We start from the raw sequence: 144179 nt of genomic DNA, 5'->3' as shown, positions 1-144179 counted from the left end.
ATAAAAACTAGTATATTTCTTGCCTTTTGTTACATATTTAACTAATGGGAACGTAGTATCTTCACATTAGGTTCCCAGTTTCCAGGTTCTCTGTCTACTTTATGTGCAGTTCAGAAAGAACGAATAAGAAACATTTCAAAAAGATTAAATCAAAGTAAAATAATAGTACAAATATCTTTATTATTTTAGTGGGGTTGCCGCTACATAAATAAACCTGTTATAGGTCCTCAAAGTCGGCTGCAACATTAATTTAAACACTAAACTATCTCTGTCACATGCAATGAAGACGAACGACCCGTCTAATGAACGACGCGAGCTTGGACAAAGAATAGTATCGCATACATTTTATATTATATTTTCTTTTTTAGTATTTACTATCTAATATAAATAACATTTATTTTAAGTCTGTATGTATGTGGCAGGCAGAAGGAGCTTTGTGTTAGGACACTCCGCTCTCTACTTTCTGCCGCTTACTGTTGAGTTGCAGAACTCAACGCCGAATTTTCGCCTCGACACCAGAGCGAAGAAATGAAAATATTAAATATTTCATTTCCTCGCGTGAGAATCGAACCTAGAATCTCTCGCGTCTACAAGCTTGTTCCTCTGCGCCAAGACTGACTATTATTAAGCTATAAATCTGTAAAAAAAATCATAATTAAGATAACTTAAATTTGATATCAGGGTTATTTATAATATATGGTATTAATAATATATTTAATTATTATAACTCGCTTTCTTCCTTTAAAATATGCGTTTGTATACTTACGTGTAATTATTACTAAATTGTTCTTGTAATACGTTTAATTAAATACACGGGCTTTGCAATCTAAATAGTTTACCATATCTTTAAAATAATCTTTGCTCAAAAACTTCAAGGCGGTAGTTCAGTAGATGCACTTGCCTTGCCGTATGGTAGCTAACTTTTTATTTAACTTTTTATTAAAGTTTTTTTGTAGTAAAAAAATATTGTAACACGAGCCTAGAGGCATGCGGATATTGGTGCAATGATCCAAAGCTTTAAATCATATAACTGAATGTTATTTTATTAGTTATTTTTTTATATTAACTCTGAAAAATATAGTACTTATAATATAAATTTTTACATCTAGATATTGTAAATTATATTTTGACGACAGCAACTGTTGAGTTTCTTGCCCGTTCTCAGCAGAACTGCGTCCCGAGCTGGTGGTAGCTTTCTGTGACTGACACTACTGAAATTTCTATGTAACATTTCTATGTTTACCTAGCATGGTCACTCATCACTTAGTGACCATACTAGAAAAAGCTTTTTAACAGAATATAGGGAACGGAGTAATTCACCTCTATGTTTTCTTTGTAAACCCTGTCTCATACATAAGAATGAAACGATGTCTTGTTATTTCAATAATAAATTTATACTTTTTTTCAATTTTCCAATTGGGCTCGATAATGTCAATGACCGGAAAATGATGATGACAATCAAGCAATATCTAAAGAAAATAGAACTATTTGAAGCATTTTTTCCATATCTTCTTACGGCATGTTTTTCGAATCGTAAAAACCTTTTCCGTACAATCGCATTTTTGCGTTGAATTTTTTCAGGTCGGTTGCTACTTCGCTCTAGCAGGAAATGATGTTCTGGAATGAGGATATATTCTCGTTAATTTGCTTCATAAATCATCGAAAATGTTCTTTTTGGCGTTTCTGCTCGACTTGAGGGCGTCGATTGGAGCTTTTTGTCACTATATAGCGACTTGTATCGGCAAGTATTGGATTTCAAAGTTTCTTTGACGTTTTTTACGTATTTTTTTGTTTTTAGTTGAACATGTTGTTGCAAATTTATTGAATCCTTATGTTGGATGAAGTTATTATAAATAATAGACCAGTTTTTAAGTCCAAGTTTCTTTATAGGTATGTTAATATAAATTTTTTAGCGTCAATCTTCTTTTTTGTGCACATTTTTGTATAAATTGAGAACAATAAAGAATAAATAATTTTATATTGTTTTACTTTTGCAAATTTTATTTATGTTACTGGCATTCTATATAATTACGATATTTCATACAATACCTCGGCTATGTGTACAATAACTGGATCAAATATATATAATATACTCTATAAAAAATATAAATAATGTACCCTTTATAAAATTCTTAGGAATTGTATAAAGTACCTGCTGTTTCACGGGCAAAGTGTATATAACCTTCATACATATTACATGTACATTCCAGCTACAGATAAAGTGGTTTTTAAGTTCAAATTTAAATTCCATTCAATTTCAATTTAATTAAATTCAATTCAATCAAGGTATTGTATAAAACACTGAATTATAGAATAGTGTCGGTAACATATATTATAATAATTTAAAATGTGAAATAAAAATATTACGAAACACCTTTTAATCTAAATTCATTCACTATTAAATAAAAGACAAGCTGTGCCAATACAATGTTTGCATATTTTTTTACCATACAGCGTAATATCCAACTTTACTCTTGTCAAACATATTTCATTTTATGCTTTTATATATTTTGAATGTTCTCATTGTTATATATAATTCCATGACGGTATATAATATTTGTGTTACGCAAATAATTTTAAATAAAATTTATTAATAAATATCCAAATTATTTAACCAAAAATTGAAATTAAAATTTTGAAATAATGGAAATGTTATTTTAAAACTGAATTATTGAATGTTAATAGCCAATGACCTTTTCAGCATAAAGCTTCAATTAGTAGAGTAAGCAGAGGCAACCTAGTGATAAGACACTTCATTTATCACTTCTTGTCCAATTTGCGAGCATTGGGTGGTGGGTATCGAAAACCAACGGAGAAATGAGAATAATGTGTTTCCTTCAGTGGGAATCGAATCCATAACCATCACGTTTACAATCAGATGCTGAGCCACTATGTCATAATGGTAATTATTGATTATATACTTCCATATTAATATTTATTTTACGCTTAGAATTAGTTGCAAAATGTGATAACTATGTTTTTAGTCTATACTATATTCAATTTAATTCAATTCAAAATATTCTTTATTCAAATAGACTGCTATAAGCACTCTTGAATCGTCGAATGAATATATAAGCAAAAAGCTACCACCAGCTCGGAAGGCAGGCAGAAGGCTGCTGAGAAGAGCCTGCAAGAAACTCAACAGTTGCTCTTTTCAAAGACAATGGTACAATCTATTACATTAGTTGGCAGCTATCCTGCATTACATTCCATAGATATTAATTCCATACATGTTTATCCTCTAAATATTCTTGTACAGTGTAATAAGCTTTACATTTATAATATATACCTAACATTTATTATGTTCCTAAGTAAATAAAAGAAGATAAAAAAAATGCAATAATTCTTTTTTTCCCTAAAAAAAGAAGACGATCGTAAAACTCTAGGATATGTTCTGCCAGCTAATGTTATGATAGTGTTGGGAATAAGCCAAGTGCATCCGATAGCTGCCTTATAAGTTATACGGCCCGGGGGAAGAGACCGGAATTAACGTAAGCGCTAGTGTAGTGATTTACGTGTGACCTTAAAAAACCGTTGGCGATTCAGGTTTTTTTTAATTTTTTTGTGGGAAATAGGTTAATGAGAGTGCTGGTTCACTTCCTTGGTGTCTCATTGTTTACATTAAAATTTTAAGTCAGTTTAAAGCAAGTCTTTGTTAATATATAGGTAAGTTAAATATTATATTTGTTAGTAATCTTCATAGTGTTAAGATGGCACGGCAGTCACAGTTTTATTGATATTGGTGCTATGAAGTAACTCCTAAGAAAATATACAATTTCTTCCTATTTCTAGTAAAAATGTCGACATTTTTATTTAATTTATATGAATACTATTGAGACTAAGTTCTGAATATAGGTATGTTATTTTTTTAGTTTAATACTGTATTCCGCATTTAGTTAAGTAGGCAAAGTGAACATACCCACTTTCCTCCGAATTCTTCCAGATATTATGAGTGTTTAGTGGTGGTACTTACTTAACGACAGGCTTTAGCTCATCCCCCCATGAGAATCGAACCTACAAATTACAGTCAGAATTTTTTAAACCTGCGCTGAGACAGCCTCAACCTATGAATATAAATTTGACAATACTAAATGACATTCGGATACTGTCAGTGATTAGTGGCTATTGCGGAAATGCCTCGCGGTTCAGGGTTCGAGTCCCATGGGACCCGGCTCGTTAGTTCTAGCACCTGTGCTTGGCCGCACGTGGGTGTTGCGGGAGGACTTGAATTTAGACGTTTTAAGAAATGTCTGGTAGGCCTGTGATAGGTGACAGTAAAATACTCTTAGTGTTAGGCTGTATTCTGTATATAGCAGAGTAGGCAGAGGCAACCTAGTGTTAAGACACTCTGTTCGCAATTTTCATTTTTACTCTTTCACTTTTTATACTTTATTGTATACCCATTAATATTATTACAAGGACGTTTACAATTATTTATAAAGTAGCATAATAGGCGAAAAAGACAATATATTGAGGAAAAATAAAATGTATGTTGCTTTTTTTAATTTATGATTTTTTTTTATAAATTTAATTTACGTGCAAAAGATTTTGAATGATATTTTATTTTTTGGGGGGACACCCGTTATTTACATAATTCCAATTAAAAATTTTGAAATGACTTTCATTATCTTTATATCTATATCGCTTAATAATATATAAAATATGCTTTTTTCATCAAAAAATATAAAAACTCAAATTATTAAAATTCTATTAAATAAATTTTCAAGTACACCTTTTGTTTGGCTTTAAAACCTTTGTACAATCACTAACGACTAGATTATATGCAATAATCCCCACTCGCAACTTGAACGGTAGCTTAAAATCTAAACTTTTTGTCGCAATGAACAAGATTTCACACTTTCGAGAACTACAACTTAGATACGGTTCACACTTTAGTCGTTCATCCTGCTACTTAAGAAAAAAGGAGACTTTTATACGTGCCAATACAAAATAAGCCTTACAGCTTAGTAAATAAAGTTGATTTTCTGGAAATTGTTTAAAAAAAACAAGCTATAAATAAGTATTATTTTTATAAAGCGTTATTTAATTCTGTATTCTTAAGAAGAAATAGATCTGTATTTTTATTTGTTGTAACATAGACTATTCATTTTAATATGGCCGTTGTGGTTCACCGGTACATTTCTGAATGACTACACGCCCGTAGGTTGTGGGTTCGATTCCCACTCCCAGGAAAATGAATTATATTAATTTCTCTGTTCTCTCTCTCTCTCTGGTAATAAGACTAAAGAAATAAGAAATAAAGCTTCAAAACAATATTTTTTTTTCTATCTCAAAGATATCTTTTCCTTTTAAATGTCTATCATAATTATAAGGACATAATATAGATTGACTCAAACAACTGAAAAGAGAAATCATGTACAATTAACTTTTGTTTAATTAACACTGCCATACATAAGTGCCTATATCTTCGCTTTGAGAAACTTTACTTGGCTTATTTGTTAATATTTTAATTTGGGTCCGATTTCTTAATCAATAATTATTCATTCCCCCGAGTGGGAACCGAACTCACAACCGTCGCGCAGCAGTCACACACTTGTGCCCATGCCTAATATTTAGATGATATTTATATATACAATGATAAAATACCTGCAAAATGTCTATTGAACTATATTTCAATTATCCCAAACACCTTGCAGGATGCTTTAAACCTTGAACAATCCTTTAAGCTTCGGTTTTTGCGAACGCATTGTTAACACTTGCGCAGGCGTTTATTTGGCAAGGACCTTTCTCTGAATATGGTAAAAGGTGCTCCACATTTTTGGGAATAGGGTAAAGGCACCGTAATATTACATGGCTGGCACGTTGCTGAGATTTGTTTGATTGAGCTTATATATTCAATTTGTTAAATATGTTCTAGTTTGGCAAAATAGAATAGGCTTAACTCTAATCTACATTTTTTTTCTAAATAAATATATGCGAAAATTTTAATCGTGTATAACGTGGTCATAATCTATCTTTTATGTCGGTATTTTTAACTTAAGTTCCAGTTTGGCGAAGTAAAATACGCTTAATTCTAATCTATAAACGCAAATTATTTCTAAAGAAAATATGTATGTGCAGGAATTAGAATTATCTTTGATACTGTAGCGTAATTTACTGTTTAAAAAGCTTGAGCATGAAAATAAATAAAAATTAAGAATATAATAAAAAGAAAGAATATATTTTGTCAATCAAAAATAAATATCCATAATAATAGAGGACAGTGTTGTCATGCATAGGCCGTCATACCCTAAATCGATTAAAGGTGTGTTCTAGAAATGGGTTGAGTGCCACACAAAAGTTTGATCAATAAGTGTTTATTTGCGAATGCATCTGCCCCATGTGCTAGAAATGTACCAATATACCAACTTTTCCATACTTTAAATAACTCTTTGCAATCATTTATTAAAGGGTGAATGGATTTTACATCATTTTACATTTTTAGACATGATGGATGGCAGGAAAGTGTAAAATGGTAATATGTTATTATTATAAAATTGAAATTGTCAGGGTAAAGATGATTTTCGTAATGTGGTATGATTTTTGCCTGCAATTTATTTACTAAATTTACTATATACAAATGGGTTCAATGGGTTCGATTTCCACACAAGGAAATTAAATTTTAATATTTACATTTTCTCTGGTAAGGAGGCAAAGGGCGGCGCTGAGCTTCTCTACATAACACGCAATTCTTTGAGTATTTAGCGGAAAATCTAGGTTCCCAGATTCCGTAAAAAATATTTATTCTGCCTAACCAACTGTAAAGAAAAGTTTAAAAAAAAATTGACTTATGATAATTTGTATAGACTTTTTTATTATAATGTCTTATTTATTTGTCAAGTAAAAGTACCTCAATAAAATTCTTATTCACAAACACATAAAGAGAATCGACTAACAGTACACCTAACAAGCTTTCCTTAATCTTTTCAGTAATTAGAGTAAAACACCGCGCAGTAAACAAATAATGGTGGACAATGAAACTGTCGCAAATTATTGTTATTGCAAAATCTTCGAATTCCACTACCTCTTTTAATAAATGCACAAATACAGGTAAAAATTCGCAAAAAATATATGCTCTATAAAAGACCCGGTGAAAGTAGTGAAGGATCAGCGAGAACAAATAAGGTTTTTTATTATGTCGATGTGAAAAAAAAAGTCATCTTTCTCCGAAATGGTCGGCCACAAAAGGGTTTTAGGTTTCATAACGTTTTTGCTAATGTGAAAGAATACACAAATGTCATATCCTGTGGCGAGGAATCCATTTTAATTTTGATATTTTTTTGTGAGAATCGTTGGTCGCTACATGCGTAATGTTACATATATGTTAAGTACACAGATTTGGTTCCGTATATAGTTTTATAATATATTTATTTATAATTAAGAAATAGTCTTTTTTTGGAACTCTTGAACGAGAAAACTGATATAAAAAACACTGCGAAAGTCATATGATATTCGTTTAAGATTTTTTTATAGATATTACATATATCCGCTTAAATATGTAGCAAGCACGTGTTGCTTTTCAGAATTTTACCTAATATAATTAGCTTAGTAAAAGAAGTGTAAATCATAAATGATGCATTAGAAGAGTTGAATAATGTAACGTAAATGTGTATGTAATGTAATACCTAAATAATTTAGGTAGGTACATTAATTACCGAAATGGCATTTTTCATAAAAAATAACATTATGAATTTGATATAGAGTATGAACTCTATTTAGGTAATTTAAATTTAATTGTTCAAAATTGTTTAATTAAACGTACCACATTTATTAAAAGTAAAATTTTGTATCACTCACTTTCCATCCAATTTTCGAGAGGAAGAAATTTAAATAACGCATACATAGAGTAAGAATCGAACCAAAAACCATTGTCTACACTCTCACATTTAATCGCTACGCCACTACAGTCTCTCTTAATATCGACGGACTGCCTAAATACACCTATCTTACATACATAAAATCGAAAGGTCACTCACTCATCACGAAATCTCAGAAACTACCAGAGCTAGGAATGTCAAATTTTGCATAGGAGTTACTTATAGGACGTGCTCGCTAAGACAGGAATTTGCAATATTCGACTTCTAAGGGGTTGAAAGTTTGTATGAAACTTCGTTACTACAAATGCTCGGAATCTCAAATTTTGCATGGTCGTCACTTATAGGACGTAGGTACTCATGGAGACAGAAATTAATAATAACGTAGTTCACGCAGGCGAAGCCGCGGGCGGGCCGCTAGTAGTAAATATAATTCCAATAATAACTATACAAATAACCTCAAATCCGACATGAAAAGGCTAAAAAATCGTTATAAATATTATATTGACAGTATAATCGCGTGTTTTGATGGACAGTCACCTTTTGTGCCCTTTGCACCGCACGCGACGTCACGTCAAATATGTACCTATACTACTTATAATATTTGAACATTTCTTTAATATGTTTCTTAGAAAATTTAAAGTTTATTTGTTCTGTATATTATTTTGTTGCTATTTACTATTATATTAAATATGATGGGTTGGGATGGGTTGTGGGTTCGATTTGCGATCGTCATTCAGGCATCAATATCTTTTTTAGCCGCACACAGCAAAGGAGACAGAAGGAACCTAGTGCTTAGACACGCCGTTGTCTATTAAGAGTTCCATTACTAATTTTACGCCGAATTCTGGAGACATTGAGTGTTGAGTGGCGGAACTCAACGCTGCGCTTTAGGTAAACCTAGACTAACTAGAGGAAATGAAAGAGAAAATGAAGTTTTTTTCTTTCCAGTGGAAAATGAACCTACAGCCGTCACTTTTTCAGTCGCACTCTCGTGCCTTACATAATAAAAAAAACAATTACGTATTAAATTTTTTATTTCACAATCCTGTTACAAAAATAAGTTTAACCTATTGTACTTTTAAACCTTAATTTTAATAGTAAATGCAAATGATAATCTCAATGGGCTTCATCATAAATTATTAAATTAAAAGTTATAAAAATTAACTAAAGTAAAGCTTTTGTCGAAAAAGCTGTACGTAGACAGCTTTATGGACAAGAACTATTATTTGCTACTTCACATAAAAAATTATAAAAAATTTATAATGATATTTTCATATTGCTTTACTCTATTTAAGATGCTTATTTACCTGTTAATTTTAAATTAAATATTTTTTTCTTGTCGAATTTGAACTCACATCGACCGTAAAATCCCTATGATACTATGTGAAAGTAGCAAATGACCCAAATCCCATACGTCTAAAAGACACTCAATTGACTTATTTTTAAATTAAGAACGATACAAAATATATATAATTTTTTTTTTATTTTGAATTAGTAGCTGACTACTGTCTGAACACAAAGTTCTAAATAGAATAGAGAAATGTGAAGCTAATTCTAATATTTTTAAACCATATTTTATATAAATTATTATTATTTGAGCGTTGGAAATTGGCTTATCTTATATCTATCTTATATTTACCCTATTAAAAAAACCCAAAAAAATCTATCTAAGTAGGTTATGTCACAATTACATACTCTGTTTCATTTTTGACATTGTACGACGTTGAAATCTATAAGTTGTCAAATAATCTTACTAAATGCAGCGACTCTCACAATATTAAAACTATTATAATAATTTTAAGTAAATACAAATTATTCTGTATAATTAATATTTGAACAGAATAATGTACGTGAGATTATTTAACTTTATAATACTATTAAATAAACTATAAGTAACTTATAAATTATAAAATAACTTATAAAAATCAGCCATTTCTAAAAAAGAATATTTTTTCTATTTTTTTTTTCAATTCCCTGCCATATCGACCTAGCTAAAATAGCTAAAATAGCCTATCAAAATTCAGAATTATCATTGAAGAAAAAACAATAATTATCAAATCTTTTTCAATGTTGCCATATTCAACTAATAATTTTGCAATTAATTTTCATTATTTCATATAATTTACACAAATATTTTTTTATAGGTATAAATCAAAATCTAAGCCGGTGCCGCCACTGAGGTAGTCGTAGAAGTAGACAGACATTTCATCTAAAGCTTCAAGTCGTGGATCTGAGATGGTTTCTTCGCGAACTGATCTTGCTGCTCTTGATAGCGATCTATAAAATATAATTGTAATTAGGTATATATTTTTTTCACGCAGCACATAGCAGGTTAGGTAGAGGGAACCTAGTGTTAAAACACTTTGTTGCTTAAGACACCACTGTTACCTACTTTCCGCCGAATTCGGCAGGTATATTGTGTTGAGTGGCGGATCCCAACACTGAATTGTAATGTTAAATTAGATATTATATAATATCAGCCTTAAATAAAATATAAGTGGATATCTACTATTTGTAGACCAAGTGCAGAGTTTAGTTCCTCAACCGAACATTCATTCCGTATGTATGTATATATGTACACACTCTATAGATATATAGACTCTATATAGATATTGACATTGTTAAAAAAAATTACTACTTTTTTTTAAATTCTTACCTGAAGTCGGTGTCAGTATCGAGGTCATCATCAGCGGCGAAACGTTCACGTATATCTTTCATAATACACGCTTCGAGTTTCTTATGCTGTAAAAATATAATAAAATAAATTAACAAAGATAGAAACATATAAATAAAGTCATTATCTATATATATAAAATCGAAAGGTCACTCACTCATCACGAAATCTCAGAAACTACATGTGCTAGGAATCTGAAATTTTGCATAGGAGTTACTTATAGGACGTAGGTGCTTGCTAAGACGGGAATTGGCAATATTCGACTTCTAAGGGGTTGTTTTTGGGGTCGAAAGTTTGTATGAAACTTCGTTACTACAAATGCTAGGAGTCTCAAATTTTGCATGGACGTCATTTATAGGACGTAGGTACTCATGGAGACAGAAATTAATAATAATGTAGTTCACGCAGGCGAAGCCGCGGGCGGGCCGCTAGTGGCTTATATAATATTTGTTAAAACAAACCTTATAACAGCGGAAAAAGAACATGGGCTTGATAAGTTCTTGCGATAGCGGCGCGTTACGCTCGATCTCTGGTACACATTGCTGTAAATAAGCAAAATATATATTTGATTTAATATTCGAATATTTATAGTATACTTATAAATTAAATTTGAAGCCGTCGTGTCGCAGTGGCACTAGTGTAATCGTGGTTGTGGTTCGATTATCACTCGTACAAGTGAATCTTTCCATTTACTCTTCGTTAGTCAACCCGCAAAGGCACGCAATCCTGAATTCGTTGGCAAGTGGAGAGCCTATCCTCCCCCATGCGGGATATAGAGTGAACCTGTAAAAAAAAGGAAAAAATATCTACTTACCGAGAACTTTTGACAGAAATGCACACCATCTTGTATATCGCCCTTCAGTTGACTAGACACTGGCAGGTTGTTAATTCTTTGAGCTATTTGTTCATAGTTCGGTTCCATGTTATGGTCCAGATAGCCCAGTTCTTGGACAACACAAGTAATGTTACGGGTGCGGCCAGGGTTGCTCATGTGCGACAGCATCTCGAAGCGGTCGCGGATGTTGATGTCGCGCTGGTATAAAGAAATTGGTTAAAATTTTGGAAATTGGTATTTTTTTAATGTAGCACGATTTGAACCCCTATGTCTTGGGAAGATTTAATTGTTTTAGCCACTTAACCTGTATGGTTATTTTTTAAGGAAACATCATTCATCTCTTGTGGATTCGATTGTCACTCGGGGGAATCAATATTAGTAAAGAGCGCCGTTGAGTTCAGCCACTCAACACGTAATGTTTCGAAAATTCTCTTAGAAGTAGTAAACTATTTTTTAAACAAGATATTTAAAATAGTCTAAAAGCTAAAAATTTTTTTTATAAATAAATTCAAATTATAAATAAAACAAAACAAAATTACTTACAGACATTCTATTATTATTCTGCTGGAAATACGGTGGCTGATAGAATCCCTGTTGGTACTGCTGTTGCTGATACGTGTAAGGGTTGTATTGGACTCCCGGGGGGTAGAACATGGGGTTGAGGGGGAACTGGTAGTACGGTTGAGGGTACGGCCTGAACTGATTCGGCATAGGATATGGGCTTGGTACTGATGGCGCTTGGAATGGCTGGAAAAGATTACTTCAGTGATTAACTTAATAATTTTTTATTATAAAGATAATAGATTTAGGGGAAAATGTTGTCGTGAGTCATCTCTTATTTTATAGCCAAAATATTTTTAATAAAAATATTAAATATGTAGAGTTTGGAAAGCACTGAGTTGTAATAATTTTTGTAGTTGTATGCTTAATCTTTTTATTTTTAATATATTTATTTATTCGAGAATAAAATCTATTCAATTTAAATTATAAAAGCTAAATAAAAATATATATATTTTTAAAACAAATAAAAACTAACGAAATATATGACATCAAAATTATTTCATTGTCGGTCAAATTATTTTATAAATATAAAGTAATTCTCTTTATAGTATTAATTTAAATTGTTAAAATATGAAATAAAATCGAAATAATAAATAAAAATAAATAACAAATTCTCCATGACAGTGTTACATAAGCTGTTATTTCACATTATATTCCATAGCCTCTTTAGCTCAGTGGTAGAGCACTGGTCTCGTAAACCAGGGGTCGTGAGTTCAATCCTCACAGGAGGCATCAATTTAATGACACGATTCGCTTTTTTATTTCTTGATATTATTTTATATTAATTTACTGTTCTTATTCTATTATTATTTTATTATGTCCCTTTCTAGTAAATAAAAATTACTTTAGTAAAATTAAGTTGCCTCATGATTTTGTAAGTTAAAAAAAAATACTAATATTTTTTTATTTTTTTTGTTAAAATATTTTTTTTATTTTACATTTATAAAGACAAATCGTCCAAATAAATATATTTGGTTCCTTTTTAATAATATTAGTAAAGCTTTTAGTTAAAGTTAAAGATTTAAAATTTAATATTATCTATATATTTTAATATTACATTATCAACTATCAAGCATATTTAGTTTATCTATGTGATAATATATGCGGTGATATATTTATGAAACAGCGCCATCTATTGACTTAGTATTATAGTACAAGTGACCAAATAAGACTTGAATATTTGCGCATTATTAAATCAAATGTACTAAGCCTAATTATTTCATGTATTTTATTTAAAAAAAAAACAAATAACAACAATAACTTACCCGCTGTTTAAACATATTGTCAAGCATTTGCTTATGTGATATAATCTGTGGTACATTTTCAGGAACCGCGCCATCTGTCGGCTTGGTTATAGTTTGAGTGGCTGGATCAGATTCAAACCCTTGCGGTAGATTAGCAAGTATAAGCGAAGGAACGCGTTGAATTAGCCCCTCGCCAACAGATGGCGGTGATGAACATTTAGTGTACGCTTCCTTCATTTCCTGTCGCACTTGTTTTACGACGTCCGGTCCGAAACAACTTTCGTATATCTGTAAATATTTAAAGTTTTTTTTATACACTATTCTGAGAATTAATTTTTCATGTTAAGTTATTTATTTGTATATAATATTTGTATAAAAGCTTGAAATAACAATAAAAATAATCGAAAAAACCATTAAGGATTAGTGTAATACGATGTTTGATTAAGTTTTAATTTCCTTTCTTAATACATAGAAATTTATAATATATTTTTTTTATATTTTTAACATAATATATTTGTAAAAATAAACAATTGTGTAAAAAAACTGCTTTTGTTATTATACAACAATTTAGCAATTGTTTTTGTATACATAGATTAACATTTATTTAAAGTACATTTAAGAATATAGAAGTTGCATATATCACATTAAAAAATGGCAGAATTTGAATCTGCGATTTACAAAAATAATATATTAAAGAAATATATAAATGACATAATTCTTTAATATTATCAGGAATGTATTGTATGATTTCATACATGCTAATGTGAGCAGTCGTGGCCGAGCGGTTAAGGCGTCTGACTAGAAATCAGATTCCCTCTGGGAGCGTAGGTTCGAATCCTACCGACTGCGGAATTCTTTTGCTTTTTTTAAAATTGAAACTATTTTTTTTACAGTACAAAACAAATTTACAAAAGAAGAAAGGTAAAATTATTCAATAATTCTATTATAGATACGATTTTACATAACTATATTTTTGGAACTCTTGTGGGTTCGGATTCCCACTCGAGGAAATGAATTATTATTTTATCATTTATTCATTTCTTCAATTTAGTCGGCGTTGAGTACCGCCCATCAACACACAATGCCTCGAAAATGAAAGTGGGTAACAGAATTAGAGTATCCCAATATGATACAATGTGAAGCTGAAAATTAAAACAAAATAATACTTACTTTCATCATAGCATATTTTTTGAAGAATTTGTCGTCGCTGTCAGCCAAAGCTAACGCTGCGAGGCTCAGGAGAGTGAACAAAAGTATTCCGTGTCCCATTTTGTACCTGACAACAGAAAATTTTATATTAAAATGGAGAACAATTACTTAATATTTATTTTAAAAATTCAATTACGGAGTACAATTAGATAAAAGAAACATTTTGATTTGGGGTTTATTTGAACTTTCTGAAGCGGATTGGTAACACTCGGTTCCATATTTACCGCCGAATTATGAAGGTCCCTAAGCCACGGCTGACCTCAACAGATGACTTTTTTTCTGATGATTCTTAGGACATAGAAATTATACAATTAGGTTAATCGAGGTAACATGTTCGTTACTTCCTTTATATGGTACACAATGGAACCAGAATAATAAGATAAATGAGCAAAATATCTACATATTTTAGCTCAGTTTCAACAATATTCGCGTACCTACATTAAAATTAGAGGCCAGTCGTGGCGCCAGAGCACAAGCGTGCCACTGTAAACGCGGCAGAGTGTGGCTTCGATTCCCGCTCGTGGAAAAATATTTTGACTTCCTCGCGGCGTTGAGTTCCGCAACTTTGGTGTACACTCAAACGCTTTTTCCCTTGCGCCACAACTGGCCTCTACGTCATAAAAACCAAATCATGCATAGTTTATTATTTTAATATTAAAAATAACAGTTATAAATAATTTATGTACCCAATAATAATATATCCTATCATTCAAACATATGTTTAAGCAATCGCGAACAACTATCTTTATCTGTATTTATAATTTAAAGCCTACAATTTCCATTTTAACTTAGCGGTGGAGTGGGCGTGTGTTCTTAATAAATCGAAGGCCAGTTCATTAACATTGCTGGTTCGAACCGTTAGGAGTACACCAGGAATTATTATTTCATTATAGGTAATTTAGTTGGTATGAAGTATGGAATTTGGTTTAGTTATGCTATTGCGTAATAGATGGCTCTGATTGTTTCGTTGAATAGCGAATAGGCTTTTACGATAAACTTCCTGTAATATTCTTTTTATGATAGTTTAAGTTAATTAACTAAAATTATAGCTTTTATATAGTTTGTATATGCTTCTTCATGCATCTCGCATATAAGCAACCTAGTTTTCGTATTGTCCAATTTTCAAAACATGTATTGAGTGGCAGAAATCAGCCCCAGGCTTTGTCTTGTTACCAAAGCGTAAAAATCGAAATAATTAATTCCCCCAAATGGGAACCGAATCCAAAACCGTCGTGTTTGTAGTCGAAAAATGTGCCGTTACGCCACGACGGCGTTAATTAAAGATAGATCTACTTTATTTTCATCTCACAAAATATGTAAAAATATATGCAAATTTCATATTGTCATATTTCTCAAGTTATTTGTTTATATGTCAATAAAAATTAAAAAGAAAAAGGAAATATTTGAGCTTTATTTAGCGATTTCGCGAATGTATGTTGTTTGAAGTTGATAATTTAGCTGACGTATGTAAAACCGACTGTTTAGCTTTGTGAACCGAAGTAATTAGCAAAACATACTGAATTTGCTTCTTTTCTTACATTATGTTAAATAGAATAGGTACATTTATTTTTATACGGGATGCAATAAATACAAAGCTCAAATAAGTTTAGTATTTTAAATTATTATTTTTAAGCGTGTGATTGATAACGCGACAATTTGTATGTTCAATTCACCACTCAACACGCAATGCCTCCAGAATTTGGTGGAAAATAGGAAAGAGAAACAATCGTTTGAGTAGAAGTTGGACGGGGTGTTTTAACTTTTAACACATTCCCTCCGCCTACTATGCTACGTGGGGGTTACAATGTGAAGTAAAAAACTGCTAAATAAGCTAAATTGATAAACTAAAGGAATCGCTAAGGTAAACTAGATAAGCAGAGAAACACTCAGTTCCCATTAAGACACTTCCCCACTTTCCGCTGAATATTTCCATATTACGTGTTGAGTATATTGAACCACCAGCACCACCACCAGGTACCAGAGGGACAGAATGAAAATATTTAATTTCCTCGAGTCGGAATTGAACCTCGTGCCTTCACGACACGACTGGCCTCAAGGTAAGTATAGCATATTATAATATTCACTTAGTATAACTTTCTCATAAGATCTTAGATGGCAAGAACACTAGATGTTTCCATATAAGGTCATTCATTATCTTTTTACACACGTTAACGGTGATCATTAATCGTTTAAAACTATTTAGTACCGTTTCAGAGATCAGTCTAAAGCTTAGTTCCATTTTAATTATAATTGCTAATACATGTTAGTTTATTGACTTCTTTGTAACATATTATGTATATAGGCACTTAGGACGTGTCCTTAGTATGTTATATAATTGTGTAAGACTAAGAAAGGCTTTAATTTGAAATCTATAGGGTATAATATATATAAAATTTGAATATTCTATTAGTTTTATACGACAAAGTTCGGTGTTAGGTTACGCTACCCACCGCGTAACCTAACAAGTGTTCTAGGAACTCATTTTGCAACTATGAAAATGAAGAAAAGAGTGATGGTAAATAAATTTATCTCTGTCTATTATAAAAAATACATAATATTATGATTTACAGTTATATATTAATTTTATTAATCGCTACACGGGTGTTTAATAATTAGATTTAAAACCCAGACGAGATATATTATGTTAATAAATACTTTGAATAATAATATATATGTACGAATATAGACATTTCCCACCTATAGTATGATTTATTAAGTTATTAGTTTCTGCTGTTTAACACCACGTAATGTTAACATGTAACATTATATTTATATAGCAATATAAATGCATAATGTTTCTCTTTCTTAAATTCCTAATTGCGTGGAAAAACATATTGACTTCTAACTATTTTACGACCACCATTATAATTTTTTCTCTCTTCTTAACGACTCGCTAGTCTATATAACTTGTATGAGAATAACATTACTATATATTGTATATACTACACTTTAAATTGAATGTGGCACAGCTAAACTCCTGCGCATCTTTGTAATAACGATAATACAAGGTAACATATTTTTCTTTGTATTGGTTTATAATTATATTGGACTAATAATGAGCGTACAAAGATCGCCTCGCGGTCAGAACCTTGGGCCTGGTAGTCCCGTTTCTGGTTCCAGCGTGTCGCAACCGGATTTATCGAAATTAAGCACAATAGCAGCTACACAAGATGCACAGATAACGTTTCGCAAGAGAAAATTCTTACCCGAAAATGAGTGCGGATGTTCCATAGAAATAAAGGAGGTTCGCTCGGAATTATCTCGTATAAGCTCACTTCTAGAAAAGTATGTGGATTCTAACGAACGGATCATGACTAAAATGCAAGAAAGCATAGCTGAAGTGAAGACGGAAATTGTCGAATTGAAGTCAAGTAACGAACAGATTATGACCTTAGCACGCAGCAATGTAACACAAATAAATGAGATCAGAGCATCTGCATCTGTCATTACTGAAGAGCAAATTAACCTGAAAGGTGAGGTGTCTAAATTGTATAAGCAAATATCCTCAGGAGAAAATGTAATTAAGCAGCTACAATCTCAATTAGATACCTTAAGAAGCTCTCCATCGTCTGCTATGATCCATGAAAATCAACTAAGTCTGAATGAGCAAATCATGAAAGAAATACAGGACCGTACTAGCAGAGAAAAAAACATTATAATCGTGGGATTGCCTGAGCAAGATGGCATTAGTACACTGTCAGGAGTATCTAAAGACGAGTCTGAAGTTATAAAACTATTATCGACGGTAGATAGCAACCTACCGAACCCAATCAAAGTCTTCCGACTTGGAAAGTACTCAATTGGAAGAACTCGTCGCGTCAAAGTATGCTATGACACTTCAATGCCTGTAAAAAATCTTTTACGGAACAAAAATAAGGTACCAGCACCTATTAAGTTATTCTCAGACCAGACTCCAGCTCAACAAAAGTTTTTAAAATACATCCAAGAAGAATTAGTGCGTCGTCAAGACGGTGGAGAAACTGACTTAACTATTAAATATATTCATGGAACACCCACAATAATTAAACAATCTACAAAAAACTTAAAATTTTAGATAATCCAAACGTATTGAGCTCAGAGAATAATACATATCAAATCATAGATAACTACAATATTTTGCAGACCAGTAAATCTCGACTGAATTTTTTCTACTTAAATGCACGCAGTATTCGAAAAAAAGGCAAATTAGATGAACTCAAATGCATTTTACGATCGATACCGACCACCATACATGCCATTCTTATAACGGAAACCTGGATCTCTTCTGAAATACAAGCTTTACAATTGAAGATTGATAATTACTCTCACTATTATAACTACCGGACCGATTCCAGAGGAGGAGGAGTATCAGCATATATTCACAACGATTTGAAACATTCTTTAATAGAATCAACCTACTCGGGCGGAAACAATTATCTGTGGGTTAAACTAGAAAGGTATTCACTAGATATTGGACTTGTATATAACCCTGGGGACACTAACTACAGAGACTTTCTCGAAGTATATGGATCCCAATTACAACAGCGAAAGAGAGCCTTAGCATTCGGAGACTTTAATATTGACCTACTTGCCAAAGATAATCATTCTAAACTATATAAAAACTTACTTAAAGAAGCTGGTCATATCATACTGAATAAAATAACTAAAAAATACTGCACCAGAGAAGTTACTACTAAGAAGTCAATCTTAGATCACGTAACCACGAATTTAAGGAACGACAAGTACCACATGGCATTAATTAACTCAACACTATCTGATCATAAACAAATATATTTAGAACTTAAGAAAATTAAACCTCCACAAAAAATACGAACACAATATGAAGCAATTAATTACAAAAATCTGTACAAAGCAATAGAAAACGTAAATTTTCAGGAATTAAGTAATGATTATACACAACTTGAAAATAAATTAATATCCTGTATACAAACAAATAAAATTCTCAAAACTAAAATATTAAACACACCTCAAAACGATTGGATTAATAAATACATCATTGACGAAATTAATCAACGTAACACATTATGGGCTAAATGCCTTAAAACACCCCACGATAATAATTTACAAGAAAAATTTATCCTAAAAAAAATTCAAGTAGCTAAACAAATTCAAGACACAAAAAACTCTTACTACTATAAAGAATTCATAAAATGCGCCAAATATCCGAAAAGGATGTGGAATTTAATCAACTCTCTAGCAGTAAATAAAATCAGATCTAACCATACACCTCCAAAATTAGTAGTTAACTCTATACATATTTCTGACCCAACTAACATATGTCAAACCTTTAATAATTACTTTGCCACAATAGGGTCGCAACTAGCAGATAAGATACCTAAACAATTTCATAACGATACCACCCCAGCCCTCCCTAAAATAGTCCCTCAATTAACTTATGAGTTTTCTGTTTTTAAACCATGCACTTCCATGGAAATCTTAAAATTAATTAATAATCTAGATTCGAATTGCAGCACAGGTATAGACGGAGTAAATACAAAATGTTTGAAGTGCATAAAACATATAATAGCACCTAAATTAACTGAGTGTTTTAATAAACTTTTATCCCAGGGAAAGTTTCCTGATACGCTAAAAGTCGCGAAGGTAACTCCAATTCATAAATCTGGGTCTACAACGGACCCAGGCAACTACCGGCCAATTTCCGTTTTGCCTGTCCTATCAAAATTATTAGAAAAAATAATATACAATCGGTTAGAAACTTATTTGAATTCCATGAACTTAATTTCGGAAAGGCAATACGGATTCAGACCAAAAAGCAATACACTATCTGCAATGATCGATTTAGTTACTAAAATTAGATCCAATATTGACAATAAAAAATATGTCTTGGGGATATTTATTGATCTAAAAAAAGCTTTCGATACAGTTAGTCATACCCTTCTTATAAAAAAATTAGAAACTCTAAAAATTACAGGAATTGCCTTAAATATGTTTAAGTCTTTTTTAGATAATAGATTTCAGGTGGTGAAAATGGGCAATAACAAATATCAAAGTAGTATTGTTCATGTAAATTACGGAGTTCCACAAGGCTCAATTTTGGGCCCACTGCTCTTTTTAATCTATATAAATAATATTACCGAAATTGGGCTAAATGGGCATCTCACTCTATATGCCGATGACACCTGTCTATTTTATTTTGGATCATCTATGGCCACTATCATTGCACAAGCTCAAGAAGACTTAAACAGGCTATATACATGGTTCCAATACAATCTTCTAACCATAAATATCTCCAAAACATGTTACATAATTTTTAAAGCTAAAAATAAGCCTATTTCCTTACACAAACCGCTCGTTATTAATAATCTCCCAATTAAGCAAAAAACCAGTGAAAAATACCTCGGAATAATTATGGATAGCACATTGTCTTGGAACGCACACTTAAATCACATATCAAACAAACTCTCGACGCTGCTGGGATCACTGCGTAACATTGTAAGGTGTATACCGTGTAAAATGCGCTACGTCATTTATAATACGCTAGTCAAGCCCCATTTGCTGTATCTGGTTGAGGTTTGGGGTAGTGCCGCCAAAACTAAATTATCAAACATACAAAGAGCTCAAAACAAATGCATTAAACTGATATTTAATTATCCACGATTAGCATCAACAACAAAAATTTATGAATACACAAAAATAATGACAATTCGCCAACTGCACGTCTACAACATCTGTATCTATATACGAAAAATACTTAATAAAACCGTACACAGTAATATATCCTTTACTAAAATACAAGATGTTAGTGGACGCTCAGTTCGTGAATGCCGAGCTAGTTTATTGGTGCTGCCCAGAACAAGGACCAATTACGGTAAAAAAATGATAACTTTCGAAGGAGCGCAATTTTACAATAAAGTACCATCACTTATAAAAAATGTTAACTCATTTAACACATTTAAATTTCAATTGGCTAAATATGTTCGCGATAATTATTAACAATGTGTTAAGTAAGTACAAAATTTACTATTTTTGTCACAGCAACTTAATCTTAAATTATTATAAGTTTGTATTTGTAAATGTAATAATTGACAACGACAATTTAACTATTGTGTTAAAGTATCGTTCTCAAGTAAGTGGCTTAGGTCTTATTGAGAATAAATGTCTATAAACTGAACTGATATATGGCTTACTTCGAATAAGTTACTTATAACTAGTTTTATTGCATTAGTGAATTAATTTATAGAAGTTAATACTTAGATTGACATTTTAATTTATTTTCTATGACAGCCATTAATTTTTTACAACCTGCTATTAAGGGCAGGTGTCTGTTAGATTATGAGTGTCATTTATTGAGTAATCTATGTTATTATTGAGTCGCTCTGATGTCTTAGAAAATCCATCAGAATTATACAGTTCCTTGTCAACACAAGATGGCGTTAATTAACAATTACTTTTAGGTTATATTTAATATAAAATTGTGTTGCTTTATGTTTTTTTGCCCAATAGCTTTCAGGCAGAGGGAATCTTTTCGCCTAATTTTCTAAACATTTCGTCGTTCTGTAACGGGGTGAGACGTTGCGGTTTAGATTTTTATCCCAGTGAGGAAATGAATTTTCTAGACGTTACGTAGTGCTAAGTTCCGCTATACAACATCAACTATCTCGAAAATTATGGGGAAAGTGGGGGGTGGAGTGTCTTAGAAATAGGTTCCATCCACCTACCCTGTTGTATACAGAAAAACTGTGAAGCTTTATTTCCCACTCTAATTATATAAAGATATGACAATGAATTCATTCAAACGATGAGTCAGCAATGTCTCTCAATAAAGAGTGGGGAACGAAGTATGTTAGGAAAGATGGCCAAAGTTTCAACCATCTTTTTAATTTCATCAACAAAATACTACCAGATATGTAACGATAAAATAATATTAACTTTAAACGATTAACATGCTTTGAACGATGTTTAAAAATGTATAGCACAAAAAAATCTCAATTATTACAGATTAAATATTGTGTTATGGATCTCGTTTTATTTTATCACGGTTTTATATTTATGATTCATTCATAAATATAATAAATATTTATTTAGTTGCGCTATCCGTCACAAGATGGCGCTATCCAGGGTCAATGGTCGCTCGAAGCCTTCGCAGGCGTATCTGCTACACTCAACTTGCGTAATGACCACATATTTAATTTTTGTTTTATTGTAAGTTGCGGCTTACTTAATGTGGATTATATTTTTTATGGCTTAATATATCAATACATGATAATATAATATATAAAAATTGCGAAAATATAAAAAGAAAATGTTTTTATCGTTCCATATCTCTATGTCTTTTTTGTAATGATACAGGAGATGCATATTAATAAAAAGAATAATATATTAGAGTAAATTTTCTGCCTCAATGCCCTTTCGTGTTGGTTTTTTCATCCAATCACTTTCTATTTTCTGGAAAAAAAAGTCCTTTTACTAGATTAAATTATATGCATTTATTCATTCATTTTCATTCAAGGCAATTCTGATTGCCAACTTTTTAAATGATCATTTTCTTTAAATTGTCTTTTATATTTATTAACCTATATCCTATATTACCTTATTTAATTTATGCTATGTCACGTAATAAATAATATTCTGAATACATATAAACGTACATACATAAATAATCTCTAGGCATTTCATTTTTTATTATTCATCTACAGAATCCTAAAAATACAACACTCGATACGTATTCGATACGATACGTTTATAGGTAAAGTAACGCGACTATAATAGTTTAATAAACATTATAGTTTAGAAAACACAATTTAAACAAAATATTAATAAAAAAAGCACACTGCCGCTTGATAAAAAACAAAGAATGAACAGGTGAACGGTCGGTAATTGCCTTAGAACATAAACAACTATAGAAATATCATGCGAGGCATCTTGAGATTACTTGAAGTTATCTCAAGATATATGATGTGACAAAAAGTGTTTATGGAGTTATGTAGGAAATTACATAATTATAATGAATTTTCCCGTGGGATTGCTTGTTATAGTGAAATAGATGTGAAGTAGAAAATTAGAAAAGTATTTTTCTTTTTTTTTCATGGAAAAAGGACAAGGCAAACGAGCGTTCGGATCACCTGATGGTGATCACCGCCGCCCACGATCCCGTGCAACACCAGAGGAGCTACAAGACGCGTTGCCGGTCTTTGAGGTTGGTGGTGGTGGTTTGATAATATAAGATTCGATTAAGATCAAAAGGTACAATAAAAACTAAGAACGGCGTGGCTCAGTTACACAGAGTTTGACTGTAGATGCGACAATGTTGAGGGTTTCCGAAGTAATTAATTTATTATAGAAAAAATATTTTTCGACTTTGCTGCTCAGGTAAAAAGATAAAATCTAGTGGGAACCTAGTGTTAAGATATTCCGTTCACAATTTTCCATCTAATTCTCGAGTTATTGGATATTAAGTGGTCGAACCTCAATATCCCGCTTTGCGAGAGATTTTCTCTTCCTTTTTTGTAACTTCCAATTCTGAGACATTTCGAATGAGAATCTATAAACTATCAACATTTTTACGTCTTTACTCGATTGGACCTTCTATTACTGGTAATTACGCTACTCTGGTATTAAATATCGAGTTAACGAGATATTCCTAACAAAACCAACCAATGAACACACACATATAGCATTTCCATTGGGCCACAACATTCTGTGGTCGTAATTTACTACCTTCACATTGGAACGAGTGTTCTTTTTGTAATCATGATGAAACAAGTTATCTATTTTAAACGATACAAGTTTTGTAATCCATCTACGAATTGAAGTGTTATTAATATGAAAATGATTGACATAAATAGATGGAGTTTTAATTAAAGAAAAAAATCAGCTTCACGCTGTATCCCGCACACTGCAGAATAGGCAGAGGGAATATAGTGTTAAAACACTTCTTTTCCCACCTATCGGCGAATTTTTCGAGGCATTGGGCGCTGAGAGGCGAAACTTAATGCCGGATTGCTTTCGTACAATAGAGCGGAGAAATGAAAATATTAATTAATTATTATTAATTCCCCCGAGTGAGAATGGAACTGAAACTATTGCCTTACAATCCCCTCCTTGTGCTTTGCGTCATGACGGCCTCAAATAAAGCTTCATCCTTATATCGAATATACGAATTTATATTTAAAAAATCGACACTAATATGTCACTTAACAGCTTATTTATATAACTTCAGTAGTTTAAAACATCCGTTAGTGAAATCACTGAACAATTGAGTTTAAAGTAAATATACTAACTTCTTTCGTCTCCCATCAGAGATATCCACGAGGAAAGCTAGGAATATATAATGCTTTATATATATTTATCCGTTGACCATTTTCTTTTATTAAAAGATACTATACTATGTTGAATTAGAGAAGGTAATTACAACAGAGAATCAAGGTAATTTTAACTCAAACACTTTTTCTTTAAATCAACCATTAATATTATCACTGTTGGCAAAGGAATCCTGGTGTTAATATAGGCCTTTTTCGTCCAATTTTCGAGACATTTTCTATGGAATGACGGAACTATACTCTTCGCTTTATGTCGTGACCAGAGCGAGACAATGAAAATAATTCATTGCCTGGAGCAGAAATCGAATCCACAACCGTCGTATATACAGCAGTTACACCACGACTGTAATTGTTTTTGTCAAATAATTATTAATTTCAGTTGTTTTAATAGCTTTTCTTAAAACATGTTTCAATTTTGTATTTTATATGGATAATGGTAACTCTTCGATTAATGTCATTAGAGTGTAAGACTTGGGATGAGTTTTAACTCTACCATTCGTTATGGTCAGTTGTTAACTTAACGGATGGTGTGTGTTGGCTAATGTAAATTGTATTTTCAAGTTATATTTTATTAATATAATATGATATTATATTTTTATGTTGTTGAAGCGAAAGTGTTATTTTATTATTGGAACAAGTGCGCTTAATTTATTTGAGATGAATCGATAAGCAAAATTTTTATTTTTATTTTTGTTAGCTTCGCCCTTTATCCCGTACATAGTGGACCAGGGTAATGCCAGGAAGAAGTAGGGTAGACAGATGCAATATTGGAATCTAGTAGGTATTAAGAATACTCCGTTCCCACTAAGATACTACCGTTCCTCACTTCTGGAGAGAATTCTGGAGGCTTAGTGTGTTGATTGAAAAGAAAATATACGCAAAATATATTTATAGTTATTCCTTTAAACAAGAAAAACTTCGAGGTGGGTCACCGCCTGCAAAGGCAATGGTTCTAGACTTGAACTCCCCTCGTAGTCTTCAAAATATTTCCATTTTCTCGCTCACATAAGACAAAAAGCGGCGTTTAGCTCCGCCAATTACCACGTAACGTCGTGAATTTGGGCGAAACGTAGATCTCTTTACGGAACACAAAAAAGGAAATATTAAGCACCGAAGAAATTAGTATTCTTATGAATAAAAATAATAAAATTTTAAAGTTATTCTTTACTTTAGCACATTTCATTCGGCCATAAAATAAACGGTATTCAACAGTTATCTTGTATATTTAAAAAAAAAAAGCTTCCGCCATTTACAAATTACACGCCATTTTGATATGTATGTACAGTGTTGTAATATGCAAATAAAAGAACCCGTTGCTTTGAAACAATTAAGTAATAATTATTTTTTATTAACAATAGAAAAATGATTTGTTAAAATTATTAGTTGAGATAGTAGAATTAATTTCTGTCATGTTGAGAAAGAAGTTCCTCTAGGTAGCCTCTTTGAGTCGCTACAAATAGAGTTAAATTATGTTAAAAATATTTTAATTTATATTGCAAAATCTTTTTATCAAATGTCAACTAAATGGCAATTACATTAAAAAACGTAATACACGCAATGCCTCCAGAATTCGGCGGAAAGTGGTGTGCGGAGTACTACGCGCCCTCTTCCTTCCTTACTACATGCGGGAAAGAGCGTGAGCTGTAAATATTATCGTACGTATTAGCTTTCTAACATTTTGTATAATTCAATGTCATCTATACCCCGTTCCTGTTTTCTGATGTGATCCTTAAGGAGGCTCTTTGAATCGTCTTATGCAGATTTTATCATTATTAAAACGTAATCATCCTCCGAGTGGGAATCAAATCCACAACCATCACGAGACTAATGTTCTCATACACATTTATCTACAACTATAGTAGATACAACAAGAACTAAGATAATAAATACAAAATACAAAATTACCCTGTTAGAAAAGCGAAAATAAATTATAGGTCTTTAGTTGCAATCAGGGCAGCATTACGCACGCATTACGAAATGTAGTTTAGCCTAAAGGGCTAGCGGTATATCCTTTGTTTTTCAATTCACTCGCATCACGCAGCCATTACCTCTATATAAATGGATTCTTATAAGAATAGAGTTAGTACACCTTTTGTTGGTTGGTAAGATTAACTGCTTTAAGAATTTGGTGTTCGTAGTTCTTGTTGTCATGTAAAATAATAATAGTTTAATTTCAAGAGTAATGCTATATTCCAAAGGTAGATGCAATCTGGGAACCCGTGGACAATGAGACACTTCCCTTCCTCACTTTTCGATGATTGGCGGAACACAACGCCGAGTTTTGCCTCGTTAGCACAGCGAAGAACCATATCAAATATTTAATTTCGTCGAGTGGGAATCGAATCTACAACCGTCGCTTGTACAGTAAAACGCGTCTGGGCCACGACGGCGCGGCGTTATAATAATAATTAAAGAGCAAACTATTTAAGACATTGCGTGATGTGTGCCAGAATTTAATGTCGCATTATGTCTCGATTGTCTCGATATGAAAAAATAATTCATTTTGAACCTTTATCGCCTTCACTGTAACCAGTTGCCCCACTGCGCCTAAACATAGATTTTAAACACCATTTTTTTATTTTAATTAAATAATAAATAAGAAAGGAATGAAAATAGTAACATATTATAGAATGTTAAGATTTTCTAAAGTATAAATAATTTAGTACACCGTTTCATATAAAGAAATAAGGTTATATATCTATCTTTTCCTTTCTTCTATTACAATTCCTAGAGCTTTTGACGTAGTAGTAATAATAATTGTTTAATATCAGCCTGGAATCCGGAACTTAGTATTTAATGTGTGTTTCGGAGCATGGAAAGATAACTTATCTTTCCTTTTATCTATTTCTGACTAAAAAATACTTATTTAAAATAGATCTGATCTAAATTAAATAAAGTAAACTTATATTTTATTTTATCACCCATAGTTATTCCCATATTTTTCCACGAAGCTTTTGCTAAACGCTTATAAAAAGTTATAATATATAGTTTTATAAGCATTATATATAAAATAAACTAAATTTATAAATCATTTGGTAAACAAACATACAGACGAAAAATAAAAACATTTTCCAACTGTTAATACCAGTATTTCGTGAACTGAATCAACCATAGTTTTTTTTGTCGAAAGAACGGTACGTATACTGTTTACACAGTGATTCTTTATAATAGCTATTTTCTTTTCGTTTTGGAGGAAGCAATTTTGAAGGAATTCTTAAGCTTTTTTGTCGTTTATTTGTTACTGGCCCGCCTGCGGCGTCGCTCGCTTGAACTACGATTATTTATTTAATACAACTTAAGTGTACGTAGAGAAAATTGCTTGATGATTTTAGTTAGTTTAGTTAGGTTATCTATATTGTTATATTCTTTTGAGATTTATTTTGGTTTCTGCTCGTAGAGAATATTGTATCTAATAGGCAAATGTTAAGTTAATTTAATATTTATTTGGGTGGTAGTTATCCCTCCGGTATTTCGGGATGAAATATACCCCATATGCTGCACTACAACCTACCCAATAAAAGTAATATAAAAATCGATTAAGCTGTTCTGATAAGGATGGACAAACAGAAAGATAGATAGATATATGAACAATATATGTATAAGATATAAATAGCTATATGAACTTTAAAATAATATTTTTATTTTGAAATTACAGACAGACATTTTAATTTTATATTTATATATAGACATTTTCAATCGCTTGGATTTGGATTTTAAACGTGAGGTCTCTGTTGTAGGGTAAAGGCATTGTTGATCGTGTACCTTCACAAAATGTAATACTTTTTATTCTTTAGATTTGGTAAATCGATTTGTTTTATTTAACTTGACTGGCTACGTATTGTTATGGTAGAAGTTAAGCTGTCACTGTTTTTTTTATTATTTAGGATTTTATATAATATTTGAAAAGTGATTTGAAACCTTTAGGTTACCTAGAATCACTTTTGATACCAGCCATTGAAACTTATTTCATTTGCGTGTATTAAAAACGTTGAGAGTAGTCAACGAAAGCAAGTTCGATCCGGAATCCAATATTTCCATTTCCTCCTCCTCCCGAGGCACACGTGAGTTTGTTCGAGCATTTAGAGTTCCGCCACTCAGAACGCAATGTCTCCATCAATCGGTGGAAAGTGGGGAACGGAGTGTCTTAATGAGAAATGTCTTAATGTGGAATGTCTTAATACCCAAGTTCCCTCTTCTTAAACTTAGTTCAGTTCAGTCAAAAAACTGCCATATAATAAAGATATTCAAGAGTTAGTCACATCAAAATCAATTAAGTAAAAAAATCCAAATGAGATGTAACAGTTTTTTTTCCATCATGATTGACGACATCATAACTGTTATTTGTAATAACTTTACGGTAGATTAAATATAATGGTAGTACGGTGTGAGAATAATGTGGAGATGTAAACAAATATTGATATACTAGCGACCCGCTCGCGGCTTCGTCCGCTTGAATTATTCAATTAACATCAAATCAGCTTGACGCTGTATCGCGCACATAGCAGCTAGGCAGAGGGAAGCTATTGTTAAGACACTCCGTTCCCCACTATTCGCTGAATTCTGGAGGCATAGCGTTTTGAGTGGCGGGGCTCAACGCCGTGCTTTGCCACGATACGAAAGTGAAGAAATGGAAATATACATTTAAATAAATATTTCATTTCTTCGAGTGGGGATCGAATCAACAACCAGTCGATTTTACAGTCACACTTCGTGCCCCTGCGCCACGACTGGCCTCGATTATTTACTAACTTTACCTACATGTATATAACATATTTATTTAAACAAAACAAACACTAAATGTTAAGAAATTTGCTAAAATACAATTCGTTTATACCATAAAAATGGCTGTGTATTCAACACAATGAAGAAATATATCAAAAATTGACCGGAAATGAACAATAAAACGAGTTTCCCCAAATATAAAATACAAACTTTAAAATTCAATCGTCAACAAGAACATTTTACCTAAATTAATATTATTATATCAAAGCCATTTTCCGTTATTTCACTTCACTATGTAAACGTATTATATATATATATATATATATATATATATATATATATATATATATATATATATATATATATTCTATAATAATATATCTATATTTATGATAGTCTATGGGCTATATTTTAATGGTGGGTCGTAAGTTCAAGGTGTACCGTAAGCATTCTCATTTCTGGGAGCTTTTGCAGAAAATGCATAATATATTTTATTGCAGAAATAACACTGGCTTAGACATTATTATATAAGAAAATATTCTTCACGCTTTAACGGCGTAGTTGACACGGTTGTTATGGGCTTAAATTCATGAACTTTAAATTATTTAATTATATTATATGGCAGGGTAGGCAGAGGGAACCTTGGAACCTAGTATTAAAACACTCCGTTCTTCTTTATGGAACTTCCATTTCCCATTTTCCACAGAATTCGTGCACTTAATTACTCAAGAGTAAACTTTCAAAAATCATATACGTTTGAACTTGTAAGTATTTAAATATTTTCAAGTATTTACTTATATTTATTAACTGTATTTCTTCATATCGTTTAACCACTCAAAAAGCAATAAAAATAAATGATACTGATTTAAAATTGCGAAAAGTCATAAATTTATGATTTAGTTATTAAAAAATATTTTTAAATTATTAACTTTTATATGCTCATAAGATTATTTTCAAAGGATTCACACATCTATGTTTCCGTATGGCTACTTGTATGACCATATACAAAATATCAGATAACAAAAAAATGTCTTAAAAATTAAATATTTACCTTAAAAACTGTTCAGAATTTATATATTTGATTTACACTTAAATAAACTTTCTTTTTTAAGGAAGATCGGAACCTAGTAATATGACATCTAAAGGTGTCTCGTATTACATATTAGACAAGAAATTAGTTACTTCACGTAGTTTCTATATTAGTATGTAAAATATGTTTTTTTTGTATTAAAAATAAAACATAAGTAAAAATAAACTCTACGAGAGCTATTGCCATGAGTTTTCTGAGTTCATGGTAATCAGTCAAGGCCTCATTTAATTTTGTACAGTAGTCAACACCAGTCCCTAGTCTGGTTTTGAAACCCTTTCTTTAAAGGTAAAAATTATGGAAAACTTTTGTTGCCAGTTGTATAAATTATGAACAGGTTCTCAAGTGCTGCTTCATAGAAAATTGTGTAACTTATTTCGAAATAGAAATGTATTTAAGTATGAAGAAATATTTACTATATATAAACGTATTTTTAATTTAAAATAAATTATTTCATATCGGTCGTCGAGATACGCGCACAGCTTCTTAAGGTCACAGTTGTAGGTTCGATTCCCACTCGAGTGTATTTATTTTCATATCCTCTAGTAACAATGTCAACCGCGGCGTTGAAGTTCTACACTGAATATCCTATATTTTAAGCGGAAAATGGAGAACGGAGTGTCTCTATCGTTGCTATATGCTATATTAATAATACAAATTAATTAAATAAATAAATTCCTATAATATATTGTAGATCTGAAGTAACTGATTCTAAACTTAATTATTATATGACAAGTATGAGAATTTTGAGTAATGTTTAATAATTACAAATTATATATGTTTAAAACTATAAAATAATATCTAAATGTTAAATAAATGTCTGTTGTAAAATGATATCAAACTCACGACCTCTGCTATTGTATCACAATTCTTAACCACTAAATCTACACGTCAGCTGAACCTATGTGCTATTATTACAATAATATCCAATTCTTAAGAAAATAATGAGTAAAGTTATCTTAAAAATATTTGAACCAAACGATATTTAAACTTATAATTTTTAACACAGAAATCTATTTTTCAACAATATTTAATCACAAACCGATAATTTTTACAATAAATAAAAAAAAAGTTCACTTATACAATTAATAAAAACCATTAAAAAAAACGCTAAAAGCAATACAAAAAATACAAATAAAATCCATATATAACCTACCCAAAAACCTATAACTAATTAATATACAACCAAATTAAATATGACAGGAAATACATGAACAACACTCACCTGGTGAAGACAACTAATACACATAGGATAGGATGCGCAGAGCAATGACTCTCGCACTTGACCTTGCGCGGGCGAGTAACGCGAAACAGCCGTGGTGCTCGTTTTATACTGGCTTCGTTTTACATACAGCTGGTGGGTTTGATGGACTGAGTTTAAAGGCTACAGGTTCTGGGTTCGATTCCCACTCGAGGGAATGGAACTGTCTTAATGGGAACGCTTGTCTTAACACTAAATTCCCAGTAAGATAAGTAAAGCAGAAAAATATTTAATTGTCTTTATCTGTTATCAAAATTAAAGTCAGACTGCACTGTCGGTTACCAGCAAAAACAGCAGAACTGCCTTCCAAACCAGTAGCTTTACCTTCATTCAACGATTCAACATTTGAAAAAAAATATATTTAAAATTGAATTTGAAAATTGAAATTTTGGGCGTACCTCGTTGAGCGCTCGACGACAATCTGTTGATCTCGACAGAGTAGACGACTTTGCCGATGAACGTTATCAAAGGGATTTGGTACTGGACTCCCCATTACTATCGTGTTAAGGCGGACGGCGGAACGATAAAGTGGCATGACAGCATTTCGTCGGCTCCTCCACCAAGGCTTACCACTATAATCAGTGATAAAGAAATCGACGGAGTCGAGGAAGTTTCAGTATTAAAAGATTTCAGTAATAAAGAAAACGACGAAACAACGCGACGAGTAGAAATTTAGTTTTAAATAATTGTTTAGTCTTGTTATAGGCGAATATATTTGAACTCACATATTTTGATCATATTTTCAATTTATGCATTAAAATAATTATAAAAAAACTTAGTTCGTCAATCAACAGAACAGTATGTATAACAACACGCTGAGCTTATCCAACTTAAGAAGGACCGCTTCATCAACACTGACCAAAGAAATATCATTCATATATAGGCGTAGTCATATTACATACTCTTATTATACTTTTTGCTTACCATTCCCAAATCGAGATACGTAATGGTGGAGGAAGAGAATTGTGTTAAGTTGTAAGAGTTACCAAATTAAAATTGAAAAAAGAAGTTTTACTAATATTGAAGAATGGAGATTGAAATTGAAATGCATTTTTTAGAAATAATGGATGTTTTTGAAGGTGGAATGGAGACACTGCAGGGTAGATAGGGGGAATGTAGTGTTAAGACACTCCGTTCCATATTTTCTGCCGAATTCTGGCGGCTTTGCGTGTTGAGCGGCGAAACTCAACGCCGCGTTTTGCGGGCTAGTAATATGATATCGTAGTAATGGTCGTAGCATTAGTATGACACCGATTTCAAAATTATATATATTTTTTAATTATTTTTGTTTAATAAAATCAAAGTACGTTTTACCTGCTTTATCTTAAGTAAATTAATCATATAAGTACTTTTTAGTTTATTGTTTGAAGTCGGTTTTCTTTGTTAAAAAATAATTTTATTCATAAAAAATTACTTACTTAATATAATGTACCAATTAGAATCATTTTAATTTTATTTCTTTTGTGGAATATTCGTAGGTGGCCTTGAATTTTGATTGTAACTGAAGAGGTTTTAATTTTTCAACTTATAATATTTTTTGTCAAAATACTTAAAAGTTGTTAACAATTTATTATACGCTCCGTCTTTAGATCTTCTAAGTTAAACTTCTAAACGTTTAAGTATATATAAATTAGAGTTATAAAAGCTAAGAAAAAAAGTTATTTTATGGCTTTAAATAAATAAGAAATAAACATGTTTTACGTTGCGGTTAAGACGACTATACTGGGTTCTTATTGACTTAAAACACACTAGAAATACTCGTAATTAAAATATAATGTCATAAATATATGTATAGGTTATTTTTATTAGGTATTATATTTGATATAAATTGGTGAAGTGAGGTTTACGGAAAAAAGAATTAATTTTGTAAGAAGTATTATTATACAATTTTTTTTAAGGTAATAATTATTGTATTCCATGAATATGGTCGAATTATCATTATTATTTAAAACGCGCGGAGCGCGTAGCCAAGTTTTTTTACAAACAAAACTGGCGAGCAGCACCGTGTGTTATTTTACACGAACCATTTGAAGCCACTTTTTACCTATTCGTAACTCAAAAACTATTCCATCTAAAGCTGTCATATTTGGCTTAAATATTTAGACCCCCTACCTGTATACGTGCATTAAATTTCATAAACACAGCTCAAACAGTTATTTAGATAATGACGTCCAAAAATCGTAAATTTTTAGGGGGGTGACTGACCTATAGACCTTAATGTTAACCAAGTTCCAGATGACCTAGAATGGTGAAATTTAGTATCCGGTTAAGTAATTGGGTGTATGTCAAGGGAAAAATCCGAAACTAGTATTTTTTTTAATATTTTCTTATAATTTTTCAATAAATAGATTCAATTAGGAACATTTACTTATAGTGCCTGTAAAGAAATCATAGCAATCAAAGTTCATGATAGTTGATTTTAGGCTTAGCGCCTGACAAAAAAATAAGAGCAATGCATTATTTATATATGTTGCTTTAATTTATGTCACGCGTTAGTAAATATTTTATTTGTTATGGAGACTAACTTCACTATTACTTACGTAAGCCATCTAAAACAACACGATGCTTTCAAGTATATTTTATAATATAAGATAAGATATGTCTCCATTTGTAGCTGAAAATGCCTCTAATTTATGTCCTGACAAAGCCTGCCATCATGTGGACTTCAAGGGCTTCACGTAAAAATATAAAAATATAATAAATGGATTAACATCCTTCATTATTATTTATTACTAGCGGACGCGCGCAGCTTCGCTTGCCTATTTAAGGGTGAATTCTAATAATCCATGAAACATGTGTTTTAAGTCTAAATTTCAAAAATCGGTGCCGATTTAATTTTTTTTCCATACAAACTTTGAACCCCTATTTCACCCCTTTAGGGTTAAAATTTTTCAAAATCCCTTCTGAGTGGATGTCCAGATTACGAAAGTAAACTTTTGTTCAAATTTAACGTTTCTACCAACGGTGGTTACGGCTGTGCGTGCGTCTTACCTCAGTCAGTAAGGACAAGTCCTATTATATATATAGATAATTTAAACATTTTAGTACTTATTATACTAAGAGTATTTGCATAGTCGATTAACGTATTTGATATTAAATTATTATTACAATATTTAAGTACTAAGTCCTATATAAGATCCTATAAGGGTTCTGTTTTATTGCTTTCGAGGTACAGAATCCCAAAACAGAAAAAAAATACACTAAAAAATAAATATTATATTGATAGAAATATATATAAAATTTAATAATAATATACTATTTGTAAGGTCAGTCGTGGCACAGGGACACAAAGTATGACTGTAAAACCTGACTGGTTGTGAGTTCGATTCCCACTCGAGGAAATGAAATATTTATTTAAACTTATATTTCAATTTCTTCGCTCTGGTGTCGAGGCAAGGCGCGGCGTAGAGTTCCGCCACTCAACACGCAATGCCTTCAGAATTCGATGGAAAGTGGAGTTACTGAGTGTTTTAACACTAGGTTCTCTCTGTCTACTCTTCTGTGTGCGGGATACAGCGTGAAGCTGATTTGATTTTTATTTTGATATATTGTCAGCCTACCAGCTATCTTAACAGAAGTAATTATAAAGTAATTATTAACAGTAAAAATTTAAGTAATTGTTAATAAAAAAATAAGAGAAAAAAAGAGACAATTAAAAATTACTTAAACAAAAAAATAAAAAATAAATAAATCCGCTTTACGGTGTATCCCACACATAGCGGGGTAGACAGAGGGAACCTAGTGTTAAGACACTCAGTAACTCCACTTTCCATCGAATTCTAGAGGCATTGCGTGTTGAGTTATTCCAACAAAATAATAAAATTAGAAAAAAATAATAATAAATATATCAGATTTCTAAACGCAGCATACATTGATTACTTTCTAATCTGACAACTGTCATTTAATCAACAAAATAAAAACTATACTCGAGATTCATAGATAAATATAATCTATTTTCATATATAATTAAATATCGTCTTAAGAGTAATAAAACATAATATTATTGACCATAATAAAAAAGTAAATACCTAATTATATTAGATATATTTTATTGTACGAAGGCGCTCATATTTTAATGGTTTTTTTGGCCTGGGTTTCATGATTTTACTGGTTTTAGGAACACTTGTGAAAACGGCAGAGAACGAAGTCGACCTTGGGATCATATCAATTCAGATTGGTACCGTCAGCACTTAATAAACTTATTGTTTATATTTTTTCCAAGACATGTTGAACAATGAGTCGTTCAATAGAATTGCTTGTGGGTGAAACAAGAACCTTACACCGAATTGTTCCAATGCCTCCCGATGGGTGCTGTCTCTTCCATGCTATTGCATATTCTTTGTTTGAGCGTATTGATATACAACAAACTAATAAATTGCGCGAGACTATAGTAGAGTACGTATGTCGTAACTGGAATGATTTAAGTATCTACACTAGCGCTCGAAACGGGAATCCTTACTCTTCTAAAGAAGACATGCTTTGCTTAACTACGTACGGAGCTACTTCCGAAATAAAGGCTGCAGTAGATTTGTACAATATTAAGATAGAAGTGTATTATCACAATGGTGTCCTACTTGGTTTATTCGGCGAAGAGAAATGTCCTATGAAGCGCTTACTCTAAACTATGTTTTAAAAAGAGCAACTATTGAGTTTCTTGCCGTAGTAGCTTCCTATGGGAAAAGTACTTGTAATGGCCAAATTGAATAAAGAATATTTAGATTTTGATTACATTATGAACCTTTCTACTTATGATTTCTGTACAAAAAGTAATGATATCCCGTCAAAAACATAAATGTAAAATGAAAGCCAAGTTCTGTAACAAAACGTATGCTTTCAGCGATAAAAGAAGTGAGATGTAAATGTATGCCAAGTTCAATGGTCAGTCCTGAAATTTATTTTAAACAATATAAAATATTTTATAACAACTGAAAATGCCCATTCTTCTTACAACTTGGAGATTTATTTATCTGTAATATCTGACTTGGCTAGTTTTCATATGAATTTACAATAGAATCTGAATAGAATAGAATTTGAATACATTCATTAATATCGATGTAAATTAATTTGTTATTACATTCATAAATTACAATAGAATCTGAATAGAACAGAATTTGAATACATTCATTAATATCGATGTAAATTAATTTGAAAACTAGCCAAGTCAGATATTACACATAAATAAAGTCTCCAAGTTGTAAGAAGAATGTGCATTTTCAGTTGTTATAAAATATTTTATATTGTTTAAAATAAATTTCAGGACTGACCATTGAACTTGGCATACATTTACATCTCACTTCTTTTATCGCTGAAAGCATACGTTTTGTCACAGAACTTGGCTTTCATTTTACATTTATGTTTTTGACGGGATTATTAATACGGTGTTAAGTTTCCAGAATTCAGCGGAAAGTGGGGAACGGGAGTGACTGGAACTGGTTCCATATTCCATCTGTCTACCCTGCTATGTGCTGAATAAGACTTAAAGCTAAAAAAATCCTTACAAAATTGAAATTTTATTATTTGGCAAAATCTATTTAAACTTAAGTAAAGTGAGAAATTGCAACTAGTTTTTTTTTATATAAATTGTACAATTACCTTTACAGAGACAGTAAATGTACAGTTGCTAAACATAAATGATGATTGATGTTTCATATAGTGTTGCGAAGATTGACTGTGACAAGAATGAAATTGTTGTATTTGTATTTTGTACTATTATAGCAATGTTCACAGAACTTAACTAACTTACTTCAACTGGGACCAAAGTGGCTCAATATTTATATTTACTTAGAAAAAGTTTCATCAATAAAAGTTCATCTTTTGTTAGAGTTCTAAATTCAAAGGGTAAAATGGAACTACATTAACGGGACTATATTATTAAATAGAGGACAATTAATATTTAAAGATCTCGGTAAAAGTAATAAATTCTACAGATTAATAAGAACGTACTCATGTATGTATGGTATTAAAATTGATATTATTTTTTTTAGCTTCACGCTATATCCTGCACACAGTAGTGAGAGAGATGCTAGTGTTGAGACACTCCGTCCGTTCCCCATTTTCCGCTGAATTCTAGATTCTTTTTACAGTCACACGCTTTTGTGCCTGCGCCACGAATGGCCTCATAAAGCGTTATTTAATTTGTAAAATTTTAATACCTATATATAGATACATTTGAACTGTTGATATAATTAAATATTTAAAAAAAAAATGAATTATATTTAAATTTATGTTATATTTATCCATTTAGTTCCCATATAACTTCTTTAAAAAATTAGTTCTTTTCTCACAACTCGTTCTAATGAATGGATTAGTCTAGTTAATTATATAAGTAAAAAAAATATATTGCAAAAATATGGGCTTTAAATTTATATAATTCATATAACTGAGATTCAATGGGTTCTAGATACTGATTAAATACTTGTTTTTATATAAAAAACTTAAGAAATGTAGTGCAACTATAAAAAAAACTATTATTTATATAAGATTTCCTAGCTTAATGTCGCTAATAAACAACCATACCTTCTTTATTATATTGAATGAAAGTGACCTAAACAAGGATTTGTATCAATTATATTATCTATTTTTATCGATTCCTACTAACAATATTAGAATTTTACACACAATTAACGACTTTTCTAACGACTATCATCTAAGCATAAGGAATAGACTAATATCCGCTTTCGTAGATCTCTAGACGATTTAACTCTAATTAATTGATAGAAAGTAGGTACTTACATCTTTATGGCTGTCTCCTTTTTGTTCTACTTTCACAAAGTCCTATATAGTACAATATATTTTTATAATGTAAAATTAGTCTTATTTTACATATTACATAAAAAAAACAAGTAAAAACGTTCATACGTTCGTTCAAAGCTTCATATGTTATCATAGCTTCAGCATACCTATAGCACGGTGGATAGAGAACCAATAGAGAGATCAGAAAAATATAAAAACAAAATAAACCATTTAATGTATAAAAAATAAATATATTTTTCACGGTATATATCGCATTTAGTAGATTGGCAGAGGTAACCAAGTTGTTCCTATCTTTCCGCACAATTTTAAAGAAATTTCGTATTGATTGGCAAGCCCCGATGTCGAGCTTTGTATAGTTAGCAAAACGAGGAAATTAAAATAATAAATAATTCCTTCCATCGAGTAGGAATCGAACCCAGGTTAGATTCCTATTCTATATAATTATGACAATTCCAGAATTGTTATGATTACAGCCTCATAAACGAACATTAAAAAATATAAAATGAGCATGAAGAACCATGTGGTTCATGCACTAGATTCTCTTTCCCTATCCTGTAGACCAAGAAAAGCGAATCACAAATGTTCAAAGTTCAAACTATCTTATGAAAAGAAAGAAACAAATAAAATAACGGTGCATATCGTTCCGGTTATGTGTGACCAACCAATTGTTTATGGACACACACTAAAGCTTGAAACGGGAAGCTTTCGCTGTTTTATCAGTATTATATAATGTTCACGTTTTTCAAATACAATAGAAAACTTGTATTTATTTGAAAAATCTTGTAAGAAATAACTCTTGTAATAAATAAAGTATTAGCAATCTTCAACAGCAGTTTTCAAGCAACTTTTAAGTTATTAATAATTCTGCAACTCGTCACTAGATGGCGCTGTTAATGTATTTAGGACTGCCAAATAAAGTTTGAATCAAAGTAATCGCTATTGTGTGTTTAGGTATCATATAACGTAAAAAATTAAAAAAATATTAGTGCAGATATTTTAAAAGCATTTTACTGGATTAAAAGTCTTAATTATTTCTAGATTCAAAGTATCTTATCGTTGTCTTTACATGATCAATCACATTAGTGGTTCATTTCAAACCAAGAGATCCGGCTGCATCCGTAGCATTCATCTTTAATTTTACCCAGTATTAATTAATCAATTTTTGCAAAATTATAGAAATATCGTGCACAGAAGTGTCAAAATAAATTTTATTATTATTATATTAAATCCATACAAATATACTATTTTTACATCATATTATCTTTATACTGCCAAATTTTGTAAAATATTGCAAGTTTAATTTGTCAAAACGGGAAAATACCTTTTTGTTCAAACAACATTAAATTAACAATTTCCAATTTTTTTTACCATAAACCATCGTCATCATATTTTCTATTTATAAAAGTATTATTTAAACGTCCGAGCTGATTTAATAGCCCGAGAACTAACTTACCAAGAAATAAATATGCTAATTACTTCATACATCCCCAATCCTCATCCTGTACATTTAACGCAAGTGTACGAGTACATCTAAGTTATCAATCGGTTGATTAATCAATAAGGCAGCTAATTTACCGTCGACTCCATTTCCGCCTAAACCTGTAGAGTTTGTCTGATTATTCCACTTCGCTATCACTAATGTCAATTTACGCTATCATTGGATCGCCTGCTAATTATCTGGTGAGGACTGTTCACGACAACAGTTTATTACGTTTTACATACGAAATGGGGGGTTTTTGTAAGATACTTGAACACTATTTTGCTATAAATTATCGTTTCTTTTAGAACCTTTGATAATGTTAGTTGTAAAAGACAGGTGGAATACACTAACAAGGTGGAAGCTATGCTGCTTATGAACAACTTTTTTTCAATGTTTGCTTTATAATATACTACAGATAGATGGAGTTGGCTCAGTGTTAAGATTATTCGTTCTAAGCGTCATGTCTAATTTTACTACAAAGCGTATTAAGTCATTGACGTTGCTTTAAAATATATTTTTTTTGTCAGATTTAGATTTTATTGTTTGTAATATTTTATGTCGGTATTGCACAAGGATCTTTGATTTAACAACTTATCTATACACTACTCTCTAAGAGTAATAAAATTTGGAATTCAATTTTCAATAACAAACTACAAATAAAAAAAATACTTTACGAAATTATGTAATAAACCACTTCCAAGATCTATTTTAATTATAAAATGATAGGTCATGGTTTTACAAGCGACGCGATAAACAGACTACATATAGATATTATTATAGAAACATCTAAGAAAATGTAACAATCTACTTTGAAACTAGTATGGATGTAATTCATATACAGATAGCCTAGAATCTATAATATTAATTGTGTAAATCCTGTAATTGCAACAAAATATAAGATCTTGGAACGGGATCGCAGAATTGCGTCTTCGATAAGGAGGCAGTGCAAAACTCTGGTCAAGTATAAAATTATGAGCATCTATAATGACACTATGGCACGCCTATTACACATAATTATTTCAACTGAAAATTATAGCTTTGGTTTTCTTATAGTACATTGTGCTACTTAAAATGTTTTGCATATTTTTAAAATATTAATTCTAAATTTAAATATGTAGGTTTATAAATATATTTCGATTATAATGAAATATTTTAACATTAGTTCTAGCGTGAAGTATTTAATTGATTACGGAACGACATTATATTGTCTAAGTGACATTGACGTTTTGTTAAAATGTGTTGTCTATGGTAATAAGTAACAACTTAAATGTCAAAGTCAAACATTTAAATTTAGGTTAGGGTTTGAGTATCTGCCGAAATATAATAAAACTTTATTATTATATTTTATAAATAAACTATATAAATACATACAATAGTCATGGCCAGCAAGCCTAACTCAAAGCGAACAATATATGTAGGTGGCTTAGCGGAGGAAGTCGATGAAAAAGTGTTAAACGCAGCTTTTGTACCTTTTGGTGATCTTGTTGATGTTCAAATACCTCTCGATTATGAGACAGAAAAGCATAGAGGATTCGCTTTTATTGAATTTGAGAATGCTGAAGATGCTGCAGCGGCTATTGATAACATGGTATTAATTATTTTGTGGAATTAATGAGCTTTGAAATTTTGCTTTGTTTTGTATGTGTAAGTGATTTAAACTGTATTTATTATGTACACAATGTATATAAAATCTATTATGTTCCTTTTGGTGTATTTTATTATCTAATAAGTACTATGTATAAACTTATCTTAATTTTCAGAATGACTCAGAATTGTTTGGCCGTACTATTAGGGTAAATATTGCTGCGCCACAAAGAATTAAAGAGGGTTGCACGCGAGCAGTTTGGACTGAAGACAGTTGGCTACAAAAACATGCCGGTGAAACTTTGAATGTTGAAAAAGATACAGAGGATACTAGTCAAAAAATGGAAACAGAGGAAGTAAGATTGTTTAAACTTTTATTTTAAACAAAAAAAGTAATTGTCATTTTGTATTTAAATGATGTTTTTATAATTTCTTGCCAGAGCAGGGTAGATTAAATTATACCCTTTGGTTGAAACAGAACATACTACCATTGCGTTTACAGTCAGGTATTGTTTTCCCATTGCTCTATACATTTTCTTGCTTTTGTCATTGTTCTATGATAAAAAGTAGGTTTAATAACTAATAAATAACCAATTATTACAGACATCCACAAAATCAACAGAGAAAAAGAAAAATCCACAAGTATATTTTGATATAAATGTCGGCAAACAAGAAATCGGAAGGATAATTATGATGCTAAGGTCTGACATAGTGCCGAAGACAGCAGAAAACTTTAGAGCTCTGTGTACACATGAAAAGGGTTTTGGTTACCAGGGGAGCAGTTTCCATAGAATCATTCCTGATTTTGTATCCTTTTTAAAATATCATTTTTATTTGACATTTAAAGTCTTATAATTCAATAGAACAGCAAATGACTATAAATTCGATTATGGGTTCTCCTTGAAAGAATGAATTATTTTATCCCTGTATGGCAAGATAAAGCATGAAAGAAGTTTGTTTGTGCTAGCCGGCTGTATGCAGGCTAAAGCATGTAGCATTTTAATGATTATTTGTGTATTTAAAATTATAGTCATTACTTTTAAAAATTAATATATTAATAACATTTTAAATGTTAAAAACAATAACATTTACATACTTAAATACCAAAAAAGTATTTTGTGTGTACATACATATTTGGCACCAGCTCAGCCAGCTCCCATTTATCTCCTATGATAAACTATGATTTATCTCCTTTCATAAGTAACTAATAAATTTCCTAAGCAACACCCAGATGTGTCAAGGTGGTGATTTCACAAATAACAACGGAACGGGTGGCAAGTCTATATATGGGAGGAAGTTTGAAGATGAGAACTTCACATTGCGGCATACAGGACCTGGCATATTGAGTATGGCCAACTCAGGACCTAATACAAATGGATCACAATTCTTTTTGTGTACTGCTAAGTGAGTTAGCTTTTATTGATATGTAGGTATTTAGTGAGTTAAAGAATGAGTGAGTTTAAGAAATAGTTTGTGGCTGTCATGTGATGGTTGAGGGTTCAATCTTGCTCATCTGTCAAGAAGCAGTGATAAGTTCTGCCTCATCACACTGTTTTGTTTTGGAATAGTGTTTTGACACTAACTTCTTTCTGTGTTCTCTCAATAGAAAAGGCATTTGTGTACATGGTTTTTTTGGATTCCTTTAGAGCTGATATAAATTATAACAAGTTTGTATAAATTCTACTAAGTCAAGCCAAGTAAATGTTTTGTCTTTTTTATTATAGTTAGTTTATCATATTATTAGCGACATTTTTTTTTAATTTTGGTTATACTCAATTGCATGTTAAAATTTTATTCAATAAATGAATAACAAAATATTAATTAAGTAAATGTCTATGTAAATAAATAAAAAAATATCTAAACTGATAAATTATAATTTTGGCAAAGAGGCGATTTTTAAATTGAAATTTTATTTCTCTCTATATAGTAGTGAGGTTTTTTTTTAAATAAAATTACGGCTATATATATTACGGTGTAGGTACCAGCTGTGTCCTGAAGTAAACAAAATATTTATATAAAATGTGCTTAGTTGGACTGGTGCCAACTTTTGTTGTATGTACTTGAATGTTTTTTGGTTTTACCATTGCGACTTATATTATAAAACTATTTCATAAAAAAAATATTTTTTGCTGTGCTATTATAAGATATTCTTGTATCTTTTCATGTATAAAATTCTGTAATACATTTTTTTTTGCTTAAATATACGGTGCCCTTATGCACCTTGCGTTCTTTTTAAATTACTTTTAAGATTTTACTAGGCATAAAGAGAAAGAGATATATTTCGTTACAAAAAAGTTGTTCCCGATAATCTCAAACTCCTGATGACTCCCGATATTATGTTAAATGGTGTAGAATACTGTGTTGTAGGAATGAAAATATATTCATCTTTTTTTTTATAAGGACAAACTTTAAAAAATAAGATAAATCCTAAAATCAAATGTGCGCAGCAATCTACTGATAACTTCATGGCGGCCGCGACTCGTTAACCGGACTGTACTAATAAGTATTTAAATATGTATTTTTTTTGTTTCAGGACTGACTGGTTAGATAATAAACACGTTGTTTTCGGCCATGTTATTTCCGGCTTGGACGTTTTAAAGAAAATGGAGAGATATGGAAACAAGAGCGGAACGCCGTCTGCTAAAATTACTATAAGCAACTGTGGAGAATTACAATGATTAATATTACATTTATATTACTTTCATTTATTACCTTTTATCGATTTATGGTTTTTTATAAATATTTTAATAGTTACGACGTAACGAATTAGATGTAACAATATTGTCATTAATTTTACTACGAGGTAGCGGAACCTAAAGTAACATTGACTAGAATGGGAAACTGGAAATAAATTTCACTATAAATATTTTTCGGTGTTGGAATCGAATTCACAGCCATTGTGCTTACACGCTTGTGCTTACTTGTTCCGTCACGCAACAATTTCTCGAAAACTTGGGGAGGTAACTTGAGGACGATGTTTCTTAACATTAGGTTCTCACTTGCCCACCGTATAAGCGTTAAGCTAAAAAAACTAAATGTTCTTTTATCAACTATTTTAACAGAGTATTACGTACATTTGTCATTTAACTTAACGGATGTTCAACGTACAATGGTGTAATGGTTCCTCAGTGTAACAGACGGCAGCGATTTTATTTAGCATACCAGCTGAAAAATGTTAGTTTGTTTCCAAACGATTGCTCTTGGATTCCACCCAAGAAAATAAATTGTAAAAAGATCTAGATTTTAGTATTCGTTCCCTAGCGGTTTATTGATATTGATGTCGTAAATCTTTTAGATAACATTATTCTTGTAGTATATAGTACAAAACATGTACTTATATTGAAGTTTTTACTAACTTTCATTATTAATATGTGTATAAATTACAAATGCTGTCACATTTACTACTACAGTTGTAATAATAAACAATCTGACAGCCTATTTTTTATTTTAATTGGTTTAAATGGAGCAAAACAACCTTTTCGAGATGCTGGTTTTATATAAGTACACATGTAATATTTATATTAGTATTTTTTGATATATAATTTTAGTATCTTTTTTTTTATATATATATTTCCAATCTGGATGCAAAAACCTTTGGATTTCGCGATTCGATTAAGAACGACGAATAAAACTTCCGTTACTGAGTGGCTTACAGTCAACGCACAGATGATACTAATGACTTTAGAATTTGACGATTTTGACGATTTTCATCATAGGCAGAGTAGGAAGTGTAGAATCCCTATAATTAAGTGATTTTTCTATTTTTTTTCGGAAGAATCGATATTTTGCATATTAATTTTTGAAGATCATTCATACAAGGTGTGAACGACTAAATTTATAATTACTCTTTGTTCTGGTAGACATTTACATTTATATCTTCAATGGATCCCAATTTAAATAATTTTAATATACGTACATTATTGCAAAAAGCTTTTATTGTAGTACATATACCTATTCAAATATAGCTTACAGGCTTAATCGCGTTCAACGTCGTTTACAGTGTCAGAAACACCTGTTTAGAAAATAAACCTCCCCTCAGGGTATTCTGTTCGGCGCTCACGAAATTAAATTACGCATTTGTACGAACTTCTATGAACATTTGAAGTTAGGAAGGTATCTTTGTATATGGAAAGATAAGTTGCCTTCTAACTTTGCCGATTCGGGTTTCACTGATGTAATTGTGACTTATATATTTTAGCTCTACGTTTTTTTAGGTTCCGCATATAGTAGTCCCCCATTTCTCCTACTTTTAAGAATGGTGTGTACAATACACAGCGGTTTGGACTATGGATTATTGAATAGATTTTTTTTCTTTTAGATTTATAATATTAATATAGATATAATAATAATATATAAAAGTGTTATAATATATTATAGCGTTCACTAAGGTGTGAATTAAGTTTTTATATACAATAATATATTGTAAAATATATTTTACACTGCTACGAGCACTGATTCAAGCGAATATATCTAACCGAGTGCCTTTATATTGTCACTCGTTATATTATAGTGTGGATGCGTCTTTATAGCGTAATTGGAACGTGTCTTTTTAACATTAGCTGTAAGTTAACAACTAGCACACTATAATGAACAAAATAGTATAAAAACTTACAGAAAATATTAATAATAACGAATATAATGTAATAATAAAATAATATAATGTAATAATGTAAGGCCAGCAACGAACCTGTAGCTCCTCTGGTGTTGCACGGGGTCGTGGGCGGCGGTGATCACCACCAGGTGACCCGAACGCTCGTTTGCCTTGTCCTTTTACCATAAAAAAAAATTGTACTCTTCTTTACTAGTAGGAAGTCTAAGGAAAATTGCTGTAAATTCTTATAATCTTATTTGTAGTTTCAATCTTCATTTTAAGTCAAAAACTAAGTAAGTACTTAGTGCAAAGGATGCTTATTACCTCTGGCTAATTACCACTCACTGAAATTTTAGTTAGGGCCGAATTGGGAACCTCCTCCTTATTGAAGTCGGTTAAAAGTCTTTAAGGTTTGCATTGTTTTAAACTGATAAATTGAGTTAAAAACTTTTACATATTACGTAAGCTATTTTACTTTGTTGCGACGACGACATGTGTTTAAAAGTCATGAGAAAACATGTGTTCTTTAACTTTTCAATTATTGTTATCTACTTTTAAGTACATATATAGTTCTTTCCGTTTCACTTATTTTGTTATTCTCTTGGAATTAAGTTTCATTTACTTACGTTCTATTATTGGAAAGTTATTTTTAAACTTTTAACTACGTTTATTTTACTTATTTTTGTTATGAAAATAACAAAATTTGTCTTGCTATTCATATGTTAAAATAAGAATAATTCTTTGCTAAATGAATAATCTTTGATCATCATAGTTTCAAAATATTCCAAATAACGGAGAACTTAATCACTCAGCTCTTCTTTTTATTTCCTAAATTAATGCAAAAATTCATCTGAAAAGAGCATCTGCAGGAAATTCTGTGGCTTTTCATAGAATTCACTTGTATTTTACTAGAATATTTCAAAATATCTGAATTTTCCCACAAGTACGTATGAACACCTATAACATTTCCTTCAAAATATATCTACAAGATAAAATCCGGGCCATTAGCGAAGTTTCTGTACGACACTTGTCGAGTCAGCGCCGAATCGCTTAATTTATCTCCAACTCGCCTGTAAATTGAAGGCGTTGAGATCTCTTTAGTACATTTTACTATACTATTCTTAGCTTACGAGAAGATTTACTGTTCTTTAAAAAACATAGAATTAATGTTGTAGAGTAACGGAAGTGAATACACAGCTGGAGCTACGCGGCGTAGAACGCTGAAATTTGGTATGTTTTGGTATGGTATGTTTATTTGGTATGTGTGGTTGCTTGTGAAGTATAGGGGAACACACAGGATTATCGCCGTCGTTCGATCGACGGTCCCTAGACGAAGTTAGAAGTTCGTATTGCGCAGAGGAAAAAAAAAGACGTTAATTTTAATTTCAAAATAAAAAAAAACAATTTTTCACCTAATGAGAATCGAACTAGCAATCCTCGTTTTTACTGTTAGATTCTTTCCCACTCAGCCAGGATGGCCTCTATTTACCAAATTGTAAAATAGTTTCACAATTTTAAAAGACATTTTCACTTTTTCGTTTAATTTTTCAATTCGTTCAATTCTTTATTTATAGCATTTAAACGTGCCAGTTGAGCACAATTTACTTCGTCGAGTCGCTTAATTTTTATTTCGTAGGTTGGTAACTGTAGTAGGTTTGTATAAATTTATTTGCAAGGTTTTTTACCGTTGTAGTACTATTCAGATATTTTTTTGTTAATCTCATGTTAATTAATTTGTAGAAAAAATATTAATTAAGTAACATAAACTTATCGTTGTACCCTACATATAGCAAGGTAGGTATAGGAAACGGGGGAAGCTAGTGTTCCGTTCCTATTAAGACACTTCTGTTCCCTAGTTTCTGAAGAATTCTTGAAGCATTACATTTTGAGTGAGGCAATTCAACGACCATCATAAATACAGTCGCACACAGTAAAATATGTAAATGTACCTAATGCTTAAAATATATAAAATAGTGTTACATACGTATTTCCCATACTTAGATTATAAAGCTGAAGAATTTGTTTGGTTGAACGCCCTAATCTCATGAACTACAAGTTCGACTTGAAAAGGTAGTTCTTTACTAAAAAAAAATTACGTCCCATTAATCGTTTCGATATAGCCTTAGTTATTTCATATAATGTAAATGAGACAACAGAAATATAATAATATATAATATATAAAGGCAACCTTGGCCCGAATTTATATACTGTTCTGTACTCTGAGTTCGATCTTAAGTATGATTTTGAGATGCTGTTTTCATGAATTGAAAACGACATCTCAAGATTGATCTCAGTTGACGGCTTATAAATACGGTATTAGTGTTACTAAATACAACTTTTTGTTTTACCACAGCAGAGCAATCAAAATAATTCATTCTCCTAGTGGTAATCGAACCTGTAACCATCATTTTCACAGTTAAACTACGTCCCAGAGCATAATATCCCAGCTAACATACCGACGAATGCGTAATCAGTTTAGTACTAAATCTTGCAAGCTCTAATGGTGTCTTCACGTAGATATAATAAATTATTGAGAGAACTTGCGCTGAGAGAACATGGTTCACAGATCGAAGAAAATGTAAGTTCTCAATTTACAGAAGTAAATGGAATTTTAATGCGAATTGGAGATTTAAATATCAGTTAGTTACGTTATTAAACTTGTTTTGTTTTTGTTAGTAAATATTAAAAATGTTATTATTATTGTTTTTATCTAGGAACTTGGGAAACGTTCCCATTAGGACATTTCCGTTCCCGCTTCTTCGCTGAATTCCTGAAGTATTGCGTGTTGAGTGGCGGAACTCAACGCCGCGCTTTCGCCTCGTTACCAGAGCGAGAAAATGAAAACATTAAATATTTCATTTTCTCAAGCGGCTATCGAAGTAACACGCGTGTGACTGGCTTGACTGGCTTAAATTAAGCAAAATAAACTTTGTAAATATTTTATGTTGTAAATATACCCTATATATTCAATTTTATTTTGGATTCCTAGCTGGCAAGGTAAAGTGCTACAGTTACGCTACCTACCAAGCAATGGAAATGTGCGAAAAATTGAGAACGAAGTGTCTTGACACTAAGGTTTCTATTTGTTTCCAGTATATTCTGTTATGAGCCAAAGAGTTTTAAAGAAATGAATTTTATATTATAAAGATAAATTCTCCTTTTTCTATTTGAGTGGGATTTGAGTTCGCTATTTTATTCTTAGACACAACAGCTATGTAGAAAAATAATATCAATTTTACGCGACTTCTTTTTTGTTATAATCATTTTTATAGTATTAGTGTGACCAATATCGCGCTAATGATGACCAAATGGAAATAAAACATTTATTTTTAAACACAAATCTCCAAACTACAACAATACTTTTATAAAATATATATTACTAGCGACCCACTCGCGGCTTCGCCCGCTTTAACTGTTGAATTACTCATATAATGTATGTGTTTGCAAAGCACTTAAGATAATGTGAAAATTACTGAAACCCTACTGCAACCCGCATTTTGTTAGTTCCAATAAGGATTTTCCGATTGTCTTAAAATAAACACAAATAATAACACAAACAACAGAAAATTTAATCAATTATCAGGGTCTTGGTTCTCTGACCGCGGTCTCAGACGAAAACCTGCTTTAGAGTAGACACATGGAAGGGGATGCGGCGGGGGGGGGGATTGGAATTGGACCCTCGGTTTCCTGAGGGAGGCCTAGATTAAACAACCAAAGTCAAGACGTCTGACCTCGGGCGGCCGGCTATGCGGAGGGCTGCTCCTTAGGTACAGATCAGCCGATACATCAGCGCAATGGAATACGTTGGACGCGAGACGACTAATGTGTACCTCTAGGGTTTCTACCTAGGGTGGGTTACGGTGAGTGGCGCGTGGTGTTCACGTAGTATGGTGCCTGCGTCACTCGCCGGAGGGTGAGATTCTGTACTACCTGCAGGATTCCTCGTTGAGTAATACTCGCTAGGGCATTGTGATGTCATCAGTGTATAGTGCGTAGAGAGCAGGTGACAAAATTCTGACTGGGACAACGGCAGCGATCGGGTCGCTGCTAGACCCCGCACTCTCAACTCTCACGCAAAATGTCCTGTCACTTACAAAGCAGAGCGGCAAAGACATGCGCGACGTGCTGGGGGGTGCCCGCTCTGAGCACTTTATGAAATAAGCCCAAGTGGCAGACGCGGTCGAATACGCGTGCTACGTCAAGGAAGACTGCTATTGTACACTCACACTCTCTCTCGGTTGATCACTGTTGCATGGTTTACCCAGAGTGGTATACCCGCTCGCCAAACTGCTCGCTTCTTGGGTGGATGTGCGACTGGTGAAGTGAGAGAAATAACTTCTCGAACAGCTTGGCGACCATGCTGAGGAGGATTATAAATCGGTATCCCTCAGCAGTATAATGAGTAGGCCCTCGTTCCATGCCCGGGGGAAAGAAGCCAGGCGGGTGCGGCGGATCCACTATTATAAGCAAAATGTTGCGGGGCACGGGGGGACGCGTGGTGGGCGACGAACCGTTAATCAGCAAGGATTTTTTAGTACTTTAATTTTAAATCTGTGCTACCAATCTTTATAATATATTTAATATATTTAAATCACTATAGATAGTATTTATGCAGGTGTATAAATATATATATATGTTTGATCGCGCCCTGCCCTGTCTTTTAAATTGATTCCTCTAAGATTAGGTTGCCTGGAAGAGATCACTTTTAGTGATAAGGCCGCCCTTTCACATTTATTTTTTGTACGATTTTTTTTTGTTTTTGTTAAATATGTTTAATATGGTGTGAAATAAAGAGTTTTTTATGTTTTTATGTTTATCACTATTTTTAGATATTTAAATGACTATTTTTAAACAGCAGAAATTATTAACAAAAACCTACCTATTAATAACTACTACAACAAATATTAAAACAAATATATCGCGCTTAAATAATACATTCAACTCCAATTATCCAATACGTGCAGGCGGGCTTTTTTTTCCGAGCTAGTGGTTAATGCTGTTAGCCCTATTGGCTTTTACAGCGACATCGGTTGGGTAGGGAAGAGGGTACTCTGTCCCTGATGAAAAGCAAGCAGCACGTGGCTGCCTGTGAGGAAAATTAAATAGAATGCATCGGTCGGGAATCGAACCCGGGCCGCCCGCGTGGCATGAGAGCATTCTACCGCTGAACCACCGATGCGTGTACGGCTGGCGGGCGCGGCGGACTCGCTTGTATAAGCAAAACGTCGCGGGACGCATGGCGAGTGGCGAGCCGTTCCGCAGCAAGGATTTTTTGATATTGTAACAACTGCTAAAGTACTTATTAGAATGAAAAAACGTAAAAGACAGTTTTGATCTACATTAAATGTCCAGCGTAACTAATATACTTATTTATATGCTGAGAGTAAGGCATAAGTGAAACTTGACTCGATACAGCTGATGTGTGAACGGCGTGATGTGTTAACAATTAAATGCGTTTTTCTCTAAAACTATTCGCAATTTAGATAAAGCAAATAGCGTAAAAAGCAAATTTTATCTTCGTTTAACGTAGAAATTTAATAAAGTATTTTAAAGGATAAGGATTAATACCATTATGGAAAAATATCCCTTACAATAAAAAATATATTGAAATTATTATTTTTAGACAGAAAAATGATCACTACACGTTATTCTTAAAAAATATGAATATGCCGTCGCGGACTTTTTTGTAGATCTTATTAAGAGGAACAATACTCCAGTACATTATTTTCATGTAGTACTTAACATTAAAGCAGCGCATGCGCGAAAGTGTCTCAACGGGTAGGACTTTATACACATTTATCGTATTTATGTTAATTTACATAAGAATGTACAAATAATAAACTATATATAAACCTTCTACGAAAAACACTCGACTTAATGGTGAAGACCGCATTAAAATCCGTTGGGTGGTTTAGAAGAAGAAGAGTTAGAAACAACAGACAGACACGAAAAGCGACTTTGTTTTATAAGATATAGGATAGGATATAAAAAATTAAATATATTTTGTGCCTTTTTCCACCTATCTGTATTAAATACATATATTAAAAATAGTCAGCATAAAAGCGCTATCTCTTCTACCTAAAAAGAGACGTTGAAATTGGACAATGGAATTATTTATATGGAGTTATTGCAATTTCTATATTAGCTGTTTATATATTCATCTAATAATAACTTTCTTTTGTTGTATTATGTAGGTAAAATAAAATGAAAATAAATCAGCTTGAGTGGCAGAACTCAACGCCGCACTTTGCCTCGACACCAGAGCGAAGAAATGTAAATATAAACGTAAATAAATATTTCACTTCCCCGAGTGGGGATCGAACCCACAACCGTCGCGTTACAGTCACACCCTCGTTCCGCTGCGCCATAACGGTCTTATCACTATATATATTTACTGTATCTTTAATAATAATCATACTATTTGTGCCAGCTACGTCCGAAATGCTGTTAAATCTCACTAGATAATGTAGGAACGTTGAACCAAGTTCACCTTAGAGCAATGCTCTCTAAAGCGAATAAGTTTTCGACTGCCTCAGCTTATTTTAAAGTTAAATTGACTTCTATTTAGATAACACAAGTAGTTTTATCGAAAAATTCATTCATTCATTCATTCAAATATCTAAAGAGAACGAAACTAAAATATACAATACTTACATATGTAAATTCAATTAAAATATTTACTTTGTTGTTTTTTTGGATAAAAGAAAAGAAATGGCACACAGATTAAATATTTTCACGGGATGCTGCGCTCGTATTCGGCATTCCCGCCATTATGAGATTTCCCGCCAGTTTCCCGTCGTATTGCGAATGCTGCAGACGTTATCGTCCGCGACGAAAACTTGCTTCTAATACGACATTCTATTGAAACAGTGTTTTATATTTATTATTTAAATAATTACTATAGTTCTTTAATTATGGCGTTACGAGTGTTTAAATAAATGATATTTAATTTCATGCGAAAACGAAACGGCTAATTTTGAAACAAAAGTGGAATTTAAGTGTCAGTTTTTGAAAACGGAATTCGTTTTAGTGCATTACATTGTTTTGCCAATTTAGTTTTCTTTTTAATTATTTTTATTTAAATTTATAGTTTTATAATCTGTGAATATTCGTGGTGTTTTTTAAATGTTTCTACAGTGTCCGTGATCTAAGAATGAGTAAGTATTTTATTAAAGTCATAACGCATAGCATTTAATGTAAAAAGCTGTTTATAACACAGTGCAAACTTTGATGAGCTGCTTTTATTGCGGATACGCGTATTTTTTAAAATAAACTATATATAGTTTATTGCACTTTTTTATCTAACGAAAATCTATCACATATACACTATTTGTATGAAGATTATTTTTGTTTTCAATTTTAATTTATAAAGAAGATGTGAAATTGTAATAATTATTAATTAATTAGCTCAAATTAGTTTATAATATGTTTTTAATTTGAATTAGAAATAATATAAATAAGATAAAATTGCAATGTAAAAAAGCGTGGGGTGTTTTTTAAGTAATCTATTGACAACACGATGCATATGTACTTTCTCTCTATATATGACACCCACGACCGTCGGGTTTACAGTCAGACTTTATGCCACTGAACCATAACGGTCTAAAAACGGACCCGTTACGGTTTTACAAAGGAAGCAAATATTATTTGAATAATGTATTCCAAAACTCTTAAGGTTGTTTGTTCGTGTGAGATGAAATAGGAACTAAAATTTATTATGCAAAGCCGTTAAACCCTTACTACATCGTTTCGAAGATCTTATCGATAAAGTTTACTCTTGATGTTGTTATATTTGAGTCATATTTTAACGACTAAACTAATATCCTACATATAAGTAGGAAACCTACGCACCACCCAAATTTCGAAATATTAAATGAATGACGGTAGTCAACTAATAATATAGATTTTATCTAACTTAAAAAAAAACTGATTTCCAAAAAAACATTAAAAAAAGTAAAGAAATATTGAAGGAATTATTGTTTCTAGATCTTCTAATATTTACTTAAACATAAAATCTTGGTCGTATTAAAATTTACAATGTCGTTTCATTCTTAACAAATAGTACATTTTTCAAGACATCAAGTCTTTTTTTTACAGAGGAAACCTGAGAACCTAGTGTTGAGACACTGAGTTCCCAATAAGACACTTCCGTTCCCCACTTTCCGCCTAATTCCTAATTTAGTGGCGTAGCTCAACGCTCGCTTTGCCTTGTTACAAGAGCAAATTAAATTAAATTAAAGCTTCCCGCTGTATCCCGCACACAGCGGGTTAGGCAGAAGGAATCCAGTGTTAAGACACTCAGTTCCTCACTTTCCGCTGATTTTTTCGAGCCATAGCATGTTGAGTGGCGGAACTCAACGTCGGGCTTTTGCCTTAGTGCCATAACGAAGAAATGAAATATATTTTAGCTTCACGCTGTATCCCGGACAAAGCAGGGTAAGCAAAGGGAACCTAGAGTTAAGCCATATGAAAGTATTGCTATATAATTAGTCATTCTTCCAAGTGGGGGGAATCGAATCCACAACCGTCGCGTTACAGTCACACCCTTGCGATACTATAGCTTTCCATTATTTAGATTTACATAATATATATGTATACATATATAATACAATAGATACTGAAATCACATATCGTTTTAACTTTGCCAATAGATGATTATCAGTAATACCCGTTGATAGATTGTTTTATAAGGCCTGTTTCCACTGAATGTTTATTTATATATGTTTTCATGTTTATATTAGTTATTTGTATTTTTGGCAACATCTGAAGCTGAGATTCTGAAGCGACAAAATTACATATTATAATAACCTGCATATAGCAAGTTAGGCAGAGGGTCAAGAGTGATAAGACACTCCGTTCCCCACTCCCCGCCCAATTTTCGAGACGTTTGGCAATTCCTTTCATTGTTTTACTACCAGAGAGAGTAAATGAAAATAATTCATCACCTTGATTGCAAATCAAACCCACACCCGTCGTGTTTACAGCCAGACACTGAGATTTGAATTAAAATTTCATATAATTATTCATAGAAATAAATATTTAAAAACTTATATATTTCCTAGATACCTTCAACATGATTATAATGATATTAGTTTTATTTTATATTATAGAGGTCATGGCTTCAATATAATTACATTGCCTTACAGGAAAACTCTTTGTATTTTTAGTACAAATAATGAATATATACTACTAACAACTAATGTAGGTACATACAAATATTCTGGTAGTTAAAAAACTGATTTGATCTTTTGGTTTACAGATTAATTGATACTATAAATAGGTTAATTAACATATGTTGTGCCCTCATGTATAGATATAATTTATTATATCTTAATATTTTAATTTTACGATCTGATGGCTAATGTTAAAATAATGTTAAGGCCCGTAAGCACTCAACACGTAATGTCTTAAAAATTGAGCGGAAAATGGGGAATAAAATGTCTTAAAACTAATTTTTCTCTGTCAATCCCATTATGCGAAATATTATGCGAAAAGCATAATAAGTAGTAAACAAGTTTTTTTTTACTTTGTACCTTTACTCTTAATTCCGCACTTAGCAGGGTACACAGGGTACACTCACCGCCTAATTTTGGAGACATTGAGTGTTGAATAGCAGAACTCAACGCTGATCGTGTTAACAGAGAGAATAATTCATTCTTTTTAGTGGGTATCGAATCTACTATCATTACATTTACATTAAGACGCTGTATCGCTGCGCCATGAGGATCTCTTTTGTATTTTATAAAATAAAACAGTGCAAAAGGAAATCGCGAGATAAAAAAAATATCTAAAAGTGCATGTTATCACCTTGACATATAAAATGCATTATTTTTGTATAATGACGCACCGGGACGACAATGATTATACACGTTAACATTTCAAGTAAGAACGAATCATAAGACAGCGTTTAGTTCCGCTACAAAATGATTGAAACTAGAATATATGAGGTTTTAATAGTAATCTTTTCTTATGCTATAATTTCAAAGGCCAGTCGTGGCGCAGGGGCCGCAAGCAGTGACTGTAAAAGCGACAGGTGGTGGGGTCGATTCCCACTTGAAGAAATGAAATATTTAATATTTTCATTTCTAGCACCAAGGCAAAAAAAAAGCCCGGCGTTGAGTTTCACTACTCAACAGGCAATGCCTCTAGAAACTGGTAGAAAATGAGGAGCGGAGTGTCTTAGTACTAGGCTCTCTCTGCCTATGTATCCTGCATGTATCCTGCATGTAGAAGGGTTTCTACATGCAGGATACATGCGTGAAGCTGATTTTTTTTGTCATTTAAAAAAAGTTTCATACAACTTACAATGTGAAATCAGCTTAATAATAGATTATTGAGCTTTCCCGATAGCCACGATTCAATTATTTGATTTGCAAACTATCGTGGACCTTCATAAATATTCTATAGTGTGATAATGTTACGAACTGGAAGCTCTAAACGCTGGATGAGGAAGCCACACTTGATAGTTGGAAGTTGCCACACTTGCTTAAGTAACTTGTACATTATACTAATATTATAAATGTAAATGTAGGCTTGTTTGTTACGCTTTCACGCGAAAACTGTTGAACTAATTATCACGAAACTACAAGTTTACACATATTTTTAGAAGTATTAGGATATTTTTTTTTAAATTATCCTTTGGTTAAAAAATAAATTTAAGCGGGCGAAGCCACGTTTGAGTCTTTTAATTTTCCCTCTGTGTTTGAGTTTCATTTTCCCTCTTTTAATTAGCCTCCAGAATTCAACTGAAAATGGGGAACACTAGGCTCGCTCTACATGCGAAAAAAGACAATCAGCGTGAAGCTGAGATAAAAAATTTAAAAAAGATATTCATTCTTCCATTTTAACTACTACATCCTTAGACATAGTATGGAAAAATCTTTAAATATTCTGAATATTTTTGTATGCAAAAACAACATAGCAGTTCTCCTATTACTGTGTAAGTTTGTTTAGCATTTTGTTGCAAGTTGCAACTGTACATACATACATACATACGTAAAGAATATACTCGTATAGTTAAACTTTTTGCTCATTAGACTAAAAAAATTCCATAATTCAAATCAAAAATAGTTTTTTTCCATTACCAATAAAATATATTACATATATTATTTAAGCTGTCATATTTGAAGAGAAGAGAGTTTGTCATATATGTAGAGAAAAAAGTACATATAATTTTATTTGCTATCTCTACATGTTTTGCTTATTTAAAATAGGCAATTCATTTTATAAGGAACGTCTGAACAGACTTGGGGTTTCAAAGCATCTCTTCAGCTGAATATGTTCCTTTTCATTGTATGGAGATAACGTTCAGTTTGTACAACTAGAAAGGCATGAGTGGTTTTAGTATAAGTTAATATTAGCATTTTTTTTCTTGAAAGTTTCTATTTTGATCTAAAATGTTAGACATTTGCATTGTTCATTGTTCATCCACTGTAGATTATATAAATATCTATATATATGGTATATGCTGATGGAATGGGTATGAAGTTAAAAGCTTTTATTTAAGTTACTGTCTTAGTGGGTTGGTTGTTATTTCATATGCAATATTTATATTACAAGCTTTTCTAAATAACAGTTTTCCTTATAAAAATAACACTTTTAATAAAACAAAATACAAGAAAACACTAATATGTATAAACATGTAAAACAGTGCAATCCAAAAATACGTTAATAGTCCAGTCCAAATATATTTTAATTAAATGATGATATGGCATTTTTATAATTAGATTGGATTTTTTAAAATATATTATTAGAGGAGAGAGACGTCACTAAAATACTTTTATAACTAGGTACTACTAGGTATATATAAACAAAACGGCTATAAAGCAAATTGTCGTATTTCCCTCGGTAAGAACGATAATAAAGATAAGATGGGGAATGATTGCTGAATTAATGACAGCAGGCACGCGTAAGTGATCGTGTAATTAGACCTGATGCTGAGCGAAACGGATTTGCTGACGTCATTGCGTGATACAATTCGAAAGATTTCTTCACTTTTTCAGCTTCACGCTGTATCCCGCATATAGCTGGGTAGGCTTAAGGTACTAGGTTCTATAGGTTCTCTAACACTATGGTGATAAGACACTCCATAGCGTTTAAAAGGAAAGGAAAGAGTTTAAAAGGAAAGGAAAGAGAGATAAGACATTCAATAGCGTTTAAAAGGAAAGGAAAGAAATGTAGCATTTATTATTGATTTTGATAATCTAAACTACAATAACTAAGATTATGAAAATTTTAATAAGAAAATTTCTTAACAAAATGCAAAATACGGCTTTTAAGATGACAAACTGAGAAAATACGACAAATCATTTGTCATTAAACCATATATACCTGCAAATATTCACTGAAATGGAACTAATTTTCACAATCGTAATGCTCAGCCAGGCCAGAGAACTTCATTATACACGCCCAGGTTTCATATTAAGATTTCTATTCTTTTTTTAATTCTACGTTTATACCGCATATACATATATATAGAGTGTAGGTGGGGAGAACATAGTGTTAAGACCCTCCATATTTTGATATTTAAAAGTTTATATAAAATTTGGCTCAACAACTGGCTCTTTAATACTTTTATGCTTCTCTTTAACTTGCTGAAATGATACAAAAATATGAGGATGTGAAATTGAAAAATAGTTGGAGACGCTGTGAAGGAAAGCTACTTTATATTCAGATCTGACAACGTAACTTTCGTAGAAAAAACACTTTAATATTTTCTTTGCTATCCGTTAAACGTGGTGTCCGGTGACATATAGAAGCAGGACTAGCGAAGAAAATGTAGTGTTAAGACACTCCTTTCCCTGTGTCCCTGTCCACAAGGAAAATTGAGTAAACCTTGAGGCCGTCGTGGCGCATTGGCTCAGTGGTGTAACTGTAACGCGACGATTGTGGGTTCGATCCCCACTCGAGGAAGTGGAATATTTATTTACGTTTATATTTCCATTTTTTCGCTCTGGTGTCGAGGCAAAGCGCGGCGTTGAGTTCTGCCACTGTTGACTGGCAATGCCTCCGGCCGAAACTGGGTAATGGAGTGTCTTAAAACTAGGTTCCCTCTGCCTACCCTGCTGTGTGCGGGATACAGCGTGAAGCCGAGTAAACCTATATATAGTTTTCCATGCAATTAGCTTCGCAATTTAGCAGAAAAATACAATAAATGTTCTATTTACACGCACATGTTCGTTCAATTGGCGCTTAATTTTTATGTATTTCATTTAAATGTAAGTTTCCATGAGTTTCAATTTACATTGGAATTGGGTGCTATTTTAAAATGTGTAAAAACTTTATAGACTATTTTTTTATTTTAAACTTAAAAAGGTATTCTTAAAGAAGCTAAAAAATAGGGAGCTTTTTTAAAGATTTTATTAGCTTCACGCCGTATTATAGCATTGCGTGTTGAGTGGCGGTAGTGAACGCCGGGAAATAAAAATATTAAATATTTCCTTTCCTCGAGTGGAAATCGAACCAACAACCTATCGTTCACAGTGGCACAGTTGCCCTGAGTCACTACTGGCCTCAGAATTATGCATAAAATTCTGAATAGATCAATTAAAAGGCAGATTATAGGTAAACGTGGTTAAGTTATGCACAAAGGATGTCGGTCGAGAGGTATCGCCGGCTCTTTGATAGCGCTGTGTGACTGTGCCGCGAAACTACTTTATGCCTAAAAGCTTTGGAGGGCGGATTAGATTGGTGTTTGGCGTTTGGGTTTGTGGGTTACATTATTCTAAAGTTAATAGTAAGCGAAATGGTGAAGTTTTTTTTAAATAATTTAATATTGATTTAGTTTTTTATTTTTTTTTTTCTAATTTGGCCGTAACATTCTGTCTGTGTATTTATTTATTATTTTTATGATTTTATTCTTTCTGATAATATTATGTGAGATCTACATAAGATAAACGCGCGTCTATCTCCACCTTAAAGGCCGGCAACGCACCTGTAGCTTATCTGGTGCTGCACGAGGTCGTGGTCGGCGGTGATCACCATCAGGTGACCCAAACGCTCGTTTGCCTTGTCCTTTTTCCATAAAAAAAAACATATCTACATGGAATAAAAAACAAAAAATAGCTTCACGCTGTACCCCGCATATAGCAGGGTGAGCAGAGTGAACCTAGTGTTAAAACACTCCGTTCCCCACTTACTGCCGAATATTTCGAGGCATTGCGTGTTGAGTGGCGGAACTAAACGCCGGGCTTAAATAATATATATTTAACTCTATTTGAACCCACTACTTATATTCTCTAACACTATGCATACTTAAACAACCGATACCTATATTTAAATAATCAATGAGCTTTTCGCCCATACTGAGCTGTTTTAAATAATAATGAATTCATGTATCTCTTTGTTTAATTCTATAATTAAACAAAGAGATACATGAATTCATTGTTTAATACAAAACATTCCTCGTGCGGGATTCGAACCTAAATACTTTAGTAATTGATTAAATTTTCAATTTTATCCGCTTTCCAACCACAATGTTTATGTGTTGCTGAAACATTTCCTTTGTAAATTGCGAAGGGAATAATAACTGGAGAATTATGTTTACGAATTCTCCACCGCGAAGTCACTTCCTAAGTTTATGGGGTTAAATTAAACTGTTCGTTATGTATCGTAATTACAGTATGTTAAGACGGTTAAACTTTATATAGATAATAATATTGATTAGAAATACTTTAGAAATACTAAATTAATCATTTTTACATATCACTTAAGAAATAATTCTCCTTAACCTCTCTTCGCTTAACGCAAGTTTATTTTTACAAGTCATCGAGGCTGCTGGTGCTTTAAAAGAAACCCCGTGACACCCCCGAAGGCAATTGCGCTACGTTCCCCACTTTCTGCAAAATTCTTAAGGCAATGCGTGTTAAGTGGCGGAACTCAACGCCGCGCTTTGTCTCGACCAAATAAAACATAAATTTAAATAAATATTTCAATTCCTCTTCTTCCTCAACCAAATCACACTGGACATAAAAATCTTTGGTACAAATGTTTAAACCAAACTATTTATACCTATTTAAGCAATTAGTTTCATCTGTTGTCTACATAGATAACAGATGAAACTCTGGTAGTAGTTCTATGTATGGCTTAAGGGAGGATCCACACTATAGTGCCAGTCACGTGTCTTTCTCGATCCGATTGGATTTAAAAAAAAAATTAAACACGCGTAACACGCTTGTTGGTTGGATCGGAACTTCTCATTATTTCTCATATAAGAATATCTTTAACAGACTTAGGTCGGACGAAGAACGAATCGAAATCGGCATTATAGTGTGAATCCACCCTAACCCTGCTCCTGTCTTGTGCATCAGAGCGCGAAACGCATTGCGGCTTATATTACGTCCGCTCGGTCTACTCGGCCTTAAAGTATTAAGTTTGTTTAAATAAACGTAAAAATGGCTATATTTGTTTGGAAAAATTTGGACCAGGCCAAGGAATCTTGGCCAGATCTGGCGCAAGGGCAAAAAGTGCGACTGTAAACGCGACTGGTTGTGGGTTCGATCCCCACTTGAGGAAATTAAATAGTTACATATTAAATTTATATTTCCATTTCTTCGCTCTAGTGTTGAGGCAAAGCGCGGCATTGATTTCCCCCATTCAGCACCTTCAGAATTCGCCGGGAACTGGGAAACGGAGTGTCTTAACACCAGGTTCCCTCTGCTTACCCTGCTTTAAGAAGAACACATCGTGAACCTGATTATCATTATTTCTTTTTCGAAAAGTATTAAATGCCTCGCTGCATCGCTGTTTCCTGCCTAATACGTTTACTGTTGCTTACTTTTCAATTGTTTTTTGTTGATGTTTGTCTTTTGTGTACGTGTTGTTTAATAGCATTTTGTTAGATTTTAAGATAATTACAATGTGTGTTTTATGTAAGAGAAGAAAATTATGCTTGAAATAAACTGTTATAAAATAATTTTTAGAGGAATGACACAAATAATATTCATCATCATCATCATCATCAGCCTGTCCTCGTCCACTGCTGGACATAGGCCTCTCCAATGGCACGCCACTGAGCTCTCTCTTCAGATCTTCGCATCCAGTCGCTGCCCGCCACTTTACGAATATCGTCACCCCAAAATAATAATTCGTCAAATAATATTAATAAATAATAATTCATTCATTCATTCATTAGCGGGGATCGAACCCACGACCGATCGTTATAGACATATTCTTGTGCTCCTGTGCCATGACGGCCTCTACTTTAATAACATACTTTATATTTAGCGCAAATTATCAACGGAAGAGTTGCCAAAAAATGTAGCTTAATTAATTTATACTTTTCCACTTTACACAAAAGTGGGATCTTAAATTAAATTTTGTAGGTTTTGTCGTTTTCCATTTAACGAGATGTCGGTAGAATTATAAATTTGTGAAGAATTAGCGGAATTGTCACGTTATTTGTGGGGAGCAGCGGAGAATGGAGTGTCTTAACCTATTGTGACCCATGAATAGTTTGAATATGATTTGTTAATAATTAATGAATAGTCATTGTGACAGGTTGTGCGTTTGATTCCCATTAGAGGAAATAAATTATTAATATTCTTATATCTTCGCTCTCGTATCGAGATAAAGCGTGGCGTTGAGTTTCGCTACTCAACACGCAATGCCTTCAGAATTCTGCGAAAAATGGGGAACGGAAGTGTCACGTGAAGAAGTGTCGAAACTTTCCCTCGCCTATCCTGTTTATATAAGGCTAAACCCTGAAGCTAAAACAAAAAAGAAATTATAATCATGACTTGATAAAATATTTGTATTTATCGGTGAAAATTAAACTTTTTAACGAAAAGATATTTGATACTGTTTATTTTGACTATCGCTTTGGCTTTTTACGACTTTATATAATGTAATGTAAAACTTGAAAGAAATTGGTTGTTTATTTATTGATATAATAAATGAAGGATCATTATAAAAAAAGCTGGATAAGTGCGAGTCGGACTCGCTCACTGAGGCTTCCGTACTTATTTCAGGATTGTAGGTCTATGGAGAGTACAATTTCTAAGTTTACCAGCTTAAGTTTGCGGGCATAGAGAATAAAAGGAAAAATTCCGAAAAGTTAAAATTAATAGATATTTCATAGTAAAAATAAATACAAACTTATGTTTATACACAATTTCCTACAGAATCGATGAATAAATGATATTAATTTTAGCATGATGCTTTTACTCGATCTACAGATAAAAACAAATTGATATTAAAAGTGTACCGTTTTTCCTTGTGTGGTACGGAACCCTAAAAAACTAATAATGCAATTTCCATTTCCTCTTATTCTAAGGTAGTGTACACGTTGTGAAGTGCACTAAAGCCTTTTAATAGAGCATGAAGGCTTGACTTCTCTGCAGCGCACTATTGTGCTAATGTATGGCAAAAGTTAGAGTATATTTGAGACTACGCCTCTAAGAGCGAGTACTCGCTTCGAAGGCACTTCTACGTTGAAGAACCTTCTGATAGTACTAATTTTAGACAATTTTGTTAATACATTGCGTTATTTTAATATTAATCTAACATTATGTTTAGCCATAAATCAAGGAACCTGGGAATCTAATCTTATGACACTTCGTTCCTATTAACGTTCCCCACTTTCTTTACTTACGATCCCCACTTTCCGCTAAATTATAACACAATGCAAAATACATATTTACTGTTAATCTATATAAGAGTTCTAATATTTTATTCCTACAAAATTATATTTCTATAAATAACCCAACTATTTATATCCTATAGTTCAAATAAGCTACCACCATTCTTCATGAATACAGCAAGGGTTGGAATTATTCTGTCACAGAAGTCTTTTGAAGTCTTTTGAATGTGAGGATGTGATATTGGTCTATTTAATTTTAAATATTAGATAGATTTTATGAGAGTTATCTTCATAGTTTAGTATCGTAGCCCTATAGGGATATGTCTGAGTTAAGGTAGTCACCTTAACTCAGACATATCCTAAGCAGTCTGCTTTGACTCGTAAAATTTATAAGATTTTACTTTGACTTTGGCTCCCAATGTTTTTCTTTTCTTTTCTCTGAAAGTGTAGAAATAGAAGAGAGAATCATAGTGCTGTGTGTTACGGACAGTATTACGCAATAGTTTAGGGTTCGATTTTCACCCGGGAAAATGAATTGAGGTGTAAAACGGAGTGTTTTAACACTAGGTTACTTTTACCTATCCTGCAATATTTATTTATATCTTCACATCGTGAAACTGTGAAAAAAAGTAACTTTTGATGTACTGGGTAGGTGGGTGGCAGAGATCTACGAATATCTACTTATGGTCAATTATTTGCAAATTAAAAAAAAAACTCCATCTACATACTTTAAGTTTGATATCGGTTCATTTTATTTTACCTGTCACGTTCATCTGTCTTTTACCTGTCGTTGACAATATTATTAAGTAAGTTTATAAATTCTTTTTTCAATGTTGTGATATTTGTAAAGATATTTTAAGGTTAAGGTTGTCGTAACGCAATGAGAGTGCGCCTGACAGTAAACAAGATGATTTTGGCGATCCTCATGCAAAGAATGTAAATAATAAAAATCAGTTTGTATTAATTTTGCCTACCTGTTTCGATAGTGTTTCTATTCATGAGTTGGAATTGAACCCGCAACCATCCCTATTCATTAAAACACTGGCAGACTATGCCGCCATAGCTTCTCTTCTTCTTTGTCGTTTCGCTCTGGACAGAGCGGTCGTGGTCGTCTTTTTTTTTTTTTTTTTAAAGGTTGGTGGTGCGCCACACAGTCCGACGCCATTTTTCGCGATTGACTGTCTGCCTGGTGCACTCATAGAGAGGGTCATCGAGGGCTGCCTTCACTTGGTCTGTCCATCGCATGGGGGATCTACCGCGTGGCCTGCTACCCTCAACTTTTCCCTGAATCACAAGGCGTTGCATGGAAATATCTTCTTGTCGAGAAATATGTCCGAAGAAAGTGAGAATCCGTGCTTTGACAATGGAGGACAACCGTTGTTTTACATAGCCATAGCCATAGCTTAAATAACTATAAAATAATTATTGAAAAAAATCATAAAATCAGCTTCACGCTGTATACCGCACACAACAAGGTATGCAGAGGGAACCCAGTGTTAAGACACTCCGTTCCCCACTTTCTACCGAATTCTGGAGGCATTGCGTGTTGAGTGGCAGAACTCAACGCCGGGCTTTGCCTCGACACCAGAGCGAAGTAATGGAAATATAAACGTGAATAAATATTTCATTTCCTCGAGTGGGGATCGAACCCACAACCGTGGCGTTACAGTCACACTCTTTAGGCTTTAAAATATCATTCTATTTCATTTTGGTTTTACATGTTTCTTTAAATATACGGACCCATTTCACGCTTATTACTTGACCTTCGTATTGAGTTACAGTGACTCGAGACTGAAGTGTACAGTTTCAGCGGTGTAGAGTTACGTATTATATTATTTGCAGCAAATAGTGATTTGACACTGTGCTAATAGAGTTAAATCAGATAGTTCAATGAGGGACGTCACTCGATATTCGATTCATTTAATTATTTTGAATTCGATTTCGATTCGATTCGATTTGGGTATTTTTTGTAATATGCAATCATTACAGTTATTGTACAAAGAATATTATATTTAAGAACTTTATCCAAATCAATAACATTACATTTACGGCTGTTTCTGAACGAGTCAATTAAATTAGTCATTGACATCAACACATATGACTGTCAGTCAATTCTGTTTATTAAATGAATAATCATGTAGTTCAAGCGGGCGAAGCCGCTGGCAGGTCTCTAGTAGTATATATTAATAGGAGAGGTAGTCGTGACATAGGGGCATTAGTGTGCGACCGTAAACGCGGCGTTGAGTTCCGCAATACAACATGCAATGCCAGCGTACATCTTAAAAACAGGGGAAACACAGGTGAAAGTAATTTAGTAATAGGTCTACTTATAATAATTTTAAATATAATCAGTTTTTTTAGCATAAAAAAAATATATACAAAAAAGATAAACATTTCCACCCATATTTGACAACATTTTGTAATAACTCAGCATCTGACCTTCCATCAGTCTCTGATGAATTCCATTCAAACTTGTTCTTGTGAACATTTTACTCTCGCAATGTTAATATTTAACTTAAAAAAATATTCTAGCGCCGCCGGTGTTTAATCTGGGTTATGTCGCTTTGTGTTCTATGAAAGTCGATCAGGTATACAATGAAAACTATATATATGGACTTTTCTTTACATTTCCGTTATTTTTATAACGTATTCCGTTTTACCGTTCAGTTTCTTTTATTAAACGGTTTTATTTAGCTCACCCCGTTTGTTTGTTTGGGTCAAATTTAGTAATTGAAATTTAACCCTCTTCCCGTTAACCGATTGATCTGAAATTTGGTATACGCCTTTGATTCTGGTGACAATACAATTATCCATATTCAATATTATTGTGAATCCAAGATGGCCGCCGCTACAAGATGGCGGACAACTTAGTTTTTTTCAATCCCATCAATATGGATATCAAATGAAAGGGCTTGTCAAGTAGAATTCAGTGGACTATACAAAATCAAAATCCAAGATGGCCGCCACTATAAGATGGCGGACAAGTTAGTTTTTTTCAATCCTATCAATACGGGTATCAAATGAAAGGGCTTGTCAAGCAGAATTCAGTGGACTATACATAATCAAAATCCAAGATGGCCGCCGCTACAAGATGGCGGACAAGTTAGTTTTTTCGATCCCATCAATATGGGTATCAAATGAAAGGGCTTGTCAAGTAGAATTCAGGGCACTATACAAAATCAAAATCAAAGATGGCCACTGCTACAAAATGGCGGATAATGTAGTTTTCAATCCCATCAATATGGGTATCAAAATAAAGGGCTTGGTAAGTATAATACAGTATACTATACACAATTACAATATGAATCTCCCACCTAAGTCAAGATCTGGTATCCTGTCGAGGACTGTGTGGCTATAGGGTGCCTAAAAATGATACGTCGCTAGGGGTACCACCCAAGGTAAAAGGTAGAAGCGCGCCGAGAACTGTATGGCACTAGGTGGATAAAAATGATATGTCGTTAGCGTTTTCCCCTCAAGATTCAGGCACATCTTGTTGTACATAGCCTTGTCCCTTTATTGGACCTCTGGGGGGGTCGTTCGTAACATTCTCCATTAACCTTGCAATAATGAGACATCGAGCCTCATTTCAACGAATTGAATAGCATGAGAAATAAAAACTAAAAACTTAAAAATAAAAAAGTATAAAAAAAATTTTAAGTTAAACGGTTTTATATTGCAGATAAATGTACTAAAAGCTAAAAAATAATTTCATAGAAATTATGATTACTAAAATAAAATCGTGGGGACACTTGCTACTTACCACTAGGTGGGTGAAGTCTCACGCTATGTCTTTCAATTGTAGATATTGGACGTGCCCCACGATTAAATTTTAGTAATCATAATTTCTATGAAATTATTTTTTAGCTTTTAGTACATTTATCTGCAATATAAAACCGTTTAACTTAAAATTTTTTTTATACTTTTTTATTTCTCTGTTTTTATTATTCCGTTTTTTTCAACTCCCAGTATCAATAGCTTTGTTGAATATTTTAAATTGTTAACTTAAATTTATGATATTTCTACTATTTGAATTTATGATAGTTCTACTATTTCCTAGAAGTTGTTCGTAAGTAATTCTAAAAGGAATAATATGCAATAATTTATTTTAATAATGCTCTATTTACATCATCTAATGCTTAGTTGGGCTTGCTCTTTTTTAAAGTGCTATTTCACACTCGGTAAAGAAAACTACTTACTTCTTACTTGAAATTTTAAATTCCGGATTTCTAGAGGTGTGAGTTCAAATTTTCGAAATAAACATTTTTCTTATCATATATTGGAAACATAAATATTTGTCTAAACAGGATGTGAACCCCCTACTGTCACGTTTCAATAAGACTAGCTTACTTCTTAGTATATATTTATAGAAGAAGGGTTCCTTAATGTCCTAAGCTAGAGTGCATCGATGCATCAAACTGTAAGAGTTGGTTGTGGTGATCGTAATTGATATAAATAGCTTCTTCGTCCGCTTTATGTTCGTAAAATCGCAATAATACTTAGAAACTCAATATGTTAGGTGCTTTCATGAAATGTTAGTATATAATCATTATGTTAAATTATTAAAGGGAGGCCAGTCGTTGGATCTGCACTAGAGTTTGACGCGATAGATTGTAGGTTTGATTCTCACTCGAGGAAATGAAAAATATTTTTATTTTATTGAAAGTAGCAATGTCTCAATACTAGGTTCCCAAGTTCCCATTGTCTCCTATGCGGGATACAGCATGAACCTAAAAATAAATTCCAAAATTTTCCTAATATCTGTCGTTTTGCTTTAGTTTACATTCCAATGGTTTATTAGAGGAAAATGTCAATACAATTTGTAATGGACATAGAAAAAGTATTGAATAATACGATGAACATTGCCTTTATTACGTCCGTAAATCAAATGTCAAAATGCGATTGACAGATGGGATTTCGTTTATAACATAATATGCCTGAATTGTTTTGTTTCGTATGTTTTTTCATTTTTTATCATTTTAAATTTAATAATAATTAACATTTAATTTTATGTAACGGAGTGTCTTAAAAATGAGAAAAACCAAATGTTACTGGTCTATCTGTTTTTCAAGAGAGAACCTCTCTCTTGAAAAACAGATAGACCAGTAACATTTGGTTTTTCTCATTTTTCCAGACTATTAATAAAATTACAGTTTATTTACATGATTATCTTTCAAATATCTACACTCATATATAATACTAGCGGCCCGCTCGCGGTTTCACCCGCGTGAACTATGTTATTATTAATTTCTGTCTCCATGACTACGTCTTAGTGACGTCTATGCCAAATTTGAGACTCCTAGCATCTATAGTAACGAAGTTTCATACAAACTTTCGACCCTAAAAACAACCCCTTAGAAATCGAATATTGCAAATTCCCGTCTTTGCGAGCACCTACGTCCCATAAGTAACTCCTATGCAAAATTTGAGATTCCTAGCACTTGTAGTTTCTGAGATTTCGTGATGAGTGAGTGACCTTTCGATTTTATATATATATATAGATAAGTGACAGCTGAAAAGTTTGTTTTCTACGAAAAATTGCATAATATATTTTTTCAATTTACATTTTAATATATATAACAACAAACAAACGTGCGACTGTAAACACAACTATTGTGGGTTCCATTCCCAATGGAGGGAATATTAATTTAATTAACAGAATATCCCAGAATTCTGCGGAAAACTCTGGGAAACGGAAGGGTCTTAATTGAACTGGAGTGTCTTAACACTACAGGAACCGGTGAAGCTTACGCTATGTGCGGGATAAAGCGTGAAGCTAAAGAAATAAGATATAAATTAACTCAATATCATTAAAGGAAATCATTAATACTTATTTATGTTTTCAAGTAACGATCTTATATGTCGTTCGACAATGTATATGGCTATTGTAACTGAACAAAAGCCTTACTTTGGTTCTGTAGAGGTTTATTACTTCCTACCTTCCTTCCTGTCCAACGGTCATTACGTTAGCTGGCTTTGTGAAAGTTCATCATTTGTAGCTTTTGACTCTCATATCTTAATTTAGAGGATTTTCTTTATTTTAACGACCCTAGTAATAAAAGGGCAGATTTAAGAGTAGTGTTCAGTGACTATGTTCTCTGACTTTTGCCCATTGAAAGATATTATACGTAAATCTACGTAATTATCGTTCTATTAAAAATTATATTTAAAAGTTCTATTAAAATTAACTATTAGTAGAGCCGAATTATAGGTTTTTTTTCCAAATAAAAGAAGACTTAAATCCTTTTATATTTTTCTTTTGCTAAGTCTAAAGCTGATACTAAGTACCGGCTTAGAAAGCCTACCCAAACTTAATTAGCGCTAAATCAAACGGTGTGGGAAGGGTATTACTAGACAATGCTAAAGTATTTTTCTTTGTAAGTATAATATTAATTAAAAATATATTTATTTTGTCAGTTTCACAGTTTCACGCCGTATATCGCTCACAGCATGGAAGAAAGAGGGAACCTAGTGTTAAGAATTCCCGTTTTCTACTTTCTGCAGAATTCTGGAGGCATTCGGCTTTGAGTTTCTCCACTCAACACCTAAATTGATATATTAAATGCTGTATTATACTAACAAATCGTCCGTTTTACACTTATTAGATAGGGTTGACGTTACAAAAATCTTGTTACCCTAATAACGTTATCTGTATGCCTGGTTTGTCATTGGTAGACAGGTCAGTGACCTTTTCTTATTTCTAAATCTTAATATTATAGGGATGAAAGCAATATAAGTTGATAATGTGATGAGTTTTTATAGTGTCAAGGCACTCCATTTCTTTTTTGACCTTGATAACAGCGAAGCGAAGAAAGGAAATTAATTCATTCTCTGAAAAGGAATCGATCCTACAACTGTCACTTTTAAAATCTGACGTTGGGATACCATGCCCTCTTAGTTTTATATTTATTTCTTCAGGTCATCCAGAAGTTTTAGAATATTTTAGGCCCTCTAATTCTATCATTGCATGTAGAGTTAGGGAGCCTAAAATATTCTATTATAATAGCCCTTAGAAATCGGCGGGCAATCGGAACGGACTGTTATAACACTAGGTTATAAAATTCCGTAAAAAACGTAAAAAAACTTGTAAATATAGATTAAGCATTAAAAATATTATAATTAAATACTGTCGCCCTTTCTGGATTATTAATAATAGCAATCGAAATAATATTCCGTGACCCGAAAATCTTTTCCCAATAACGGGACAAATGATACCAACAAAATTATACATCGGATCTTTCTAAAATTGGGAACATTCATATGAAAAAGGCTAGAAAATAGGTTTTTATTAAGTTTTGTACACATATTACGTGTTGTGATCCGCATACAGAGTGTACACAATTATTTATTGCTCCCGCCTTCTGACCATTTTTCATACAAAATGTCTAGAACGTGTAGTGTTATTACTGTTATTAGAGTAAAAATAAGATACTATATATTTCTAAATAACTTCATATACTTTTTTTATATAAATAAATCAGCTTCTCGTCGTGCATATAGGAGGGTAGGCAGAAGAAACGTAGTGTCAAGACACTCCGTTCCATTTCCGCTATCAAAGTGTGTTATTGAAAATAATTTGTTCCCCGAATAAGAATAGAATAGATCCCACAAACGTGACAAGACAAACGCATGTACGAGTACCTATAGACAGAGAGCCACCGTGACGCAATGGAACTGCCGGCGACGTGATGACCTCAATCAAAACTGAATTAAGTTAATTTGTTTTATATGGGGAACATTATATGGATGATGGAATACTAATATAAATATACGAATACTATGTCCCAAATATTTTATTATAGTTCTTATACATGTATTTTCTTAGATTCGATTGAATTGTGATTTTTTTCAATAATATTCCGAGTAGGATTTGAATAGACAATAATTGTGTACAATTAATTTTGTACTATCGAAATAAGGGCGTTTATTCAATTTTCTTTGACTTACAATTTAAAGCTGAGGCCAGTCGTAGCGCAGGGGCACAAAGTGTGGTCCAAAATTCACTGGATGTGGGTTCGATCCTCACTCGAGGAAAGGAAATATTTATTTAAATTTATATTTCCATTTCGTCGCTCTGGTGTCGAGGCAAAGCGCGGCGTTGAGTTCCGCCTTTCAACACGTAATGCTTACAAAATGTGGCGAACAGTGAGGAACGGAGTGCCTTAACACGAGGTTCCCTCTGCCTAAGCTGGTTAAGTTTTTAACTATTTAAAGCTAAAAAAACGTATACGAAATTTATTTTTAACGTTGTATGACTCCATACATTTCATACAAAATGTGTAAAAGTAGATACGTAAATACCTACAGAGAGTCAGTATTTTGTGTGAATGGTGATGACTGAGAGAGTTTATATTCAGTCCTCTTGAGTACAGCAAATTATGTAATTTACATTTATATTTCATGTTCCCATCTAAAAGCTTTCGTCACATACTTGTTGGGGAAGGGCCTGGTCCGTTTCATGGGTTATGCTGAAAATATTATTTAACTTTTGTATGACATCTTTTAAGAGGCAGTTTCGGATGATAAATGTACATATGTATGTATATTCGGAGCACGGCGCTTATATCCTACCGGCCACTTTTTAATTTATTTTTAAAAGTTCATTTAAACACTGGTCTGGCCAATCTTCCTGAATTCTCAAAAAAGGAATAGGTTAAAATTTCTAAATTTTCTTATCTCTTTTAATTTTTACAAACCCTATATACCGTAGAGGTAGTCGCGTCGTGGCAAAATAGCACCGTCTGACATTTGACTGTAAACGCGACAGTTGTGGGCTCGATTCCTGGTTGGGGAAATTAATTATTTTCATTTCCTCGACCTAGTAAATACTAAAAGATCTTAATACTAGGTTCCATTTGTCTACCACCTAAAAAAAACTACAATGATATAAAAAAAATATCATTTTTAATTAATATATAGCCAGAATATGTTTAGTTATTCAATATACACAATATTCATTTAATATTTATTTTATGGATTACATAATAAAATAACTTAGCATTATTGATATTTCCGCTACAAGTGACACTCCACGTTTTATTATGTCGTCGTATTATGCTTTTGACCTTGACGCGTTTCATATTGTCGCTTATTGCTTTTAAAATTATCAATAAAAATTGAAATGAATTTTGTCAATAAAAATTGAAATGAATTGAAATTATCAATAAAATGGCTAAATACTTCGACCGAAGCTATACGGGCATATAAATGTAAACTTATTACGTATATGTAGACTATATAACATACTAGCGGCCCGGTCGCGGTTTCACCCGCGTGAACTATGTTATTATTAATTTCTGTCTCCATGACTACGTCCTAGTGACGTCTATGCAAAATTTGAGACTCCTAGCATTTGTAGTAACTAAGTTTCATACAAACTTTCGACCCCAAAAACAACCCCTTAGAAATCTAATATTGCAAATTCCCGTCTTAGTGAGCACCTACGTCCTATAAGTAACTCCTATGCAAAATTTGAGATTCCTAGCACTTGTAGTTTCTGAGATTTCGTGATGAGTGAGTGACCTTTCGATTTTATATATATAGATTTAGAGTTACACAACTTTTAAAACGGGTTGGCCGTAAAACAGAGTATCTTAACACTTAGTGTTCCGTTTACACTTATAGCTGTATCAAGAACTAAATGAGCTTTAAATAGCTTAAAATTAAAATATTAATTAAAAACAATATTTTTAAGACAAGCTTTCTAGATTGTTTATGGCTTATTGTATTTTACAAAACTTTTTATTTAATACCCGTATGTTGGTTGTGCAAAAATTTATAATCCACCATGTTGTCATCACAAATTCAGAACTGAGTTTTAACTCAAATTTCAGCTCAATCGGACACTGAGAAGTGGGTCAATGAGCTTGTATCTTACAAGACCCGTTAATATAAGCCGCTCTCAAGTCTGAGATCGATCTTGAGATGCTGTTTTCATTTAATATAATTTATGAATGAAAACGGTATCTCAAGATCGATTTCAGACTTGAGAGTGGTGTACAAATACGGTTCTAAGACAGATACTGCCACGGCAAGTAAAATAAAAAATGGTAAAAATAAAGTAAAAACTTTCCATAGCTACATAACTCAAAACAATATTTCCAACACCCATAACACTTTCATCAAATCTGTTCATGACTAATGCAGTGACATTTTTCACCAGGGCTTTGTATAAAGCTTGTTTCGAAAGCTTATTGTATGAATAACGTTTCATTATTACAATTCTGTTTTCAATAATTTGATTGGGGGTTATTTATGCAAAATATATAAAATTTATATATAACTGTAAATATGACTACTGTGAGTTCGATTCCCATTCGTCACTCAACACGCAAAATGTCTCAAAATTGGGCGGTAAGTGGAAAACTGGGTATTAATACTGGGTTTCTTTTGACTAACCTGCTATATGAAGGACAAAAATTTCTAAATTTCCATATAAAATTTAAGCAAAACCTTTTTTTCAGCGTCACGCTATATCCCACACATAGCAGTGTTAGGAGACTCGATTTCTTGTTTTGAACACGCAGATTTCTGTAGGTATTGCCCGTTGAGAGGTGAAACCTAGTTTCTTTATTATCATCATAATTTCACTATCCATCCATACGTATATTATAAATTCGAAAGTAACTCTGTCTGTCTGTCTTTTACGCAATCAGGGCTAAACCGCTAATTTAATTGTGATAAAATACTCATACTTGAGGGTCCCGGGATGAACATAGGATACTTTTTTTTCTCATATTTGTAATTTTTTCGATATATATCAATATATTAAAATACTTATTAATTTGACATGCAATTTATTCCGCCATGTTAATAACAACTGTCGTTGCTAGGCAACAATTTGCAAAGTTTGTTGTTAGAAAACGTCACCTAAAATGAGCTTACTTAACGCATCTCTCTATTGAAAACTGAAAATAATTTCATAAATATATTTAATAAATATTCGTATAGTTCAAGCGGGCGTAGCCGCGTCCGGGCCCACTAGTTATATAAATAAAATAGCTAATATAGAAGTACATAATTACATTGAATTTCTATCCTGCTAGTACGGCAAATGTTTCCTTATTACAAGACGCATGCCGACTAGGCCAAGCCATTTCCATTTCAACATCAATTCATACGACGACATCCGTAGTAGATATCTTGCATAAGTAACTGTATGCAAATGGGTGGTTGTACCTTCACAATGGATCCTATGCTGATGAAAAATTTGCAACTAATATAGCGTTGGTTGTTGTTTAGCATCTTCATCATATTTTTCCTGAAGCCGTCGCGCGACGAACGCGAAGGCCGTCGGTTCGATCCCCACTCGAGGAAATTAAATATTTATTTACAATTCAATTTTAATTTCTTTGCTTTGGTGTCGAGGTAGATAGCGGCGTTGAGTTCCACCACTCAACACGCCTCTAGAATTCGGCGGATAGTGGGGAACGGGGTAGACACCTCGTAACACTAGGTTCCCTCTGATTTATTTTAGTTTTATTTTATTATCCTAATAGAAATATCCTCATATTATAAGAGTATTTTCATATAACTAAATAATAAAAATAATTTTACACTACTTTCATTATAAAAAAAAAGTACTACATAGCTTTAGTTAGGTATAAATTAAGAGAAATGCTTATTTGGACGGAGCGGTAAGCCAATTATCGCTGTTAGTTCTAAAAATTGGCACGGGAATATTTCATTAATTTATTCTTGGATTGTATTTCCAATCAAATATTAGATTTGGCGTTCGAAATCTTTTATTTATTTATTATTTAAAAATATAGTAGGTAGAATTTAGAAGTTATTTTTTTTTCTATTAAATTAGCCTATATGACTTTTTGTGTGATTGTACGCTGGATTGCCATGTATGAAAATTACACTAGTATCCCTGATTTAATTTGATTTCATTTAAGATTTAAAATAAAAATACAATATTTACTAATATTAGTTTTCAATAATTATTTATCATTTTCATATATTATCATTATATTGAAATGTGTATAAAAAAAGTGTATAAATAAATATAAACTTAATTTTACTATTCGCATACGAATGCAGCTAAGGATCACGATATCGATGGAGTTGTAATACCTGAAAAAGGCTGAGCAAAGTGCCCTCGCAACGGAAAGAACGGAAAACTAATTATTGCCGACAAAAACGCCCCGTAATTCTAGCATTGTAGCTTTGTTTTCTTTGTTTTTTTATCTTTTAAGAAAAAGGTCTTACTAATTATTAAAAGAAAGAGAGTTCTCTTTATCTCCGCAATTTTATTGCTCAATTCCGTGACTTCAAAATTACCCCTTTCGAAGAATACTCATTGTTCTACCCTAAACGATACTTTTTCTTGTTTCAGATTTCTGAAGTAACTTCATGAACAAACGAGAAACACCGACAATGCTCCAAGAAAGAATAACCTAATATCGAACAAATGGAATAATCCTACCGGCTATGACGAATTTCACTTATCCGGATCCATCACTAGAGGACTTCAGATGTCAATTGATTTCTGGCAAGAGTTGTGTAAACGGATCCTTTTCCTCGGGTCTGGAGTGTGTTACCTACGGAAATTCTATAGAATTCAGTTGCGAATTAGATTTGGACGTTCACAATGGAACTACTTATAGCTGTTACCAATGTTCCAACAATTCCTTGGATTTTAGGAGCTACGACATTGAATGTAGCGTTAGACTCAAGCTGAATGTAATGACTGATTTAGTTGAGAGTGTTCTAAGACATTTGTGGTTACGAATACCTAACTTCGGTACTTGTAAATCAGATATGCTCTTTTGTTATGGGGATACAAATCGGACGTTTTACATTGATGCTTCGAGTGGTAGTGGAAATTATAGTTTAGTAGATAATTTTCAATGTACGTGGAACGGCAATAGTACTGAAGATATTATGGATGGTGTAGGATATGAGTGGAGTTTCCTGTTTGTGATATTGTTTATAGTGGCGGGGGGTGTGGGTAATATCCTGGTGTGTCTGGCGGTGTGCCTGGACAAGCGGTTGCAGAATGTGACCAATTACTTTCTGCTGTCGCTGGCGATTGCTGATTTGCTCGTCAGTTTGTTTGTAATGCCGATGGGAGCTATACCTGGATTCTTAGGTAAGATTTTTTTGTTTTGTTTTAGCTTCACGCCTTATCCCGTAAAGAGTACTTAGTGTTAAGATGCACCGTTCTCCACTTTCCGCCCAATTTTGGAGACATTGCGGAACTTATCGCCGTGCTTTGCCTCGTTACTAGAGCAACGAAATGAAAATATAAAATAGTCTCACAACCGTCGCGCTTATAGCTGCCTCAATTCCGCCTTCTAAAATTAATTTATTTTAAAATCATCTTACAGTATTAATAATGGAAATATCAAAGAATTAAATGAAACAATTTAATTAAGTAAAGAGTAGTTTCAAATGATGTAATAAGCTTTTAAAGTAAAACGATTATGAATTTATGGATATTTTCGGTCTGTAATATAAATTTATGCCGGTCTCATAGAATGTTATTATGAGTGATTTTTTTACATATTTTGTTAGGGTCAAAGAACAAAACTTATGAAGTAAATGCAATATATTGAAGTAAGAAAAATGTACTTTTGATATATTATATATGTAATTGAGGCCGTTTTGGCGTAGCAGCAAAGTTTATATCTCGGTTCCCACTCGTAGAAATGAATTAGCGCGACAGGTTATGGGTTCGATTCTCAGCCGAAATGATTAAATATTTTTAGTTTCGAGTTCAGCTACTCGAGACGCATTGCGTCCAGAATTCGGTGGAAAATAGAGAACGCAAAAATCTTAATGGAAATGGAGTCTCTTTCTACTAGGTTTCCAAATCTCTATTGCTGCTATGTGCGGCATACAGATTTCTCATTTAATGTTAATACAATAACTATTTTTAGTATATGTTGCCTACTGATAGGTTTGAAGTCGGTGCCAAGACCTGAACCAAATAATATTAATATTATAAACAGCATAAATGAATACTGGAAGTTTACTGTAATAAATTCTTATTTCTAGTTTTAGTCTCCATCAAAGACTAGTTAGTGCACCTGGGTGTCTTCTGTGATTTATCGCTAACTCAAATTACTTACTACCCAAATACTAACTTTTGTTTAAGGCTTGGGATCTCCTGTTTTTTGAAGTCGGTTAAGAATACAGAAAATATTATTCAAGGTTTTCTATAGTAAAAAATATTAAATATTCCGCAATGTGTATAACTTATCATATTTTTGCATGAAATATAAAACTGACGCCAACGTTTGGCTAAGATGAATTTGGCAGGTATACTAATCTTGATATAGAGGTTCGCCAAAAACCGTATATTTTGATTAATTTATGTTTTTTTTTTAATTTTGAAGCAAATTTCGTATGAACGTAGTGAAATTGCTTAGGTGTCTTATTATACACTAGCGATCAACTCGCGGCTTCGCCTGGTTACTAAAAACTTCTTGTTGTGTATAGACAAATTTTACACAATTTTAACAAAAAGTCTATGATTCTATGTATAAGCTCTATTATCATAAAGTTTCATCCAAATCCGTTCAGTAGTTTTTGCGTAAATGTGTGAATTTTCATAAGCTTTCTAGCTATGGTTATGGGTTCAAGTCCTATTCGGTGCAAGGTATCTCAAAGTTGAGTGAAAGGGGAGGGAATAAAGAAACTTAACACGGTCATTTCTGACAACCTTAAGCTCACAGAAATATTAAGAAAAAAGATATAGAAAGAAAAAGGGGAGTAAAAAAAGAAAACGTTTAATGGTTGTTTTTTTTTATTTCCAAATAAAATTTAACCTCAGTTTGTTTTCTCACTTGAACTGTATATTTGTGTTTGAATACAATAACATTGTTTGACTGACACCGATACTGAATAAATATTGGTTGAATTTGGAAAACTGTTGATTTTTCCTTATACAAATTGACAAGTTAAATGTGAAGTTTAGATTTTTTTATCAGCTTTAGCTCGACGATTTTTTCCTGCATAGTAGTAAGCAAACAGAAATTAGTGTAATAACTCTTTTTTCTCTGCTTCCCACACAAACTAGTCGGTATAGTTATATTTAGGTATAGTTAGTGGTTATTTTTTTTTTAATTTCACATTGAATCTCGTAAATTGTAGGGTAGACAGAAGGTACCTGGGAACTCGAACTCCGTTACCCAGTAAGACATTTCCTTCCATCACTTTCCGCTGAAATATAAGGCGCTTAGTCGCTTTATGAAAGAAGAGAAACGAAAATAATTTAAGTGCATCTCCCACCTGAGTGGGGGCAAACACATTTTAAAGGCTGACACTGTCCAAAGAGTCATGAGAGTTTGAACTAGCTACAATTTAGCAATGTTTCCATAATAATCTTAAAATCCAGTAAACCTAAATTCTGGATCTACGCCAGAGTACGAGGTTTTTTGGAGTACATTTTTAAATTAACTGATCGAAATGGCTTACAAAGCTAATTTATATGTTTTATTAGAAAACTTTAGTTTATAATATTACCGTAGCGTTTGGCATTCCGTTCTCTCTGTCTACTCCGCTAGGGATATAGCGTGAATGTTAGAAACTAGTAAAGCGTAATGACTAGTAAAGCGTAGTGATGAGTTCCAACACTCCTTCAGAACTCGGCGGAAAAAGGAACCCATTATCCAAGCATTCCATTCCCCTCTGTCTACCCCTGTTTTCGAGACATTACTTGTTAAGTATCAGATTTCTACGTTTATTTTGGTACCAGAGCAAAATAATGAAATTTATTAATTTCCACCAGTTGGAATCGAACTTACAACCTCGCCGCTGCAACGAGAGTTTTTCAATATATTTTTAATATTATATTTTCATACAATTTAAATAATACTTTATTATAGGTTACTGGCCGCTGGGCGTTGTCTGGTGCAACGTGTACGTGACGTGCGACGTCCTCGCCTGCTCCGCTAGCATCATGCATATGTGCTTTATAAGCATTGGCAGGTTTGTATTTTATGTAGAAAAGTTTATTTATTATTAAAATATGTTATTTTTTTATTTTTGCTTTTTTAGTTTAATAACTATGAAAACAAAGCTTCGGCCCCCAGGTCCCAGTTATGTTTTAGGTTCAAAACATTAACCATATACGTAAGGTTAACAAATGAATTCATAATATAACATATATAAATTAGCTTCACGCTGTATCCCGCACACAGCAGGGTAGACAGAGGGAACCTAGTGTTAAGACACTCCGTTTCCCACTTTCTGCCGAATTTTGGAGGCTTTGCGTGTTGAGTGGCAGAACTCAACGCCGCGCTTTGCCATATATAATGAAAATTAATTTCCATAAATAATATTACCTCATATTACTTTTTTTACAACCTTTTTATAATGTTTTTAACTTCTCGCTGTATCCCGAATGTAGCTCGAGTGAGAATCGAACCTGTCTCTTAAGCCTCTGCATCAGGACTGGCCCTTTTAATTAACATAAACACATAGAGCAGTAAATAAATAAATATTTTATTATCTTTTAGTTATTCTACCGTCATCATTTATATTGTGTGTATACGAATCCTAATAAATTGTACCCTCGTGCCGAGCATATATGGTGGTTCGTTTGCGCCTAATGTTAGAGAACTGGCCTATTTTGCCGAAAGCAACGTTCTCAGCTTGAGCTGAGAACGTTATATATATTTTTCACTTATATCAAAAAAATATTTCATAATATTACTGATATTAGTATAATTTAATGTTGAGTTCCTAAAATGGTGTTAAAGGCGTTATGGTTTTCATTTCCTCGCCATTTAACAGTCAATGTCACCAAATTCGGAAACGAAGTACCCCTAACACTAGGTTTTCTCCACTTTTTCTACAATATGCAGTGGGATGCTAAAAAAGTAATAAAGTAAACCTGTTTCTTTATTCATAGCTTCACGCTGTATTCTGCACACAACAGGGTACGCAGAGGGAACCTAGTGTTAAAACACTCCGTCTCCCCCTTTCTGTTGAATTCTGGACACATTGCGTGTTGAGAGTCAGAACTCAACGTCGCATTGCCTCGTTACCAGAGCGTGGAAATGAAAATATTATAAAACTAGTAGATTGTCTTGGAAAGGAAGTAAAGGCAGGTACTATATAAGTTCCGAGGTGTTTGTTTTCATCACACAAGTAAGACAAGTTGTTTTCTTAAAATTAATTATTATTATTACAATCCCATCTAAATAGATCGTAAAACGTTGGCGATATTTGACGATAAAAAATATATCTAATTCTGTCTGTTCATCCGTTATGTTAGTTGTAAAAGTTTTATTATAGTTTAGGTTCCAAATTACTTTAATCAACGGAACAGATTTAAGTTCGGAGTTTCTAAGAAAACTCTAAAAACTGTAGTACTTAAACTTTTAAAACTGTATTTTAAACTTTTAAGTTAAATTAATAGAAATTAGATAAATATATTTTTTTATTACGGACATTTTTAGTGTATCCGACGATTTTTTATGGCATACAATCAAAACGCAAACATTATAAGAAATAACTATTGAATATTTAATTTTTAATCTTGAATGTCTTGGAAAGAAAAAGTAATTAATTTAATTAAATATACATTTTTATTAGGATTTAAATCTTCAATTTGTGTATAATAATCTTAAATAATACTCAGTTAATTTCACGATATAACATTTTTTTTTCAACTATCCGTAGTTTTATCCGTAGTTTTCTTTATCCCGTAAGGCAAAGCAGGCAACTGTCAAGACAATCCGCTTTTTGACCGAATTCGAGTGGAAATCGAACCCAAAACCATTATGCTTCCAGTCACACACCATTCCAGTGCGTCACAATAGCCTCTACTATAATAGTGTTATATCATACATGGAAGTTCCAATTGTTAGCTTTAAAAGTTTACTCTTTTTGTATAATCACGCCTTCTCATCAGCGAATTTCCTTAAAGGCCTAAGTTGTTGTAAAGGGATCTACTAACCGTCTCATATTGTGGATGTTTGTATGCAAATGATTTTCTTTATGAGCTTGAAAAGTTTAGTAGAAATGTGCAGAGCAAAATAAGGCCACATGCCGGGTTTGAGTTTTCATTTTCGTTAGAACTTAGGATACCTAAGTAACTATCTTTAAAACGAAATATTCAAGTAGAGTCGAATTATGACATTTTACAAGTAATACCTCCAAAAATGGGGAGCGGAGTGTCTTAACACTAGGTTCCCTCAACCCTAGCCCTATCTATATATATAAAAGGACTTGTCCTCACTGACTGAGTTAAGACGCACGCACAGCCGTAACCGCTGATGGTAGAAATGTTAAATTTGGACAAAAGTTTACTTTCGTAATCTGGCCATCCACTAAGAAAGGATTTTGAAAAATTTTAACCCTAAAGGGGTGAAATAGGGGTTGAAAGTTCGTATAGGTTTTTTTTAAATCGTCACCAATTTTCATAAAATTTGAAATTCAGACTCTTAAACGTATATAATTAAACACATGTTTCATGGTTTTCTAGAATTCACCCCCTAAGGGTGCAAATAAGGGGTTGAAAGTTTGTATGGGAAAATCTTTAAATCGCCACTGATTTTTATAAATTTTGAAATTTAGACTTAAAAATATTTCATTGAACACACGTTTCATGGATTATTAGAATTCACCCTTAAATAGGCAAGCGAAGCTGCGCGCGTCCGCTAGTCTTACTATATGCGGGAGACAGCGTGGAGCTGATTTTTTTAAGTAGTGTACACTAATATTATAACACCAAATCGACTTCAGACCGGAATCGACCCTGTTATAACCGGGATAAAGCATGAAGCTTATAATTACCACTGCACCATAAAGGTAATAATGGTAATAATGTCATGTAATTTAACTCCGTCTATATTAAGACATGACAGAGTGCGGGGTCACGATTCAGATTACTGTATACATACCGTTTTATCGGAACAAATGTTTACCAAAAGGATATAACGTTACGTGCCTTATTTCCTTAGTCGAGACCCTCTTGAAGTGGCCAATTTATATAGAAGAAATGCTGTATTTTTATAGGCCCGATAAATACGTGGTGGATATCCGCTGCCAGCTATGCTATATATTGGTTCGAGCAATTAGATTTTTTCACGCTGTATCCCGCATATGGGATGGTAGGCAGAGGTAGCATGCGTGTTGAGTGGCGAAATTCAACGCTTTTCGTTACCAATGGGAGAAAATGAAATTATTAAATATTTTATTCCTTCGAGTGGGAATGGAACCCACATCCACTGCCCCTGCGTCCACGCACGTATCCACATAGAGAAGAATATGCGAAGAGGATCGATTTTATAGACACTATACTGCTTCGAGATATTATGCTCGTGTTTAGTAGAGGAACTTAACGCTGTATTTTTATATTGTTACATTTAAAATAAATGATATATATATATTTTAAGAATAGAAAAATAAATATATTTCAAATATTTTGTAAAAAGGTTAATTTTTATTTAAATATCTATATAATTAAATGTTCTTTGATTTATCCTTTATATGCTTTAGCGTGATTACAGGCTTACGGTCTGTTCGCTTAGAGCTATTAAGAAAATGATGACTACTAAAGATTCTTCTAAGCTCGGACATAATAGAACGCAATAAAAAATATGACGTATTTTGATAGAAAGTATCGCTTTATAGACTTACAATGCTTTAATTTAATGAATGCTGCCTTTTGTTATTTCCAACTACCATATAACTAGCGGCCCGCTCGCGGTTTCACCCGCGTGAACTATGTTATTATTAATTTCTGTCTCCATGACTACGTCCTAGTGACGTTATGCAAAATTTGAGACTCCTAGCATTTGTAGTAACGAAGCTTCATACAAACTTTCGACCCCAAAAACAACTCCTTAGAAGTCGAATATTGCAAATTCCCGTCTTGGCGAGCACCTACGTCCTATAAGTAACTCCTATGCAAAATTTGAGATTCCTAGCACTTGTAGTTTCTGAGATTTCGTGATGAGTGAGTGACCTTTCGATTTTATATATATAGATTGTTTTTTTTACGTCAAGTTGTATCCCACACACAGCAGGGTCCCTACATCTAGATAGAGGGAACCTAGCGTTAACACATTCCGTTCCCCATTTTTCGGAAAAAAATCCGGAAATATTTTTATAAGTACCTTAAAATACTTTAAAACTTGGAAATAATATTTTTATTCTCTTTAACTTTTAACCTGAATAAAATTTATAAATTTTCAATATCAATTCTTAAAATATACATATTTCTTAGAAAAAGGTACGGCGAAAGGACATCCGGGAAGACAAAAGTCGGATGTTCCTTTTATTCAGCGCTTTTTATAGAGGCTGCTCATTTAATGAACTAACTTTGATATTAGCACCGGTATCTAATTCTTTAAAAGATATGACTGACAAAGTTAATTTATTATTTAATAGTAATTATTAGAACATTTGTTTGGGAGTTTTATAAAATACTTATTTATATAATGTTGGTTTTCTTTTAAAATAACTGTAGTTCCAATCATATAGATTAGAGTAGAGACCAGATATGGCACAAGGGCACAAGCGTGGCTAAAGTTGTGAGTTTGATTCCAACTTGAGAAAGTAAAATATTTAATAGATTAATTTCTAGCTTTAATTCTGTCATTTAACACGCGAAGAGTTCGGCAGAAAGTACGGAACCGAAGTTTTCTCTGCCAACCTTCTGCCTGCCTGCAATATGAAGCAAAAAAAAAACAAAAAGCTAATCTTGTCTTATTAACGACCGGTTTTGAATGTTCGAGACCCGATGGAAAATGGAGGACAGAGTGTCATAACACTAGCTTCCTCTTCATTACCTGTACAAAAAAGCGTAAATCTGCAAAAAAAAATCAAAAAAATATATTTATACCTTCAAACAATGTATTTTTATTGCATTTATGTAGGTATTATATTCATTTCCACAGGTACTTGGGTATCCGAAATCCACTTAAAAGCCGGCACCATTCGACTAAACGGCTGGTGGTCATCAAAATAGCCCTGGTGTGGCTGCTCAGCATGTTCGTGTCGAGCTCTATCACTGTTTTAGGTAAGTTAAGTATATTTCATTTTAAAAGGAATTTAATTACAGTAGAGTAGAGTAAATTAAAATAATTTAAATATATTCTAATCTTTCACCCGAGTGGAGATTGAATCAATAGTCTTTGTGTCTGTATTAAGGCGTTATCTAAATCTGTTACGAAAAAAAAAAAATACTTTGCTTATATACGTATACTATGTTTTTCACAAGAAATGGGTAAGTATATGCAGGATATGGTGGAGATGCGTGAAGGTATAAAGAAATTGCATTATGAAAGGTACAAGTGCTTTTTAAAGTTGATCTTCACCAGGCCATGTTTAAATCTCTTGAATTTTGGCTGAATGGGTGGGTGCACTAGGTGCACTCTTACCGTGCCTTCAAGAAATTATATTTTAAGAAAGCCAGAAGTTTAATAAAATACATATTATAATCTTAACATTTATTCAATTAAGCTTGTTACTGTCCACTTGAAGATGAAAGAAATTAAAAACATCTATCTGTAAAGGTTGGAACTCAATTGTTACTTCAAACGTTCTTTTTCCATTCAAATGAGATAATAATCAAGTTGACTTTGATTCTCGTTAAAACAGATTGTGCCTCTTAATTTTTGATTGACATTATACTTTTCGTTATTATGATTATACTAAAGCTTGTTATTTTACTTTGTATTGGGTTTTACTTTGTATTTCTAATACAAATCGTCGTCGTCGTTGTCGTCGTTTGTCGTTTCGCTCTTGACAGAGCGGTCGTGGTCGTCTAATACAAATGGTATGATTAAAATATGTGATAGAATATTATAGTAGAAAAGAAGTAATCTCGTACATAAATTGCATATAGTGAGGTGTTTATTTTTGCAATTTGACATAGGTAAGGTAGAAAAAACAAGGTAGAAAATTAAGAATCTAGTGATGTGTTAATACGTATTTTGCAAGCGTTTATTTAACTTGCCGTATCAGTGAAATGAAATTATATATATCTAATCTGTATTGCTGTCAATTCAAAATGGCCGCCGCAACAAAATGGTGGATTACAAATTACAAAACCCACCTAGTATGGATATCAAATGAAACACATTGGTTTGTATAAAATACAATATACCTTGAAAAATAAAAATATCTAGGTAGCTGGTTCTTTAAAATTATGATGAAATAAAAACATGATGAAAATTCACAGAGTAAAAAAATCTCCTTTCTCTTTTAAATAACTGTATTTGGATTAGAACCTTCCATTCTGTTTGCCTGCATTTAGTTTGCGTTGTATAGGTCTATGAATAAAAATAATTGCAGCGTTGAGCTCCACCACTCAACTCACAATGCCTCAAGAATTCTGCAGAACGGTAGTGTCTTAATGGAGAACGGAGTATCTTAACACTAGGTTCCGAGGTCCCTCTTTCTACCCAGCTATTAGCGTGACACAGCATGAACATAAAAAAAAAGAATAATAATAATCCCACAACAAGTACGTGTATGTGAAAACAACGAAATTAACATTCACAAAATTAACAAACCGTCACAATTTAAATGTTCCAAGCTTTAATTTGCTTAACCTCTCGGAAAATCGGACAAAGCTATTCCGTTCAACTGTGCATTTCATATAAGAACCAATGAGAAACATAATCTGGAATCGAATTTGGGACCCTTCGGATCTTTATGAGCGATTTCACTCGTAAATCTTTATTCATTATTTCCTTTTGATTTAGTGCTAAGAAGCTGTCGACTTTAATGTTACTGAACTGGCTGGTTCGATAAGAAAATATAACTGTACCTGTATATCTGTTTCTAAGGCTGTCGTGGCGCAGTGGAACATCTAACTGTTAATGTGATCGTTGTGGATTCGATTCTCATTGGGGGGAATAATTTGTAATGATGATAGGAATAGAATTGTTTCTGAGGCAGTAATCTAAGGCAATTGGTGTACCCTGCTATACAGCCTAAAGCTAATTATTAGAAAAAATAATTTTGAACATTAAAGACAAACCTAACTAATATTTCAATTTTCTTCTCAATATTAATATAAAAGAAACCGCTGAACTTTTTTAATGTACCGTTGCAAAAATTCAAAGTGTAGTAGCGAGCCTTGCACTAAAATTTTGGCCTTAATAATTATGAAATTTAATAACACCGCGGGCGCCTCATTAAGTGCTCACGAAGTGCACTTTCGAGACTTAGAACGCTATGTAGTTTTCTTCTACAATATTGCTATATAGTTTCTGCTAGAATTTTTTTTAATAACAAAGTAGAAAGAGGAAATAGTTAAGACTGCATTTTACACTCAATTTTTGATATATTGGGTAAAAGATGGAATTTAAGGCGGCGATTAGAAGACCAAATGTTTTGTCAACAGCGAAATTAAAATAAATTAAATAAAATATAATCATTCCTCCGAGTAGGATTTGAATTGGCAACTATCGCGTTTCTATTAGACACTGTCCCACTACACCTCTTTGCTTTTAACTACTATTGTAACGGTTTTTTTTTGTAATTTTATGTAGACTGTACTGAGTTACGCATTTCTTAGTTTCATATTGCACTCTTAAAAAGAAGGATCTAGAAATCTAGGACTTCAATGTAACCCTAGACTGCTGCGGGCTGAAAAACATGCTAGGAAATATTTTAAGTAAAATATCCTGAAAACATTTATATTTTAACATATATTAAAACAGGTGCTACAAAAGGAAAAATACTCTTTAGAAAACATAAAAGAATTTGAACGTAGCGTGATTTGAACCCGCGCCTCTTGGAAACTTATCGCTCTAACCCACTAAGCCATGCGTTCTCATCGAGCTACGTCGTCCTATTATTAATATTTATAATATGAACAATGTATTATATCACGAATACACTAAAATGACGTCACATTCTATGTCTCAAAATTGGTTTTATTTGCTCCAAGCGCAGCTGTAATACAATAAGAGAAAATAAATGGTACAAAAGCAAAGATTTTTCAATATAAAAGCTAGCTAGTGCAAGATTTTATTTTCTAAAATAACTTTTCTTCAAAAAATGGATTATCAAAGACAAGAATATTTTTTTCGTTCGAATTAGCAATTCTAGAGATTGGTGTGTATAACCAAACAAACTTTTCAGCTTTATAATATAGGTATGATTTCAATCTAAAATTAGCTCAACCCATTATAATTGTTTGAAAGGTCTGATGCTGAGCGGGAAGAACTTCCTCTTTCATCTGTTTTCACTTCACCGTCTCCGCTCAGAGCAGTAATAATGTCTGTTGACTGACACTCAAAGTTCCCAAGTTTATTTATAGCATTGCTTTTGTGGATCTTAGCAGAATCTTAGATACAAACGAATCATTACGTCTTTTGTAGTAATACGTAGTTGTGGCCAGTCGTGTCCAAAGCCATTACGAGTTGACTATCGGAACTAAACGCCGTGCTTTACCGCGTAACTAGCGCGCGAAGAAATAAAAATATTAAATATTTCATTTCGTCGAATGGGAATCGAATCCACTACCTATTGTGCTTACAGTCGCACCCTTGTGCCCCCACGACTGACCCTATATGATATACGAATATGATTATGAAAAACAATATATAATATTAAAAAAAATATGCTTATCATGTGTTCTGTGTGACAGCTTTCATTCATCACTTTAATGTGAGTTTGCAAATGTTTGTCATTGATGAAAGGTTGCTTGTAAAAAATATATATATTTTAGTGTATATTTTGTAAAAAATGCTTACTTTTATTGTTTTTTAATAGAAGACGTTTCTTCTCCATCTGGATAATTCTAAGCAATTATCTTTGGGTAGCGGAAATTTGTAAAAATCTCCCTACATAGATGCTAGCAACAATAAGTTCTAACAAACATATAAGAATTTCGACGTAGCCCGATGAGAATGTACTTGGACGGTTTCAAAAGGGTGCGGGTTCAAATCCGGCTAAGTTATTTTTTTTATAATGTTTTCTAAAAATCTTTTTTCTTCTCTAAGTGTGGAAGAACACTTAAGAAATTGTATAAAATAATTTAATAAACCAAAATATGACAGTTAACAAAAATTTTAAGAATCCATTCCGATTGGAGTTAAGTCAAGTAAATCGAGAATTCTATGAGTGCTACTACTAAGTCGTTAATCAATCATGGTCAAATTATGTTAAAAGATGTTCTCAACCCCGGCACCCCAATTAAGCGGTTATTAGGGAAATCTATTTCCTTGTTTTTGGATCGAAATGGATTTTGGAAACTTTGATTAATTCGGTTACCCAGTTATTCTGAGAGCTGGCGAAGATTTTGTGTTATTAAAATATCTAGGAAGTAATAAGTCTTTTATATCTTTTGTTTTTTTTTTAATTTTATGTGTTGTGAAATATTTTGGGTGAATCACTTTGTTTTCCTTTTTATGCAGATTAAAGACCTCATGTCATACTTTAACAATATCCTTAGTAATATGGTAAACAACTCCAACCAGCTCTTTTTATCTGTTTTTTCCTGATTCAAAATTATCTCTGAATATACATTTTTTTTTTTTAACTTGCAGCTGTAAGTGTGCTGTGCATATAAGAGGTAAGCAGCATAGGCGTAGGATACGGCCATGGCCGCTGAATAGGCCGTGGCCATCCCAGAAATTTTATTAATAAAAATAGCGTTGAAAAAGAACAAGAAAACTTTACAAGAGCACATTTGTTCAAAGCTAAAGTCCAGCTCCCCCAGAAAATATCTCTAGATACATCCATGGCAAGCAGAAGTGCTAAGACACTCTGTTCCCCAATCTACCTCTATTTATCGGCATATCACGTGATGAGTAGGGGAACTCAACGCCGCGCTTTGCCTTTTTATCAGGGTTAAAAAAATAATATAATTTATTAGCCCACTCATGAGAATCGAACCAGCAACATCCTAGCGCCATGATGGCTGAAAATCATTACAAGTAAAATATTTTGACTCAGTTTATTTATGTGATATCATACATAAAATAAGTATTTTTTTTAGGTGGCGTTATTATATTACTTGGTGAAAGTGTAGATCTTCTCATCCATTTTCTTAATAAGATACTAAGCCAGCTGTGGCCGCAGGTGTTTCGCCTTCGATATAACGTATACGAGTCATATAATATTGTTTTAAAATTTTAATTGATATTAAATTTATCTCATATTAATTAACTATATTGAGGTCGTCGTGGCACAGCGGCATAAGGGTGTGACTGTAACGTGATGATTGTGGGTTCAATCCCCACTCGAGGAGATGAAAAAAATATTGTAGTAAAAAATCTAATAACTACATTTTTTTTTCGCTTCTTTTCCAATGTAAACAGAGGATACTTAGAGGTAAATGACTTATTCGTCTATTTTCCGCACGAACTCAATATATTACATGTTCAGCAATGTGAATAGCACTCTTTCTCTCCGTCTCTTACCAGAGCGTTAACTTGGAAATAATTTAAATATCATCATTCCCCTAAAAGGTAGTCGAACCAGCATCCACCGTGTTTATATTTAGAAGTCCTATAAAGATCCTCTCATATCCTCAATTATGACCTAATTATGCAGTAACTGTATCATATTAATACAATTACATAATTATAATTATACGTGCACAATTATATTAGTAGGTAGACTTCGAGCAAGGCAGTCTGTAATATGAAGATTAGCTAACTATACTATGTAATAAACACATAATATAAGGAAATATATTTATCTATATTAATATAATAAAGGCTGTGGTATAAGCGACGTGACGGTTATAGGTTCAATTTGCAATCGGGGGAATGAAAAAAATATATATTTTCATTACCTCGCTCTGGTAAAAGGGCAAAGCGCGACGTTGAGTTCTGCCTCTCAACACGCAATGCCTCAAGAATTCGGGAAGTCGCAAATTCTTGGGGCATTCGCGCCTCGTGGAGTTGAGAGCCAAGAACTGAAACTTCCTCGAGTGGGAATCGAACCGACAACCCGTTGCGTTATAAATCTATAAAATATGTAAAATATATTGATGAATGAATTTATCTTTTATATTTAATAAAAGATAAATTCCAACAACCAAGAAACAACCTCAAATGGCGTACAGATACACCTTGAGTCAGTAACGAACAAGACGTGATGAAAATAATATTGAAGTCCTTGTTACTTAATTGAACTCCGCATTCAACAGAAAATTATATTATATACCAATTTAAATTATATTATATACCAATTACTTTTGGTTGCTCTAATCTTTTTCCTTTTTAAAGTTATTGTGGGTTGGTTGACGGGATCCTTTGGATCGTATTTTGTCTATTGAGCCTTGAAAAACTAAAGCAAAAGAAACTAAAGAAACTAACTATTTATTTCAGCAACCGCACTGTGAATTTATATATATTAGATATTTCATTTTTGACATTTTTTTAAAACATATTTTATATCAAATATTAATTTAGCCATAAAAATATTTTTTTGATCGTTTATCCTCCTTCCTTATATTATACAGTCTACGTCATTTAATTACCAAAATTACTCACGTATGCAAGTGGAGGAAATAGTAAATATAAACGAACTCTCTGTATAATCTGTCTCACATTCACCTTCATGAGATTTTCCGAGATTTACTGTGTTTATATTTTAAGAAAACATAAATAAAGTCGAGCTTATATAAGATTTTAGATTATATATATAACTGGCAAAAGATCCTCCAGAATTCGGTGGAAAGTGGGGAAGGGAAGTGTATTAATGGGAACGGAGTGTCTTAGCACCAGGTTCCCAGGTTCCCTTTGCCTACCCTGCCACGTGTGGGATACATTGTAAAGCTAATTTAAATACTATTGTATCCATATTAAACCCCTTACTATTTACAATAGGAATAGGAACAAAAAGGGGTTGATGACAACAACCAGACAAAAGGAACCCAAAATCTTATATATATCAATCAAATCATAAATCACAATGCACAGCCAACATTCTCTTAAAAGGATTCTATAGTCTTACCTTCCGTTTCATCAGTCTTGCGGTGGAACCTGAAAGGGTTGTGGTTTAGAGCATCTATTCATTTAAAATAAATACGTATATACTAATTTACTGTTAAATATTTGTAAGTGCCAGAGGCCAATAGTGGCCTGGGCACAAGTGTTTGACTGTAAACGTGACTGGTTGTGGGTTCAATCCCCATTCGAGGAAATGATGAATGAATGGATGAATATTTAAATTTATATTTTCATTTCTTCGCTATGGTGTTGAGGCAAAACGCGGTGTTGAGTTCCGCCACTCAACACGCGGTGTATTCAGAATTCGGTGTAAAACGCGGAATGGAGTGTCTTAACACTAGGTTCCCAGGTTCCCTTTGTCAACCCCACTATGCGCAGAAAAAACACTTCTAAGTTTAACTATTAGACATATTATTTTCACGCTTTTAAAGTGTGACATTTCATGAAATATCTTATGTAGTAATAACATAAAAAAATAACACTTCTGCTGACATTAATCTTGGAGAGTTTCATTATTTTGTCAGGCAGATAAAAAATTGAGGCTACATTTTAAGAATATTTTTAAAATGAAAGAAATATTTTAGCTTTACTTTTCTTAGTTGAAATGGTGACTAGACTACAGTCCTTAGAAGGATATTTTTAATATTATTTTTTCATTTCATTATTCCTTATAGTAAATTTTGGTTAGAGATGGTGGTGGTGGTGGAGAACGTGGAGTTACGGGACGTTCTTATATAATTTATATAAGTGTACATATAATTTATTTTTATCTATTTTTGTTTTTTTTGCTTCACGGTGAATCCTGCACGTAGCGGTGGAGAGTGAGAAACGGAGAGTCCTAACTCTATGTTCTCTCTACCTACATTGGCTTTTGTGGAATAAAGCTCGAAACTGAACACAAATGTATATTTTAGAGAAAATCTATATACATAATTTGTTTCTCCGATATTCTTATATATATTTTTGGCAAAATACGTATTTAATGATGAAACCTAAGCCCCCATATTTAACAAGACAGGAATAAAATATATTAAACACCAGTAATTCAATTGCCGCTTTGCTTGTTAAAGCTGATTTTTATATAATATTTAAAGAATACTATATTTTTTTAATAATAGAGAGCCGTAAGATATATTTATAATCTAAGAGCTCGAGATTCTCTGCGAGATGTTTTCAAAGATGCAGGTATTATTACAGTTGCTTCCCAATTTCTATACTATAATATTCTCTTTGTCCGACAAAATATACATTGTCATAGAAAAAATAGCGACAGTCATACGATAGAAACGAGAAATAAAGATAAGCTTGTTACACCAAGTTTTCGCCTCCAAAAAGTTAATAAATCCTTTATGGGTCTGAGTATACGTGTATATAATAAAATTCCGCAGTGTATTCTTAATTTGCCACTTCCAAAATTTAAAATATCAGTAAAAAAAATTCTAACAAGTAAAGCGTATTACACTGTTCAAGAATATTTAGAGGATAAGCATGTATGGAATTAATGTCTATTGAATGTCAGGCAGGACAGCTGCCAGCTAATGTAATAGTAAAATATACCATTGACTTTGAAAAGAGCAACTGTTGAGTTTCTTGCCGGCTCTTCTCAGCAGAACTGCCTTCCGAACCGGTGGTAGCTTTTTGTTGACATGTACATTCGACGATTCAAAAGTGCTTATAAAATTTATTTGAATAAAGAATATTTTGAATTTAATAAAAAGTATCCTATGTCCTTTCCCATATCTCTAATGATAATCGATTGACACACAAACTTAAATTCACATTTATAATAATAGTTTGATATACAAATCCTCGAATAATAATAAAAACCATAATAATGGCTGACCTAGAAGCACTAGGCTTAAAAATCAATTTACATTGCACCATAGTAGCTTTAGTTACTTTAGGTGATAAGATAAATTCAGTCGTTAATATCACAAAATATATGTAAAAATATTATTTTATTCATATTCTTAACATTTAATTAAACTTCACGCTGTAACCCGCACACAGCAGGGTAAGCAGGGGGAACCCTAAGACACTCCGTTCCCCAGTTTCTGCCGAATTTACAAGTTTCCAAAAAAAAAAAAAAGAACTTTTAAATAAAATATTTTACATGTTACATTTTTTTTTTTTATAATTATAACCAATTGAGCAGTAATTTAAAATGATAATTCCATTAATGGTCTTCCAAGTCACCGTTTGTGAGCCAATAAAAATTTAATATAAGCATATTTTAGTATTTTAGAAACGTGAAAAGGTCAAAGATCGTAGAGTTTCGAAGAAAGGCTGACTTATTTCAGAATACGTTGTAAATATGCAACGTTGCAATGGAAATGCAAAGAATATTTGCTTGTATTGAAATGTATGAAAAATCTTTACTGAAAACCTCAAAAGTCTAAGCAAAGGATTCTAATGTTTAATATTATAGAAATAGATATCAATTTCGTTTCAGTAAACTAAATTATATTGTGGGCTTCTGTGGTATTTACATGTAAAGTTGAATATGCTTCAAAGGATGGAGTCGTTTTAAATATGATTATATTTATTTTATTCTCCATATACGTAGTGGTTTGGTAGGAATGAATCCAGGCAATGGTTTTAGATTCAAATATCAACTAGGAAATGTTTATATTTAATACTAGAGCACCTCGTCATGCTCGCGGCAGGCAGATGGAACCTGGGAACTCACCAATTGAGGCAATCCGCTTCGCATTAAAACACGTTCTCCACTTTTCCACTGAGTTCTTAAGGCATTGCGTTTTAAGTGGTGGAACACAACACCGCGATTTGCCTCGTTACCAGAGGAAAGAAAATGAAAATATAAAATATGAAATTCATTTCCCCGAGTTTGAATCGAACCCACACCTAGGCCTCACAATTTTACATCATGCAAACATAATTAATTATTTTAACTTTGTTAATGATTCTACCACAGGGAAAAAAATGAATATTATAATTATATTCTTATTAAAGGTCCTTTTGCAGGTCTTATCAACAGAACGAACATAATGCCAACGCCGGATCTCTGCGTGATAAACAACCGGTTGTTCTGGATATTTGGGTCTCTAGTCGCCTTCTATATTCCTATGTTCATGATGGTCGTATCCTTTGCGTTGACGGTGCAGCTGTTGAAGAGGCAGGCGAGGTTAGCAGCGACTCCTGTACCTGGAGGGACTCAGAGAAGGTAATTCATTTGTATACTAGTTGTTAGTACATAAATTGTTTAGTTTGTGTAGAGAAATATAACGTAGCAAATAAAACTGACAAAGTTAAGTTTGCGGGCGAAAGCACTCATTTTGTATAACATGAAATACAAATATATATTTGTAATGATTTTTAAAATAAAATCCATAATTGGAGATCCACGGAAAGTTTCCTGTAGGTTTTAATTACGAGTTAAATTTCATACAAAATGTAAAAAAAAAAGATGTATAAATGGATATATTTTTTTATTGCAACGACTTACAAGCTTGACGCGACGCGATCTTGAGATTTATCTCAAGATCTTGTTAGACTGTGTTCCTTTTTTTTCCTTTTCAAGTACGGATCCCTAAAAATGACATTAAGAAAGCCTCTTAAGAATTTAAGAAGCAAATAATAGCTTTGTTTTTGTTGTTTATTGTTTGTAATAAAAATGAATTTCTAAGATTTTGCCCAATAGAGAGCTATAAACCTCATTTTACTTGGATAGGTGTTGAATATTAAGAAATTTTATCTCTAGTCACTGAAGTATAAAGTAAGCTTAAAATAAATATTACTTTGTAGACTAGTATAGTATTTGAGAGATAAAATGGTTTTGTATGTATTTTATGAATTTGCAGTATTTTGCGGGATAAGTGGGAAGTATTTAACAGAATATATAATTTATCAGTTTATTTTCTGCTTGCCTCCAAAATACGTCGGTACTTGGAAAGGGAGTTGATCTATCTTTAGCAGAATTTCAACTTCAAAATCAGATTTTATTGTATGAAATCCGTTGTGATATAAAGACGTAGAGATATCGACGTCGCGGACTGAGCGCGACGGTTGCGGGTTCGATTCCCATTCGGAGAAATGAAATATTTAACATTTTCATTTTTTTTCGCTCTGGTGACAACAATACGATAAGGTTAACAGTGTTGAGTTACGCAATTTGACACGAAATGTCTCGAAAATACAACGGAAGGTGGTGAACGGAGTGCTGTTTGGTACGAGCTGCCATATACGGGATATAGAGTAAAGCTAAAAAAACTCCATTATTATTAAAAAAAAAAATTTTTTTAAGTAAATATATCTATAGAAATATTTATTAAGCCAGCTTAGTTAGAAAATATTCCAACTAAGCATGAAAGTTGTGTTTACGTTTGGCCTTGTTTTCGAGCCAGGATTGTCTAACACTGAAACGTTGCTTTAGAAATGTAAATTTCTTAATACATCTCTCGCTTTAGTGACTCGACTGGAAAATTTACGCTTACTAAGCCTATTTTTTAGAAGAAGATCCAAGATTCCCAGGTTCGATTGTTGTTACGTTTTTTTATACGTTTTTACAAGCTTTTATTTGTCTTGCCGTATAGAATGTAATAGAGAGTACAGAGACCAAGTGCGGCTTACTCAACACGAAATGTCTTCAGAATTCGGCGGAAAGTGGAGTGTCTCAACACTAAGCCCCCTCTTCCTACTCTGCTATACGCGGGATACAGCGTAAAGCTGCAAAAATAATATTAAATAACATGATGAATATAATTATTACAGTCTTATATTATACTAGCGGACGCGCGCAGCTTCGCTAGCTTATTTAGGGGTGAATTCTAATAAACCATGAAACATGTGTTCAATTAAATATTTTTAAGAGATTAAATTTCAAATTTTATAAAAATCGGTGGCGATGTAAAGATTTTTCCATACAAACTTTCAACCCCTTATTTGCACCCTTAGGGGGTGAATTCTAGATAACCATGAAACATATGTTCAATTAAATATTTTTAAGAGTCTAAATATCAAATTTTATAAAAATCGGTGGCGATTTAAGAATTTTCCCATACAAACTTTCAACCCCTTATTTGCACCCTTAGGGGGTGAATTCTAAAAAACCATGAAACATATGTTAAATTATATACGTTTAAGAGTCTGAATTTCAAATTTTATAAAAAATGGTGATGATTTAAAAAAAACCTATACAAACTTTCAACCCCTTATTTGCACCCTTAGGCGGAGAATTCTAGAAAACGATGAAATACGTGTTCAATTAAATACTTTTAAAAATCTAAATTTCAAATTTTATAAAAATCGGTGTCGATAATTTTTTTTTTCCATACAAACTTTGAACCCCTATTTCACCCCTTTAGGGTTAAAATTTTTCAAAATCCCTTCTTAGTGGATGTCCAGATTACAAAAGTAAACATCTGTCTAAATTCCACGTTTCTACGCACAGCGGTTACGGCTGTGCGTGCGTCTTACCTCAGTCAGTGAGGACAAGTCCTTTTATATATATAGATTGTCAAGAGCATATTGTATTGCGCTCATTACTTTGAGATAAAAGCTCATATAGCTTCCTTAAAAGCTCCGTAGGAACAGACATAATATGACGTAGAAGCTAGTTTAAAATTGTTAGTTTTATTACCTTAAAGCTAGACCTAGCACAGTGAGGCACAAGTGTATGTAACGGTAGTGGTTGTGGGTTCGATCCCCATCACTCAAGGAAATTAAATATTTATTTAAATGTATATTTTATTTATTCGCTCTGGTGTCGAAGCAAAGCGCGGCTTTAGGTTTCGCAATGCCACCAGAATTCAGTAGATAATAAAGATTGGCCTTCAGCGGCAGGTGAGCCTTAGGGAATCTAGTGTTAAAACACTAAATTTCCCCACCTACCAGATTGCATGTTGAGTGGTGGACCTCAAAAACGCGCTTTGTCTTGTTACCAGAGTGAAGAAAATGAATATCACATTCTATCGAGTGGGAATTGAATCCACAATCGTCATGCTTATATTTTACGCTTTTTAACTTAATATTTTTGAATAGTTAATAAATACTAACAGGGTTCCGTTTTTTTTTTCTTTTGAGGTGTGAAAATCCTTAAAAAACAACAACTATGTATTATACATAGTATAAGTAATTTTCATAAATATAGAAGGTAGCAACGTTTAAAATTTGCAATATTACAATATTGCGGGTAATATAAGGTTATTTCGTTCCATAAAGCCTCCATCGTTATGGGATTAAGTGAAGCCACCGATCCATCATTCGCTAAGTTTGCTTCTGTTGTTTTCATGTTTAAATTAAATTAATAATATCTGTCAATTAATAATAACAAACAAGCCTTGGAATCGTTATGTAATCGTTTTACTTACAAAAATGCCGATCCTGGCAAAGAAGCAATGCCTGCGAATGTCACATTTTTAAGATTCCGTACCTGAAAAAGAAAGGGAACTCTGTCTCTGTTAGGACCATTTTTTTCAAGGTGTCAAGCTGAAATAATGATTAAAGATGTATTTCTTTAGTCCCTTGGAGATCAGAAAAAACATCGTATGTCAGTCAAAAGAGACGAGCATTTACACTTTTATTTCTGTATATTGTATCAACATCAATATATATCGAATACTTGTTGACCTAGAATTAGGAAATTTGGCAAGGAGTGAGCCTTTATATTACGGATAAAAAAAAACGAAAGAAAAAAATTAACGAGCCTACAAATTTAAGCTTGTCAAATTTTATAATTATGTACTTTCCGTTGACTCAAAACTATACAATTACAGAACCCGTCATGGGCAAATCCCACTCGCACTTGACGTTTATTTATAACGTATTACTAGACCTTTCTCACTTAGCAAAAACGCAAAACATAAATAAAAATTTAAAAAAAAAACGCACAAGAGCTTAAAAAAAGGACTTTACAAATTCAATAAATAAATATATGTACCAGAGCCTTTGGCAAAAAACATTGACATACCAACCCCAACGGCCTTGTTCCATCATTCTTATCGACAATCGAAGTCGTATGTAGTAAACTTCTTTGGCAGTGTTGCCTGATGGATGCGGGGTTCAGCTTCGTCCGCTGTTTGGACCGAAGCCAGAATATATTATTGCAAGTACCTTTTCTTAAGTATTATGTGAATTGTATTCGTATGTATCTTTGTGGGGCTTATTCGTTTTTTTTTTGTGAGAATGGAAACAGAAAATTGTAGTATTATGAATTTAAATTTTCTTTAATTATTTTCATATTTCAATGACTATCTCAAATTCGTTCACAAAATAAGAACTTCCCCTGAATTCCCCTTAATTCTGCAGGCATTGCATTGATTGAAAGGAATAAATGTTGAATGGTGGAACCCGATGCCGCGCTATACGTCATTACCAGTGCTAGGAAATGATACTATGATATAATGAATGATAGGTCTCGATGAAGAGTGAGAACTTGTGGGGTCAATCCCCACTCGGAGAATGATTATATTTGAAGATTTTCTTTTCCTCGCTCTGTTTTGTGTTGAGTTTTAGTACTTAACAGAGAATGTCTCAAAAATTGGGTTTTGTAACATTTGTAAACGGTACATTAACACTCTGATCCCTCCGCCTTCTCTGTTATACGGGAGAGCTGTTTTATACAGCGATAAGTAAATCAATAATCGATCGATAAATCGATCGATAAATCGAACCTTTAACCATCGCGTGTATGTAAAGTAAACTATAACAGCTACAATTGCCATAATAATATTAATGTGTGTAGTTTACTATGTGATAATACTAATGTTAAGCAATTTCTATTATATGCATGTCCACTAGTGGTCCAGAGACACATACATTATGATTTTATGGTGCGTGCCATAACAAAAGTTAATGATGATTGTCTTCCGAAGGTTCTATGGAGATTAGTATGTCAATTTTATGAGCTAAGAACATAGAGTTTGACACTAAAAGGTTCCATTTCCAGTTAAGGGATACATTTATTTTATTTTTTTTCGCTTTAGTTATGCAAAGTAATGGAGGAAGCGTAAAAGTAATAAAAAATGGTTCACATATATCATCATGTTAAAGTAATTTTATTTCTGTAGGTCTGTTCTGTTAGTTCTGTTTATATCTGTAGGTGTGACAGTTCTTGATTCAATTCCCAGTCTGGGGATTATTTAATTTATTTCCCCTCTCAACGAAGCGCAGCTACGGAACGGAGCTACCGCTACGGAATTCACGTTTTGAAAATTCTTTAGAAAATGGAGAACGGAGTGTTATGATCTATCTTCCAAATCCTAGTATATAAGAAAAAAAAAGTGAAATTGCAAGTGTTTTTAATATAGAAATAGCAAAACAATAACTAAGATACAATATTTGTTTTAAAGATTGTGTTTGAGGGTTGCTTCGAGTGGTCCGTCCAACTGTAGAACAGGTTGTGTACACACTCATATACTCTCGTTGCTATATTGTCAATATTTGACATATTGGTCATATCTTTTTCTTTGGAGATTTTCTTTATTAAGTAAACTTTGGATTATATTTTCTATTCCCAAATCTTATCTTATCATTTATTTTGTTTTGGGATTCTATAGACAAAAGGCAAAAAACGACGCTTTTATAATTCCATCTTGTGCATCTCTTTTCGTCCATCCATGTCAGACATTTTAGTCGGAGATTTTATGGTAGACTGTATGACAGAAATTTAGAAGATAATAATAATAGCGACATACAATTTTAATACTTAACACGTAAGAAAGTGTAGAGTTCCACGACTCAACACGCAGTGCCCCCATAATTCAGCAGAAAACGGGAAACGGAAGCATCTTAATAGGGAAAAGAGTTAACACTAGCTTCCCAAGTCCCCTCTGCCTACCCCCTACTTTGTGCGGGATACAGCGTGAAGCGAAAAAATATATAACTCCACAATTATATATGTTATCTATATATATAAAATCGAAAGGTCACTCACTCATCACGAAATCTCAGAAACTACATATGCTAGGAATCTGAAATTTTGCATAGGAGTTACTTATAGGACGTAGGTGCTCGCTAAGACGGGAATTTGTAATATTCGACTTCTAAGGGGTTGTTTTTGGGGTTGAAAGTTTGTATGAAACTTCGTTACTAATGACATTTGTGTTTGTCATTCGTTACTAAATGCTAGAAGTCTCAAATTTTGCATAGACGTCACTAGCCATGTAGCCATGGAGACAGAAATTAAAAATAACATAGTTCACGCGGGTGAAATCGCGAGCGGGCCGCTAGTATTATATATTTCTACTACTCATCAAATATTCTCTCAACAATATATATAATAGATGTTGGGAACAAGCTCAGATATATTTATAAATATTTCGAAAAACAAGTAATACTTTTAACGTTTCTACCAAAAGTTGAGCAAATCCTTGTCTTCATTTTCCTATTCATCTGTCATTAGTTTTGATTTATATTGGTAACTTCGATGAACATGGACTTTCAGATATTATAAGGTCGTATTTATAAATACTATACCAAAACCAGTCGTGGTGCAGGGGCACTGTAAATACCATAGGTTGTGGGTTCGATTCCCACTTGAAGAAATTAAATATTTTTGTTTTTTCGTTCTGATAACGAGGCAAAGTTCGGCATTTAGTGCCGTTATTGAATACGCAATGCTTCTGTTACTCGTCAGAAAGTGAGGAACGGAAGTGTCTTAATGGGAACAGCTTTCCCGGTTGCCGGGTTTCCTCTGCCTACCTCGCTATGTTGTTATGTTACCAAGCCTAAAATGTGATATATTATTTTCAAAATAGCCCAATTAGCTCTGCACGATATTTTAATTTTTATAATCCTTTTTAATATAGATTATAACTTTATGTAATAAACAAACAACCAAACTTACATCTAGATTTGCAGTATTAGTTGGATTTATTGAAGCGCTATCTACAAATAACTTTCGGTATGTGAAACTTGATATGTAGAAGTTCCTTATTTGATTACGCCAGGTATAAGTTTCTAAACACAATTATTTGATAGCTGACTGTATCTCTCTACAGACTCAACGTCGACTCGACTCGACTTTGTCTACCAGTTCAGGTAAATGAAAATTTATCCTCCCGAGTGAGGAACTCAGAACTATCGCTTTGTAGTTAGACAGTTGTTTCACTGCACTAAAGCGACATAAATGCTACTTTACTCACGTGCTAAGAAAAAAATGTAAGGCTGTTGCTCTAAGGCTGTTGTTACGAAGAGGCGTTGCTTCAGTCAGAAGTCGAACTCACAATCGAAATCGAACTCACAATCGTCGCGCTTACAGTCGTAAGCGCGACGATTGTGAGTTCGATTTCGATACAGGAAAATGAGTAATTTTAATTTCTCCGTTCTGAAGAAGATAGCACAGCGTTGAGTTCCGCCACTAAACCCTTAATGTCTCGAAAATAAGGCGAAAAGTGGGGAATGGAATGTCTTAACCCAGGCTACACCAGCCTCGCATAGCATTGAGATGTTTTGTAAAAACGCAGGAAGCTGTTATTTCGTTTGTTTTTTTTCCTTTTATATAAACTTTAAAAGTGTGTATTTTCTATATAAAATATTAAAAGAAAAGGTAGCAACATCGCTTTGTTCAAACATTCCTATATTGTAATACAAAAGAGAATTTTACACATTCATGTGGTTGAGACAAAGTAAGCTAATGACTAAACAAAAACTCTTGTACGTTTTAAGTACAGTTTTTACCAAATTAAATTAGGTGTTCCATGTTTTAACTATTTTTGGACCATCGAGGCACAGTGATGCAATAGTCGACGATGGTTATAGGTTTAAGGACCACTCGGAAGAAATATATTCGTATCGTTGCTATACCAGTATAGGTGAGCGAAGAACGAAGTGCCTTGACACTAGATTCTCTCTGTCTTCATTAAGATACTTCCGTTCCCCACTTTCCACCGAATTCTGAAGGCAGGCGTATTGAATTGCGCTTTGCCTAGAGACCAGTGTTAGGAAATTGAAAATATTAAATATTTTAATTTTCTAGCTCATTTCCTCGAGTGGGAATAGAACCCATAACAGTTTACAGTCGCTCTGAACAATGTGTGTTTTAAAAATCGATATTATATAAAGTAACATGGCGTATAATGTTTCGCTTGTCATGAACTTTTAATTTATATTTGATGGCTCAGCGAAAAATATCTATTGTTTAGGAATTTCCAGCCTTAATGTACTTGCTCACATTTTCTCTTTATAATTCCTGTTTTTTTTTTATATTATGGTAAATTTTTAGGTTACAGTATGTGTACCTATCGACATATTAACGTTTTTCTTCCTTTTCTACGTATTTTGAAGACGATTGACAGCATTGAGCAGCATAGCTATGCTATGCACAGTGTGAACGTGATAGGTTCTGGGTTTGATTCCTACTCGAGGAAATAAACTTTTTAACATTTCAATATTTTCATTCAGCGGAAAGTAGGGAACGGAAGTGTCTTAATGGGGACGAAGGTTCCAAGGTTTCTTCTGCGTACCCTGCGATGTGCGGGATATATCCCTGCATAGGTAAAATATATCCCTGCATAGGTAAAATATACTAAGAATGATATTATAACTTTTTACCTTGTTCTAATTCGCTTAATTTTCGAGACATTATGTATTCAGTGTGTTACTAGGATGAGGGAATTGTAATAATTCGTTTCTCCTAATGGAAGTCAAAGCTGTACTGCGTCAGTACGACGGCTTCACCTTTGAAAAAAACCATTATTTATTTAACATGGCCTATTGTTAAAGATTTTTTATTTGTTGTCATGTCACCGTAGTGGAACTTAACGCCGCGCCTTACCTCGATACCAGAGCGAGGAAATTCCTTTATATAACATGGCCTATTGTTAAAGATTTTTTATTCGTTGTCATGTCACCGTAGGTTAAGTTCATATTGTGTGCGTGGCAGCATTGTGAGAGGAGCATTTAGCTAAGATACCCAGGCTTGAACCCTTATCTCATGACTAAGCAATAAAAGTTATATTTTCAATTTATTATTTGTTATATTTTATTATTTAATATTTCACGAAATGTAAAATAAATAGACAAGATTCCATGTTGCATGCAACAGTGCATGTTGAGTGGCGGAACTTAACGCCGCGCCTTGCCTCGTTACCAGATCGCTCTGGCTCAAAGGAAAATATTAAATATTTTATTCCCCCGAGTGGGAATCGAACCCATAACCACATTTGTGCCCCTGAGTCACTACGCGCCACCACTGCTTCTATTATTTTTTTTACACAAAATGACTATAATAATCCATTGTTTCTTAGGCAATGCGGTGGCTACGATAACGGGCCATTACAATGTGTGAGGCGGCTGGGCGCCAGGAGCTCTCCTGATCTGTCACCTAGCGTGTCCAGACAACTGACCTGGCGTGTTACATCTACTTCACGGTAAGATTATGATATTTAGACAGGTTCACGCTTTTTCCCGCATAGCTGGACAGATAGAAGGAACCTTGCGTTTCCCACTTCCCACCCAGTTCCATTAGGCATTAGGTATTGTAGCCTTAACGTCGTGCTTAGTCTTGCTATCAGAGATAGGAAATGAAAATAGTTTATCCTCGAGTGTAAATAGTTGTGTTTACTTACAGTCTGATGCAGTGCTGTGCTAAGATAAACAGAAGACTGTGAGAATTTTCTGTATTTTAACCAAGAAGGATTTACTTAGTCCTGTGATTTAATTTCGAATAAGTACATAGATTAAAAATAAGATTGAAGATAAAATTGAAAATAATTGTGTCTACAAAATAATAGAATAAAAAAAACAAAAAATAAAAAGTAGAAAATAGTTTTTTTAGTTATTTCAAAATAAAAAAAAATGTAATAATAAAACTTAAAATTATTGGTGAAATTAAATTATTGGGGCAGTCGACTTAAAAAAAAAATATTCTATGTTGTTTCTAAAACTCTAAATATACCTACTCCTATGTGTACAAAATTTCATGATAATCGATTCAGTAGTTTTGATATGAAAGCGTAACAAACTAACTTACATTCACATTTATAATACTAGTATGTTAAAAAATCATATGCTACTTATTATTTATGGATAACCCTTCGGTTGAAGGCGAAAGGGTCTCTAGTATTTCACATATTAGCTCCCATTAAATAATAAATTTTAATATTTCTTCTCAATAAAATACACCATTTAGGGCTACCGTTATGCACGAGCACGAGGCCGCCGTAAGCTTTTATACAAGTATAAGAATACATAGTGTATACTTGTATTTTTAATTTTTATTTACCTACTTATAAAAAAGAGCTTTTAAATAAGTTTCTTGAGATTCGATACCCACTCGAGGAAATGACATATTTCATATTTTCATTTGCCTTCAGAATTCAAAGGAAAGTGGAGGACGGAAGCGTTTTAATGGGAACAGAGTGTTTTATATTAGGTTCCCAGGTTCCCTCTGTCTACCCTGCTATAATAAGTTAAAATAAATATAAAATAGTAAAGATATATGTTGAAGCCGTCTGGAACGTATTGAACTACTAGAGTAGATATCATACGAGTATATATAAGTGAACGAAGCAGGTCAAAATCATTAATTCTATTCTACATACTACTACAATTAATCAACGTTATTGATGTAATACTAACTATAATCAGACAAGTTCTATACATATATAGTTGTACAATTAAAACTAAGAGGATATTGTACAATTTTCTTAATATAAATGATAAATTATGGTTCTAGTCAGAGTTGATGGGTTTTATGTACATATATTATCTTGGTAAGAATCTAAAGGACTAATTCAAACCTGCATATATCAGAGCTATTAACCACTACACTAGCAGGCATAGTGTGTCTAGATATACCCTTATATTACTAAGACTCTGCTATCTATCTGTTTGTCCGTCTGTCACCACCAGGCTATATCTCATGAACAATGATTATGTTTATAAAGTTGAAATTTTCACAGTGATGCATTTCTGTTTCACCGCTGTAATAATGAATACAAAAAGAACAGAATAAAATAAATATTTAAAGGTTGAGGTTGAAAGGTGATAAGGAACTCTTTGTGCGTGAGTCTAATTCTCCATTGGACGGGTTATTATAAAAATTTAGTCATTGCCTTGAGTAAAAATCGAACCCACAATTAGTTTGTCTATTTAAACTCGAATGATACAAAAAGAATAATATTTTTTTTTTAATACATTTCATTTTAAGTTTAATTTTTCTTTAAATTAACTGTTTATTTACTGTTTTTTTTATTGTTCAAACATTTTTAATCAAACAATTGAAGCTATTTATAACCTCTTTGTGAACGTAATTTTTATTATGTTTTATTTGTTCAAGCTTTGATCTTTTGAAGTACTCTCAAACGTTAAATTACACTAGAGTGTTATTTTAAAGGTAATTTAGTGGAAATTCAAACGATTGATATTTAAATATGTAATACGAGTTTGTTGTCTTATATTTCTAAAGGATTTTCATAATAGCCGTTGATATAATTTATGTAAATCTCATACAATAATAAATTCATTATAATGTTGTTAAAAGCTAAAAAAAATATCCTGCTTTTATTTATATATATACGCTTCAACTTGCTAATTTTTAACCGACTTCTGTAAGAAAAGGAGGTTATCAATTCGACTGTATTTTTTTTTTTAATTTTTTTTTTTATGTTTGTTACCTTATAACTTTTAACTGCAAAGTAAAACAAAAAGGCTTAGTAATTAGATTTGACACCGACTTCAAAATTCTAAAATCTTTATTTTCACTTTTTAGTTCGTTGTTAGAAGTCGGTTTTTCTTTTTGTTAAAAATTAATTTATGTACGGAACTCTATAAGAAAATTAATACAATTTTCTAACCAAAATTAATTTCCTAATTGTAAAAAAAAATTCTAAATACATTTCTTCTTGTTACAGAGCACAACGTAATAAAATAAGTATGAGTGTATCCCATCCTCAACTGAGCTATATGAACGGTTGCAGCAATGGAACAGGATCCAGCTCCTCCAGACGAGGTCGAGATGTGGCTACGCAGACTCCACCCAGTATAGCTGCTGAAACTAGGCGGGCCAGGCTGAAACCTTTGAAAATATCTTTGGCAGCACCGAATGCTTTGACTTTGAGGTATTGACTTGAGTTTCTTGAAAACGCATTGGCTACTTGAAACAGGGTATTTTAGCATTAGGTTCCCAGGTTCCTTCCACTTATAAAGTTCAGGGATGCCTACAGTTTGAAGTTTGAAGTTCCGCTTAGGTTTTTTAAGTCTTTTCATGTATGAGGCAAGTAACTTTTTCTCATAATATTTAGTCAGTGTCACAATTAATTGTTAAGGTCAATCATGGTAGAGCATCTGAGTGTAATCGCGGCGTTTAGTTCCGCCAATACCGATCTATCTCTTCAATGTTAACAATCAATCTATTAAGTCAACTTTGCCTACCCTGCTTTATGAGGGTACAGCGTGAAGTAAAAGAAAATAATAATAACTTAATATTTAGTTATTTTTAATAATAAAAAAGGATTTATATAATTATGTGATACTGCAATGACAACTACATTGCTTGTTCGAATGAATTCTACAAGTATTTCTTAAATATTTTCTTCCAAACATGAACCATTTCAATAATTTAAATTCCTATAGCATTCTAGTGAAAATCTTGAAGAAATGATAAATATTTTTTCTGAATAGTTCAATTTATCAAGATTATTTAATACTAGCGGACGCGCGCAGCTTCGCTTGCGTATTTAAGGGTGAATTCTAATAACCCATGAAACATGTGTTCAATGAAATATTTTTAAGAGTCTAAATTTCAAATTTTATAAAAATCGGTGGCGATTTAAAGATTTTTCCATACAAACTTTCAACCCCTTATTTGCACCCTTAGTGGGTGAATTCTAGAAAACCATGAAACACGTGTTCAATTAAATACTTTTAAAAATCTAAATTTTAAATTTTATAAAAATCGGTGCCGATTTAAATTTTTTTCCATACAAACTTTGAATCCCTATTTCACCCCTTTAGGGTTAAAATTTTTCAAAATCCCTTCTTAGTGGATGTCCAGATTACGAAAGTAAACTTTTGTCCAAATTTCACGTTTCTACCACCAGCGGTTACGGCTGTGCGTGCGTCTTACCTCAGTCAGTGAGGACAAGTCCTTTTATATATATAGATTATTTGTTTATTGAGGCCTTCGTGGCTCAGTGGTCAAGAGTGTGACTAAACGCGACGTAGTGTCTTAACACTAGATTCGTTTAGGTGCAGGATACAGGAAGAAGCTAAAAATAAATCACTAAGTTTTTTTGCTTTCTCTGCTATATACTAGAATAATATATCATAATTTTCATAATTCGTAGTGAGAAAAGAATGTTTTAACACTAGGTTCCCAAATTCCCTCTGTCTACTCTACTAGTTTACTCGTGCGTGATACATAGCATATAGCGTGAAAATTAAATAAATACTTGTTTACAATCATGTTCTAATATTTGAATAAATTACATGTTAGAACCAGTAATTAAGAGCAACAGGCACATGTTACACTCAATATCCCTCAAGATTGACGTCGCTTTGAATAACCTGTCTACGTAGCGAACGAAATTGGAATATTTTGATATATGTTATATTATGAATATTTATATGAAAAATGTAGGTGTTTGTTAGTTCGCATATTATTTACCATTGTGGCGAAGTAAAATAAACTCTAAACGCGATGTTAGGGGATTCGATTACCAATTGGGGGAATTATTATATATAAATTGTTTAGTATAAAGTATATTTTTATTAAAATGTCTAATTTTCCCGCTCTGATCATATACGCAATGTCTCGAATTCGAGCAGGAAGGGTAGAACAGAGTGTCATAACACTAGGTTCACTCTACATTACCTACTAAATATTATATTTCATACTTCCAAGCAATTGTTCTTAAGACCATAAGACTATAACGTTTTAAATAATAAAATAAATGTTATAAACATTCAAATTTCTAATTTATGAATCTCTGGGCGAATATAACCGCAAAGCGAGTAGTTAACGTTGTTTTAATATTTCGTGGATACGATTATGAGGGTAGGGTTGTTTTAGTGGCTTTTAATTTTTATTTTAGGGTTCCTTACCCAAAGAGTACATCGTGACAAACACAATCTTATATACCCATATAACAAACACAATCTTTCATTTTTATCGTTTTTAAAAGTAGCGGCACGGAACCCTTCGTGCACCAATCCGATTCACACTTGGCCGGTTCTTTTATTCAGCTTCGTACTGTATACCACATATGTCACGGTACCCTTAGTTATACGACTTAAATAAATTTCGATTTAAAGTTCCTTAGTTATTGTCAATAAATCAATTTGAAAAGGGTACATACACGCTTGTGCTGTATTTAGTTCTATGTAATCAAGCAAATGATTTAGTAGCCATTAGTAAAAATATATGAGGTTCTTCTAGCTATAAATACACTTTGGCCAAAGTTAAATCGAGTTGAAATATTGTGCTCGTTGATGTACTGGTTTGATTAATTAATTTATTTATAAAAATATGTAATTCGTAAGTATATTGGCACTTATGCACAGATTTTGTAGTAACATTTGCCACGCTTTGCCTCGTTACAAAAAAAAAAAGATAAAAATATTAAACATTTTACTTTCCCCAAGAGAAAATCGAACTAACAACTACAGCGTTTACACGCTTGTGCTACTGTGTCACAACAGCCTCGACGCCGTTTTTTTCAGACTTACCTTATTTGTCCATATAAGAAAGAACGTCAATTCAAGAACAAAAAGTTTTTTGTTTACATTCGAATTCGAGATATTGTAAGTGGCGGAACTAAACGCCACGCTATGTCTTAAATATAAAAATAATATAATAAAATTATCATTTCCCTGAATGGGGATTGAATCTACGTCCACCAAACACAGAATTGTTATTAACACAGGAGTATCAATGCAAAGTTTTAACAAATCTGATACTATTTACAGTATTCATGAAAGTTATAAGTTAATACTTAATTTCATATACGAAAACTTTGCATCATATTGAAATTTTAAGCAGTGTTAGTATTAAGTGCAACTTATAAGCTGCAATGCTGCAATTAAATACTTATTACATATGCAAATAGTATATTGTAAAAACAAATATTGAATGATAGACGCTTGTTGTGGCACAGGAGCACGTGTTTGTAAGCGCGACAGGTTTGGGATTCGATTCCCACTCGAGGAAACGATTATATCCTCATTATTTTTATATTTAGGATAGCGTGGCGTTCAGTTCCGCTGAAGAACACGCAATGCCTCCAGAATTCGGCAGAAAGTGGAGCAGAGTGTTTTAACACTAGGATTCTAGGTTTTCTTCTGCCCACCCTGCCAAGCGCGTCATACAGCGCGAAGCTAAAAAAATATTGATAAGGATATCATAGTACGTCCTTTGATATTAAAACTTATTTTCACTTTCTTTTCTAAAAAAGAATGTGACGTAACTTCAAAGTTTGGGAACTTCGGGTAGATGGATCTTTTTTAAAATAGTAAATTTTCTGTGTGAGTAACTTTAATTGCAAAGTTGAATTGTTTTTGGAGAAGTCATCTTCGTCTTCATCGTCGAGAATGTAAAGGAAATTGATTTGTTAAAATAAGATAACAGCATTTAAGGGCTTATTGTTTATCTTTGAATTTGAAGGAAATAAGTATTGGTTGGTGTATACATAGAGTGACAGGTACATTGGGTAGATAAAGTTAATTAAATCAAAATTATTATTTATTCTTTTTTACCTTTTAATAAAAAAAATTATAATATAATAAAATTAAATTTAAACGAAATCCTTGTTACAGATTCCTCGCCAATCGTAAAAAAGACAGGTCCATGTCAGCCAACGCTGTTGCGAACGAACAAAAGGCGACTAAAGTGCTGGGCCTCGTGTTCTTCACCTTCGTGCTGTGCTGGGCGCCGTTCTTCCTTTTGAATATACTCTTTGCTTCGTGTCCAGGCTGTATAGTACCAGGTATGAGTTAAAATAAATTATTATGTTTTTTTTTAGTTTAGGCTTTATTTCGATTTTGGCAGGGCAGAGAGAATCTACCGAATTGAATCCAAGCCCAATAATAATATAAAAGAAAGAAATAATAAAAAAAAAACAAAAGAAAAACAATTTTTAAAGTAAAAAAAACAAAAGAAACAAAGAAGTCAGAAGCCGACCCATCACGTTAATGTTTGACGAATGCGAAGAACTTAATTACGTTGGAACAGATCGCTCAGCTTCCATCCAAAATGTTAATTTAACTCTTGTATTAGAAGTTTTAATGGTTTCCAAACCGAAATCTTTATGGAGTTCCAAGTTGAATACGTTTTGTGGCCACAATGCAGCGGAGATGGTCTTCATCAGAAAATATTTTTCTTTAGACAATGTTCATTTGTTATCTTCGTTTGCTTGTATTTGTTCTTCATTAATTTATTAGATAGGCCTTGAGTGTAAATATGACAGTTGTAGGTTCAATTCTTATTCGGAGTATTTTATGACTTTATATTTCCGTTAAATAAGGAATGCTCAAACTCCTTAATAGGTAATGTCTGAAATTGGACTGTGTTTGGAGAACGGAGTGTTTTATCACTCTTTATCCTGCTAAATGCAGGATACAGAGCGCACAATATGTGAAGCTAAAGAACCTGGTTGTTTGTAAAGTGAAATAAAAATAATTTTACCTAATAACAATGTTTTAATTGCGTTGGCCGGCGTCCAGAGTCGTTGGCGAATGATCGTTCAGTTAAACAAGATGGTAGATATCGTGCTTAACTCCATTTAACACTAAACTTATGGTGACAAATATTATAACTAATTTAACGAGATTATAATCACGCAGTGGTTGGCAGTCTTTCTGGAAAGTATGAATTATTTTCATTTCTTCCCTCTGGTATCGAGGCAAAGCGCGGCGTTGAGTTCCGTTACTCAACACGCAATGTCTCCATAATTAAGTCAGGAACTCAGGACAGGAAGTCAGGAACGAAGTGTCTTAACACTAAGGGGCCTACTTGCGGGAAGCTATAGAGTAAAGCTTAAGCACACAATATTTTCTTGTATGACACATCAATAATTGATAAAAGATAAATTAAATATATATTATTGTTACAGAACACGTGGTGGATATTTGTCTGTGGCTAGGATATGTCTCGTCTACCATCAATCCCATCATTTACACAGTGTTCAACAGGACGTTCAGGGCGGCTTTTCTCCGCCTCTTGAGATGTCACTGTAGCAGGTAAATCTTAGAATACTACATGCAATACATACTTTACTTTTAAAATTTCTCTCGACTTTATGAAAAAAAAAGAGAAATTTCGTAAAAATTTCGGGAATTTCTGTTTTGGTGAGCTTTTTTGACTCCTTAATCTAATGTTTCATATTTAAAAATTTTATTTATCTTAAATTATAACCTAAGTAGCCAGAGGGAACCTATTATTCAAACACTTCGTTCCTCACTTTTCATCGTATTTTCTAGGCATTGCGTGTTGAGTGGCAGAACATAACGCCACATTTTTAGCAAAGCACCAGAGCGAAAAGCTGAAAATATGTATAAATAATAATTCATTCCCCCTGATTGGAGATAGAACCCACGACCCAGTTCCACGCATGTGCCTATGCCATGACGGCCTCGGATAAATACTGTGAAATAAAAACACAATTAACACCCTAAAATATGCAACAGCGAACTGTTTATTTTCCGCCTAATGAGAATAATTTTCGCTTTATGAAAATCGTAAACAACGAATTAAAGGGATGCTAATCTATATATATAAAAGGACTTGTCCTCACTGACTGAGGTAAGACGCACGCACAGCCGTAACCGCTGGTGGTAGAAATGTTAAATTTGGACAAAAGTTTACTTTCGTAATCTGGACATCCACTAAGAAGGGATTTTGAAAAATTTCAACCATAAAGGGGTGAAATAGGGGTTCAAAGTTTGTATGGAAATAAATTTAAATCGACACCGATTTTTATAAAACTTGAAATTTAGATTTTTAATAGTATTTAATTGAACACGTGTTTCATCGTTTTCTAGAATTCTTCCCCTAAGGGTGCAAATAAGGGGTTGAAAATTTGTATAGGTTTTCTTTAAATCGTCACCAATTTTTATAAAATTTGAAATTCAGAGTCTTAAACGTATATAATTAAACACATGTTTCATGGTTTTCTAGAATTCACCCCCTAAGGGTGCAAATAAGGGGTTGAAAGTTTGTATGGGAAAATTCTTAAATCGCCACCGATTTTTATAAAATTTGATATTTAGACTGTTAAAAATATTTAATTGAACATATGTTTCATGGTTTTCTAGAATTCACCCCCTAAGGGAGCAAATAAGGGGTTAAAAGTTTGTATGGAAAAATCTTTATATCGCCACCGATTTTTATAAAATTTGAAATTTAGACTCTTAAAAATATTTAATTGAATACATGTTTCATGGGTTATTAGAATTCACCCTTAAAAACGCAAGCGAAGCTGCGCGCGTCCGCTAGTGTTAATATAAATAACATCCCTATTCTGAAGTTATACGTTTTTCCACGTTCTGAATTTCCTTTAAATTTGCTGCTTAAGAAATATATTCTTTAATTTGTCCTTATTTAAGTTTTTTAACTAGCTAGTAGCTCTTAATTAAAGGTTGAAAGTTGGCATCTTCGAAAAGAACTTATTGCCAAATTACATTTCACGCTTCAGATACGGCTTGTACGGGTTCCCTTCGTATCCCGCAAATACTGGTATGTAAGGGATACCGCGTGAAGCTAAAAGTAGTATAGCGTCTGGTTCTTAACGAGATGTTTGTGGGTTTGTCTATTATCTTCTGTTCTCCGCTCTGATAAACAAGGCGTAGCGTTGAATTCCGCCACTCAATACACCACAGGTGATATTTATGAGAATGGAATGTCTCATCCCAGGTTCCCACTAAGTTTCCCCTGCTTTACAGGAAAAAACGTAAAGCCAATTTAAAGTAATGATAAATTTTTAAAACACTAAAGAATACGTTGTGACAATCTCTGAGAAATTATTTAGAGAGTGCTTTCAAATGAAGATATCTTCAAGCTTTCTGTATATAGTACAATTGTTTGTCGAAACTTGTTCTAGTTTGCATCCTATTGTTTTGGTGAAGAATTACTCTCGGCGATGTTTTTGAAGAAATAAAATTATTCTAAGAGGGAAATTTGTATTATGAAGTAATGTTTTCTTATAAGTGTTTCGTTTATATTGCATGGATTGGGATTTAAAGGATAATTAGGTGTTTTTTATTTAACTTTTACACTGTATCCCGCATTCCACATGATAGGCAGAGGGAACTTAGTGTTAAGACACTCCGTTCTTCATTTTTCGGTATAATTTGGAGGCATTGCATGTTGGGTGGTGGAAATGAACGCCGCGCTTTGCTTTGACACCAGAGTTAAGAAAAGTTAATATTAAATATTTCATTTCCTCGAGTGGGTATCGAACCGTGTTATAAAGATTCTTTCCTCAATTAGAAAAAAGCTGACGATCTTGACACATTTTATTGAATCTTAGCTAAGAATACTTTTGTTAAAATCACTTTTTCAAACAAAAACTAATTCAAAACCGGTTTACCCATTTAAGAGATACGATGCCACAAGCAGGCAAACACATACACCTCAAATTTATAGCTCACCTCTGTTTACATTGAAAGCTAAAGCTTGAACCAGTACTTCTTTTCTCCAATTGTATTCTTCAATTATCCACATTTTAGTAAAAGACCAATTAGATTAGATTGTTTACTTATCCAAACTTCGTTGTTGCGTCGTTGACCACATACTGTATTACCCTCAAAGGACTCAGATGTTGCCCAATAGACTATTTTACCAACTTTACCACTGGGATTTAGCCATTTCAGGCATTTTCTAAGGATTAAACGGTGACTTGGTTAAATAAATGGTAATTAATTTAATTAGAACGCGTTCTGAATTAGAAAGACTTTTGTTAGGGTTGAATTCAGTGTGGTTTTTTTTCCAATATCCTTGACTTCAAGTTTTTGTATAGGATTTGTGGTTATGCCATCTTTAATTTTTAATTAAGGAATAAAAATTCAAAATATATTAATTTGTACTTATTTAAGAAACGTATAAAATATTTTGAACGTAGCGGGACTCGAACCCGCTTCTCCTGGAAACCGTCCAAATTTTTATACGTTTTCTAAATAAGTATTTTTCTTTCCTAACAATGGAATAACACATAAACACACATAAAAATGTTAAAAATATTCATTTGTTCGGAAGTGTCTTTATGGGAACGGGGTATCTTAGCACTAGAATTTCAGGTTCCCTCTGCCTCTGCCTCTGCTTTATATACATAAAAGAAAGTATATAAATAAAATACAATTTCTAACCCTTTTATGAAAAAGAATAAACGTAATGTTTTAATTACACAGCTTAATGAAGCTCTTGTTTCCATATGAACGTGTATGATAATTAGTATTGCAATATTTATAGCTAATTTACATATAATTCTATTATATGTGAATAGCAATTGATGTTGTAATGGTTTCTATATGTAATTATGACTAACGATTCAATAGTGAATTATTGTATACAATTTATAGAAATTTGGTACAAGTAGTATTAAATTTTGTTTTGAGGTCAATCGTGGCGCCACGAGCGTGTGACTGTAAACGTGGCTGGTTAAGGGTTCGATTCCTACTTGGGGAAATGAAATATTTCATATTTTTAAAATGGAATGGATGGATGGAGTGGAATACAGAGTGTCTGTGCCTATCCTCTGCGTACCCTGCTTATTACAGGATACAGTGTGAAACTGAAAAAAAAATTAAAATAGTGCATTGTTCTAGCATTAATTGAAATTTTTAAATCAGTTTTAAAAAAAGGACAACCTTGTTTTAAAAGACAAAGTCGAGTTTAGAAACATTTCCACGAATTTGCTTGTCATACTTTGTTTGTTATGTAATTACAGCGTCAATTATAAATGGATTTTAGTGATTCTTTTTGGCATTTAAATTTTATAGCAATTAGTTTGTTGGCTAAATAAATTTCGAAATACGCAGATCCTATTAACACTAGAAGCGCCGCCGTCCCATTTTTGACCCAAACACAAGGTTGATTGTATATAACTTTTTTATTTGTTAATTTATGTAGATTAAATTTTTTTACTATTACCAATTTTACACCTTTATTTAATTAAATATATAAATAACTTTATAGCAGTCATACTTTTTGAAAAAAAATGAGATTTACCTAGAACTGCCGCTGGGTCATTTTTGTGTATTATTATTTTATTATTTGAGGGTATAATTTGACATATTTTCATGCCTCGGGGACGAGGTGGAGGGGAAAGGGCAATGCGGGGGCGGAAAAAAATTAAATAGTAGGTTTAGCAGTCAATGCCTAAGTTTTTAGGGTTCTGTAGCTTTTAAGGAAAAAAAACCCTTATAAGATCATTTTTTGTCCATCCGTCTGTCTGTGCCTTTATCTCAGGAATGCTTGGAGAAATCGAGTTGATATTCATATGAGTATATGAATATGAACTATATGACGATCTACAGTCCCTTGATTTCCTGAAAAAGCGCCCTTAAAAAAAGATATGACTATTTATATAGTAAAATACATGTATTTCGACACTATAAAGGGAATCAAATTAATAAGGTACTTTCAGTTAACTTAGAATTATGAAATTTGGCAGCTAGCATCTACATATAGTACTAGTACAGGAAAAAAATTGAAAACTATACATTTATGTATAAATCTTAAAAAATAATAGCCTGAAAAGTGTGGTAAAATTGGTGTCAGTACTAAATTTTGCCGCTAGTCCAAGTGAGGTATCAGATGAAAGGATGACTAAGCTAGGCTTGAATTTCAGAAAAACACTTGATACCAAATGTGGGCAATTGTAGGGTAGGTAGAGGGAACCTGGGAACCTAGTGCCTCCGCTGGCATTTTCCGCCGAATTCTGGAGGCATTACCACGCAATGTTATAAATCATCTGTGATGTATCACTGATGAAGAATATATTAATGCATTACTTGGCCTAATAATAATATTAACTAATTTCAATAACTTATAATTTTGTAAGAGTTATTCAGTTAGTTGTCACGACCTTAGAACGTATTAGAAATATTTGATTCTTTCTTTTTGTTTTATTTTTTGGTACTTTTATGTTTGTTAAAGAATAAGAATTGATTATTAAATATGGTCTACATATTTTACGAATTATTTTAATAATATTTTTTTTGTATTATACCAACAATCAACATAATAAGTAGAATGGGACAAATTTGTCACGACGGTGGTTCAAGGGGGGTGTCAATCTTCGGCACTTCTAGTGTTAATATGAACATAGACAATTTTAATAATTTCCGTAAATGAAAATTACATTATTATTACGAAGGCGTCAATATTTAAATGTAGGTTACATTTAAAGCCATATTCTTGAAAAGCCACAAAGGGGTTTCAAACAAATTACAAACAATTACTAGTAATTGTACATTTTAATAACCAGAATATTCCTTCAAACGATTAATTAATAGATTTCTTCTCAAGGCTAAACTGTGATTGCTTTTAACTATGATTTTGGTCCGTCGGTGAATTTAAATTAATGAATTCATGATAATTCATGAATAAAACATTTCTGTTCGAAGCAAAAATTGCGTGGCGATGTTCATTAATAAAATTTTGCACTGTCTCTTTGGTTTTTTTGAGTTTTTTCCCAGTCGAGAAAGTGAAATATCTATTTACGTTTATATTTCCATTTCTTTGCTCTGGTGTCGAGGTAAAGCGCGGCGTTGAGTTCTACCACTCAACACGCAATGCCTCCAGAATTCGGCAGAAAGTGGGGAACGGAGTGTCTTAACACTAAGTTCCCTCTGCCTACCGTGCTTGTGCGGGATACAGCGTGAAGCTGTATCTTTATTTTTTTTATTTTTGCACTATTTTACTAAATGCTGTGTTGAGAAAAAACCAGTTAAGTGCGAGTCGGACTCTCCTTTCGAGGCTTCCGTACCAATTTCAAACTTCCAGTCAACGGGAAGTAAAACTAATAAAAGTTGGTAAACTTAAGTTTGCATTCATTTTATGAAATAAAATTCAGATAGAAAATTGTAACGATTTTTTTCTCTATTAAATACCTTCGCCTTTAGCATCCGGATATTTATGAGTTTTCAAATTTCAAGTCATTCGGTGTAGTAGTTTAATTAAATTTAAATTATTTACTTTTGGCAAGGGAATAATGGACTAGATTTCAACATGTCATATTAATTTTGAAGTGAAGTTAAAGGTAACTTTTAAGCACATTCTGGTAAATGCCTTATTAAGAAATTATCATCCAGTAAAATTATGAAAATTACTTCTAAATGTACTTAGAAGCACTTTAAGAAAACGTCTAGACTAATATTGCCTAAATTAAGCGATTATTTGATATTCTAGTCCCGCTTTATCTGTAGAAATAAATGTAAATAATTCTGCGATAAAAAAATTAAATTGTAAAAGTATTTTAATGAAAAACAATTAAGAATTTTATTTGGAGCCGTGGCGCAGAGGCACAAGCGTAGGGTTGGAAACACAGGTTTTGGGTGCGATCTTCGATTCTCACTCGAGGAAGTTTGCTTGGAAGGTTCCCTCTGCCTATCCTGCTGTGTGCGGGAAATAGCGTGATACAGAAAACACATTTTTTATAATATTTTAAAAATCATTTCATTAAAATATCCAAAATTATTAATATTTCACCGAGTAATCCTATTAAAAGTTAAATTTCAGTAAAATAAATGAATCGTACATTTAAACTGTAGTTCTGTGTAATGACTTAGTAAAATAATACCTCAACTTTAAATTAGGTACCAGCGAACACAGACAAACTTTGTTCCATCCCATTGCCCATGGAGAACCTGTATTATATAATGAAGTTTATTTCGATGTCTAGCCCCAAAGTAATATACCAATTTAATTATATATTTTTCTTTCTTTTAAATTCTTGGGGGTAGCGGCCAGTCGTGGTGCAGGGGCACAAGCGTGTGACTATAAACGTGATAGGTTGGGGGTTCCCTCTTGAAGAAATCAGCAGCAGGGTAGGCGGGGGAACCTAATGTTAATACCCTCCGTTCCCCACTTTGGAGCATGGTGTGGCCAATTTGAATTCCGTCACCCAAAACGCAATACCTCTAGAATTCAGTGGAAAGTGAGGAAAGGAAATGAACGGAAGTGAAAGTGAGGAACGGAAGGAAACAGGAACGGAGCGTCCTAACACTAGGTTCCCAGGTTTCTTTGACCAATAATGTTTATATTACAGACGAGGCCGTTGCACCAGATACAGATCGGTTGGCTCGACACGCGGCGCCTCTCAACTCTGTGCTCGATCAGCACTACCTCTCGCCATTTCACTGCGACCTTCAGTGATGCCCACGACCACGCCCACGCAGGAAACTACCGAAACTGTTCTCATAGAAACGCAGTTAAATGATTTTAAAGTTAGGTATTAGTGGAATTTTAGGTTTTTTAGAAGATTTTAATGCTCAATATTATGAAATTGTTGTTAATTTTGTTAATATTTTAGATTAGTTATATTTTTTTAATAAGTTAGCTCAGGTATGAATATCTCCAAAACATAATGAAATTGTTTCTTAGTGTTTTAATAATTGGTGTTTAATAATTATTAAATTTGTATACAATTATTTCTCTGAAAATGTACATTAGTATATTTGAATTCGTTAAAAGTGTAGATATATGTGTATAGGTTCAAAGAATTAGATTTGTTAGAAATGTTGTTAATTTTTTTTAATAGCTTCCCGCACACGGTAGGGTAGGCAGAGGGAACCTAGTGTTAAAACACTCTGTTCCCCACTTACTGCCGAATTTTTGGAGTCATTGTGTGTTGAGTGGCAGAACTCAACGCCGTGCTTTGCCTCGACACCAGAGCGAAGAAATGGAAATATAAATTTAAATAAATATTTCATTTGCACCGGTGGGGATTTTAGTGAGATTTGAACCCGCCTTGAAATCATTGTTTCCGGTTCCGGACGGTTTCCAGGAAGAGCGGGTTCTAATCTCCGTACGTTTACTTTTAAATAGGTTTTCTAAATAATAATACTATTACCTATTCTTATAGGCTTTCTGATATAATTTATTATTGTAAATATTAACAAATCATATCTTTTAAGTTTATTTTAAAAAATATCTAATTACATGATGTTAAAATATTTAAGAATTAAGAAAATGTACATATTAACGCAATGATTACTATTAAAACGAATTATTAAACGTTAAAAACTGTATGTAATAAAATATAATAAACAATATATGTACTATATGCTATTAGAAATTAGTCTAGTGAAGATCAAATCTTCTAAAAAATTTAACTTCTTTCTATATATTTATGAAGAGATCGAAGAGTTTTCTTACTTCTATTTTTAGTACAGCTAAGTAAGCAGACAAAGACAGTACAGTTTTATATATCTGAACAGTTCTATTTCCCCGAATGGAACCTGAACCCACAATCCACTGAACCACATAGTCCAGTGGATTGTGGGTTCAGAACGACCTTGAAAATATCAAATATTTATATTACATAAATTGAATAGCAGTAAGGTTTCGGCTGCCAAATGCTGTGCCAATATCTCCAATGCGCTTAGAATTTATAGAATTTATTTATCTATATATATAAAAGGACTTGTCCTCACTGACTGAGGTAAGACGCACGCACAGCCGTAACCGCTGATGGTAGAAACGTGAAATTTGGACAGATGTTTACTTTCGTAATCTGGACATCCACTAAGAAGGGATTTTGAAATATTTTTACCCTAAAGGGGTGAAATAGGGGTTCAAATTTTGTATGGAAAAAAAATGAAATCGGCACCGATTTTTATAAAATTTGAAATCTAGATTTTTAAAAGTATTTAATTGAACACGTGTTTCATCGTTTTCTAGAATTTTCCCCCTAAGGGTGCAAATTAGGGGTTGAAAGTTTGTATAGATTTTATTTAAATCGGCACCAATTTTTATAAAATTTGAAATTCAGACTCTTAAAAGTATTTAATTGAACACATGTTTCATGGTTTTCTAGAATTCTTCCCCTAAGGGTGCAAATAAGGGGTTGAAATTTTGTATGGAAAAAATCTTTAAAACGCCACCGATTATTATAAAATTTTTAATTTAGACTCTTAAAAATATTTAATTGAACATGTGTTTCATGGTTTTCTAGAATTCTCCCCTAATTACGCAAGCGAAGCTGCGCGCGTCCGCTAGTATACAATAAAATCTTATACAGGGAAAAGAGGAAATTTAAGACTTAATTTTTTAAGTTGTTTGACTAAGCGATTTTTTTTATTTTTATCATTATACTATTTTCCTATGTTTCCCAGTTAGTATGAAATATATTTATTTATCAGCTTCACGCTGTATCCCGCAGACAACAGGGTAGTCAGAGGGAACCTAGTGGGGAACAGATTCCCCACTTTCCGCCGAATTCTGGAGGTATTGCGTGTTGAGTGACGTCTGTGTATCTTATAAGCCGGACTGGAACGACTGCTCTCATTGTGTGCCAAGTTGCGGATCTCTACGCCGCGCCGTGCTTTGAATCGTTGTCAGAGCGAGGAAATAAACATATTTAATATTTAATTTTTCTCGAGTGAGCATCGAACCCATAACCTTTCGCGTTTGGGGGCGTACCCTTATAGCCCTGCACCACGACTGGTCTCAATGGTATTTAATAAACATTAAGTTAATTATTACATAATTTATTATCGATATAAGTGTATTGGAAATGCAATAAATAAAATGTAAATAAATTTGTATAGCAATTAGTATCTATCCACTAGAATGATGAAAGATGTTCAATTAGTAATGTCGTATTTTGCATACATATGTTGAATGTATGTACGTAGAATGAAAATAAAAATATTTTCAAAAACTCTACGACTTTTATTTTAATAATCACTTAAAATCTTATATGAACGAATTAATTAATATTTTAACTTTTTTTTATAACAAGCAGTCTAATAAGCAACTACAGAAAAAGAGGTCAAGGAATATTGACTTTGTTTTGGTTATATATATATTTTTAATTATATTGAATTATTTTTATATAAGCAGAGGAAATCATATTATGATTTTTCACGCTGTAGCCTGCTGTATATAAGATGCATGAACAGACGTTCACATATTTTATTTATTTAGAAATATCTCTACACAGGCAAGTATAAAAGGAACCCTATGAAACCAAATCTGTGATCCCGTGAAAAGTATTATAAAAGTTGACATAAAAATAGGGAACATAAGTGTCTTAATGGGAACGATATGTTTTAAAACTAGAAAAAAAGTAAACATTTTTTATAAGAAAAACAATTGAGTGTTAAGAGACACATCGGGAAACCTCGGCTCTCGGCTCCTAACTTCGCATTTGAGACAACAGTATCGATAATACTAGAGAAAGAAAACGTTCGATGAGTGGACAGATGAAAAGAACTCTATACACAGACCGCAGGTCACAACATTTAAGGAAGGAAACATATCATAGTGCCAACCTCTCCCCATCCTCCTAATGTGAATCCTCCCTAAAGTTCCTTTCTCATCCTTCGTTAGTGATAAATCGTGAAATTAAAATATAATATATAACTTATGAGAAAGAATTATTCAATTTGTCCACAAGTATCCAGTCGTTGGCGTTCGAGGGTAACTTCTATCTCCACTTAAATCAATTTTATCGAGATGAAACTGGAAACCTTTATTTTTATCGTAATCTACATCTATATTTTATATATTGCCTATATTTTTTTATTGAAAATGTAGCTTTTCAATATGAAGTTGGTTATAAAATGAAAATATATTTCTATTATATTGGAAACAAAGGGAAATAAAATATATATTTACCACCAAGATCGTATGAGAGCCAATTTACATATACGAGTACATACATTTCTTATAGAAATACATTTCAGAGAACTATTTTGGACTATTTATCTTTATGAATGAATTATTATTTTTATTTCTTCGTTATGGTAACGAAGGCCTACCAAGGCAACAGGCCTTTAGCATCCAGTTCCCCGACTCAACACACAATGCCTCGAAAAATTTAGAACAAAGTGTTTTAACACTAGGTTCCCTCTTTATACGGGATACACCGTAAAGCTGCTTTAAAGATCTATAATATTTAAAAGATACAAATTTCTGTGCATCAGTGTTTTACGATAGAAAGGTTAATTCAATTTCTAAAGGGTTTATCCCTTCATATCTTGTTACGTTTCGATAGGAATATCCTTTGTACAGTGAAGAACAAAATTCATAAATATGTATTTAAGAGGCGTAGATAAAAATTTAAATATTTACTTTTTACCCACATACATAAAGTTTGATATGGATGTATAAAATAAAGATGAAATAAATATCAAGTATGAACTGACTGAACCTATTTTGATAAAGTAGCTTATATTTTTATGCATCTGCATGCGCTTGTAATTTATTGGCGTTTAGAAGTGTTTGGCAGGGGGTTAAACTTTCGCTAATATTATCAAGAATATATGAAAAAAATTGAGCTTTGTAATTTAAAGAAAGTTGGATACTATTTTTTGCACACTATTTGCCAAATAACTGCTGAGGTACTCACCACCTAAGATCCACATTCCTTAATAGTACTTACAGGTGTTGGGTGTACACGCACAATAACTTTCAGGCTTTATAAAACAAAGAAGGTCTGGCTACTACGGGCTCAATCTCTATTACAATATATTATAATGTTTATAATTGCCAGAATTAGAGCTTACGAATATGATAAGCCTTCTTCTATAAAATACTTTATTATAGACATCTAAAAACAGTAATTAACAAGTAAAATTGTGTTTTTTCCCGTTCCTGTAGGAATTTCGAAAATACCTCCCTTAGTGCCCCCACATGACAAATTTCATCGCCAAGGAGATCCGCCTGTCCGTTGTCTATCAGTTTCTTGGTAGTAAGGGTCCCTTATCTGGTATTGAGTTTAGTGATTAAATACTCCGTATTATTTTTTCTTTTTTACATTAGTTTCAACGTCATGTGCTTAATATAAAATGTAAAAAAATACAGGTTTTTTATTCCAACATACTTTGTTTATTAAAATTATTTATCAAATTGTATTAGTATTAGTTCGTACTTTACAATAGCACCTGCAACCTGAAAATTATAAAATATATATCTTTTTATTTTTGATAAAATATATTGATGAATTGGAAGTATAACAATTCTTTTAATTTTGGTTTTAAGAATTAATAAACTGTAATATTCCCTTAAAAATGGTATAATATTAATATTTTTCTTCAAGATGTAGAGGCCAGTCGTGCCGCAGGGACACAAGCGTGTGCCTGTAAACGCAACACGTTGTGAGTTCGATTCCCACTTGAGGGAATGAAATATTTAATATTACTATTTATTCGCTCTGGTAACGAGCAAAAGCGCGGCGTTGAGTTTCACTATTCTACTAACTTCTCGAGATTCCTTCTGTATACTGTTTCATTAAAATTTTCGAGACCAGTAAGGAAGAAACGTTTTTAAGGAAATACAATTTTATATTAGGTATCTTTAAACAACATTAAATGTATATAAATGCTTAACGAACCTCTAAGAGCTTCTGCCGATCCAAAGAAAAAAAGCCCATCCCGCTTAAAACCACGTCGTCGTGGCTTAATTGATTTTTAAGCCTTTTTATCTGAAAACCTCAAAATTTCTTTGTGAAAAGTAATATTTTATTTAACTGAGCGCTTTTAAAAGTTATAAAATATGGGTTTTTACGGATTTAGTACGATTTTCAATATAACCTAAGATCCCAGTGCCCTACTTTTAAGTTAGTAAGTATGTGTACAGTCTTAATGATATATTAGACTAATAATACTCAAAATGTCAGCTTCGTTAAAATGACGTGGGTCTGGGGGTCCAGGGATCTCAGTCTACTATGTTGTATGTCCTTTCATAGAAACCATGAAGGTGATGGTTATACGTTCGATGTCTACTCAGAAGACACAGCGTTGAGTTGCGCCACTCAACCTGCCTCCTGAATTCGGTGGAAAATTGGATACGAAGTGTCTGAACACTGAGTTACCTCTGCCTAACCTGCTTTATGTGGGATCTCGTGTGTACCTAAATAAATAAATAGTAAATAATATTTTACACATAACTCTATTATTTAAAAACAAAATGGAGAAAAATGGAGAAAGGAAGTGTCTTCAAGGAGAACGGAGTATCTTAACATTGGGTTCCCAGGTTCCCTCTGCTTATCCTACTATGTGTGAAATATAAATATGAAATATTATAACATGAAGCAAACAAAAACCATACCTCTATATTATCGGACGTACTCGGACAAGAATACAAGAAAGGTAAAGCCCGCTTTGAATGAAGGTTCACATCAGCCGCTGCAAGAACCACGCTGCACGCTCGAAAGAGTAACCAGCCCAGGGAATAGAAGTAGTATATATAGTTAATTAATGTCCCATCTAGTTGCCTGGAATATAAAATAATTATATTATAAAATAATTATATTAGGGTAGACATAGAGAACGTAGTGTTAAGACATTCCGTTTCCCATTTATTGCCGAATCCTGGAGGTGTCATGTGTTGAGCGTCGAAACGTTGGCGGAACTTAACGCCGCGTTTTGCTTCGAAACCAGAGTGAAGAAATGGGTATTTACATTTAAATAAATATTTAATTTCCTCGAGTGAGGATCGGACCCACTTGTGCCTCTGCAGTACAATTGGCCTCAATATACAATTTTCTTATTTTATAACTTTTTCTAGTTTAATATTAAAAAACTGTTAATTACAGTTGTCTATATTCAAGTGTTTTTATTTAATTTAAATTGATAACGTCTCTAAGTATCGTAGTTAAGTCGAAAGCTACTTGAGCGATAATAACTGCTGTACAAAGCGAGGGCCTCGTTTAGTTGAGAATCTGTTCCAGTTAGACTCGTATAAGTGTTTACATTTAAATAATAAAGGAATTAAATAGGTATTACTAGGCAATTTTCCAGTATTTTTTAAATAACTCTTATAGTTAATTACAATTAATATTAATAAAAATCAGCTTCACGCTGATTGAGCTGAGGGAACCTAGTTTTAAGACAACACCCCGTTCCCCACTTTCTGCCGTATTCTGCAAGCATTGCGTGTTGAGTTGCAAAACTCAAGGCAACGCTTTACCTCAGCTCCAGAGCGAAGAAATGTGGGGATCGAACCCAACCGTCGCGTTACAGTCACACCCTCGTGCCGCTGCACCAAATAAAAATAAATTAAGTAATAAAATTAAATAATATTAATAACTGTATAAGTATTTCGACGAGGTCCAATTAGATATTTACTTACGAGAATTATTATTTTAATAAATATTTTTTTAAAGTAATATAAAATAATAATAATTAAATCTTACCCTATACCCAAAAACAATTGTAGACATATAAAATATAAATTGTTCAAATTCGATAGCAACACTAGAGGACCCAATTCCTTATCAACTCTTCTCACTAGCGCCGATTGCTTGACATACGCTCGACGTATTTTACGCCAAATATTTATTTTATAGTAGAAATCTATTTTGGCCTGTAAAATATTTTTATATTATTTTCTTATATTACGTTGCCTATCCCGCTGTATCCCGGTAGGCAGAGGGAATATAGTGTTAACACACTCCGCCGAATTCTGGAGGCATTGCGTGTTGAGTGGCGGAACTTAACGCTGCGCTTCGCCTCGAAACCAGAATGAAAAAATCCAAATATTTAAAATTTCATCTCCTCAAGTAGGAATTGAACCTAAAACCTGTCTTGTTAACGACCTAAGACTTACGGTTTCCTCGTCCAACTAGAATCATATAGCACGATTCTTTTTATTGTAACATTATTCTTACCCAAGACTAACCTTTTTAACACTCTTATCACGTTTCTCATATCTAACAACAAGTTTGACGAAGGAATTCATCCTGTGGTAACGCGACGCCAGGCCCATGCTTACCAAAATGATTATCAGGTCTTGAAAGTTCCATAGGATTGTTGCTGATTTACTCAGAATGAATATTGGTATTGCTAGCCAGAGTGTGTACTCGTCTGTGGAAATTAAGTAAGTTTAAATGAGTTTTTCTACTGAATTAGGAGGGGTCTCTGTGGACCAATGCAATGTAAGCTGTAAGCATGATGGTGGTCTATTTAGAAGAATTCATAATTTTCAATTGAAAATCAAAATTATTATGAATTCAGTGTTTCTAAGACAGGAAATCTCCGTCCTAGAAACACTTTGCGCTTCCCCACTCAACACGGTTTGTTTTGAATTTAGGCGGAAAGCGAAGAAAAGAGTGTCTTAACACTTAGGTCTAACTTTGAGTTAGAAATATATGTTATACTAAATAAAATTTAGGAATATAAAATTTCAAAAACATTTAAAAATAAAAGTAAGTTCACTTTATTTCTAATATTTTAATATGCCTTTGATAACATGAAAATGGAATAGTAAGAGAAAAAGTGCTAAATAAAGAAATAGTAATTATTACTTACAGGGTTGTAATAAAAATCCATGAGAGGACAAGATGTATCGTTGAAAATATTCTTCCCGTGGACAATCGAAGCCCGTGGCGGACATCATACTTAACATGTGCTCCACTAAAGCGAAACAGATAATTTTAAATATTTCCCTCTCCCGAGTGGGAATCGAACCCACTACCTCATAAGGTATAATACAAGCATATTATATTAGAAGTTGATGCCACCTTGGCGCAGTGGAACAGCGCCTGAATGTAAATGAAACGGTCATAGGTTCGGTCCCCACTCGGGGAAATGATGGTATTTGATATTTTCAATTTTCCGCTCTAATAGAGAAAGCACAATCTCGAAATTTTAGTGTGGGTGACGAAAAGAGTGCCTTAACATTAGGTTCCCTCTGCCTCTCCTGCTATGGCTCCGGGGAAAAGGCGAACAAAACCTTAAGAGAAACGACATGCCACTTTTCCACCATTTCGTCAAATCTATAAAATTTTCAAGTAAATTGTGAAATAAAAATCCATATTCATTTGGATTTGTATGATATATTGAAACATGCATGCTCTAAGCGATGTTTTATCTAGTAGGTAAATGCAGAAACGATTTCACACAGCGCTCCAAGCATCTTGTACTATTTACATACAGGAAAATTTAAGGAAGGTGAGTTTAATGCGATTTAAAGTATTGAAAGATAAGACAATAGGAATTGGCTAGAAAAGAATTTTTATGTTATACGGTAGGTGGATAACGGTGGGACTCAACACTATTTTCTTTATCCTGCTTATTAAGAGCAGAAAGTGTGTGGATGACGAAAACAAAGAAGTAAAGCTTTAAATCATAAAATAATTATTACACATATCTTTGACGAATAAATATTCCAAATGACTTACCAATAGCACAAACTGCTACGAAAATAGAAACAAATATGACTCGTCTCCTTATAGTGGCATCCGGGGCGAAGTATAAGCTGTGAACCTCCGATTGCAACCAGTACGAAGACAGGCTCTGCCAAGTCTTGACAGTTCTCCAGGACAGTATCAGAGACAGTAGTGCATTCCCGTAGAAGATTGAACCAGATAAACGAGCTGTTAGGTTACCTTTTAAAGATAATTGGGTAAGATAAATTACTACTTATATAAGCTGTATCCCGTACACAGCAGAGTAGGCAGAGGGAACCTAGTATCGGCAAGGCACTCGGTTCCCCACTTTCTTCTGAATTCTGGAAGCATTGCGTGTTGAGTGGCAGAACTCAACGCCGCTCTTTGCCTCGACATCAGAGCGAGGAATGGAAATATAAACGTAATTAAATATTACACTTCCCCGGGTGGGGATCGAACCCACAACCGTCTCAAACAATTAAAGTTTTAACTTTACTTTATTATGTTAGGGTAGATAGAAAAGTAAGCATTTTAATATTACAATTATAAAGTAAAGCTACGTTTGAGCTTAATAAGGTTCATAAATTGGATTGTCATTTTATTAGTCACTTCTTTTGCGTATTTGAAGATTTAAATTAGGGTCACGTCCGACATTACCTCCTGCCCCAAATTCTAGGTCTAATTTATCTTAAAAATAATTAAAATTCTTAAAAGAATTTAAATTCCTATTTCCGTTCCGTTTTGACAAATATTTTCTCGAGACACGTCATGGCGAGGGGGCACAAGTGCTTGACTGTAAACATGACTAGTTGTGGGTTCGATCTACGCTCGAGGAAACAAAATATTTCACGTTTTCATTTCCTCCCTCTGATAACAAGGCAAAGGGCGGCGTTAAATTCCGCCATTTAATACGCAAAGCCCCCAGGATTCCACAAAAAAAAAATCAGTCAACGATTACATAACTTACCACCTCCAGATGAATTAACAGCGTGTCCAGTTAGAAGTCGCACCAACTTCCATATAGCTCCAACTTCAATAATTATCAACATGGCCAACAGTACCAAAGACCAGATAAATGCAATTCTTCCTCCATACGTTGGTATACCGAACCAACGAGCGATTGTGAATATTTTAGTCATAGTTGGTAGGAATATCTGAAATTATACATTTTGTTAGTCTTCGTGGCGCAGTGTACAATTGTGGATAGCAACGGTTGCGGGTTCGATTTCCGTCTGGGGAAATTAATTATTTTCATGGTACGCTCTGGTAACAAACCAAGCTTGACATTACGACACTCAAATCTCGAAAATGAGGTGGAAGTTGAGAAACGGTGTCATGAGACTCTTGACCCTGGCCTGGTAGGGTTGGTGGTTTTAAGGTAAGTTGGTGATTTATTACTGTGTGGAATTATTACATGATTATTAATTTGAAATAAGATTTTATTAAAAATTAAACACAAAGTTGTGCCTTAAATTATGTTATTTTCTTACATCGTGCTTACGAATTTTATTCTTAAAGATGTTTTCCTTGTGCATTGTTACGACTGGATTTCATTGTACCTGGAACGAAGTGGAAGCTTTTAAGATTAAATACCCTACAAATGAAAAGCTCCTTCACTGAAAATATGTTTTACCCGTTTCTCCGTCTGTCAAGGCCATTTACTCTACCTACCTACCGTTATGGAATTCGAAAAATAAAAAATTGCAGGTATTTAATGAAAAAAATATACAAACTAACTAAATATAATTTTAGTTAATTCCATAACAAATATGCATATACCGCAAAGTTTGAAAAAGTTTTTAAGTTCTACTTCCTTAGAATTGGTACTAAAGCCTCAATGGGCAAATCTGACTCCGATTATATCTTTTTCTTTACATATTTTCAATATTTTTCTTCGTATTCTTAATATTGGTTATTCATGAAACAATAGAACAGTATCTGCCTCAACGTGAACGCGCAACTACCAACAGTTGTAAGTTCGATATCAATAGAAATAATAATTTATTTCCATTTCCCCTTCTTCTTTTTATTCTTCTAAGTTCCACTTATGACATGCAATATTTCAAATATGGGCAGAGTACTGATACTCACGTTTTCAGGATTCTCTCTGCCTACCCTGTTATGCGGGAATCAGCTCGAAGCTGAAAAATAATTACCAATATATATCGAACTTTTTCTATGCAATAATGTCGATGTTACTGATCTGTGGAATAAATTATTACAGAATAAACAAAAGTCCATTCACAATAATTTACAGAAACTACTTATTACAGCACTTAACACTTTACTTTCGAAGTGTACTAAATTAACTTTCCTAGGTATTATTATTTGAATTTTAAGTAAAACAACAATTTACTATTATATGGCATCCATTTTCTTTCATAAGTACATAGTATGTCAATTTTAATGTTATATTTCTTTTAATGGTATGTTTTTTATTGTTTAGTTAGCTTAACTTTTAGGGTTCGATTTTAAAATATATATATTAACATTATTTCTTACAATTCTTAATTTTTTAAATTTTTTGAAAAGTTCTCAGTTTAAGAAAATATAGAGGTTAAAAGTGTTAGATTAAAAGATCATTTTTTATTTTAACTAGCAAAAAAAAAAATAAAAAAATCCGCAAGCAATGTATTTTATAATTTGCAGCTCTTAAACTACTAAGCTGATTTTTATATAACTTGTCTAAAAACCCGGACTTAAATATGTTCCTTAATTCAGGAGCTACAGTGCCAGAGACAAACACGCGCTTGTTACAATTTATTTATGTTGTTAGTATATCTATAGGGAGATTTTTACAAATTTCCGCTACCCAAAGATAATTGCTAACAATTATCGTTTGGTAAGAGATTTTGATGTAGTTTGATGAGAACGTATGGCTTAGTGATCAGATCGCTCGGACGGCTTCCAGGCGCAGGTACAAATCTCTGTACGTTCATACTTTTATACGTTTCCTAAATCAATATTTCTCTTTCATAAGTGTGGATTACCATTTTAAAAATATTCTAAAATGTAATAATTTAATTCTTTGCATATAATTAGATATTTTAATATATACAAAGTGTCTAGGATATATAATCACTTACGTAGTTATAAATACGCATCTTTTTTCAAACTACCTCACAATTGGTTGATTTATTGGTTTTTATTTTTTAGTGATTTTTTTTTGTTTTTGGATTTGTTTAAATTATTTGTATTTTTGTATACTATTTATGTTTTCTTTAACTTAATGTACTTAGGAATGGGCAGTGGTCACACAAGTCAAATCGGGTTTAAGACCGCGATGAATAATTAATTTTAATGTACTTTGTTATAAATAAATAAATGAATAAATAATAAAAAAATATATATAATATATAGAAATACAAACAACTCACAAATGCTATTGAACAATCGATCACCAAAATTCTTACAAAATCCCACAAAAAGTACTAAAATATTTTTAAAATTGAATTCTTTTGTACATTTCTAATATAAAAGTTTTATAATGAAAAATAAAACGTTTGAAACGAATCACTTCATATTGAAAAGTAAAGCACCGCATGTTTAGAACCTATTGATTTCCATGAACTGTGTGTATGCCTCATTGAAATTGTTTATTTGTATTTGATTTTCACTTATTTTAAATTGCTAGGCTAATAGTAGAGGGAAACGCAGCCAGACTTTCGTTATAATCTATCTATATATATAAAATCGAAAGGTCACTCACTCATCACGAAATCTCATAAACTACAAGTGCTAGGAATCTCAAATTTTGCATAGGAGTTACTTATAGGACGTAGGTGCTCGCTAAGACGGGAATTTACAATATTCGACTTCTAAGGGGTTGTTTTTGGGGTCGAAAGTTTGTATGAAACTTCGTTACTACAAATGCTAGGAGTCTCAAATTTTGCATAGACGTCACTAGGACGTAGTCATGGAGACAGAAATTAATAATAACATAGTTCACGCGGGTGTAACCGCGAGCGGGCCGCTAGTTATATATAAAATCTGAAATTTATTATGCGCATACCCCCCAAACCCCAATGCTGGTACTATAAAGGAATATGAAATTTAGATGGTGGTGGTCACCTTCGCAATTATTAGGTTACTTTCGTTCTTAAGCCCTAAAATAATACAAAATCTTATGAATATAATATAGTAGAGTTACAACAAGAAGAGGAACGGAGTGTCTTAACACTAGGTTCCCTCTACCTACCCTGCTGTGTGCGGGATACGACGTGAAGCTGATTACAATAAGAAGAATTATCCATATTTATATTTTCAATTTTGAATAAGAAAAACCGTGACAGCTTCAACCAATTTAACAGAAGAGGAGGTTCTCAATTGGTTCTACTGGTGTCTTTATTAATATACTACTTATTTAAATTAAATTAAAATATTCCTTATAAAGATTTAATTTTATTTTATTTAGAAATTAAAATTGGTATACGAGTATAAACAAGTTATGTAAGTCCATCTGGTGTTGCGGTAATAATTTATGCTTGTATCCAATTTACGCTTGATGCCTTTAACGCTCATATAAATATGTATAAAGTCGTATAAATAAATTAAGCTTTTGAATTATTTTACGGCATTTGAATGGAAATATTTTATAAAGGTGTACTTAGTTGAAATCGCGTAGGTAGCAAGTTCAATTTGTCAATAAATCCAATAAAAATCCATGTCTTAATAAGCCTTATTTTCCAACTAGTGGACCCAGACGCGGCTACGCCTGCTTCAACTATAACAATATTTATTAGATATATTCATGAAATTATTTTCAATTCTCAATAGAATTAGTAAGAAAATATAAGCTCAAATAATCAAAAAGAATAATAAGTAGATACACATTATTAGAAAAAATTATCTGAGTTATTGAAATGAACTAACGAAAGGATTAAAAGTAACTAAAGGATAGGTATTCTTAATATTAGAAAAAGTACCTAAAGTTTTCCGTGCGTGCGTACATAAATATCGACTCTACGAAATAACAAAACATTTCTCTCTATTAAGTAGGATAATTTTAGCGGGCAATATCAAATAAAATAAGAAGAGAATCAAAGTGTATTTTAAATTAATTATAAACAACAAATAAAGTTCGAAAATGTATGAAAATTGATAAAACCGTCAACGTCATCTGCCCGTTCGCGTCGGTCATACTGTGCCGCCCGCTAGGTGGCTAGGTCATTTGGAATCAGTGACATGTCCTTAATTATTTATTAGTATGTTATACAGTAAACTATAATTTCAATCTAGATAAAATGCTAAAAGGGACTATTATATTTATTTTCATAAGGATGAATATCAAAACGTCGCGGTAGCGGTCGCGTAGCAACGACGGTTGTTATTAACATGGCAGAATAAATTGCATGTCAAATTAGAATGTACTTTAAAATATATTAGTATATATGTGTAATGTAATGTTATATAGCCTATAGCACTTCTGAAGAATGCAGCTTTCATACAAAACAAAAACAATGAAAATCGGACCAGTAGATCCAGAGATCTTAGCGTTCAAACAAACAAACAAACAAACAAACTCTTCAGCTTTATTATATTAGTATAGATGAGTTGTTATGGTGTTTATATATTTTTTTATATGAAAATTTAAGATATTACGTGCTTAGACCGTCATTAGAATGATAATCACTCTCCTTGATGGATATCGGAAATTTAACCATCCTCCAAACAGATACGATAGTGAGACATCACTGTGCTATGGCCTCTACCTTCTATTTATGGAACATGAAAAATATTTTTCCCAAAAAAAGATAAAATCAGAGTTTTGCCTGTTACCATCTCGGAAAGTTTAAATTTAAATAGCCATAAATCCACGTAATGAGGTAACTTGGCCAGAGTTGGCCTCTCTGTCCAAGTATAAAATGCAGTACGAAATTTGTCACACTGGCCGACAATGTTAAAAAGTTTGGGGGAAAACTTGTAATTTAGTTGAAATTGCTTAATAAACTTTATGGTTGTAATGTTGTTTTTTTTCTATCTTTATTTATGTCAAATAAACAATATAATGAAAATTATTTTTTTCATGTAGCTACCTATATTACAGCTTTAATTTCAAATTCATTCTTATTCTATGCCCAATAAAACACTTTCCTTGCGTATTTAGTGTCGAAACTCAACGCTCTTCTAGCGAGAGCGAAGAAAATTAAAACCTTAATTATTTAATTTCCTCGAGTGGGAATAGAACTTGTCGTGTTAGTCAGAAATTGTAATATTTTTTTTAAATAATTAAATGTGACTGACTACTTTACATTTAAGTTGTCTAGTCGAAAAAAATATTTTTCTATACAAACTGGTACTGTTGACCAACCTTAGTTTTTTTTTGTCCTTAAATTGACAGAAGGAGAGAGGAGAGTTTATCATAATAAAGATTCATACACAAAACAATCTAAGTTCATATCACTACACTAAATACTATATATGTACATATATAATACTGGTATAAAACTGCATTTATAGCATTTGACATTCAAATAAATTTGGTTTCTATTTTGGTATAGCCATAAGCTGACCTCATGTTTTCTTGATGTGTTCACATAAGGTCAATTCTGGTGTCTAAATTTAACGTTACTTTAGATTTTCTCTTGGTGTTAATTTACTGCCTTCTCTATACGGTTGCTTAGGAACAGCTTTTGATCTTTAGAGTGCAAAGGTCATCCTGTCTCAACTTACGAAATCTTCACAAAGAATCAAATGTACCTTCGTTTTACAAGGAAATTGTTTTTGAATCCTTTTTTGTTGTAACCGTGCTTTCCTTTGTAAGAAAAAGTATAGAAACTATCTTTCATTTATTATCAACGACATAAACCAATTTAAAAATATTTTTTATATTAATATATTTTTTCTTTTTTTTAGCTTTACGCTGCATCTTGCACATAGCGGGGTAGGCAGAGGGAACCTGCAAACTTATTGTTAAGACACCGTTCCCATTAAGACACTTCTGTTCCCCATTATCCGAAATACTGAGGCCCTGCTTATTGCGTGGTGAAACTCAACGCCACTTATGCCTATAAAAATATTTGATATTTTATTCGTACCCAAAACCGTCGCGTTTACAATTACACAAGCTTTTTTGATCCATTGAAATAATATTAAGCAAGATAAGCAATTTGAAAGACACGACTTTTACCAATAATGAGCAACACAAACAAAGGTTCCTTTTCTTTTTAACACAAAGAAATCACACAATTAATCATATATATTTTTTTAATAATCTAAATACTCAAAATTCCTAATTTTTACTGTCTATTTATTTATTAAAATTTAGAATTTTAGTAGGAAATTATTACTACTAAAATTCAAAATCTACATTATTTATATAAATTTAATATGAAATTGAAAAACATACTCTATTTTACTCGCGCGTATTTATTATAACAACTAAAGTAGGTAAATAATATAACATTAACGACCTATAATTCTACCTTTAATAATACTCTCGAAGTGACGTTTGATTTATTGTAAAAGGCTTCGACAGAAGATTGACGTGGTTAATTATGCGGAAGGAAATGAAGATCTAAATATTTGTGTTTTGTTTTTGACATTTTTTTAAAATATTCCTTTAAAAATGATAATATATAAATATATATGTATATACTATATTTATACCTAAGCATTAGATTACTGGATATAAACATATATGTATGTAAAATGTCTAGTTTGTTTGTCTAGTGCATAGTTTGAGTTCCGCCACTGAACACACAATGCCTCGGGAATTCAGTAGAAAGTGGGAAATAGATGTGTCTAAATGGGAACAGTGTTACGTTCCCAAGTTCCCTCTGTATGGGATACTTTGCTAAAAAAAATATTGTATCTCATTCTCGATACACTTCAGATATATAGATTGTATTTTTGGGCAGAGGTTATCTAGTGCTAATATCCTAACTGTGTTACCCATTTTCAGTCTTAATTTTCGAGCAATTACTTTGAGTGGCATAATTTTTCACTGTAATGAAAATAATTAATTGGTTAACCGGTAACCCACAACCATCGTATTTACCCTCTCACGCTATGCTCCTGCGCCATAGCCGTCTCGCTCACTTTTTACTTTAGACTTTCACCTAAATATTTAGATCTTTAGGAGTATGGACTCTTTCGATATTTAAATTTTCACCGTTTTAAGAGATATTCCTAATTGAGGGACGTCACTCGTCACCCGTTACTTGGTAGATGACAGGTGACGGATGACGGGAAAAAACATTTATCATTAAGTGATGTCGTAAGTGCTAAAAATAATCTTAAGTATTGTCTTTAATTATTTTTCGATTATTACAGCGAGAGATGCGAGCAGGTGTCGAGGTCTTCTAATCTATATATATAAAAGGACTTGTCCTCACTGACTGAGGTAAGACGCACGCACAGCCGTAACCGCTATGCGTAGAAACGTCAAATTTGGACAAAAGTTTACTTTCGTAATCTGGACATCCACTAAGAAGGGATTTTGAAAAATTTTAACCCTAAAGGGGTGAAATAGGGGTTCAAAGTTTGTATGGATAAAAATTTAAATCGGCACCGATTTTTATAAAATTTGAAATTTAGATTATTTAATTGAACACCTGTTTCATCGTTTTCTAGAATTCTCCCCCTAAGGGTGCAAATAAGGAGTTGAAAGTTTGTATAGGTTTTTTTTAAATCGTCACTAATTTTTATAAAATTTGGAATTCAGACTCTTAAACGTATATAATTAAACACATGTTTCATGGTTTTCTAGAATTCACCCCCTAAGGGTGCAAATAAGGGGTTGAAAGTTTGTATGGGAAAATTCTTAAATCGCCACCGATTTTTATAAAATTTGATATTTAGACTCTTAAAAATATTGAATTGAACATATGTTTCATGGTTTTCTAGAATTCACCCCCTAAGGGTGCAAATAAGGGGTTGAAAGTTTGTATGGAAAAATCTTTAAATCGCCACCGATTTTTATAAAATTATAAATTTAGACTCTTAAAAATATTTCATTGAATACATATTTCATGGTTCAATTCATCCCCTAGGAGTGCAAATAAGGGGTTGAAAGTTTTTATGGAGAATCTTTGAATCGCCACCGATCTTTACAAAATTCGAAACTTAGACTTTTAAAAATATTTCATTGAACACATGTTTCGTGGTATATTTTAATTCATCCCCTAGGGGTGCAAATAAGAGGTTGAAAGTTCGTATAGAAAAGTCTCTAAATCGCCACTGATTTTTATAAGATTTTAAATTGAGACTCTTAAAAATATTTCATTGAACACGTGTTTCACAGTTTATTAGAATTTACCCTATTACCCGCAGGCGAAGCTGCGCGCGTCCGCTAGTATCTTATATTTTTTATTAAAAAAGAAACTAAGTATACATTATGAATCTCTTGGGTGGATTATGTAAGGCTTCTTCAGTATATAAATATATAAATCGTAGCAAAAAAATATGTATTTTATATATACTCTGAAAGCCATTAGTCTTATACTCCCCCCCTTAGTCCCCACCTATGTTCACATGAACATCAACACATAAATATCAATTGTTGGATTCTAGAACAAAATATATGTGTTAACTAAGTGCCAACACTTTATTTTAATGCTTCCATCCATCCATCAGCCTTTTAAGGTCCACTGCTGGACATAGGCCTCCTCCAATGCTCGCCACTCCGTCCGGTCCTGCGCCCTTTGAATCCAGCGGTTTCCCGCTGTCTTCTTAAGGTCGTCGGTCCACCTGGTTGGAGGGCGGCCTGTACTCCTTTTGCCGAGACGTGGTCGCCATTCGAGGACCTTTCCATGCTTACTAATTATTAATTTACTAAAATTATTGTAATAAAAATATTTTTATTTTAATTGGAAAATAGAGGCTGTCAACGGTTGTGGGTTTGATTGCCACAAGAGGAAATAAATTATTTAATATTTTCGTTTTCTAGCTTTAGTAACGAGGCAAAGCCGGAATTCGGCGGAAAGTTAGGAATGGAAGTGTTGAAATTGGGACAAGGTGTATTAACACTAGGTTCTCAGGTTCCCTTTGCTTACTCAAAACAGAATGTCTCGAAAATTGAACAGAAAGTTGGGAACGGAGTGTGTTATCACTAGGTTCACTCCTACTCTACTATATGCGGGATACAACGAGACGGTACTGTATTTTTAAAACTCGGTTAAAACTAATTATGATTTAGCAAGCAAAATGCAACTAAACAAATATGTGCCTACAAAGATCCAACCAAGTCATACGTAATATATAGTCCTTGAATAATAACTTCCATTATTTCCCTTTTACTTTCAAAGTTTGCTAAGAAAATTCGAATGAGGGTCAAAAGAAATTTTATCTTAACTTGTTTCTATAGTCGTATTGGGTTAAGTTACCAAAGCGAACGACCTGAGAGTTCATGGCCAATTTGTAGTGTTTGGACTTTTCAACTGGAATAACATTTCTGTCTATATAACTTTAAGTTAAAATGCCTCTTTCATAGTATATTTTAAAATATTATTCATATGTGTTAGGAATTGTAAAATGTATGAGACCAGATAAAATAAAAACCAGTTAAGTGTTAGTTGGACTCGCCCACCGAGGCTTCCGGCAGGTACGAAAAGGGAACCTAGTGTTAAGGCACTAAGTTTCCCAAGCACCGTCTATTGTGTATGAGAATTAATGAAAATGATTTCTCTCCCCGAGTAAATCTAACCCACAACCGAGGGCGTTTACAGTCTCTAATTTATTATCAAAAAATATTATAATATAACTTTATCCATAATGACTCTTTTGAACTCAAATGTTTTTAAGTCGAAATTTTTATAGAAATTCAAGTTTCCATTTCTTTTATAAATATTTCGCGTACAGGATGTACTCGAGACTCGTATGAGGAGGAAGTCATTTGAGCTACTCATTTCACAAGGCTAAGCTTTAAAAGAAAGTAACTTTTAAAAAATCTTTTTGTAATGGATTTTAACTTAATGGATGGATCGATTTTTTTAAATTATTTTGTAGTATAAATAATATGAAATTAATGAAAAATATATGAATATAACATATTTAAAGCTGTTCTAGTATGGATACTACCACCACTGAATTTCTCATTCGGGTGGGAATACAGAGTGAATGAACACTAGGTTTTCTACGAACAATATAAGCAGGTAAAAAATCTTAATAATATAAACAATTCAAATGGCTTATTTAGGTAAATAACACAATTTCCGTAACGCAATTATGAATATATTTCATAAAATATTATTCATAGAAGTCACATTTGCTCTTACAATTTTAATTTCCTTCATTTACCCTCCCGAGAGTTTCAATATTTTTTTTCTCGGTTTCTTTTATTTAGTTCGAAATGTATTGTAAATGGTCTAAATGGATGTGGACATAAATATTAAGATTTTTCATAAACATCATAACATAAAAAGAATCCTTTTAACTTTTTCTATATAGCTAATCTTCACACTATTTTTCAATGTTTTTACATTATGTTTCTGTACATTAATTTTTAGGGTTCCGTACATTAAAGGAAAAAATCACTTCATGTTCTGTTCGTTTGTCAAGATGATTTTTCTCAAGATGAGGAAGTATCAAACTAAAATTAATCTCAAATATTCTGGTCTACAGTCCCTTGAAGCACAGAACAAAATTAGGCTTCTTAGTCAATACTATCAAAGGATTTCCATGGACCTACAGTTCCGAACTTCAGCATGAAGTGAGAACTTACGATACAAATAAAGAAAATAATGTGAAAAGTGAAAATTTGTAATAAATATCATATAAGATGAGTTAGAAACCCACCCACAAACTGAAGTTTATTATTAACATAGTTAGCGTCTGTTTAGGGAATGAATTGTTTTCATTTCCCTATTTTGGTAAGAGACATGAAGTGCACAATCAACATGAGATGTTTTGAATGTGAGCTAAAAGTAGAGAAGGTAATGTTTTGACACTACGATTCCTCCGTCTACTTTTTAATGTGAAACAAATAGTGATAAATGGAGAAAAACAGTATTATTTGAATAGAATTCCCAATACCAACATTCTGACAAGGTTTCAAACGAAATAAATTGATTCGTACAAAAGCTCATTCTATATCGTAGTTAATCCGTAAGCTTAAATTGTCAACGTTGAGGTGCAGTTGTGACCTGTATGTAGATGGACATTTTTGTGGCTAAAACCTATCGTTAATTCAATACAAAATATGTTTTTTTCTATATAATATATATATTACCTATAATATATATGTACCTAATGCCCATGTTAACTTTGTACCTACTAATCTGTCTAGTGCTTATAATAGTTTCTACGATCTGATTCAAATGTGAATAGACGAAAAGTAGTATAGCTCATTTGGTGCTACAATTACCTTAATATATTTATTAGCTTTGAATGTGTATCCTGCAGTTTAAAATAAACCAGCGAAATGTGAGTCAGACTTGCGCACGAAGAGTTCCTTACCTTTAAAAAATATCTTTAAAACTAGCAAAAAAACTGTGTCTACTTAGCGGAATCTTAGGTTAATAGGTTCTTATTTCCCTATGGGTTCGGAATCTTAAAAACGTGCAAATACATTATTTTTGTACCATATTATGAGTGATTTATGTGTATACTTTTTTCTCTATTTTTTAGGGGTTTCCTCAAAAGATAAATAACGGAATCCTTATTGGACTACTTTTTTATGGAAAGAAAAGCAAACGATCGTATGGGTCACCTGATGGTGAATAATCACAACCGACCCCCCTTACGACCCCTTGTAACACCAGAGGAGCTACAGATGCGTTACGTTTAAGATTTTATTGCCGGTCTGTCTGTCTGTTAAGACTATTTATCTCCAAAGCTGAAATTAATATCAAATATTTAGGTCTATGATCCCTATGAGCACAGAAAAAAATTAACATTAAAATTATGCATCGCAAATAAATAATAAATAAAATTAAAATTCGCTGCTTAATCAAAACCTAGCATTAAATACAATTTAAACTAAGCCTTGCACCGCCGCGCCGTGTAAATTACTTAACATAGTATAGTACAATAATAAATTAAGTTAGGCAACGTTAATTTGGAACTCGAGGCATTCCTTTGATAACGTTCTTGGGTGTTGGATTTCTGGAACAGATGGAAATTGTATTGAACGTTATATGTAAAATTTAGTTGTATATTCATATTATCAGTAATATCAATATTCAATTGAGGCCAATGAACGCAGCGTTGAGTTCCGTAACTCAATTGGCCTTCAGTAACGGTACTCAATATGTAATGTCTTGAATTCGAGCGGAAAATAGTAATGTGAGAAGGTGTAAATTTAAATATTTTTTATACTATAAGTTAGTTTATATAAACCTTGCTAAGGTCTCTCATCTCGGTGGTAATAGCTTTGAATTACTAAGGCCTTGCAGCATCCCATTAGGGGGAAATCTAGTCAGTAGTCAATTTCGTATAATTATATTGTACATTTTAGGTCCTTCGCACACTATCTATATTTTAAGTAAAATTTGAATTTGTGTACAGTGGGTCTATAACATGTTATATTTATATAGATAAAAGCAAAACATGTTTTTTAGAAAAAGCTTTTATTTAATCTCTCTAAAAAAGAGAAAAAACATTTTTCTTTTAAATTTTAAGCATCAACTTAACCCCATGATACACAATTTATATGATCATAAATTCTTATTGATCATATTTTTTATTCCCAGCATTCGAACCCTTTCATTATACGAAAGAGTTCGCTGAACGGTAGAGAAATTCGTGGAAAGTGGACATGTGTCATGTCGGCGTGAGAGTGTCTCATCACTAGGCGATATAACCTTACCTGCTATACGGGAAAAAGTGAAAAAATGTTCTTAATTAAGTAGTACTTATAGAAAATAGATTTAACCTAAAAATTTTACAAATTTAGAGTGGATATCTTTGATCTCGACGTGACGGTTTGTTATTAATTAAGGATTTAACAACTATTGACAGCAATAGAAACGTATTTAAAGCAAACGAAGGATTACAAGTAAATTAAAAATATTCCCGACAGTGTCGTCGTCGCAATTAGACACGTCAATCATTTACTCTCGATTTGGCAATCGATCAATCACAAATAATCATTTTCTTTCACAAATCAATTGATGATGAAGCATTTTTGATATTAATGTGCACACATAGTGTTTTTTTTCTTCTGTTTTTTTTTTTATTATTTTATTTTCTCTATATTTATATTCGTTCGCATTTCAAAACAGATGTTACAATAGATATCGTAAAAGTGTGCATATTAGTGTCTAAGTGGTATAACATCAGACTAAACGTGATGGTTATTGGTTCGATTTCTTTTCTTGTTTATAGGGTGACAAAGTTTGAAAATGTAAAAAAATTCTGATGAGTAACTTTCAACTAATGTTTTCTCAATTTTTTTGACTTTTCATTTCAAAAACATCCTTACTTTGCCCTCTTTCAATTGACATAAAAGTAAATGTTATTTTAACAATTAACTTTTAATATTTAATGGAATTTACTTTAAAATTAATGACTTACTAGTTACCACTATATAAGTACACGTACTAAATACTATTATACTATCTATTAACTCATATAAATGGGATAAACGTAATTGGAAGTTTATCCACCAACCCCCTTTATATGCCTAGTGTCTTTAATCCAATCTTGATAAAGAAAATTTAAAATTTAATTAAATTTATAACATTTTCTAACACTAACGCCTTGTTTTCATTACAAATTTTATTTCGCCACCTACATTCGTTTCTTTTACATTTTTCTCCTCGAAACTCTTTCTTTGTTATTGTCATCAATCTTATTATAGGCGGTCTTTGGAGATTCACCGTGTTATGTATGTATAGCATTTGTTCACGAGCGTCAATGGCTTCCTTTATATTCTGATATTTGGATTTTTTGTCTCCGGGTTTCTTTTTTGTGAATATGGTTTCATAATAAACTTTTATTTTAACTGGATAAATTTGTGAATAGTTCACATTCCAGTTTTTATGTTATTATTGTTTAAGTTTTAAAAAATCTTCTTCCTCCATAATTCGACAAAAAGTGGGGAAAGGAGTGTCTTAACATTAGGGTCCCTCTGCCTACCCTGCTGTGTGCAGGATACATCGTGAAGCTGATGTAATTTTTAATTTAATATTCCTCCACTTTTTGCCGATTTTGTGAATATTTCGATCCGTTTTTGAAATCTAATCCATTATAATAAATCTTAAGAAACACGTATTCATGATATCCGTTCTTCATGTTCCCATATAATTACATATTAAACGGCGTAACTCAACGCCGTGATTTGTTTTTATCCCATAACCACATATTTTTGCCTAATATTTGTACCCACAACCATTTTATTTCAACCGGAACGTTCTGAATACGACAGGAGAGTTTCGAGGACAATGAAGTTAGTGAAATCTTGATGAATGAGCGCTTATCTCCAAATGACAAATGCACCAGTATGCAGTGGCTACGACTTATATTATTCTAGTTTTAAGGAAATTTTAGTAAAATACAAATCTGATAATGGTATTATTACATATAGTTTTTGGTTCAAATATGTGACTGTAAAGCGACAGGTTCAGAGTTTGATTACCACTGTAGGATGTAATATATTTAGTAATATTTGTTCGCTCTGGTGTCCAGACAGGCGCGGTGTTGAGTTCCACCACTCAATATGCAATGCCTCCCCAATTTGGAGGAAAATGGGAAAGAGAGTTTCTTATTACTAGGTTCCTTCTGCAAGGTACGGGAAACAACGTGGGGCTATCTAGTTAAGTTTCAAAAGTTAACCGCATTGTTACAGATATAATGTTATTACGAAGATTGTCGATTGGATTCCATCTCGGTGAAAATAATTATTTTCATATATCCACTCTAATAAGAAACACGCAAGTGCTATTTACATTACCATAAAAGTCCCTCAAACGGATTCGAACCCACAAACTTCGCCTGATAACAGATGATAACAGATGAGTCATTGTTTGTAATATCTATGTACTTATGATTGAATATAGCTAAACGATATATCGCGTGATCGATTTCAAATATTAGTACTAGATACTACAATCGCATGCAACCTGATGTTTACACAAAATTTCTGTTAGTGAAATTTCTGAATAAGCATTTAAAAAGTAAAAATAGGTCATGGCTATTTTTTTTTAAATTTGATTTGCTTATTTATTTTGTATTTAGCTTCCAATTTATTGTAGGATAACCAGAGGGAAACGTAATGTTAACATTTCGTCCCCCTTTTTCTGTTGAATCGTGAGTTGAGCAGCGGAACTCAATGAGGCTCTTTGTCTTGATACCACAACAGGGAAATGAAAATATTTTATTTTCTCGAGTAGGAATTGAACCCATCACTATCATATTGTGCTGCCTCTAGGAGCTTGATTGGAAAAAACTATAGGAAGTGCAATACAGAACTAAAAATGTTCTGTCAATTGTTTTAAATCTTATAAAATA

General features: G+C 32.7%; 4 protein-coding genes and 2 non-coding genes across 7 annotated transcripts; 4 read left to right on the top strand and 2 right to left on the bottom strand.

The window, feature by feature from the left end:
• Positions 1-9751: 9751 nt before the first annotated feature.
• Positions 9752-31748, bottom strand: LOC146534330 (uncharacterized). Its single transcript, XM_085193378.1, has 8 exons — positions 31655-31748; positions 14302-14407; positions 13153-13419; positions 11870-12073; positions 11306-11524; positions 10953-11033; positions 10474-10559; positions 9752-10094 (listed from the first exon to the last, which is right to left on the bottom strand). The coding sequence occupies exons 2-8, from the start codon at positions 14398-14400 to the stop codon at positions 9956-9958; spliced, it is 1095 nt and encodes a 364-aa protein (XP_085049504.1). The 5' UTR covers positions 14401-14407; positions 31655-31748; the 3' UTR covers positions 9752-9955.
• TRNAT-CGU (transfer RNA threonine (anticodon CGU)) lies at positions 12548-12619 on the top strand. The gene has a single exon. It is a non-coding gene; the product is annotated as a tRNA-Thr (tRNA).
• TRNAS-AGA (transfer RNA serine (anticodon AGA)) lies at positions 13899-13980 on the top strand. Its single transcript has one exon. It is a non-coding gene; the product is annotated as a tRNA-Ser (tRNA).
• Positions 31749-41181: 9433 nt separating the features above from the next.
• Positions 41182-44196, top strand: cyp33 (peptidylprolyl isomerase cyclophilin-33). The gene is made up of 5 exons (XM_085193241.1): positions 41182-41511; positions 41684-41863; positions 42111-42314; positions 42739-42911; positions 44041-44196. Exons 1-5 carry the CDS (start codon positions 41302-41304, stop codon positions 44183-44185), a joined length of 912 nt encoding a protein of 303 aa, XP_085049367.1. The 5' UTR covers positions 41182-41301; the 3' UTR covers positions 44186-44196.
• Positions 44197-52888: 8692 nt separating this feature from the next.
• Positions 52889-120077, top strand: 5-HT2A (5-hydroxytryptamine receptor 2A). 2 transcript variants are annotated; one of them, XM_085193243.1, is made up of 10 exons: positions 52889-53255; positions 76014-76769; positions 79510-79612; positions 84535-84656; positions 94543-94741; positions 103764-103886; positions 106437-106577; positions 110272-110441; positions 111567-111693; positions 118722-120077. In XM_085193243.1, exons 2-10 carry the CDS (start codon positions 76109-76111, stop codon positions 118909-118911), a joined length of 1836 nt encoding a protein of 611 aa, XP_085049369.1. In that variant the 5' UTR covers positions 52889-53255; positions 76014-76108; the 3' UTR covers positions 118912-120077. The 2 variants fall into 2 exon arrangements, with proteins under 2 accessions (XP_085049369.1, XP_085049368.1); XM_085193242.1 differs by having other exon boundaries at positions 106371-106577.
• A 3404-nt stretch (positions 120078-123481) lies between these two features.
• On the bottom strand, positions 123482-128938 carry LOC146534327 (gustatory receptor for sugar taste 64a-like). The gene is made up of 8 exons (XM_085192758.1): positions 128758-128938; positions 127803-128009; positions 126931-127035; positions 126302-126486; positions 125817-125986; positions 124730-124895; positions 124014-124103; positions 123482-123571 (listed from the first exon to the last, which is right to left on the bottom strand). Exons 1-8 carry the CDS (start codon positions 128927-128929, stop codon positions 123518-123520), a joined length of 1149 nt encoding a protein of 382 aa, XP_085048884.1. The 5' UTR covers positions 128930-128938; the 3' UTR covers positions 123482-123517.
• Between the last annotated feature and the right edge of the window lie 15241 nt (positions 128939-144179).

The sequence above is a fragment of the Heliconius melpomene genome, chromosome 11 (assembly GCF_056956725.1).
Source record: "Heliconius melpomene rosina isolate 202511_hmr_F chromosome 11, ASM5695672v1, whole genome shotgun sequence".
Taxonomy (NCBI): Eukaryota; Metazoa; Arthropoda; class Insecta; order Lepidoptera; family Nymphalidae; genus Heliconius; species Heliconius melpomene.
This window is presented reverse-complemented; position numbering and strand designations above follow the sequence as displayed.

What these genes read in the sequence shown, in the direction of transcription:
- LOC146534330 (XM_085193378.1), bottom strand. Translation starts at nt 14,400, where the DNA reads ATGGGACACGGAATACTTTTGTTCACTCTCCTGAGCCTCGCAGCGTTA. An exon ending in AGAATAATAATAGAATGTCT is followed by an intron (nt 11,525 to 11,869) that starts GTAAGTAATTTT and finishes TCTTTATACCAG; the next exon opens with CGCGACATCAACATCCGCGA. An exon ending in GATACTGACACCGACTTCAG is followed by an intron (nt 10,095 to 10,473) that starts GTAAGAATTTAA and finishes TATATTTTATAG; the next exon opens with ATCGCTATCAAGAGCAGCAA.
- cyp33 (XM_085193241.1), top strand. Translation starts at nt 41,302, where the DNA reads ATGGCCAGCAAGCCTAACTCAAAGCGAACAATATATGTAGGTGGCTTA. An exon ending in AAAAAATGGAAACAGAGGAA is followed by an intron (nt 41,864 to 42,110) that starts GTAAGATTGTTT and finishes CAATTATTACAG; the next exon opens with ACATCCACAAAATCAACAGA. An exon ending in TTCTTTTTGTGTACTGCTAA is followed by an intron (nt 42,912 to 44,040) that starts GTGAGTTAGCTT and finishes TTTTTGTTTCAG; the next exon opens with GACTGACTGGTTAGATAATA.
- 5-HT2A (XM_085193242.1), top strand. Translation starts at nt 76,109, where the DNA reads ATGACGAATTTCACTTATCCGGATCCATCACTAGAGGACTTCAGATGT. An exon ending in GAGCTCTATCACTGTTTTAG is followed by an intron (nt 84,657 to 94,542) that starts GTAAGTTAAGTA and finishes GTCCTTTTGCAG; the next exon opens with GTCTTATCAACAGAACGAAC. An exon ending in CCTGGAGGGACTCAGAGAAG is followed by an intron (nt 94,742 to 103,763) that starts GTAATTCATTTG and finishes ATTGTTTCTTAG; the next exon opens with GCAATGCGGTGGCTACGATA.
- LOC146534327 (XM_085192758.1), bottom strand. Translation starts at nt 128,929, where the DNA reads ATGACTAAAATATTCACAATCGCTCGTTGGTTCGGTATACCAACGTAT. An exon ending in CGTAGCAGTTTGTGCTATTG is followed by an intron (nt 127,036 to 127,802) that starts GTAAGTCATTTG and finishes GTTTCGCTTTAG; the next exon opens with TGGAGCACATGTTAAGTATG. An exon ending in TGGATTTTTATTACAACCCT is followed by an intron (nt 126,487 to 126,930) that starts GTAAGTAATAAT and finishes TAATTTCCACAG; the next exon opens with ACGAGTACACACTCTGGCTA.